The 120,989-nt window shown below is 43.9% G+C and overlaps 2 protein-coding genes across 5 annotated transcripts; both read right to left on the minus strand.

Annotated features, from left to right (window-relative positions):
* Window positions 1-1,105: 1,105 nt before the first annotated feature.
* rbbp5 (retinoblastoma binding protein 5) lies at window positions 1,106-34,995 on the minus strand. Of its 3 annotated transcripts, none has more exons than XM_068007661.1 (15): window positions 33,702-34,995; window positions 28,212-28,237; window positions 25,326-25,498; window positions 21,947-22,087; window positions 20,842-21,004; window positions 19,543-19,652; window positions 17,527-17,646; window positions 16,787-16,940; window positions 15,374-15,445; window positions 14,125-14,242; window positions 13,201-13,270; window positions 11,944-12,049; window positions 10,323-10,446; window positions 7,560-7,748; window positions 1,106-4,888 (listed from the first exon to the last, which is right to left on the minus strand). In XM_068007661.1, the coding sequence occupies exons 1-15, from the start codon at window positions 33,718-33,720 to the stop codon at window positions 4,860-4,862; spliced, it is 1,614 nt and encodes a 537-aa protein (XP_067863762.1). In that variant the 5' UTR covers window positions 33,721-34,995; the 3' UTR covers window positions 1,106-4,859. The 3 variants fall into 3 exon arrangements, with proteins under 3 accessions (XP_067863762.1, XP_067863764.1, XP_067863763.1); XM_068007663.1 differs by having other exon boundaries at window positions 7,671-7,748; window positions 33,702-34,993; XM_068007662.1 differs by having other exon boundaries at window positions 1,106-1,327; window positions 7,671-7,748; window positions 33,702-34,991.
* A 6,840-nt stretch (window positions 34,996-41,835) lies between these two features.
* Window positions 41,836-117,916, minus strand: dstyk (dual serine/threonine and tyrosine protein kinase). 2 transcript variants are annotated; one of them, XM_068007665.1, is made up of 13 exons: window positions 117,661-117,916; window positions 94,772-95,160; window positions 73,780-74,473; window positions 68,782-69,020; window positions 65,382-65,465; window positions 63,016-63,192; window positions 60,893-61,022; window positions 59,922-60,078; window positions 57,625-57,757; window positions 56,393-56,506; window positions 52,710-52,824; window positions 50,271-50,405; window positions 41,836-48,942 (listed from the first exon to the last, which is right to left on the minus strand). In XM_068007665.1, exons 1-13 carry the CDS (start codon window positions 117,836-117,838, stop codon window positions 48,755-48,757), a joined length of 2,733 nt encoding a protein of 910 aa, XP_067863766.1. In that variant the 5' UTR covers window positions 117,839-117,916; the 3' UTR covers window positions 41,836-48,754. The 2 variants fall into 2 exon arrangements, with proteins under 2 accessions (XP_067863766.1, XP_067863765.1); XM_068007664.1 differs by having other exon boundaries at window positions 117,523-117,916.
* Between the last annotated feature and the right edge of the window lie 3,073 nt (window positions 117,917-120,989).

Here is a 120,989-nt window from a genome sequence, read left to right on the forward strand (position 1 = left end):
TTTAGGGAGGGACTTCCAGAGTTCAGAGCCTAGGCAGCTGAAGGCACGATGGCCAATGCTGGAACGAAGGAAATGGGGGATGCACATGAAGCCAGAATTGGAGGAGCGCAGAGATCTTGGAGGGTCGTAGGGCTGGAAGAGGTTACAGAGACAGGGAATGGCGAGGACTTGGAGGGATTTGAACATATTGACAATGGGTGTTATAGAATACATAATGTGTATCAATGTGACAGGATGTTTATCTCCCTCTACTGAGGCAATCATAACCAAATCCTCCCAGTCTTCATTTGAAAATATTTCCAACAAGTGGCTGGCTATGGCACCAGGTCTAAAGGTATACTTTACTGGGGTGGGGGGAGGGAGAATAAAACAATAGTCCTGGAAGCTTTAGGTTACCTGGAAACGATAATTCAAGGGGTAACAAGGATATCTGGCCCCTACTCAGTTTAAGAAAATAAAACTAAGGGAACAGCTTCCCATAAATATTGCGATTTATGGGATTTTAAGAAGGGGATGGGAGGTTTCTTCACCAGAAAGACAGCAATACCACATCTAGCCTACATTACAATACAATGCCATCTCCATAATGGAGGATCTTCCCTTCCCACTCTCTTTCTCTCCCCCACCCCTTCATCCCATGGAGCGTGGAAATTGATGGATAATTAAAAAGGTCCCCAAAGTTTGGTCTTGCAGGTACAGCACAGCAACACCCGACTAACAGGAATGAAGGCCAGTGTAACACAAATAAAACACAATTTTAACAAAAAATTATTAGAAATTTTCTAGAGCTGAGGTTGTCATTACTCAGCTGTGCAATGAGGCAATGTCCCCTGTGAGAATTCTGATCAATCACTGGAGATTCCCCTCAATGTAGAAATGCCACTGAATGTACAATGGAGTTTCAAAGCTTTGAAGAGTGTTTGACATTCACATTCTGCAGAAGGTCAAAGCACTCAGTATCTTTGGCAACAACAAATTAACTTTGAGCAGTAGGAAAGGGTCCAGGAAGCATTCCCAGTTATGACTGTTCTTGACCTCACCATCCCAATTTATTGCCAATAGATTTTTGTTTTACTGAACGCTTTCAAAAAAAAAATCAAACACATTTAAAACCAGATTAATGTTTATTATTTACAGGAATAAAAAACAATTGTATACACAGTTGGTCAAACCATCCTTGCATTTGTGTTCTGTACAATGGTATGGGTTACCAAATACCACATCACCTGAATACACTCGAGTCATCAACACATTTTCTTGAAAAGAAATGGCCTGCGTTAGCGATCCATCCAATTTGAATGCAGTAGAGGATTGAGCCGGTATTGTTCTATCAACATTAAAGAGGATAATTACAAAACAGCCCAACCCAAATGGAACAGGCATTTGAACGACAACAGCTATTAACAAGACCTGCTACTGTTGGGGTAGAATGCAGAAGGCATTTCTTACCAGTACAAGGGGTCACGCACCAGTAGCGTCAGGCTACTGCGTACCAAGCGAAGAAAAAGAAACTGTCCAGCCCTGAACAGATAGCGTCACAGGACAGATCTGGAACGGCCCCTTCTCTGAAGAAGTCATCAAAAGTTTCATAACAGAACACACTTCACATCTGTATGTGCCCACTGCCCCAGACTTTGTTACCGTCAATTGTTAGAGCTGTAACACTTTATTCTCTTTTCCCAAACCATCGCCTACTTGTTTAACTTCCTCTTGGATCAAACAGAAGCAATCAGGCTTTTAAGACAATTCAAGAGAGAGACCATTAAAAAAAAAGTTTGCAAGAAATAAAAATTACAAAGCAGCCAACTGGATTGCAAATCACAAGATACTCTTTAATATGCCTATTCCCTATGTAGAAAGTGCAGCTAAATGGGCTCTATCACAGTCAGTTCTGCTGCATTATTCCAACCCATGCCTCTAGATCTGACCATTAAAGCAGTTGGAAGAAAAGGTTTGCAGAAACAGGGAGAGTGCTAAACAATAGCAGAATGAAGAGAAACAATTCTATTTAGAATTAAAGGACATGTTTTTAATTACAACTGTTCCTTTTTTAAAAATAATTTTAAAAGTAAACGATTGCTAAGACTGGTCTTATTTACTTCCTGGCAGTGGTATTCACGGTGCAGGGGAGTTTGAACAGAAATTAATTGCTCACTACATTACCAGGAGGAGGATTGAAATTTTGAAGAAGCATCACAAGGAAACCCCATTACAGAAATGGAATCACACAACCACAGTTCATTCCTTGGGTGTCTCGATATGGAGGAGAGACGAATATAGGCAATTAGCAGAAGAGCCCGAGGCAACATGAGGAAACATTTTTTTTAAACACAGCAAGTTGTAATGATCTCAAATGCAATGCCTGAAAAGGTGGTGGAAGTAGATTCAATAGTAACTTTTAAAAGGGAATTGGATAAATACTTGAAGGGAAAAAATTTACAGGGCTATGGGACTAATTGGCTAGCTCTTTCAAAGAGCTGGCACAGGCCAACGGGCCGAATGGCCTCCTCCTGTGCTGTGCCTACTATGATACCACGTAGGTCTTTAGAATCATCCTGCATGTTGCAAAATCCTCCGCAGGTCTTTCACTCAGGTTTTTGGGACTCGAGAGCCTGAAGGTGCAATTTATGTGCAGCATTTTGCACTTTCACCTGTGAATGCTACTTTTTTTTTTACATTGAGCGCATACTCTAGGGCCAAGAGGTTTTAAACCACCACTGGTATTAGCAAAAGGAAAAACCGAATGGCTCAGAAGCTGGGTAACACGAGAGGGAGGAAACAGGGATACCAGAGAGAAAGGGTAGAGAGACAAGAATACTACAACCCAATCCAGCGGTTTGAGCAGCGAGCAGCATCTCTCAGTTTGCACAGGTTTGGATGTTTGCGTATGGTGAGCCTCGCATGGGGGCGAGACTTTGATCTTCTGTCTATGGGGATGTTTGGATTCTGTGTATATGGGGAGGCTCATATTTTCTGTGCGTGGAGGGTGCTCACATTTTAGGGAGCATGGGGTTTGAATGTGCCTGTAAGGGGGGGGGAGCAAGGCTCAGATATTGTGCGTGGGGATCTTTGGATTGTGTGTATGGGATGGGAAGGAGGAGACATCTCACGATTTTGTGTAAACACATGCAACCCACTCATTCGCTGTGACGTGTGCATCTGACCAAATCATCTGCATCTCTAGTTTTGTATAGAGTCGCAGGACTTTGCAACATAAATAACAATCCCCAGTTCCTCATTCCTCCATTCACGAAGGTGAACAAATGAGAATCAGTGCAAGATTCAATTAAGGAGAATCAATTATGGACAATCTCTTTGGACATTAAACAAAAAATGTAATTGCAGTTTCACAGTCAGACTTTTTTTTTTAAAATCTATATTTTGGATGAATTTTCTTGTTCTCTGACCAATGGAATTATTGGGAAATGGAACACATTTCCATTTGGACTGCGAGGCCCTGAATTTGCTCAGGCTGTAACCCTGAATATGCCCTCCAGCACTGACCCTACCAAAGTGAGCACGGTCAGTGGGAGGCCCCCTCATTAGTATAGGCCAGACCACTTTGGACACAACTTTGGCACTTGCCTGCCCCATGCCTGCAGAAATTCTGGCCTTATTCCTCCCTTTCAGGGGGGTGGTGGGGGGAGGGAGAAGAGGAGGTGGTGAGAAAAGGCCCCATTCACCCCAACCCAGACCTGGTCCAATTGCCTCCCGCCACTGAGTTAAAGAGCCAATTTGCTGGAATTTTAAAAGAAAAAACTTTAATTCCTTAGGGATTCAGGCAGTTCGCCAGCCTTGGGCCCCACTGCTGGGACCCTCGCATGCCCTTTTTTGAGGCTGGTACACCTCAGTTCACTGGGTGAACTGGCTACCCACTTCTATACCAGGTCCCTACTTGGGAGCAGGAGGCCAGATCTCTGCTATTTGGGAATCTGCTGGTCTCCTGCCAGAGTTACTGTGGGAAACCCTCAACAAGGGATGGGGGCAGATTTGCGACAGTCCTCTGGTTAGGTGCAGCCTGCCCAGGTTGGCACAGATTGGTAGGACTGGGAGGATGGCTGCTGGTTCTGCTGCAAACAGCAAAGGACAATGCACAGCTGCTGAGTAGATATGCTAGACTTGAAGGGACGGGGGAAGAGAAAGATACCATCAATCTCAACTGCTGTTCAATAAAAGCATCAGCTGCAGCCCAAAACAATATTACCAGCCCAACTCATGCACAAAGAGAAACAATAAATCTACAACATTTAGCCTTTCACTGTCAGCTGGTAGGTCAACAGACCAACAATACAAATGGTGTTCATCTAGTTAGAATATAAGCACCCAGGCGTCCAGAAGTTACCACAAATAGTTCTTTTAAAAAAAAATGAAGTAGGAAGAGTTTCAGCCTCGGGAACTGGACTGCGTGGGTTTTTACGGAGCACCTGATCAATTATTCTTGCGATGCAGGTAACCTTTCAAGGTCCAAAAGTCATACCCATCTTCAAATGCAAAACTGCAGGAGGGAAAAAGAAACCAAAAAAAGTGTTCTGCACTCTGCTGTACCATGTACACGTTTCAGCTGTGAGTGCCCTCTGTTATAGTTCCATATGCAAAGCAACATCACGTGAAGGCAGAAGTTATACTTTAGCTTGGCGTTCCTGGTGAATTGCCCAAGATCTTCGGTTGGCTGATTTTTCAATGTCCATAGTTCTTCAGGAGGGTTGAAGGGAACACCTGTCCATGGTTCACAAAGGTCCCTTTATGCTTTGGTCTGTAAACTGACCCAAGTGCCAAACGCTTTCTAGGTGTCGCATCATACTATTGAAGTATGACGGTAGCGCAACAATTTCAGGGATAAAGAATCATCTTCACCATGTTCACAGCAGGTCTGAAATAACACCTCCTCCTGAAAACCCAGAAAACAGCGGGAAATTAAAACGGAGGCCTCTAATGGAAGCTGGCAACAAAAATGTAGTCAAGTTCTCAGAATGAGTACATTTTTGCAATCCCAGCCCCAAAGGGGACAACATGAAAATAAATTGCTCATTTATCTGGTCTTATTACATGGCAGTGGTTTTCAAATTGAGGTACTCGAGGTCATAGTATGGCTAGTAGAGAGTACCGGAGCAGAACTCCGTGGAGGGGGAGCAAGAGGCGAAGGGAGGGGAGGGGGTTGAGACGCATCACTCAAAGCGCCATCTGAAACTGTATCGATGAACAAGGAGGGGTCTGGAAACTGGGAGAAATGCAACATGAAGCTGATGGTGGATTTTGAATAGTGTTTGAAGGGCTCTCAGTGGTTCATGTAGTTTGTTGTATTTTAACAATGGTTCTTCAGTCAAATAATAAACTCCCCGTCAAACACGATCCAGCTCTTTGAAATTCAAATGGCATAATCCGGATGAAACGCACAAAGTGGTCATGTATTTACAACAGAAATTCCAACTCAGCTTTTTCATTGTCATGGGGACTGAGTTTATTCTAAGTTGCAAGAACTCAAAGATAAGGTTTTGATCTCTGGGGATTAATCTATATTATTAAAAGTCTTGTGTCTATATGAATATACCTGTAGTTTCCCGTTCTTTGATCTGGTCGGGCAAAAGAAACTCTACAACACTACATCGCATGCTGTCCCTTCAACCAGCCAATCACGACACACTGAGTACCAGTCTGAGATCAACTGTTTTTGCTATGAGTTTTCCAGAGACTTTCCGTTTACATGTCCTCCTTTCGAATTAGCGTATTCACTAATGCACATAAGCAATACCGTGGGAAATCCACTGATTAGGAAGTACTATCATTTTAACATTCTTGTAGATCAACAGTAGAAATAAAAAAATCTCTTTACTGAAGGGCATCAGGTTGCAACTCACATTGCAAATAATTACAGATGAGGAAAGCCATTCAGCATATCTCAATTTATCCATCCAATAAAAGTACGGTTTTAATGTAGGGAAATGCGGTAGCCAATTTGCACACAGTACGGTCCTACAAACAACAATGAGATAATGACCAGGTAATCTGTTTATGGTGGTGCTGGTTGAGGGATAAATGGTGGCCAGGACACAGGGAGAACTCTCTGCTCTTCAAATCGTACGATGGGATCTTTTACGTCCACCTGGGACCTCAGTTTAACGTCTCATCTGAAAGACAGCTCCTCCGACAGTGCAGAGCACCCTAAGTATTGCACTGAAGTGTCAGCCTAGATTATGTCCTGGAATGGGGCTTCAACCCACGACCTCTGGACTCCTAGATGAGAGGGTTACCACTGAGCCAAGACCGACATCTTCTCCAAACTCTCTCGGATCTACAAAAGGAAGACCTGCTGCCATTTGACGGGAGTACGACAGAGCAAGTCCAAATTGAAACCCTCAGTGCCTGGGTCTGCATGGACTTGTCTCACAGAGCAGTCTATTTGACTAATAGTAGAGGTGGCCAATAAGTCAATTTTATCAAGGAGGGATCTGTGCCTTGGCTGGATGAGATCAAGAGTGAACGCCTGGGCCTAAAAGATATTTGAGACAGCACATCATTGATGAAGCTCAGTGAGCAATACGTTGAACGGATAAGGGAGCCAGTACAGGAGCCCTTACGTAGCAAAGGTGGCAGTGGGGGGACTAAGGATACCCTCTCCCAGGCCTGTCTAGAAAAGAGTGAACAGATTCTTCAGAGCAGGGCCTTTGCCCCCCCCACCAAACAGAATATGGTGCCAGTAAGAAACATCAGCATGGGCAGCTAGGGGTCCAAGATCACACAATTAAGGGATTCATACTGAGAAGGAGTGCCAATTCTTCCAATAGGAGATAATTTACCTCGACCAGTTATCATACCTGGGATGGTCCTGCCAGAATTGGCTCTGTGGTTAACAGGGTCAATATGATTATCTCATTGGAGGTCATTGTGAGAGTCTCACTGTGGGAGTTTGATTGCCGTCGGCATCCACAGATACCAAGTGCGGCTGGTGCAACATCTTTGGTGCGGAGGCCGATGAAAACTCCAGATCAGAGCCTCCAGTTCTTTCTTTGGGCTGATCATCGTTCTTCTGCTTTATCCCACTTTGTGCAGGTTAAGTGGAATGCGCAGTCCTTGCTGCCATGCTCTGAGAGCCCAAGTCAGCCAGTGCAATCACTGGCTTGATCAACATCAGCAGATATTCTAGGCACATCCACCTGTCACATATACAACAACACTGGGCCAGACTTTCTAAAAACGACTCTTAAATCCCACAACACATCATATTGCTAAACATGCACAGCAGATTAAAAGTCACCTTTGCTTGTATAAAACAGGGATGAGCAAACAGCTTACAATTCAACTTGCCCTTTTCAGAAAGCCATGTTATCTCCTTTATACAAAACTAAAAATAAAAGTTTAATTAAAAAAAGTTAGAAGATCAAGACTTGCTACTTAAAAGGGCAAGTCTGACTTGAATAGTTAACTCATTCCCTCCCTCCCCCATGCAAAAGCAGGACCAGAAACGAGAGCGCGCACGGGGTTGGGGGGGGGGTAAAAAGAGGGGGTGGGGAGGGAAGCACAGGTACCAGGCAAGCTGCAGGAGCTCCCACCATGGTCCTTACCTGCGGGTGGCTCTGCCACTTCCGCCAACTCCTTGCCCTTCACTGCTCCTTCCAGAGGATGACCTCTGTCCCCTTTGAAGGCTTTCGACTTAATGAAATCTTTCTCTTTACCTTTCGTTCCTTTTGGTCGGCCCGCTTGCTTTTTCTTCGACTTGCCATCGCCCTTCACACCCAGCAGTGGGTGAACTTCTGCAGGAGAAAATAAAGAAGTGGGAGTTCCTGTAACTGAGCTTAAAAGCAACCTTTTTTTTTGTATTACTGATTCTGGGCCAGCAGGAACAGAAAAGGATTGGCAGGGACAGGTGGAGAAACAAAAGTCGAGTCAGCATTCTTGCTCCGAACTGCTCCCTCTGACCCCTCCTTGTTTTGTTTAGCTGCACACTGGCAAATTGGTTTAAAAAAAAGTGTCAAAACTGCAGGGGCTGCAAACGTTTACATACAACCGAGTGCTCGACCAAAATTTTCTTGTGGCGAGCTGGACCTTTCTTAATCTTTTATATGCTTCGTTTCCTACCCTGATTGAATAATTCTCTTTCATTTTGTACTTCTTGAACTTGAGCCAAAAAGAGTTCTCAACAAACTAATTTTTCAGTCTGAACACCCACAAATGCCCATTAACGATACTCAAAAATATTAAGTCCCAAACATTGGACTAGAGCTTTTCATCCTTGCACAAACACATTATTCATCCTCATGTTTCTTTTGACCCTCATCACAGGCCCTCACCTGTACCACCAAATGAAAAGTAATAGGGAAAAGTGGATGTCAAGCCAAGCTGTGTGAGATTTAGTACGAGCACAGGTCAGGTGTACAAACACAGATCTCCCACAGCAGTACTCCTCTCCATAAACTGGACACTAGATACTACCAGCACAGCACTTCAGGGTGACTTTAGTCCTCCTTTCTCCAAGTGTGCTGGTCGAGATCTTGAAAGCGAGGCTCAGAACAGAGCCCTGGTCATTCCACTCTGTTTCGCTAATTCAGAGCTAGCCTGACAAGAGTTTGATGAAATAAAAGTCTAATCTTGAAACGGACCATGTAGTAAATGCATCCTTGCCATTTCCCTTAAAGAGAAAAAAAAAAGCTGACCTATTCTCTTACTAACAGTGCCCAATGAATTATTATTTGAATCAAGACAGCCAGTTCTTTTGTAAAAGAAGCAATCTTAGTGTGTGATGTTGTGAAAACAAACTCCAGCTCTACTCATTTCCATCTGAGGCAATGGGTGTCACTCTTCGCTCAAATAAAGATCACCCAGTAGCTCAATACCAGAAACTAGCTCACCATATATAACTCCACAGCAACTTTACATACATTAACAAATCTCCTGTGGCATCACACACAGTAAGTTGGAGGATAGGCTGATTTGTAATAGGGTGGTATCAACAAAATGCAATGGGAAGTGTTGTAGGAAGTGTGCACCATAAACGAGACTGTTAAATGCCCCTGAAGCAAATCCCATTGCGCCACCCACACTTATTTTTTGCCTAAGTTTTTAAAAAAGTAAAAGCTTTAAAATTTAAACTATCAAAAAAACTCTCATCTTGCTCAGGTAGTTCGTTAATAGTGTATATTTAAAAAAAAATCACTAAACATATGGCACTCCCCCTCCCTCACAGCAGATTTCATTGCATCATCCTCCATGCCAAATTTTTTTTTAAAATTAAAAGCGTCTAATATTTGAGTTAAAAAGCTCTCAGCCTCCTAAAGTACCTAATCAATATTTGTACAGTCTGATGAGTTCAAGTGCCTATAAAGAGGCTGCCAGAAATGGGCTGGTGGATAGGTCCAAATGCTAGGCTCGATGCCTGACCCCACAGGAAGGCTGTGGTCCAAGGACGAGTGGAGGGGGACATTCAAACAGAAAGGAAATACATGCAGTTACAAGACTTCTAATATATTAGGTGCATACACACATATGCAAATAGAACCTTACAGCACAGAAGGAGGCCATTTGCCCCATCGTACCTGTGCGGGTTCTTTGAAATGGCTATCCAATTAGTCCCACTTCGCTGCTCTTTTCCCATAGCCCTGCAAATTTTTCCTTTTCAAGTATATATTGAATATACCTTTTTGAAAGTTACTACTGAACCTGCTTCCACCACCCTTTCAGGCAGCACATTCCATTAAAAAAAATTAATTAAATTAATCAAAAGCAAAGAGAGGAGGTCTGCTTAAAAGGTGCTGTCACTTAATGTACTGCCCAGTGTGGCACTGAGCTGTACAAATAAAGTCCCAGGTCAATCCCTGGTCTCTTAAATTAGTTCTCCGCCTCAAGCAGTTGGCAGAACTATAATTGGCATCAACACCTCAGAACCCTTGGATGGGAGAGGAGCAGTAAAACTCAGTCAGCTTCCCACTCGAGATCACTAAACCAGCGACTCCTGCTGGAAAGGGCCCTATTGAGAACATCGGGGTAAGGAGAGGATCGGGTTCAGTCGCTATGCCTTCCACGGCTAAACAACTTGCTGGCACGCGCGCATTAAGAATAGCTACCTGGATGAGATATCTGAGCACAGCTGGCACCCATGGGCTCACACTCCAATAGGAGTCAGTGCCTTCAGGAGAGGGAAGGAAAAAAAAGCGAGTTTGCATTTCTATAGCGCCTTTTACGTCCTCTGGACATTCCAATGAATTACTTTTGAAGATTACGAGAGCACAAAACAGAAGAAAATTGGTGCAGCAGTTGGAAAGCAAACAGATAATATAATGAGCAAGATACTCGCGATAACTGGTCTGATGAGTAACAAGTAACCCAATTACCATCAGATGGTACTCCTTGTAGCTCAATATTGGTCATCTTGGGTTTCTTCTTTGGTGGCTGCGATCCATCAGTCAACGCCTGACGTTTTTTCTCTGGGTTGCTCATGTCGTCAGTTCCAGAATTCTGCCAAGACACAGAAGTAATAAAAAGCCTCAAGACACTGAATACAACTTTACTCACCCTCTCTAAAACCATCTGACGTTGTGTAAGTTTGGTTGACCAGCCTCGATCACAATGTCAATAGGTGCAGAAGCCCTGACAGGGTTAGTGATTACTATGATTGTCATAGTGCAAACTCAGGACTAGAGAGAGTATCGTCCCCTCCCCAAATGCTCAAAGATCAAAAATTCTATTGCCCCCTCCCCCATCTACTATTAATAGATTAGAACCAAACAAAATATTCTGCCTTTTCTCCCCCTTGACTATGCCACACTGAAGATATTTTCTACATTAAAGGCACTATATAAATACAAGTTTTTAAAGAAAGACTTGTACTTATATAGCGCCTTTCACAATCTCAGGATGTCCCAAAGCGTTTCACAGCCAATGAAGTGCTTTTAAAGCGTAACCACTGTTGTAATGTGGAAAACACAGCAGTCAATTTGCATGCAGCAAGATCCCACAAACAGCAACATGACGACCAGATAATCTGTTTTAGCTGTTAACAAGAGATAAATACCAGCCAGGACACCGGGGAGAACTTCCCTGCTCTTCTTTTATGTCCAGCTGAGAGGGCAGACCAGGCCCTAGTTTAACGTCGCATCCAAAAGACTTTGAACAGAAAAATGAATGCATGGACTGTTGGGGGCTGGGGGGGGGGGGAAAGAGGAGAAGAGAAGGAGAGAAGGAAGAGAGCAAGGGACAGGAAGATTCAGTAGCATCAATTCAAGACATGGGGGAGAAATTAAGGCAAGAAATAAAAGCAATAAAAGGAGGAAACAGAACACTGGGGGAAAAGTGATTAGGAGACTGACACATGAAAATAAAGTGTTAAGCACCCTCACACACACAAGATAAGAATAATTTTACAATAACCGTACCTTAAGAAGTAACCTGACGCCAGAAACAGTGGTTTTCATTTTTGAACTCTGGACATTGGAACATAGGAATTGCCAGACGAAAAAAGACCACGGTCAATCCAGTTCACCTTCTACCATCCTGGTAGTTGCATGATAGGACGATAATGGAGTTGCTGACTAATCATAGCAATCAATCTCCATCAATTAGTCTACAACAGATCCAGACAAGACGAGGAAAACCTCAGTGGTGGTGAGCTTTGGGAACCGTAGGTCCAAAGTCACCCGTTCCTTCCAAGCCTGCTACACTTGCCACATGTCTCGCCTCAAATTACTCATATACTGTATCCCAAAATGTTATTACCACAAAATATTATCCCAAAACATTATAAGACAATGTTTAACTCTGCCTACATGTCGGAGACCTACTTACACGGTACCCCTCTCAGATGCAACACTACAAGTCGGGTTAATGTAACCTGCTCCCTGCCACTGACAAACTACGTAGCTATGTGCCAACATAGAATTCACTTACTGAATAACCGTTCATCCCTTCCCCACAGCAACCCCACCCCCAAACCTACGGCATTACTCCCAATCTCACCTGTACTGCTTCAGGGGGAGGTCCGTAGGGATTCTCTTCAGGATCTTCCACTTCCGGGGATATTGGGAGGTAGAGAAGGGCTTTGCAGTCTTCAAACTCTTCATCGCTGCAGTAAAACAAAGAATGTGACACATGAACCACAGACATTACCTCAAGTTATTAACCACCGTATTCACAGGTGGAGAAAGCAGCTCTCTCCAGCTGTGCTTCCATAAGAAGTGCTGGAGGCAGAGCGTTTGTGCAGCATCCTGCCTTGCTTAAGGCCAATGGAACAGTGACCGAGTCAGTGTGGCTAATCAATGAACTGTCACATTCCAGTCTAAATTCAACTGCAGATTCCTTCTCCCCAGGAAGGTCTGAAGCTAAATAAACACTTTCCCTCTTGAAGGCACCAATTCTTGCTGAGGTACTATTCAATAGGCACCAACAGCCCTCAAGCTCCTCACTCAAGTGTTGGTAGACTATTAGACCATGAGCAACATTACACCCGAGACCAATCCAGCAACCTCACACTTTCCAGCAGAGGTCACCAGATAACAATCAGAAGTGACAACCCTAGTTTATTCTTCCTCTCTCTAGCCCACAGTGTTGAGGACAGTTCCAGTTGTCACTTGATAACTTAGTCTGAACCGGAGACTTTCTGGCCAATATCTATTTCACAATGTGGTGTGTTCACATTTGCTAGAATGGTGCATAATCACAGGGTGTATCCAGTCAAAAGTATTTAACAGCGCATTAATGACAGAACAGTACTTCTGTATTGGAGAAACAGTCACTTTTTTTAACGATAGGAGTACATGTCCATAGTACAAACCCTGGAACTCCCTAACATACAGCATTGTAAGAGCACCTTCACCACATGGACTGCAGCAGTTCAAGAAGGTGGTCCACCACCACCTTCTCAGGGCAACTAGGGATGGGCAATCAATGCCAGCCTTGCCAGCAACACCCACGTCCCAAGAATGAATTTAATAAACATTTCTATCAAAATGTCAGAAGGAAAGAATAGGGGGATTTTATGTTGAAACGGGATTTCTGCCCCACCTCCGGTGAAGTATTGCAGCAGCTCAGAGGAATTTCCTGGCCTTGAAATCAAGGTTGTTTCACTTCTCTATTAAACAGCCGATATTAGGTTGCAGTTAAAAAATTCAACATTTTTATTTGCAAAATAAATTTGCTCTTTCAAAGAGCCAGCAGAGGCACAACCGGCCGAATAGCCTCCGCCTGTGCTGTACGATTCTATGAAAATCCTTCTACCTGCTACAGAAAGCAGCGATAGGGTCCACGGATGTGACATCGACCTCTTCATCCTCGGCTGCATCTCCACCTAAAAAGCATTTTGTACAGAAATAGGTCAAAGATTGAAAATAAATTAGATATGCAAATTAAGTACATGAGGAGATGAGGCAGTGCAGCGAAGTACTTTATCGGTATGGGTAGCGCAATGTATCCATGAAAGAAGCAGAGCCCTTCATTGCCCAAAACAGTATGATCCATATTATATCTATTATAGCTGACAAAATATTAAAAACTTAAAATGGGCTTCAGTAAGCTTTATTAAGAGCACTGCTTTATCTTTGAAGAAAGAAAATACATGAATATTTTCTAGGCGTGTCTATATTTCTATGGAGACCATCTGTACCAAATTGTTTCCTGGAACTATAAACCAACGCCCCGTCTGCCCTCTCAAGTGGAAGTAAAAGATCCCATGGCACTATTTTGAAGAAGTGTAGGGGAGATCTCCCCGATGCCCTGGCCAATATTTATCCCTCAGCCAACATCACAGATTATTTGGTCATTATCTCATTGCCGTTTGTGGGACCTTGCTGTGTGCAAATTGGCTGCTGCGTTTTCTACATTACAACAGTGACCACACCTCAAAAGTTCTTCATTGGTTGTAAAGCACTTTGGGATGTCCTGAAGTCACGAAAGGTGCTGTATAAATACAAGTCTTTCTTTCAGTGCCTCTGGACCATCTCATCCCACACAACATTCAACTTCACATTAACTTACTAGCAACTTGTTCAAGAAAAGCATTGGCAGAGATCTGGAAGCAGCTACTCCTGTCTACTACACTAGCAAAGCAGACAAACAGCATTAACACCACAGTCTGTCAGCAAAATGCAGCAGCAGTGTTGCCAGTAATACTCCCCTGCCAAAACTAAAATAGGCATTTCTTACCAATCTGCTCTGGCTCGCTCTTATCTTCATCTTCAATATCAAACTCTGATTCTCTCTCTTCATATTCAACATTCTCGTCTAACTCTTTGAAGTCCGGAGCAAATGCACTCCAGTTTTCCTGAGAGAGAGGCAACCACATTAGTCAAACAGGCTTCGCTCGGAATACTGAACTCCAAAGATCAGAACCTGAAATTAAGACTCAATTGCTTGGGAGGGTAAAGCAAGATTGACATGTGTATTTGGGGAAAATAGGAGGGAAGAAGGGGAAAAGGAGGAGAAGGAAGCATCCTCTCCATAGCTGATTATGTCAGTCTTTTAATTGTGGGATAGATTCACCCCTTTTTCTGTTCATTCCCTTCCAAAAAGTTTAGCCTGACACCCATTCAAACCATTTTCACTGGTCACCAGAACAGGACAGTCCAGCCCTGCAGACAGCTCCCAAACACAGGTCCGACAATCAGTCCTTAACCAGACTGCCAGCAGACACGTGCTTCAGCTCTCTCCTCACCCCAGTCGAATATGTCATTTCTCCCTCCAGCCCAGGTGATGAGGACAAACCTATTTCACCTTCAACTGGGATTAAAAATACAGGGGTTTCCTACTCAGTTATAGCTGCTGGGTCACCCATTTCCTCTCCCCAGCCCCCAATCTCCCTCTGTCTCGAGGGAGATAGTGAACTGATGGGAAGCTCACAGAGTTATAAATTTATCCAACTGTAATATCGATCCCCGACGTTCCTCACTGGGAAAGAATAAAATAAAGAATCAGAGGCCAAGACATCCCCAACAAGCCACTTTCAGGCACTCCCGAGTGGCTGGAATGGGCTGTGGCCTGGGATCTGATTATTTTCCTGACCAATCAACCAAAGAATGATGTAAGCCACAGAGTGAGCCAACAAGGGGCCTGGTGGAACAACATTTCAACCTAAATCATTTGCACAATTTGCTTTTCTCCCCTCCCACCCTCCGCTGAAAGCACTGACCCGTGCTGGGGTTGCATAGCCACGAGGCATCCTCTAGTTCCTCACTCCAATGACCATTCCACAGATGGGAGTCTAGACACCAAGTGCAGGTGGGCTATTTAACTATAGCAAGCTATACAGTGGAGTACGATCCACTCTTCACCTGACCCATGCACGGGTGACAGGAACAGGAACCCCAGTGCTGTGTCTATCATCTGGCAAAAGTCATTTGGATGGGTCACCATACCGACCTGGCTCTAAGAAGCTAAAATCAGCCCCTGCACTTACCACTTGATTCTGAGCCCAAATGGACACGACCCCACTGGATATCGAAGCAATGATCGGTCGGACAGGGTGCCACTGAAACACAAATTTTAAAAAGGGTGGGGGGAGTTAGGACTTTGATTAACCTCACGTCTTAACTGCGAACACATCTGAACTTCTGAATGGAATAAGCACTATGAGAATACAATAATGGAGAAGTGTTTTTAAAGAAAAACTAATGATGGTCTATTCCAGAACTGAATTAAGAGTCAAACATTTTATATGCTATGGGACTGCTAGAATTTTAAACATTTCACACTGACTGCCACTACTGAACCACATTTTGGGGATCTGACTGGGACATATGTTCGCTGGCCAAAGCAGAGGGCTTGAAATTAAAGGAAGTGCCCCCAACTCAGAAGCAACAGCTCTCATAAATCTACTTTTCAGAATCGAAGTTAGCTCCTCTAAAAGGTCTTGAAGATATTGCCGCATGCAGTTGTACCAATGTAAAAATCTCTAGCTGTACTCTCACTAAGACAAGTCTGACTCCCAGACATTTCTAAATTCAAAATACCTGATTTCTGTCAAAACTGGTAGATTACTGGTGGGTTTGCTGGCAGGGAAAAGCAAGTCCCAGGAGTAAGTGCGTGGGTGGGAATGAGGTAGAGCAGAGGGTAATTGGATGGTCAAGGCTTGCTGAGGACTACAGGTGGTCGGGACCAAGGCAAGGGGCGAGCAAGCAGCAAAGTCTGAAGTTCAGAGAAGCAGTGGCCAAGGTAGAGGAGGGTACAAGAGACTGGTAAGGACTGAGGCTCACTGAGGTGCAGAGATTTGGGAGGGAGAACTGGAGTAGGGAGGAGAGCAAGTAGCATCCAAGAGATGAGGCATGCAAGAGAACAGGTGGCAAGAGGAGCAAGAAACCGGTTAGGTTGGACGTGGTGCTGGTGTCAGGAACTTGCTGGCAATTGTTATAGAGTTAAGTTACAATTGACCTCTTCGTAGGTTCGTTGGGCAGTGATTGAAGAACTGTGGCCATTGTTACCGGGAAGCCAAATATCTCCATAGGCTGATTTTACTGTGGAAAACAGCCAAACAATCAGAAAGCTTATGCATGAAGCTTCAGACACGCAAAAAAAAATGATCAGGGATAGCACAGCTGTTCTAGGTTTGAGTGATGGGCAATACAGGGACCGACAGCAGCCCAAAATAATCCCACGGTAAATTGCCAGAATCACCCACCCTCAAATGTAAATTTTAACCAAGGAATATGCAAATAAAGTCAAGTTAGAAAGATTTGAGGGACAAGTGAGGGAGAGCCCACAGGGTTATTCAACTGGAATCAGAGGAGGATGTTCTAGCAGCAACTCAATAATTTGAAGTCTGTTAGTGATTAAGATGGAGACAAAACTAAATCGACCACAAATGGTCACTTACTGCTACATCCAGCAGTAGCTCCCCCCGTGTGCCGTGCAAAATCTTCACCAGGTTTCCTATGCTCTTCTCCCAGATGTAAAGTGCATGTTGTCGTGCCGAACCAGCGCAGATGTACTCCCCATCACCAGAGAAACAACACTTCTTCCAGGGCGTCCTGAGATTGACAGAAACAACCAAGTCAAAAAATACACCTCAAAACAAAAATGGGAAGAACCTCTTTATACGACATTCTGGTGTACACGTCCTATAATTCAAAGACAAAAACCTGTAGGAAGTTGCCGTTTACACATCGAACTTCATAGAAGGCATGAGGCGTAAGTGCAATGTGCAAAAGGTTTCAATTCCTTGAAGAAAAACAGGAGAATGTCTGTTTTTCCTCCAGAATTAAACAGCCCATTAGCGAAACAAGCAGCTTTGAGAAGGTGCCACATATGACAATGAGACTTCCTTAGCACATCACTAGAGAAAAACAAGCATTCTTCCATTTTTCATTAAGATGAATTTCACAATCAATTAAATCAACCAAATTAAACTAATGAATCTGAAGGTTGGACACCCTCAGACATTCGGGTCAGTCTCTCCCCCTCCCCCACAGCAATGTGAATATGTTCAGTTCTAAAACTATCCACCATTGATGAACCAGTTAATGACCACTCCTGTTTCTGTACCAAACATAGGGTTACGATATTGTTATACATCGGCTGTTTAGAAACTGTATCTCCAGTTGTTTAGCTTATTACCTGTTCACCAAGTCCTGCAGTTTCTGCATCGGTTCAGGCTCCCCATCACGCCCACACGTTAAAATTTCCCGACCATCGTAGACTCGAATGATTCTGTCTGCCGTGTTTATTAGGAAACAACTACCGAGATAAAGAGAAAGATAATACACTGCTACATTGGGGCAGAGAAGAATTAAATCCTTGGCTCACACAAGCAAGGGAATAAAATGCAGTGAGATCTATCTAGTGATTGCTAGTTAGTATGAAACGTTAAAATGAAATTCAACTGGGCACAATAAAGTGATTTAGGATGGAGTCCATCACTTGCTTTATACGGCTGCAAGTCAGGGGAGAAGAGGAACTAAAAAAGAAAGCAGCTTACTGAATTTTTTTTTAAGAAAGCAATTTTACTCCATTCAAATGCCCAGATTGAATTATATTTTCCAAACTTCATTGTAAATTTAACTAAGGAACAAATTTGGCAATTTTATAAACTGCATTTTTCTTTTAAACTTCACAAAAACATTTGGGAAGGAGAGGGAAGAATAATCAATAAAACTGATGTTGGTCATTACCCCGTTGCTGTTTGTGGGACCTTGCTGTGCATAAATTGGCTGCCCTGTTTCCTGCATCACAACAGTGATCACACTTCTAAAGTATTTACTTGGCTGTAAAGCACCTTGGGATGCTCTGAGGTTGTGAAAGGTGCTACAGAAATAAAAGTCTTTCTTTCTAATGGCTTTGGTGTTTATGAAGCTCAAGAACGAACATGACTATATGGATTATTCATCCACATTTTCTTGCACCAAGTGTTAGCATCGATCATTCCCCAACGCCCGTTACACGGAGGTTATCAAGCCCTCGGTTTCACTGCATTAGTGCTACATTTCTATTTCCCACAGCAGCCATCCTGGTCACCTTTTGGGTCAAGCTTCCAATGTGTCACAAACCCTGAGCAATTTTGTGTTGCTGTCTCATGCCCATCAGTTCTTCTGGCCATTAGATTCTTATAGCCAGCACTGTGAGGAGACCTTAATTCTATCAGTCTGGGATGGCTAATGCTCAGATTCCAGAGGTGACAGGGATGTGTGGTAACCTAATGTACTACCCAGTCCCCTGTAGATTCAAGATGTAAATTGCTTCTCAAGTGAAAAAAAAGACTGATCCCCTACAAATATGAAGGGGTGGAACCTTGTTCTACACTTTATTACATGAGTTAATTATCATTGCTCAGGCACTGCCTCTCCCCCAGTGGTTACGGTAGAGAGTAGCTGAGCAACTATCAGACTCAATCTGTGCCGAGATTGCTGATCTCAGCTGGGGCAACAGTAATGTCGGTAGAATTGGCCTCAACACCCCTGAATCCGGGGCAGGGGTAAGAAATGTTGGGGCTCCCGCTTCCGATCCAGCAAACCCCCATCGGAAAGTACACATGTAGACATCGGGGCCGGGGGGGGGGGCGGGGGGGGGGGGCGGGGGGGGGGGGGGATTTTAACCTCACTTGCCCATCAGGAAATTGACGGGATCAGGTGCAACACTGGTTTTACACCCCGCCCGGTTTTACTCCCCACTGAAGTCGATATCGGATGGGGTGTGAAACCCGCGTTCCACCCGATCCCATGGGTTTCCCGCCCGGCGAGTTAGGTTAAAATTACCCCCAGGCGAGAGCTTAACTGGGCTTGATGCATCTCCCCTGCATCCAAACAGCCTATCAGCACATCGTCCAGGCTCACACAAGAACAACAGCCACACGAGTGAGATACCAGAGGGTGCCTGGCATCAACAAATGCGTTCTCAAGTAGAACGGGCACAAAAAGGAGGAAATAAAAACATGACACTGAAAATTCTGTAAAACAATGTACTTGTAAGTAGAGTTACATGGTGTGATACCTCTCTAGAGCTCCCATTCTGATCACTGGCCAATCACTGAGTACACCGAGAGGTTTTCTAACAGGTCCATACAAACACGCACCATTGACTGAAAATAAAGCCAGTTCTTAACCGCCTGCAAAATATGAGAAACAGTGTGTGCCTCACCTCCCTTTCCTTGCAAATTCGATAGATTTAATAGCTGTGGTGTTGCTGGTGCCAGTTGTGACTCGGAATGAAGCTACCAGCTCTTGTGTATCAGTCTTTAGGACCAAGATCTGAAAATACAAGGCACATTTTAGCATTACCAACAGAAATGAGACAATCAAGTAATGTCGCAGGAGTCGGCGTGGGGACAAAGTGCCCTAAATGGCAGTAGCATGCCTCATTGTCTCACCAGGTAAATTGGCCAAGATGATAAACAGAAAAACTGGAAATACACAGCAGGTCAGCACACTGTGAAGGCAAAACACAGAATAACTGTTCTGACAAAAGGTCAATTAGCCCAGATTTTCTCGAGAGAAGTTCACCAGATCCAGAGCCAAAGGCTAAGAATGTCCTAGGTTTGATCCTTGGTTCATGCCAATTGGTCAGCAGTAAGTGCATCAGCGACTGAGGGGTAGGAAGCTAAAACTATCCAGGGTTTCGAATCCTGACCACCACTGGCTCTTGCTTGAAAATGCACGAGGACAACAAAAACTTGCATTTATATAGCACCTCTAACATAGAGAAACGTCCCCAGGGGCTTCACAGGAGCGTTAGCAAACAAAATTTGACACCGAGCCACGTAAGGAGATATTAGGACCCTTGGTCAAGGAGGTAGGTTTTAAGGAGCGTCTTAAAAGGAGAGAGAGGTGGAGAGGTTTAGGGAGGGAATTCCAGAGTTTAGGACCTTGGTAGCTGAAGGCACGGCCGCTAACGATGGACAGGATCAGGGTCAGATGTGCTGCGGCTCTCTTTCTCCTCTCCAGGCTGTCAATGTTCACCAGCCTCACACAAGAAGGATGTTACTTGGGTAAGTCACTGGAGGACTTCTGGCACCTGTGAACTGAACCCCAGCCTCCAGAAGTGGTTGGGGGGGGGGGGGGGGTTAAAGGGGGCGACAATGGGGGAGGGGTGAATTTGTTGGCATGAAAACAATCAATCTTACTTCTTAATACCATGAAACCTACTGTACACCAACAGATACTGCTATGCTAACTTCTCACAGCCAGTAGTGACAGAACTCGGGCCCTTTAGGACTATAGTTTCTATATGTTTTGCTCGGAGGGATTGGACGAGAGAGAAAAATAGGCCTTAAATAAACTGAAAAAAACTGATAAAATGGGGTTTTTAACAAGAATAATGTTGGGGAAAATTAAGTTTTACCTGTACAAATACATTCATATAGACACGATTCATCTGCCGCTAATAAATCTGAAGAAGTGGAGCAGAAAAATAAACAAGCATCCCTATAGCAACGCTCACCTTTCCCTTGGCATTCCCGGTGTAAATATACTCTCCTCGTCGGTCAAAAGATGCCACGACATTAAGATCAGAATCATCATCTACAGGTAGAACCACGTGCTTTGAGTCAGAGAGGGTTAGCAACACTGGTGCACACTTCATCGGGCAGACGAGGACCCTGTTCCTGTTGATACATAGTGCAAGTGTAAATCAGGAACGAATACACCACATAAAAACAAGCCCTTCCTGATAAAACAGAGCTAGCCCACGAATGCCCCTCAGAAACTAAGTAGGAGATAAACCACCCCCTCCCCAAAGAGCAAAGGTTATTAAAGGCAATGCCATATATATTCAGACACTGGTGTCAGGGACCATTATAAACTGCTTGCACTCCAGATGAACCTTAGCACAAAAACCGTAGCAGTTAGGTTTGGCGTCTGTGACTCTTGGCACAAAGTTTCCGATAATGCTGAGGAAGATGCTGAAGAGATGCCAAGCACCTCCTCACAGGGTGGCAGCAAGCTCAGAGCAGCGCTGACAGGTTTCCACTCACCAGAAAAAATAATGCGCAACAGATTCAGAAAGCAAATTTTTTTTAAAAAAATCTAAGGGCACAAAAGAGGAAGGCATTTACTTCAAGTTTTTTTTTTGTATAGTTTATGCTCATTGCTGTTAGGCCTGGGGAATGGAACACTTTCCAGTGTCCGTACCAAGCACTCAGAAGGAAGGGAGAGTTAACCTCCCCGCAGTCTGTGCCAACAGTGCAATCCAGCTCCTGCAAGACAGCCACCTACTGCATCATAGTGGCATCTCCCATACCAGCCATCCTGGCCTTAGTAGATATCAATTTAATGCCAATTGGTGCCACATTTTGCAGTTGTTTGCATTGGTCCCATACCCATAAGATTGAGACTTCCAACCTTATTTCACATAGAAAAAAAAGTGATTTTAAAATTCCTAAGCGGTCACATTTTGGGGAGGAATTAAAAGAAAAATTAGAAAGCCATTTCACCCGTCTTAGTTTTACAGTCCCATGGAAGTGCTGTAGCCCAAAGCTTTGGAGTTTTCTACTTTCCCGGCAATTTGTCTTTCATTGTAAATCCATCCAAACTCCTGGAATACTTACTGATCTCTGGGATGGAACTGCACTTTGAGGACGGGCGAGGGAAAACGGAACCTCTGGTCACAGTCTCCAGACAGAACGTCCCACAGCGATACTATGTTATCGGTTGAAGCACTAACTAGTTTATGCCCGTCTCGACTCCAACTGTAAAACACAGGAAAAATAAGTGAATATGTAAATTAGCAAGGATATGCCACACCGACATTTTGTAAGACTTTGGTACTATTTCCTTTATTAAAAATTTTAATGTTTGCCATTGCGTCCTCACAATTAGTAGTCACGATGGGGAATACTGAAACACTTGCACAAATCTATCAAAAGTAATTCTCTATCAGTTAAACGGGAAAGAAAGTCCAAAGGGAGTACTTTTGGTTCAATGAATGGAGCCACATGCAGCTCTGCCCAGTGTCATAACCAAAACAACTGACCCAGAGACACAACATATTGAGTGCCATTACCAATGCAATAGACCTAGAGATATGACATAAGCAGTGCCATAACCAAATCAATAGATCCAAAGAGACATATGGGCCAAGTCTCTGCTGTGGTAACAAAATTTGACTATTTTTAAATTTTAAAAATTGTGAATATAAAAATTGGAACAAAACTATTTGCCCTTTAGCTCAACAGTGTTTTAGAGTTGCTGACCACAATAATTCCTGTAAAAAGGAAAAGGAAGAGTAGATGTTGCAATGTATTACAGCACTAATGTGAGGCTCTGCCAAGTGGCAGAATGCAGATTATACACCACTCTGCTGGGTTCCGAACCTCAACTGCACTGATAATAGGAGATGCTGAATAAAGACCAAGGATTTCGGAGAGGGAGAAGACAAAAGAGATGATCAGATATCATTTCATTATAAATCCAAACTCTTGGACTACTTACTGATCTCTGGGATGAAACTGCACTTCGAGAGTGGGAGAGGGTAAAACAGAACCATGGTGTTGCTCTTCCACCTTATGGTTGGTGAGCAGTAGTGATGGAACTCTCAAACAGGACATTTATACAGCTCGTGAAGCAATGTGGGACAGCAAATAAGACCACTTTCAACGGGAGAAAAAAATCAGATGGGAGAGGGGAAAGGAGGGCAGAGTGGGGAGGGACTGCTTTGAGGATGTAGAAAAGAAGACAGAAAATGGAAGTCCTTATGATTTACTTAATTCAATTCCAGAAAGCCTCTGAAGAGGTCACACGTGAAAAATTGCCAATCTAAAATCCGTGAGGCACTGTGCAATTGAATAAGAAATTAAGTTTTTTTTAAAATAGAAAATAGTGTATACTCGCGAGAACGGTAGTGTCAGACCTGGCAGGCTGGGGGAAGGGGGGGCGGGGGGGGGGGGGGGCGGAGGGGTCTGAGTGAGAACCTCAGAGTCAGTGTTTGGACCCTTGTTTTTTTTTAAATCTAGATCAGTTGTGTAAGTGGGCAGACAAATGATAAATGAAATTTAACACTGACAAATGCAGAGTATTGCAATTTCTGAAGAGAGAATGAGCAACATAGATATACAATCAAGGCAACAGAATTAGCTCAGAGACTTTGAAAGGGACCTGGGAGTGACAATAGACCCATTAGTTTCAATACCATGACAATGTGAAACGGTGATTTTAAAAAGCAAACAGATGTTGGGTTAGCCAGAATAGTGGAGTATAATTGGAGAGAAGTCATGACTAAGTTTAATAATGCACTGGTCAGGCAATACTTGGAATACTGTGTGCAAGTTTGTTATTACACAAAGGAGGCAGACATTTATTGGGAAGTGTGCAGAAAGCAACAGGAATGTCCCAAATGTAAAAGGCGATGAGCTACAAAACAGGTTAGAGAAGCTTAAGCTCTATAGTCCAGGAAGAAGGTCAAGAGACCTCAGTGAGGTATAGAAAGTATTAAATGGCACAGATAACATAATCCCAGAGTATTGCATTAAGGTCAGTCAAGTCAGTAGAATGAGAAGACAGTCATTTAAATTAATGAAAAGTCAATTTAGAACAGATCTTGAAAAAAATTTCTTTACTCACTGGGGGATAAATATTTGGAATGATCTGCCCGGTAAAGTAACTGAAGTTCAAGGAGCCATTGGTTGCTAGATTTGAAGTATTGAAACACGAGCAGAACAAGTTTGATAGGCTGAGTCTCTTTTTCTGATGTTCTTAAGGGCACGTCATTAAATGTGGACAGGTGACTGCAGCAAGAGCCTTATTTTACAGGATACAAGGCATCCGCTGTAAGAATAGTTGTCAAGCAATGGAGATTTAGCTGCAGCTCACATCTGATGAGGGAGTCTGAAACGTTAACCTATCTTCTCTCTTTTAGATGCTAATCAGCTTGCTTTGCATTTACAGGACTTTAGGTTTTTAATTTCAGATTTCCAACGTTTCAGTTTTTAAAAATCTTTATCTGCGGACACACAGCCAGCGATTCCTCCAGGAGCACTCGAATGTCACCCATCCCCTGAAAAACACTAAATCTAAGGAAGATGCAATACTGTGTTGTGCACAGCTAGTTACAAGCTTACAAAATTAATATTTAAATTACCCCCACTCCCATTGGAGTTAACTCCCTCCCCCCCCCCCCCACACCACCATCCTCCCACCCCTCCCCCACCCACCAGCAGCACAGGTCATTCCCTGACAGAGACCAGAGAGGGCTGGCAGGGTGACTGCATCCCCCTCCCAGGCCTCTGTCGTCATCACTCTGATTGCTGAGTGATGTTCCAAGAGCAGTGGCGGTCATGGTAACAAACCAGATAGAGTAACGGCTCCGTCAAAAGTCTAAAGCTCTCAAACGCATTTATCGTGGGAAGTGCGCGAGAAACAGAAACCAGCATTTGGAATGACAAAAAAAAAATCGTTCAACTAAATTGCAGTTCAACACTAAAGCTAGTTTGGAATTGTTTTTTATTTGCTCACTGCTGGCTCATTGGGCAAGGTTGGCGTGTAGCCGCGTCATAAAGACCAGAAGCTCCCACGTCTAATTCCCAAACGGTTCTGAGTTAACCAGTCTCAGCCAAAGTGGCAGAACGGGCACTACAATTTGGCTCAGATCCCCTTCCCGGGCCAGGGAGGGAAAAATTGGCTCCTTATCCAGAAGTCCCTGCTAGCAAGTGTGCACATATAGATAGCTGATCCTCCCCCACATCCAAACACCCTGCCACCGCATGCTGTCCAGATTCATTCACGGGGAGCAGCCACTTGGGAAGAGTAACAAATGCCACTCGTGGAACTGTACCGTGGATCAGCTATGATCTTATCAAATGGCGGAGAGGGCTCAAGGGGCTGAATGGCCTACTCCTGTTCCTACCGCAATATGGAGTGAACACAAAATGGCTGTGTGTAAAGTAGTTTTTTTTTAAATAGAGACAGACACACGCACAAATCTTAAATTACCATAACGAGCACACTGGATGTATGTGTGCGCTGATGATTTTGGCGATACCCCTCGTCAGGAAGTCCCAAATGACGATGCGTCCATCGTTGCACCCCACAGCGAGCAGCGTACCCCACCTGTTAAAGGTACAAGTGAGGGCCATGCTAATACAGTCCAGGGTTCCATCTGCCTCCTACACACACACACACAAAAAAAAAAATCACATTAATTAGTCACATCACAAAGGAGAGCAAACTTGCATTTATATAGTGCCTTGAACGTAGTTGAAACGTCCCAAGGCGTTTCACAGGAGCGTAATCAGATAAAATTTGACACCGAGCCACATAAGGAGATATTGGGACAGGTAGGAGATAGGTTTTAAGGAGCGCCTTAAAGGAAGAGAGAAAGAGGCAAAGAGGAAGAGGTTCAGGGAGGGAATTCCAGAGTTTAGGGCCTAGACAGCTGAAGGCATGGCCGCCAATGGATGGGTGAAGGAAATCGAATAGGCACAAGAGGCCACAATTGGAGGAATGTAGAGTTCTGAGAGGATTGTGGGGCTGGAGGAGGTTACAGAAATAGAGAGGGGCGAGGCCATGGAGGGATGTGAACACAAGGATGAGAATTTTAAAATCGAGGCGTTACTGGCCTGGGAGCCAATGTCGGTCAGCAAGCAGAGAGATGATGGGTGAACAGGACTTGATGCGAGTTAGGATATAAGGCAGCAGAGTTTTTAAATGAGCTCAAGTTTATGGAGGGTGGAACATGGGAGGTCAGCCAGGAGAGGATCGGAATAGTCGAGTCTAGAGTTAACAAAAGCATGGATGAGGGTTTCAGCAGCAGATGAGCTGAGGCAGGGGCAGAGGCAGGCGATGTTACGGAGGTGGAAGCAGGTGGTCTTGGTGATGGAAAGGATATGGGGTCGGAAGCGCAGCTCAGGGTCAAATAGGACACCATTGTTGTGAACAGTCTGGTTCAGCCTCGGATGGTAGACAGGGAGGAGGATGGAATTGGCAGCTGGGGAATGGAGTTTGTAGCGGGAGCCGAAGACAATGGCTTTTATCACGTCCTCAGGACATGAGTGCTTCACACCCAGTGAATTATCTTTGCCATGTAGTCACTAATGCAAGCAAATGTGGCAGGCAATTTGCATAAAGCAAAACCCCAGACAGCAAACGAGCTGAATGACCAGTTTTTTTTTGGTGGTGTTAATCAAAGGACATAACATGTGGTAAGTGTAGCATGCTTAGGAGGAACCCATGGTTCCCAAAGCTCTCCACCACTGGGGGTTTTCCTCACCTCATGTCTGGGTCTGTCGTAAACTATTTTTTTTATTCATTCATGGGATGTGGGCATTGCTGGCAAAGCCAGCATTTATTGCCCATCCCTAATTGCCATTGAGAAGGTGGTGGTGAGCCGCCTTCTTGAACCGCTGCAGTCCGTGTGGTGAAGGTTTTCCCACAGTGCTGTTAGGAAGGGAGTTCCAGGATTTTGACCCAGCGACGACGAAGGAAAGCCGATATATTTCCAAGTCAGGATGGTGTGTGACTTGGAGGGGAACGTGCAGGTGGTGTTGTTCCCACGTGCCTGCTGCCCTTGTCCTTCTAGGTGGTAGAGGTCGCGGGTTTGGGAGGTGCTGCCGAAGAAGCCTTGCCGAGTTGCTGCAGTGCATCCTGTGGATGGTACACACTGCAGCCACTGTGTGCCGGTGGTGAAGGGAGTGAATGTTTAGGGTGGTGGATGGGGTGCCAATCATGGATGTCTTGGATGGTGTCAAATTGATAGAGATTGATTATGATTAGTCAATAACTCCATCATCATTATATGAGCTGGAGTACTGTGTATGGTTCTGGGCACCACACTTCAGGAAAGATGTCAAGTCCTTGGAGAGAGTACAGAGGAGGTTTACCAGGGATGAGGGGCTTCAGTTATGTAGAAAGATCAGTGAAGCTGGGATTGTTCTCCTCAGAGCAGAGAACGTTGAGACGAGACCTAACAGAGGCATTCAAAATTATGAGGGGTTTTGATAGAGCAAGTAGAGAGAAACTGTTTCCTCTGGCAAGTGGGTTGGTAACCAGAGATCATAGATTTAAAATAATTGGCAAAAGAACTAGAGGGGAAATGAAGAGAAATATTTTCATACAGAGGGTTATTAAGATCTGGAACTTTCAAAAGGCAATTGGACATGTACTTGAAGATTTGCAGGGTTATGGGGAAAAAGCTGGGGTGTAAGACTAAATTGGATAACTCTTTCAAAGAGCCGGCACAGGCACGATAGGCCGAATGGCCTCCTTCTGTGCTGTAAAATTCTACGATGTGACTACCAGGATGGTAGAAGGCGAACTAGATGGATCTTGGTCTTTTCTCGTCCAGCAATTCCTGCGTTAGGGAAGAATATTGGCCAGGAACCAGAGCTCCCGACTTTTGTTCAAATATTTCTATGGGACCATTTACATCCACCTGAACTGGGAGACGGGGCCTCGGTTTTTCATTTCATCTGTCGGTCAGCATTTCTAACAGTCCAGCGCTACTGCACCAGAGTGCCAGCCTAGACAACAGGATAAATTCAGAGGTAGAACTATGACACTGCTGCCGATTCTTTGACCTGTGCTTCCTTTGTGCCAAGCCATGGGTGGTTCTGTGCTGTGGACTTTTGCTTAGCAAGAACCAAATCGAGACTGATGCAATTTTATTAACCGCCAGTTTGGGTGGGGTCTTTTATTCTGTGATTCGAACTAAATCCAGACCCATAGCTGAAAGGCCAGTGCTTCTGTAACAAGTTTACTACAATGTATTAAAACTCATTACTTCCACATTGTAGAGAAGGTTACTAACTTGACAGACAAACGAACACATAGGAAAATAAAACAGCACTTGCTAAAAACACATGACAAGTGTTTCAAACGTACCTCTGGGTAGTTCTGTCCAAAGGACTCTGTTTAAAAAGAGATAACAAAAATAGATCAATTTAAAGGCCAGGATACATCACTGAAAATAATTCAAGATGCTTTTACCCTCCCACCATACTTGTCAGATATTAATTTTAGTTACATTTTCATCTTCAAGGATATTCTTGCCATCCCTAAAACCAACCCAGCAGTATCCATAGAATGATGGAGCACAGGTGGCAGCCATTCGGCCCATTGTGCCTGTGCCAGCTCTTTGAAAGAGCTATCTAATTAGTCCCACTCACCCGCTCTCTCTCCCCTTAGCCCCGCAAATGTTTTTCCTTTTGAAAGTTACTGTTGAATCTGCTTTCATCACCCTCTCCCTATTGGATAGTGCAAGGCTCCTCTGTCATTACCCACTGGGAGGCCAGGAAGAAGACTCTCTCTTCAAGCAGGAATGAAGGAGGCGTACAGCCTTTCTCCGAGCCTCCTCCTGGCAGGCAGGCTGGGATTGCGAACTCGCGACGTGGGACATCTAAGCATACAGCTTCAGCCTCCCAATCCAAGGCGCAACATCTCTTGTCCTCTGACGCCATGCATTTTTATTTAATGCACAGGGGCAAGTACAGGTACGATGGGCTGAATGACCTCCTTCTGCGCTGTATGATTCTGTGCACCAAGTTTTGGAGGAGTTTTTTGATAAAGCAATTAAATAATAATGCACAAATATTTAAGGATAAGCAATACCGTGGTAGAACCCATCACCACTGGAGAAAATCCTCAAGACCCACGTCTTTCATCACTTAAACAAAAGCAAAATACTGCGGATGCTGGAAATCTGAAATAAGAACAGAAAATACTCGAAACACTTAACAGGTCAGGCAGCGTCTGTGGAGAGAGAAACAGAGCTAACGTTTCAGGCCAACGACCTTTTGTCAGAACTCCCATCGACCTGAAACATTAACTCTGTTTCTCTCTCCACACGTACTGCCTGACCTGCTTCGTGTTTCCAGCATTTTCTGATTTTAGTTCTAAGATCACTTGATACTAGTCATATTCAGGATTAATCCAAACCTTTCCAATAAATTTTTATGCTTATCATCCGCAGGTGACTACCTAGTTGCACTTCACACCACTCTGGCATAATTGGCGATGCCCTACGCTGTCTAAAACAAAACATTTTTAAAAGGTGAGAGTAAACTGGGACTCAAATCAGGAAGTTATCGAGTGGGTCAGTGGGTCATCCACTCAACAAAAATGAACTGCTCTCCATCCATAGACCACATGGAAAGTCATTCAGCCACAGGAGGCAGGATTCAGACATTCATTCAGGGAGGTCAAGGAAAGAAGTTATGTTAAACTTGCACAGAACCTTGGTTAGACAACACTTGGGAGTACTGTGAACAGTTCTGGTCTCCGTATTACAGAAGGATATAGAGGCATTGGAGAGGGTGCAAAAAAGATTCACAAGGATGATACCAGAACTGAGAGGATATCCTGATCAGGAAAGGCTGAACTTTTCTCTGGAAATGAGAAGGCTGAGGGGTGAGGGGTGACCTGATAAAGGTCTTTAAGATAATAGGATTGGATAGGGTAGACATAGAGAAAATGTTTCTACTTGTGGGGGAGATCAAAACTAGAGGTCATAAATATATAAATCCAATAGGGAATTCAGGAGAAACTTCTTTACCCAAAGAGTGGCAAGAATGTGGAACGCACTACTGCAAAGAGACGTTGAGGCAAATAGCAAAGATACGTTTAAGGGGAAGCTAGATAAGCACGAGTGAGAAAGGAATAGAAGGATCTGCGTATAGGGGTAGATGAAGTTGAGAGGGAGGAGGCTCATATGGAACATAAATGCCTGCATAGACCAGTTGGGCAAATGGCCTGTTTCTGTGCTATAGTAATCGATGTAACAATTATAAGATAACGTTCATGGAAACTTTAATATCATGAAACTGAAGGAGTTGTGTGGAGATTTCACAGGTACATTGAGAAATAAGATGGGGTTTTTTTCTTCCCACTTTCAGCCCCTTTCCCCCCCCCCCCCTCACCTGGAGGGACTAACTCTCGCTGCTGTGTCGTGATGGGTGACCTGACTGATTCCCCTCCCCTAGCCCAGAATGCAATGGCCCATTGTAGGGCTCCAAATGCTGAGGTAAACTAGCTCAGCACGAGCATGAGCCAGGGAGCACTCCTGCTACCTCCTTAAGGGAGATGTAATTTTTATCTCGTTTCAAAATAAAATTATATTAATCTATCTCTTCAAAAGAAGGTTTATTTGTTCAATTTTCCTAAGCGTTCTTAAAATACTATTGAAGCTAAAAGTTTACAGGGGCCAAATCTTGTGTTTCAATCATATCACACGTTCCAGCTGCTTATCTCCACAAAATTATAGGATATATAATGAAGTTCAATCCAGTAACACCTTTATAAAGTATTGTTGGATCAGTTTATGTTATGTAAGATATATAATGACCTGTAACTATGTATTGCAGAACAGAAACCAGGACAAAGCATTTTAAAACAGAACAATGCATTATCAAAGAATGGAGTATGTGAGAAATACAAGAATAAAATTCTGATTCTGGGGTTCTGATGACATATAACGGCAAAGTGTAAAGGGCAAAGAGGGGGAGGAATTCCTGAAATGTGTACAACAGAACTTTCTTGATCAGTATGTTTCCAGCCCAATGAGGAAAGAAGCAGTGCTCGATCTAGTTCTGGGGAATGAAGTGGGGCAAGTGGAGCAAGTTTCAGCAGGACAGCATTTGGGAAATCGTAATCACATCATCATTGGGTTTAGAGTAGTGATGGAAAAGGACAAGGAAAAACTAAACGTGAAAACACTCAACTGGAGGAGGGTTAATTTCAGTGAGTTGAAAAGGCATCTGGCCCAGGTGGATTGGAATCAAAGGCTGGCAGATAAAACAGTAAATAAGCAACGGGAGACTTCAAACAGGTGATAGTTCGGGTACAGACTGAACAGATTCCCACGAGGGCGAAAGGTAGGGCATCCAAAGCTAGAGTTCCATGGGTGACTAAATATATAGAGATTAAAATAAAACAGAAAAAGGAGGCTTATGATAAATGTCGGGTTCATGATTCAGTAGAGAACCAAGCTGAATACAAAAAGAGCAGGGGAGTACTGAGAATGGAAATGAGGGGCAAAGACAGCGTATGAGAATAGATTAGTAGGTAACATAAAAGGCAACCCAAAAGTCTTTTCTATACATATAAATAGTAATAGGATAGGCAAAGGAAGAGTGGGGCTGATTAGGGACCAAAAAGGAGATCTTCTAATGGAGGCAGAGGGCATGGCTGAGGTACTAAATGAGTACTTTGCATCTGCCTTCACTAAAGAAGAGGATGCTGCCAATGTCCCAGTAAAGGAGGGCAGTAGAGAAATTGGATAGGATAAAAATAAAAAGGTACTAAAACTGCAATGCCATCTGCTAATGGGCACAAGATATTTAATCCTGGCCAATATTTTCCATGTTTTAGGGCACGCCATGTGTGAGGTAACATTGATCACAAATCTCTACATTAATAATAAACATATATCAACAATGGTTATTTCAGTCATAAATCACCTACAAGTCCTTCTGCTGTTTTTTTTTAAAAAAGCAAATTGACAATCCCCAATATTTGAAAACAAACATCTCTCTGAAGGTCACTGGAATGTTCAATCTGCATTGAACACAAAGTTGTCACTGTGCAATCCATGTAACGCAAGGCTCTCTACCCTAGGGTTTACAATCTACGCCCAATACAGAGCTCTCTCCCCTCGGGTTTACAATCTATGCCCAATACAGAGCTCTCTCCCCTCGGGTTTACAATCTATGCCCAATACAGAGCTCTCTACCCTAGGGTTTACAATCTATGCCCAATACAGAGCTCTCTACCCTCGGGTTTACAATCTACACCCAATACAGAGCTCTCTGCCCTAGGGTTTACAATCTAAGCCCAATACAGGGCTCTCTCCCCTAGGGTTTACAATCTACGCCCAATACAGAGCTCTCTACCCTAGGGTTTACAATCTATGCCCAATGCAGAGCTCTCTCCTCTCGGGTTTACAATCTACGCCCAATACAGAGCTCTCTCCCCTCGGGTTTACAATCTACGCCCAATACAGAGCTCTCTCCCCTCGGGTTTACAATCTACACCCAATACAGAACTCTCTACCCTCGGGTTTACAATCTACACCCAATACAGAGCTCTCTCCCCTCGGGTTTACAATCTACGCCCAATACAGAGCTCTCTACCCTAGGGTTTACAATCTATACCCAATACAGAGCTCTCTACCCTCGGGTTTACAATCTACACCCAATACAGAGCTCTCTCCCCTAGGGTTTACAATCTACACCCAATACAGAGCTCTCTACCCTCGGGTTTACAATCTACACCCAATACAGAACTCTCTACCCTCGGGTTTACAATCTACACCCAATACAGAACTCTCTACCCTCGGGTTTACAATCTACACCCAATACAGAACTCTCTACCCTCGGGTTTACAATCTACACCCAATACAGAGCTCTCTCCCCTAGGGTTTACAATCTACGCCCAATACAGAGCTCTCTCCCCTCGGGTTTACAATCTACGCCCAATACAGAGCTCTCTACCCTCGGGTTTACAATCTATACCCAATACAGAGCTCTCTCCCCTCGGGTTTACAATCTACGCCCAATACAGAGCTCTCTCCCCTCGGGTTTACAATCTACACCCAATACAGAACTCTCTACCCTAGGGTTTACAATCTACACCCAATACAGAACTCTCTACCCTCGGGTTTACAATCTACACCCAATACAGAGCTCTCTCCCCTAGGGTTTACAATCTACGCCCAATACAGAGCTCTCTACCCTAGGGTTTACAATCTATACCCAATACAGAGCTCTCTACCCTCGGGTTTACAATCTACACCCAATACAGAGCTCTCTCCCCTAGGGTTTACAATCTACGCCCAATACAGAACTCTCTACCCTAGGGTTTACAATCTACACCCAATACAGAGCTCTCTCCCCTAGGGTTTACAATCTACACCCAATACAGAACTCTCTACCCTCGGGTTTACAATCTACACCCAATACAGAGCTCTCTCCCCTAGGGTTTACAATCTACGCCCAATACAGAGCTCTCTCCCCTCGGGTTTACAATCTATACCCAATACAGAGCTCTCTACCCTAGGGTTTACAATCTATGCCCAATACAGAGCTCTCTACCCTCAGGTTTACAATCTACGCCCAATACAGAGCTCTCTCCCCTCGGGTTTACAATCTACGCCCAATACAGAGCTCTCTACCCTCGGGTTTACAATCTATGCCCAATACAGAGCTCTCTCCCCTTGGGTTTACAATCTATGCACAATACAGAGCTCTCTACCCTCGGGTTTACAATCTATGCACAACCGGGTGTCTCTCCCCCCACCCCCCCGGGTGTCTCCCCAGGCCCCAGTCCCAGTCCCAGTCCCACCCCCGGCCCCAGTCCCACCCCCGGCCCCAGTCTCACCGAGTAGTTCCAAGTTCATTCTCTCTGTGTGTTTCTCTTGGTCTTTCCCTCGGTGTTTTTCTCTCAGGGTCGGTCGGTCTCTCTCTCAGTCTTTCTTTCTTTCCTTCCTTCCTTCTCTCTCTCCTTCTCGCTCTCTCTCACTCCTTCCTTCCTTCCCTCTCTCTCTCTCTCACACACACTCACTCTCTCACTCTCCTCTCCCTCTCACTCTCCCTCTCTCTACTTCTCTCACTCTCTCCTTCTCTCACTCTCTCCTTCTCTCACTCTCTCCTTCTCTCACTCTCTCCTTCTCTCACTCTCTCCTTCTCTCACTCTCTCCTTCTCTCACTCTCTCCTTCTCTCACTCTCTATCTCCTTCTTTCTCTCTCCCTTCTCTCTCTCTCTCACTCCTTCCTTCCTTCCCTCTCTCTCTCTCTCACACACACTCACTCTCTCACTCTCCTCTCCCTCTCCCTCTCTCTACTTCTCTCACTCTCTCCTTCTCTCACTCTCTCCTTCTCTCACTCTCTCCTTCTCTCACTCTCTATCTCCTTCTTTCTCTCTCCCTTCTCTCTCTCTCTCACTCCTTCCTTCCTTCCCTCTCTCTCTCTCTCACACACACTCACTCTCTCACTCTCCTCTCCCTCTCACTCTCCCTCTCTCTACTTCTCTCACTCTCTCCTTCTCTCACTCTCTCCTTCTCTCACTCTCTATCTCCTTCTTTCTCTCTCCCTTCTCTCTCTCTCACTCCTTCCTTCCTTCCCTCTCTCTCTCTCTCACACACACTCACTCTCTCACTCTCCTCTCCCTCTCTCTACTTCTCTCACTCTCTCCTTCTCTCACTCTCTCCTTCTCTCACTCTCTCCTTCTCTCACTCTCTCCTTCTCTCACTCTCTCCTTCTCTCACTCTCTCCTTCTCTCACTCTCTATCTCCTTCTTTCTCTCTCCTCTCTCTCACTCACTCTCTCTCCCTCCCTCTCCTTCTCTCACTCCTTCTCTCTCACTCCTTCTCTCTCTCTCTCACTCCTTCTCTCCCTCTCTCTCTCTCTCCTTCTCTCTCTCTGTAAACAATCGACGAGCGGCGGCGGAAACTTTATTTAAACGGACGGACGGCCGGGCTCCTGGCGCCACTCAGGCCCCCGCTCCTGCCCGCCCGCCGCCCGCAGTCACAAACAGCTGACCGCCAATTTACAGACACACTCCCACAGACACTCAACCGCGCCCGCTCTCGCCGCGTTCATTTCATTTTAACGGAAGCGAAAATTGTGTTTTTTTTCTTCCCTCGCTTCTGTTCGACGGGCAAATCTGCAGCCACCCCTACGTAGGACCTAAGTGAGCGGTCCGTCGCTGGTAAACTGTCCCCTGTACGGAGAGCATTCACCGCGACATAAGGTTCCAGTCAAAATTGCACGGAAATAATTAATTCGTACTAGTGTACGTCATGGTTCTTGCCGTACAAGAAGAAGTGATGGCAGCAACTCTACAGGCCCCAACATTCTTATAGATCTGCAGCCCTGTCAACTCTCACTCACTGGGAATCAGTGTCGAAAGTTGGGGTGCATGAGTGACAAGAAAGGAAATAATTTGCATTTATACAGAGGCCTTATTGGGTTCTCAGGATGTCCCAAAAGCACTTTACAACCAATTAATTTTGAAGTGCAGTCACTCGAAGTGATTGGGGATCCACAAAGCACCGCAAAATAGCTCAAAGGTGGATTTGGTCCAAGTGCATTTAACGTTTAGACAAGAACAGTAATCTCCAACCCTTATATCAGGGACCACTATCACCTCCAAATCACAGCACCGTTCCAACTTGGACATATATCCGCCGTTCCTTCATGGTCGCTGGGTTGCTGGAAGTCCAGACCGAACAGCACCGTGGGAGCACCTTCATCACATGGACTACAGTGGGCAAAAATACTGGACAGTGGGGATCTGGCTGGGATTGTTCTTCACTCCATGTAGAGTTAGCTGATTCTAGGCTGGGCAGCAGTTGAGGATGCTGCACTTGATCTCACTAGGGGAGAAGAAAATCAGGCAGAGTTTTCACTTTTTAAGATTATTTTGTTCTTAGGATGTGAGCTCCGCTGATAAGGCCTCATTTATTGCCCTTTCCGAGTTACCCTGAGAAGATGTTGTTGGGCCTTCTCCTTGAACTGCTGCAGTCCTTGTGGTGACGGCAATCCCACAATGTGGTTAGGTAGGGAATTCCAGGATATTGATGAGGGAACGGCGATATATGTCCAAGTCAGGATGGTGTGTGACTTGGAGGTGGTGGTGCTCCCACGACGTCGTTCCTGTTGTCCTTCTCGGTGGTGGAAGTCATAGGGGAGGGAGGTACTGCAGCGCATCCTGTAGATCAAACATTCTGCAGCCACAGCGCACCGGTGGAGAAAGGGCATATTGAGTTCAACGGCAGGGGCACCAATCCAGAGAACCGCACTGTCCTGAATGGTATTGAGCATCTCGAGTGTTGTTGTGGCTGCAGAATGTATGATCCACAGGATCAAGCTCCTTTTTTACTTTGCTCCGACTGTGCGTTTTGTACAGTTTTGAAGTCCAGGCGTCCAGCTTTTATTTCCAGCAAGAAACCCCCCTAAAACGGACTGTCTCTCCCTTAAAGCAGAATGACCCCATTAAGCAGGGCTTTCTCTCCCTCCAATCCAAAAAAAAGTTTTGGAAAAGTTTTAAGCTCGCTTTCTGACGATTTTAAAAAGTCGATCAATTTTGTTAAGAAAATCATCTTCCTTTGAAAGGCATTTTCCAGATATTTTGGAACTTAAAAGCCTAATTCTGTATCTGTATATTTTCATTGATATTTAAAATTGCATGTTTAATTTTTTTTGCCCTCCTGTCCTGAGTCTTTTCTTTCTTTAGCAGTTTGGGGCAAGGGATCCTCTGGCTGTCTGTTCTCATTTTTAATTTAAGAGATTAACACTTTTTGAAACGTTCATGTTTCCTGCTAAGTATCTATTTTCAGAGAAACTTGGAACTAAAACAGGTGTAACATTCCAATGGACTAAACTGCATGTACAATTACAACAGACTAAAGAATTTCAAAGCCCTAAATTACATCCATTTCACTCTAATTTCATACATTTTCAAACAATTTGATCCGATCAAACTATTTCCAATCGACTTCATAGAATTCAAATGCAGCAAAACTTTCTATTGAATTTTTGGGTACATTTATACTGCGACTGTGAAACTGGGGCAAAGTAATAGTGTAAATGGAGCCTACATCCAGAGTCAGAGCACAGCGGAACAAAGCAAAGTGAGACACGCTGGAGAAGGTTGACTCACTCCACCTCGCTCCACAGTTGAGCTAAACCTTAACTCCACATTTGCACTACACGAGTTTACAAACTGCCATTAACTGTTGCCATTTTTAAACCACTTTTTTGCCTTTAGGTCCCCCCAACTAATCATAAATATAAGGTAGTCACTAATAAATCCAATAGGGAATTCAGGAGAAACTTCTTTACCCAAAGAGTGGTAAGAATGTGGAATTCGCTACCACGAGGAACAGTTGAGGCAAATAACAGATGCATTTAAGGGGAAGCTAGATAAACACATGAGGGAGAAAGGAATAGAAGGATATGCTGATAGGGTGAGATGAAGTAGGGAGGAGGCTCGTGTGGAGCATAAACGCCGGCATGGACCTGTTGGGCTGAATGGCCTGTTTCTGTGCTGTACATTCTATGAAACTTGATGTAAATCATAAGGCAGAAGCCAATAGTTAGGAGTGTGGGACTGGAATGGGAAGGGAGGGGCTCATTATCTGTTTGGTTCCTTTCCTGTATGAAGGAGTACCTGACCCTCCAGATTAGAGCAGAAATTCCATGAATAAAAATTGGTATTAAAGTTACTATTCGATGGCAGGTTGAATTACAGTAAAACTCCTTACCCTACTGCCATGAAAACAACTGATGACTGGTGACTGCATCATATACACAGTAAGTGGATTACACTTCGTCCATGTGATCTCCTGGACTGGTTTTGATCGCCCGAGGGAGTCGGAGAGGAATTTTCCAGGGTATCTTTTCCCTTATTGGCCCTGGATTATTTTTAAGCCTCTTCCGGGAAATTACGAGGCTGTGGGGATAGGGAGGAGGGATGGTAGAAAATGTCTAGTCCTTATGCTCCGGCAGTCATGAGTGTGGGGCCAGGCTTGATGGACCAGCTGGTCTTTTCCTGCCCATGACTTTCGTATGTTAGTGGCAGAGAATCTGAGTTTTAAGGACAACAGGGCTGGGTCGGGGAAGGTGGGGAATTATGGTTACTAAGTGCATCATCTATTTTAACTCATTCTGTCACAGGACTTCAAAACTAGAATGCCTCTGTCTTCCCTTCCTTCCACCATCTTGTACGTATTCAAAGTCCAAGGTTGGTATCACCTAACCCCTATTTCCTTGGTTACGTCCTGCACCATCAGCCTCTGTCCCACATCTAGATTTCTCAATAATGAAGTCTACAGCATCATGTTGATATAAACCATTCCACTAGCCCCACAGCGTGTTTAAATTAATTTATTTTGCCTGTCAGCAGTCACAAACCATGTTGCTTGAAGAGAGAGTCTCTTGAAAACCAGCCAAAATACAGCAAATCCACTTGTCTAGCCCATCAGCCTCCTTCTTGACTGTTGATACTATTGTTGAAGCTCCAGTCAGTCAAAGTTGTGGTTCAAAAGGTTTTTTCAATGAATAGGAAGAATAGCAAATGTTCATAGTTGAAGAATCAATGGTAAAGAATCCTGGGCTCCCCCTCCAGCTCAGCCAGTTAGGACAGTGAATCCCTGAGCTTTACACACCAGCACATCAACAAGAGAGGGTCTAACCACCTCCCCTTGACATCCAATGGCATTACCATCACCAAATCCCCCATCATGACCAGAAACTTAACTGGACCAGCCACATAAATACTGTAGCTACAAGAGGTGGTCAGGGGCTGGGTATTCTGTGGCGAGTGACTCACCTCCTGACTCCCCAAAGTCTTTCCACCATCGACAAGGCACAAGTCAGGAGTGTGATGGAATACTCTCCACTTGCCTGGATGAGTGCAGCTCCAACAACACTCAAGAAGCTCGACACCATCCAAGACAAAGCAGCCCGCTTGATTGGCACCCCATCCACCACCCTAAACATTCACTCCCTTCACCACCGGCGCACTGTGGCTGCAGTGTGTACCATCCACACACTGCAGCACCTCCCAAACCCATGACCTCTACCACCTAGAAGGACAAGAGCAGCAGGTACATGGGAACAACACCACCTGCACATTCCCCTCCAAGTCTCACACCATGCCGACTTGGAAATATATCGCCGTTCCTTCATCGTCGCTGGAACAAAATCCTGGAACTCCCTTTCTAACAGCACCGTGGGAGAACCTTCACCACACGGACTGCAGCGGTTCAAGGCGGCGGCTCACCACCACCTTCTCGAGGGCAATTAGGGATAGGCAATAAATGCCGGCCTCGCCAGCGACGCCCACATCCCATGAACGAATAAAAAAAAAGCACAGTCCCTGCCCTACTTCGATCCCCAGTCAGCACTAACCAATTTCAGGCAGGGCATTGGTCATGGTTGATCGTTAATCAGAGTAAAGGAGGAGGTAGTAAAGAAATTGGATAGGATAAAAATAGATAAAAAGGAAGTACTTGAAAGGTTTGGCAGCGCTCAAAGCAGAAAAGGCAGCTGGTCTGGTTGCGATGCAGCCGAGGTTGCTGAGGGAAGAATGGGTGGAGATAGCAGAGGCTCTGGCCACAATCTTCCAATCCTCCTTAGATATGGGAGCAGTGACAGAGGACTGCAAATGTTACACCCCTGTTCAAAAAAAGGGGAGGGGATAAATCTGGCCGATCCGCTTTTAGAGACAATAATTCGGGATAAAATTGTCACTTGGAAAAATATGGGTTAATAAATGACAGCCAGCACGGACTTGTTAACAGCAGATCGTCTTTGATGAAGTAACGGAGAGGGTTGATGAAGGTAGTGCGGTTGATGTTGTGAATATGAACTTTCAAAAGGCATTTGATGAATAAGACATGATAGGAGCAGGACCACATAATAGACTTGTAGCAAAATTAAAGCCCATGGAATTAAAGGTGCAGTGGCAGCGTGGATACAAGATTGGCTAAGGGACAGAAAGCAGAGAGCAGTGAACGGCTGTTTTTCGGAGTGGAGGGAAGTATACAGTGGTGTTCCCCAGGGGTCAGTGTTGGGACCACTGCTCTTTTTGATATGTGTTAATGACCTGGACTTGGGTATACAGGGCATAATTTCCAAGTTTGCAGATGACATGAAACTTGGAAATGTAGTAAACAGTGAGGTGGATAGTCACAGACTTCAGGAGGACATAAGACAGACTGGTGAAATGGGCAGATGAAATTTAAGGCAGAGAAGTGTGAAGTGATGCATTTTGGTAGGAAAAATGAGAGGCAATGTGAACTAAATGGTACAATTTTAAAAGGGTGCAGGATCAGAGGGACCTAGAGGTGCATGTACACAAATCTTTGAAGGTGGCAGGACAAGTTGAGAAGTTGGTTAAAAAGGCATACAGGATCCTTGGGTTTATAAAGAGGCATAGAATACAAAAGCAAGGAAGTTATGATAACAATTTGGCCCCAGCTGGAGTATGGTGTCTAATTCTAGACACCACACTTTAGGAAGGCTTGTCAAGGCCTTAGAGAGGGTGCAGAAGAGATTTACTTGAATGGTTCCAGGGATAAGGGACTTCAGTTACGTGGATAGACTCAAGAAGTTGGGCTGTTCTTAGAGCGGAGAAGGCTAAAAGGAGATTTGATAGTGTTTAAAATCATGAAGAGTTTAGATAAAAGTAAATAAAGAAAAAAAAAGTTCCCATTGGTAGAAGGGTCGAGAACCAGGGGACACAGATTTAAGGTGATTGACAAAAGAATCAGAAGGCCTTGAGGAAAAACTTTTTTACGCAGCAAATAGTTATGATCTGCAATGCGCTGCCTGAAAGGGTGGTGGAGGCAGATTCAATCATGGCTTCCAAAAAGGAATTGGATAAATACTTGAAGGGAAAAAATTTACAGGGCGATGGGGGAAAGAGCGGGGGAATGGGACGAGCTGGCACGGGTTCGATGGGCTGAACGGCCTCCTGCGCTGTAACCATTCTATGAACTGGTTTTGGGCTACTGGAGAAGGGGAAGGGAAGGTGCAGCAATCAGCTATGGTTCCTACTCCTGATCTCATCCTGTGACCTTATGATGGAAACATGCAGTCGAGGAGGACCTAACTCAATTATCACAGCCAAGACCATACAGTTGATTAGCCTCCCAACAATCACCAGGCGTACAGGTGAATAATTTTTTTTTTTATTATTCGTTCATGGGATGTGGACGTCGCTGGCAAATGAACACATGGTGAGGGTAGTAGAGGGCAACTGGTACCTTTGGGACCGTATCCCAGCAAGGATTGTCCAGCTTTGAGCATTGTTTGCCCTTCCATTAGCCGAGAACCCAACAGAGCAATGGTTTTAGTCGGAAGAGTTGCACAACAGCATTATGGACCATTCATGGGGGCTCTCAGGAAATCTCCCCATTTTCCATATGGCTAGTTTGCCCGTGACTGTAACAGGCCAAAAATAATATGCGGCAGGATGGAAAGAAATTCAAAAAGGTAAGAAGTGGGAGAAACATGCATTGCTATTGCATACTTCGTATTTCAATTTGCCAAACACACAGCTGGCGAGAGGAAATGTCCAGCTGTGGTCTCCAATCTCTTGAGACAAAGAGCAAAACTAAACCATATCAATTGGCTAAGAGATTCAAGTTCAAACTAGCAAATGTAGAACTTATGCCATGAATTTCTTCAAAGGGTGATTAATGTGTGGGATGGATTTCTGGTCGATTACTGAAGCCCAAAAACCCTGGAATCATTTAAGAAACATTTGGTTGGTGCCATGGCAACTGTAGGTTCTCTCTGGATAGTTAAGTGGGAACTGAATGACTTCATCAGCCATGTTCATCTTGTGAATACAGCTTTCCCTCTCACTGGCCCCTTTAATGTGAGGTGAGCCTGGTGGCAGAGAATTAAATCTTGGCCAAATTGTTCAAACATGCCTGATGGGAGGAACTAGTGAAGAACAGTAGGACAAGAGAGATATTAAAAGCACTCAGGACTAGGTTAATGTTCATCTTTATTATATAGCACCTTGTATTTTGTGCATTTTTTTCAGTTTTTATATAAAACAAAGGGATTTGAGAGCTGAGGCATTTTAACAATGGAATAACATTGTTTTAAAACAAGTAATTGATCTTGAAACTTTGCTCAATGGCTTAATTGGAGAAAGATTACAAGGAATACACAATGGTAAAATATTAATAATGCACCCAACTAGTTACTGTTTTTCATTACACTAGAGTCCAAGCTTCTTTAGCATTTAAAAAAATCTCCATTATGAAGCCAAGTCTAGTCACCATTTACATTAAAACAAATCAGAAATGTGTCAGAACGTACCAACAGGAAAAAACAATTGTTCTATACAGGATTGTGCAGATACCCAACAAGCTTTTTCCACAGGAGCCTCCCTCATAACTGGATATACTGTGATGTTGTTTAGACCCCTGTCCCCATCCCCTCCCCAAAAGGAGGGGGAAAGTCACATGTGCACACACACATACACACACAAAATGCCCATCTTGGTTGTACAATCCTTTCCCCACCAGCAGGGTTTTAAAAATCAAGGCAGGAAGTTTCAGCAAGTGCGATAGTAGCTAGTTTGAGAACAATTACCAGAATGGTACTGGGCAATTTAGGGCGAGATGACAGATTTGAAAGGGAGGACAGGGGGGTGGAAGGGGGAAAAAAAAAGGAGAGCGTTTTTAAAAATGTGGGACTCATTTACTGAGAATTGTGTTCCCTTCCTCTCCTGATCCCCCCTCCTAGGAGCTACATCAACATGCTACTGTAAGCAGAAGAACGTTCTCCTGTCCCCTCACTTCAACCCTTTGTTGAGGTCCATCGTAAGCTTTTCTTTGCTATTGTATCAAATCGTGTTGCAGTGCAAGTGGCCCGAGTAGGAGCAACGGTTAGAGGGAGGCCCTTTAAGGATTTGCCGAGGCAACTCCAACACTATGGCTTCCCTCACTAAATTCTGCAGTGGTGTATTCGGTACACATCTGAGCTAAAGCTTGGGAAAAGGTTGAACAGCTAGCCAATAGACCAAAACTCCAGTTAAGTCCTCGACAGCACTTGACAGGATGATTCAAAAGGCTGACGAGTTTCAAACGAATGTAAACACAAATACACAATTGGCCTGAAAAAAATCAAACAGGCCTTCAATTTTCAGAGAAATTAAAAGTCACAAGGAAGAACCAGAAGCTTTATGAGACAACTTCTGGATTACCTATAATTTCGTAATGGTACTTTTAAAAAAAGTAATTTAGCTAATTATCCAATGCACTTTTCCTTAAAGGTTTCAAACTGGTTTCAACAAAGCAATAATAGGATTATGAACCCGATGGATATTTATCACACCACATTCACACAACAGAAAAGGATGCAGTTATACTCCTACTCATTATACAAATAGTACAGTTTAACATGTCAGGGTCTAAAATATTATTAAACCATATTCAATTTAGAGCTTGGGTCTGGTTGGGCCATACCCTGGGGCTTGACACGTTAAAGGGAAGCGCACGAGGCAGAGAACACGCTGGCTGATTCTGTTTCAGCAGGATTCCCATCAGTTGGGTTCCGTGGCGCTGTGGACATCCTGGACGCTTTGCTGGATGGAGAAGTGAGGAAGGAAAGAGGATTCGACACGACCGAAGCAGACCGAATGTAAAAGTGTGCGCAGTCATGTACAAACACTGAGCCATTAGTTAGCATCTAGGGAGTTTTTAATACTGGGCTCGTGTTTTTTTTTGATTATACGGAGTGAAAAGCAGCGCCTTAAAAAAAAAAAAATTTAAAACACCGCATAACCAACTGGTTCAGGTAGCACAGCGGAAACAGGTAGAGCTTGCTCACAAAGAGGAGCTTCACACAGGCGGAATTTTCCCCATCCAGCCTGTGACCAGAGTATTTAAACAAAAAGCAGAGCATTTAAACAAAAAGCTACGCGGCGCAATGGGTCATGCTGCTGCACGAATGCAAATGGCATCAAGCTCGTGCAAGCTGTGTCTTTCCCCCCCCCCCCCCCTAAATGCAGCAGCCAAGGATAGCTGGCTTTTCCCCTAAGAGTGTCCAATTCAAAACTGGATGGGGCCAAGCTTACCACCTCCGCAGTTCAGAGCTGTGCATCGGGTTTCAGCTCTGCCCAGCAATCTCAGAGACCCGGGAAGTCCTGGCAGAAGAGTTTTATTGACCACAGGCGCACAAAGTGCAACAGATAGTATAAGCGCATTTAAAAAAAAAAATTAAGCCTCTTGCAAGGGTTGAAATCCCATGAGGGAGACGTGCCTGTAACCGTACTTGATAACACATATTACACAAAGTTCTTGGCTTTGTTTTTTTTTTAAAAAAAGAGAAATACTGACTTTCACCCCAACAGCAATTCTTGAAAGGCTGAGAATGGCATCAAAATATCTTATCAATTAATCAGCTTGTGGGACTGAGAGATTTACGACATTTCACGTTGAACCTGTTGCACCAATACCACTGTTCCAGAATAATTCCATGATTCAGAGTGATCTGAATTAGTGTTGCTACAATCTGTTGATTTTTTACCTACAATACTTAGATTTTTTGGCCCTTGATCACTGTGTATTCCAACTATGTATAAAAGGGGAAAGGGGGCCTCTCTACCTGATTTTATTTGATTGTATGAAATCTCATCATTCACTCCATCACTTTCCATACAGCTCCTGTGGATGTTGGGATGATCACATAACCTGCTCCTATACCTCACGGGGCTGGCTGAGCTGTGTTAATCGTAATAACTTGGCAAACAATTACCCTCCCTCCAATTTTCTGCTTCAACTCCCATACGTAACAACTCAGTTAAGACAAGGATTTCACAGAGGGGGCACAAAAACCAAACACCTGGGCCTTCTGCCCTGCACCGTAATGCTCCAATACACTTACTCTAACGTACCTTCACTCTCAAAAAGTATTTAAAGCAGTAAGCAGCCATAATGAGAAACCCAATAAAGGAGCAATGATGAGAAACCCAACTTAAATCCAGCAATGTAGTACTACCAGGGATGACCCAAAGAGAACTGTTCCTTAATAATAAAAGACAAAAGACACACACTTCACTACAACGAAGCTTCTATCTGGAACTTGAGTCGTGTTGGCACAGTGCATCAGTGAAGGATTTTTTCCCCAAAAGTATATGCATTACCTAGATTACTTCACAGCACATGGATCAGAAAACTTGGCAAACGATTCTCTTAATGATTGAGACATTTTTTAACAAGTGAAGTTCCCCTTCAAAGACTACGTGCAAGCTAACTGGCCCGAAGGTTACTGCTCCCTGGCCATAACTATTTACTATTGCTTTCGTGATATGGGATGTAGACGACTCCCTTTGGAAATAATCTATGAAGGCGGCTCTGGATATCTAAACTCCAGAACACTTCAATAAATTGAGTTTTCTTACGACTTCCTTTGAAAGCAACTCTGCTTCTTTTAGTGTTTTTCTCTCTCATTTCCTCATCTTGATCATTTTTTTTTCTGTGAATCATATTCACGTTCAAGTCAGTAGTGATTTCTTTCACTTTTGCAAAAGGTTTATTTTCTAGAGTTTAATGCACCATGATTGTTTTCCAAGTGCTAGTGTTTCCCACCCAACTTTCCAGTTTGTGAATATTTTTTGTGCTCATTGAGGAATGTCAATGGTGCAAATGGAACTTCTCCTCCTTGGACACCCAGTGCCAGCAATACACAACTCCCGGGTCAGGTACAGTAGGGGCCAGATGGAAAATAAAGCTTCCTCTACTCTGCCACAATAATGTGCTTTAATCAAACCTCAGCAGCACATCTCTACTTCATGAGTTTGAATTTTTCCTATTTTCCACTCCAGTTACCCTGTGGCCTCTCCGGACAGTTTTGTGCTGTGGACTTGCATGCACCATGGGGCTGAGGCTGCTCTAATCTCAGTTAATGTAGGATCCTTTCGGCAGGCTGAGAGAATGACTTCCATTTCACTGGGTCTGAGCTGGATTCACACCCGGGTCCCAGAGGTGAAAGGACATTGCATTAACCCCCTCTGTCACCAAAGTATCTGTGCAAACTAAACATTTTTTTTAAAAATGTAAAAACCAGGGTAAGTACCCATCAGTGATGCTACTTGCCCTCTGATCTCCCCATCTCTATAAAATATATATTTTTTCTATTGCATGAATTAAGACAATTTCCTGATCAGCAACAATGTAGTACTTTTTTCAAAAGCAATACTTGTAAAAATCTATCAAAGTGCAATAAGAGATTCACTGATAATGGGAGCTACCTTTCACGTGCATCCAAGATTGTGCAGTTCTTGTAAACGCTCAGGCTCTCAAACACTCAATGCTTATCTTGGGGAACATGACAGTCACACAACAGAAGAAATAACAGCACCATCCATCCCACAATCACTTGATTCTATAGACTGGGGAAGAGGTTTCTCTCCCCATTTCAATCTCTAAGTTTACAGCCAGTTCTCTCCTATATTAAAACGTTTTATTGAATTGTTTTTGCGCCAAACCTGTCGCTCTCACTCAGACTGACCTGTCCTCCTGCTCTCATCCATCCACCAACCCTACTGCCCAAGAGCTATATCCTTCTCTCAACTGTACTAATTACTGTCCTAGACAATGAATTGAAGAGCAGATATCGAAACGACTCAACAATTCAAGGCCTGCGTTTTGCACCAACAAATGATCATAAGTTGCTGGAAGACCCCATTCTAAAGCAACTAACGAGGGGCTTTCTAATAAAGTTAGTGTTTACGTCACCTTCAAGCGGATTGTAGAAGGATAGAGTGTTAAATCCAACAATCAGTCCTCAGGTCAGAACTCTACAGTGAAGCAAAACCTGAACTCCGCCAATTCAGCTAAATATGCTCGTGCCAAAGTGCTAAATCGAAGGGTTGCTCGTTCTAAAAACGAGTTTGAGCCTATTCTCCACAGGCTCTGGTCACTCTGACAGGCCTGAGTCACTGGCTGTTCTGTCCCAGAAACCCCCCTTTTTAAAAAAAAATGACCAACATAGGTATCCATACAATACATCTTCCCTGTGTTACGATAACATATGCAGTTGAAAGCATTCGAATATCTTAGTTTAATATGGAAAGAAAGCACCAAATGATGAAAATTCAGAAATATTATGGACTTTCACAGGGCATAACTCAACCGTTTAGAACAGAAGCCCTTCACCTCAGGAGGGGACAACTATTACTGAAAAAGTTCAGTAAACAATGAAGTTACACAGAACAGTTTAAAAATAACATTCACATTTATAAAACACCAGAACAGAACACAAACTAATCTCCGAGGGGATGAAAATGATCTTGGGCAGTAGTGTAAAACGGGCGATAGTGAATCGATTTACACTTGTTTTTTGTCTAAAATAGGGAGGAGTGCAAAACAGGCAGCCGATTCGCTATCTCCCATTTTTGCACCACTGCCCGTGTCGGATTTCACCCGGGTTTCCAGTCGCAACACGCTAACCGAATGGAGTTGACCCCCACTTTGCTTACAGCCAACCAATGTGCCCATATATCCTGGCAGAGTCTGCTATTCCTCAATAGCCACACACTCTGATAAGTGGGCAGGTCACAAAATAAGTAAAACTGGGTGATCTTCAGCTTGGTGTTCGAACGACTAAAACGGAGCTACGAGCAATGAGGAGGAAATGTAGTGTTTAACGTCAGGCATCTCCGAGGATGCTAATTAGGGATATTCTACTCCTTAATTTCTTGGATGCCTTTTATGGGGATATAGGAAGGTCGGAGCTGTAGCTGCCTCGCTCTCCTTCCACTACATTTTATTTAGGATCAGGAAAAGCTGAAGATTCTATTGGATGGCAAACACAGGGCGAGCAGTGGAATTCTGTCACTGGCGCATTGCTAAAAGCACATCAGGAGCTAAATGTAAAATTGGATTTTCTTTCACATTTCACTTCAAGGACCTTTCAAACACTTTTCTTGCTGCAATCACACTTTCTGGTTTTTATTCAATTGAACTATGATTATGTGCAGTAGTGATATTGGTGTTTGACAAGGATCTTAATACACCAGAAAAGACCTCCAGCAAGCTGTCTAGGGGCAGGGTGATTCTTGTGTCAAAGACCTGCCGATCACAAGCAGGGATAAGGAGATATTGACCGTCACCCTCAAAAAGGAAGGGAAGGAGTGGAGCATCATCTCCATTTCCAGTCTTCAATCCTATGTGCAGATGTACAGACAGCACAAATAGTGCAACTCTGCTTAATTTCCTAACAGTTGTGAGTTCCAAGCAAAAGAAAAAAAGTGTAAAATTAGTGCAAAGGGACACTAATTTGTGGAAAAGGAGCAACAAGTGCCGGCAGTGCAAAACAAATACTACTGTGTCCTGGATTAAAAGCTGTTGACTAAAATAGTGTGAACGGTGCCTAATCGTCAGCCAAAACGTTCTTCCTCTCCATCCTCCCCACTCAGCCTCGAGCAGCTTCCAAGGTGAACACTTACCTGCTGACTCCAACCTGCCCCGATGAGACAGCAGTTTACATGGATCAGAGTTGAGCGGAGGGAGGGAAGGAAATAGGTGACTGGGAGGGAAGGAGAGTCATAAGCAGCTACATTCCCATCTGTGCCTTCTTTTAATGGCATTCTGTGACAACTCAGATCCCCAAGCAAGGTTTTCTCAGAAATACTGTCCGAAAAAAATGGAGTTCCTTGCACCAGTCCCAACAAACTGACCTATTGCATCCCCCACAAGTCAAAAAAAAGAATAAAAATATCAAGTTTTGCTTTCTTGCTGCATAGCAGAAGGTAAACAGTGACGCTGAACTAGTGTTAATACTGATACTGGGTCAACGGAAACAACCCTGCCTCAATAAACTGGGTTCGTTCTTTTTTTCCCCCACCCCCCCCGACTTCGTGAAGAGTTCCTGCAAGATCTGCACTGCCATTTCGCCCGCCTTTCACGTTGAGCCGTCCAGTTCTTTGCACCGTGGCCCGGAGTGGCTTTTGCAGAGCCTGTCTGTGATGCTTTGTAGGATGGGCTGAACTATTCCGAGCAAGGGCCTCTGGGAAGGATCACCGCTCCAACACGCCTCCATCAGCTGCCAACATTCCTCGTCAAACGCAGGTAGACGTTCCGGCCGTGCACCTAGAATCACAGAACCACAGAACCTTACAGCACAGGAGGCCATTCAGCCCATTGCACCTGTGTCGGCTCTTTAAAAGAGCTATCCAATTCCTCCCCGTTCTTTCCCCACAGCAGTGCAAATTTTTCCTTTTCAAGTATTTATCCAATTCCCTTTTCGAAAGTTATTATTGAATCTGCCTCCACCATCCTTTCAGGCGGTGCATTCCAGATCGTAACCACTCGCTGCGTAAAAAAAATGTTCATTTTCCCCCTGGAAATTATCTTAAATGTGCGTCCTCTGGTTACCGATCCTCCTGCCAGTGGGAACAGTTTAATCTGAGTAAGGAGGATAAAACCAGAGGGGAAAGGAGGGGAGGAATACATCAAAATTAGCAAGGGAACACAGATTTCTGGGTGGGACCACCAAAAGTGATATGCTTCTCGTGGTGCTGCCCACAAGTCATGGGGCAGCAAGCGGGGCAGTTTGGGGGTCACTCAGCAGAAGCCGGGGAGGCTGTGAAATTTAGCTAATCAGCAAGCTTCTCACCCTATCGACACACCAGACACTTTCCTCATGCCCTTAACGACAGACACAAAACGTTTGATTTTATGGATGAAATACGAAGATAAGCGTTTAACCTCAGTGATGTCACTGCTAATATCAGGCCTCAGTTACTGGTAGAACGAACACTTCCAACCTGCATCAGGAGATGCTCGTGAGGATTGAAAGATAAAAGAAATCAGACACATTTTTACTTTACTTCAAAGTCGACATAAAATGGTTTTTGGGGCTGGCATATCCATTTAAGGACCGGTATAAAATCTGCATCAAGCACTGAGGACAGGATGTAGACTAAAGCTCCCACTAAGTCAGTCGAGGTCGACTCTCCCAGGTCCCACATCAGCAATCCTATTGCCTCTCCAACAATTTTATATTGTGGACTCACACCCACTAGAGTGAGAACTCTGTGTTCCTCCAAACTCTGGCCTCTTGTGCATCCCCCATTTCCTTCACCCCACCATTGGCGGCCGTGTCTTCAGTCGCTTAGGAACCTAAGCCCTGGAATTCTCTATCTCTCCTCCTTTAAGATGCTCCTTAAAACCTACCTCTTTGACCAAGCTTTTGGTCACCTGTCCTAATATCTCCTCCTTTGGCTCTGTGCCAATTTTTGTTTGATAATCGCTCACTGTGAAGCATCTTGGGACCTTTTGCCACGTTAAAGGTGCTATATAAACGCCAGTTGTTGGGGCTGTTTTACTGTCTACCTTAACCAGTTTATTTTAATCAGTAACCAACTTATTTCACTTGGGGACACACACAGCCACATAGAAAGGTGGTTACTAAGTACCTTTCTTCACATTGGTCCACAGCTGATCCTTGCTTGAACATTTTTCAAATGCTTCCGGGAGCTTGATCGTTCCGGTGCAGAGATACCAGAAAAGGATTCCGAATGCATACACATCCACGGAATTATCGTACTTTCCTAAAGTGGGGGAGAGAAATAAATCAATGTAAGCAGTACAATCTTAATGTTTGAGGCTACACGGGGGGAAGTGTGTTGTTGTGTTAGAGGGGTGCAGTGAAGAGCCGTGCATTCAATTCCACATGTGATACCATCCCACTAGTGCTCCTCTTCCTCCAGTTTCCTCACCTTCCCGCCCTTCCCCAGTCTCAGTGAAGCCATTCAGGGGAGTGCTCTTGGAGGCACCACTGAAGGCAAGACACCCTGGTTTCTGTTGACTGCTTCCCAGTGGATAACATTTGCAGAGACCCTTCTTTGCAGGGTCGTTGAGGACTTCCTTCCACTCCCTTGTTCACATCAGATTTTACTTAGGTGAGGCTATCAAGGGATTTGGAGAAAAGGTAGGTAAGGTGCAGATCAGCCATGATCTGATTGAATGGCAGAACAGGCTCGAGAGGCTGAACGGCCTCCTCCTGTTCCTAATGTTCTGTTAACGAGGCCAAATCCAAAGAAAGTGGCTCAGTAACCGAGGGGGTTCCCCTGGTGCCAAATTCACACTATTTACATTGAAATAGCCTTGCGCAAGATTGCGACTTTCTCACTTTTACTAAGACCCTCTCTGATCGGTTTAGGGGGGGGGGGGGGGGGGGGGGGGGGGGAGAGAAATCGCGCACAGAGGGGCTCCGGGAAAAAGGAAATCACCCGTCCGTTTGGCCGCGACCAGAATCAAAATGCTGGGCCAGGTGCAAGTGTCAGTGGCCACAAGCATTCACCTTGCTGCAGTCGTCACTACCACTGGGAGGCCCAGAACGACATTGCTTTCTTGAGCGATTTGATGCTTCCAATGGCAACACTGCCTGTGACACACACACACACACACACACCATGGTTAACAGAGTATAAATCATGGCACAGTGCATGTTTTTGGCTGCCAGCACCAGTTCAATCAGTTCTCCATTACCAAGAGTACACTGTATCCTAAAATATCGATCAGCAAACTGATCTCCCAACATGACTGGTAATGTGGAACTGGTTAAGGTGACACCAGAGCTTTCAGGGCCCTATTGCCTTTCAGAGCATCTTAGCTTTTAAACGCCAGATTCGAACAACAGTCAGAAAAGGTAAAAGCCAACAGACTTAACAATAAAAGTGTATAGCAGAAAATGTTAGAAATATACAGGTTAGTCAATCAGAAACAGAAAGATGCTAAAGCAAGTCTCCCTCTTCCAAATGCTGGTGTGAAGCCACTGTGCATTCTCAGCATTTACTGTTCTATTTTAGATTCTCGCACTTGTGATTTTTCTTTTCTAATTTCAAAAACTATACTATTTTAGTTTTATGCTTTTGAATGTCTGGCAGCAGTTTACGGTCTTAACCTCTAGGTGCCGCTGGCACTTCAAGATTTTGCTCTCTTTCAGACATCCAAAGCACTAGATTCAATCCCAGTCTTGCACTTCCTTTATCCTTACCCTGCATATATGCAACTGAAATATGGTTCCCTGGAGCATGCATCAGAACTCTCTTCAGTATTGTGTATTTTCAGATGAATTTTGTACTTGGCAGGCACGAAATGGAGAAACTCCACTTCTGCCACCTCCTTAAAACCTGGCTCTTTGACCAAACTTTTGATCACCCATCCTAATATCTCCTTATATGGCTCGGTGTCAAATTTTGTTTGATTATGCTCCTGTGAATCGCCTTGGGACATTTTACTACGTTATATAAATGCAAGTGCTTGTTGTCACATGTGCACTTCTTTGATCTCAAAAACTGTAGTTGGCTGGGGTTTGCTTCAAAATTCCAACAGGCCCATGTCTCAGCTTCCTGGTCTGTGCTGAGCTAATTGATCTCAGCTGGTATCCCCCCAACTTCCTACGCCAATCGGTAAGTGAATTGGGGGAAAACGCTCGAGACAAGCGCTAGCCATTCTCCATTACTTCACCCAAGCGGTCCTTTTTCATGCATGGGCTTAAATAACGAGTGTGGGGTAAGCTATTCAATGAAGAAGGGCATCACATGTGTCTCAGATTCCGCTCCCACCCGACATCGATACACATTGGATAGTGATCACGAGTGGAAACCCTGCTCGACTTTACCCTCCCCAGCTTAGAGATAGCGACCGTAAACAGCCATTGTTGCCAACCCAGCTGAGATCAGCTGACCCCAGGGACTTCGACCCAGCACCTTTTCATCTGCACGGCTTCGCGCTTCCTTTACCCACTGGGTCGTCAGGAGAGCCCACACTGCTTTTCTGCCGCAACTTTATGCTAATTCTATCTGGAAGCTACCCGAGTAAAGTGAACCTCCACTGATGAAACGCCATACCTGAAAACAGCTCAGGTGCCATGTGTATAGGAGTTCCCACGATGCTCCCAGACATCATCGCTTCGGGTTTGCAGAACCCCAGGTCTGTGATTTTGGCTCGATTCTGCTTATCCAACTATGGGATTGCAAAAAGAAAGACATAAAAAAATTGAAACTAAAGACACCATGCTCAGTTCGTGAAAATTAGGGAGTCAAAACGTGCCTTTAAATAAATAAAAATTGCTTCTGACAACTTGGTGCTGCCACTTAGCCCATTAATTGTATTTGAAGAGATGAAGGGATTCATTCGATGTCCTGGGGAACATTCTTCCCCCAACCTCCAAAATCAGATCACCTGACTATGTAATCGTGGGACCTTCCTGGTTCAGTACCAGGCCGTGCATTTACACACAGATCAGGGTGCTTTTGATTAACTTTACTCATGGCCTATTGCTGTGCTGTAGTATTGTAGGATGCCAGAAAAAAGAATATCAAGGGTATGAGGAATGAGAGCAAGAGGTGGATGAGACTAGGTGACTCGGAGAAAAACCATAGCACAGACTTAATGGGCTGAATGGCCTTCTCCTACTGTAATGGCCCATGATATTTAAAAGTTACAAAACATTGGGGGAGAGCTTTCTTGGGTCTACTCCCGTGCCACTGCTGTAATTTCAGAGGAAATCCCTTTCACAGACAAGTTTTCCGCCACAGGTAATGGCGGTGGATCGGGAGAAGCCCCGAGGAAATTGATCCCATACGTTTCTGGAGAATTAATCCTGTGCTTTTCATTACAAATGTTTCCTATAAAACAGCAGCTACGCTTCAAAAGTAATTCAACTGGTTGCAAAGTGCTTTGAAGCATCCTGATGATAGAAAGAAAGGACTTGCATTTTTATATAGTGCCTTTCAAGGCCTCAGGACGCCACAAAGCACTTTACAACCAATTAAGTACTTTTGAAGTGTGGTTGCTGTTGTAATATAGGAAACATAGGAAATGTCAGAATTCATAATAATTTTATGAATGCAAGTTCATTTTTTCTATCTGCTTACTGACTATAATTTTGTCATCGTAAAGGTTATACCAGCATGTGATGACTCATTCTTTAGTTAAAGGGAATTAGGTATTCAGCTAATGAAATGCTGTCAGAAAATTGACAATAAAATGTAATAAGTTTTTTTAAAAGCAGCCTTGACATATGCAACTGATGAAGGGTTTGCATGCTGTCCGCTGGATGTGCGTCATTCCTCTTCCAACTTTATTGCTTAAACATTGAAGCAACCAATTTAGTTTGTAATAAAAACCCAGAAGGGTGGGCTATGAACAGCCTAGGAAATTAATTGAACTTGAAAAGTTAAATCACGACAGAAAGATCTGGAGCGTGATAATAAATGCCAAGTTCAATTGGCAATGATGGCAACTTCCTCCCTTTTGTGCAAGAAATAATTATAGGAAAACCAATTAATACTAGAGTGTTCATCAAAATGGAAGATGCAGATAACTTAAATCAAATGCCAGACAATTTTTCAGCTTTTAAAAAAAAATAACAGCTCTTGAACCCAGCATCAACTAAGAATGTATCTTCCCGAACCTCAAAGTTCCCTCCCCCCATAGAAGCAGTGTCAATTTTTCTATTTCCCACACTAGCCACTCTTGCAGAAAGTGAGAGGTTGGTAATTTGGTGCTATGGATCCACATGGTCCAATCTGTAGATTAAAATTACCCCAAATCATTTCAAATAGGTCTCAGAACCAGCTATCTGCATTCGATTCAAACCCACGCCTTTGGAGGTGAAAAAAAACAAGATTGCAGCCTTGTTCATTGCACCACATTGTTCCATAAATAAAGTCTCGAGAGGGTAAGAAACTATGTCCCTACACTCAGCTAAAATACCGAAAGAACCAAAATGGACAGAATCCCGATTTAGAACTTAGTCAAATACACAGACTTGGTGTTGGAAGTAGGAGGAAGATGAAAATGATCCAAGTTACAGGTTTTGATAAATGGGATGAACAACTTTTTGTTCCAACCTCACTATCTTTTGACTCACATGAATAAAAGTAGACAGGGCAAGTGCTGGTTAGTGTGGTGTAGGGAGGCTGTGGACAGCGTAATGAAGCCACAAAAAACCCAACCTGCAGCCTCAACTACATACCAAGAGATAATTTATTAACTGCATTAATTTAATAACTTGCATTTATAATGGTGCCTTAATGTAGTAAAGCACTTCACTGAGCTGAAAACTGAACAGTAGTGAGAAGAACTGGGAAGAGGTGACCAATGTCTTGGTCAGAAAGATGAGTTTTGAAGAGACTTCTGAAGGAGAGGAAAGAGGTGGCAAGGCAGAATGTGTGGCCATAACGGCTGAATGCTTTGGCACCTAAAGTAGAACAGAGGAAGGGGGAAGATGTAAAGGAGGATGAGTTATAAGAGCAGAGGGCATGCACTGCCACACAGGGTTGGAGAAAGTTACCACTGTGAAGGGAACAAGCACGGACTTGCTATACTCAATAAGTGAATCCAACAAGTAGAGCTGACCCAAGGACGATTGGAATTCCATCTGAATAACTTCTGAAGCACCCTGAACTCATCATAGTTTTGACAGATCGACTCTCATGCTGCTCTCTTCACAACACTTCCAGGTTAGACTTCCTGCATTAATACTGAATATCTTGCCTCTGGATCAGAAGGTTATGGGTGTTGCAGTTAAAGATTTGTACCAACACCTGCCTCATGTTCACAGTTAGATTACAAATTCCATAAACAGTGCCTTATGAAGCAAATCCTACCTCTGCCGTATGAGTTAACAGATCTGGGTTTAACAAATAACCTTGAAACTCAGTAAATCGCTACTGGAGAATGCATAGATGCCCATGAAATGCTCCCATCACCTCAGAAGGTGGAAAAATAATAAGCCACCAGACCAATGAGTACAGGCTAAAACTACTTGGTCAGATGTATTTTACAGAGGAACTAAAAAGAGCATTTCAAATTACTAAAACAGCGCAGATGGCGGAACTAGAAAAACTGGTGTTGTTCTCTGAGCAGAGAAGGTGGAGATAGGTGTTCAAAATTATGAGGGGTTTTGATAGAGTAGATGGGGAGAAACTGTTTCCACTGGTAGGAGGGTCAGTAACCAGAGGACACCGATTTAAGATAATTGACTAAAGAACTGGGGAGGAGATTACTTTTTTTATGCAGCGCGTTATGATCTGGAATGCACTGTCTGAAAAGGTGATGGAAACAGATTCAATAATAATTTTCAAAAGGGAACTGGATAAATACTTGAAAAGAAAAAATTTGCAGGGCTATGGGGGAAGAGCAGGAGAGTGGGACTAATTGGATAGCTCTTTCAAAAAGAGTCGGCACAGAGATGATGGGGCCAAATGGCAGCCTTCTGTGCTGTATGATTCTATGAATACTTGGAATAGTAGAACTGGAATCAATCAACTCTTTCTCGAAAGTTGCTCGTTACAGTCCAGTGGCAAGCAACCGTCCTTGTCAATTACTCCTGCCCTTTAACCATGCTTCGGCTGAAGACTACACATGTACAATGCCAAAGGAGATTAATGAGCTTGAACTAAAACTTAGATTCTGAGACTCCCAACAAAATAGAACATACCGAATAACCAACCATTCAGTATACAATGCACAGGTAAAAGGCAACACAAACCTACTATGTAAAGGTAGAACCTTTGGATCTTACCAAGACGTTTTTCAATTTGATGTCTCGATGCACCAGTCCTTGACGGTGGAGAAAGCGGATACCTTCAACTACATCAAGGGCAATCTGTAAACGCACTTCAAGCTTGAGACCACCCTAGAAATTGAAGAGCAAGAGAGATAAAAGTCCTCTAAATTCAGAGTAAGACTCGAGTGTCTTCACTAGGGTCACAGAGTCTAGAAAAGACACGGTGTGTCAGAGGTCAGCAACCATCATTACATCATGGCTCCAAAATCTAAAAATGAATTCCTTAAACATAACACAATGTTCACCAAATGAAGAGAGATGTAGTTTTTTTTTTAAAAAAGATTTAATTATGTTTCTAGTGTTTGCGGTGCAATAAAGCAAGACGAACGTGTAAAGAAATGCAAAATGTAAAACTAAGCTCCACGGTTTATATTCAAAAGACCACTGAAATCTTGGAAATCTGAAGCCCTGGACATCTAGAACTAGAACCACGTCTCACGGTTGTGTGTGTGTTACACCTTATTAAAATAATGGGAAAGGAGCACAGGGTGAGTTTTCCTATAATGACTGACCCATAACATGCTGACTGCTACTTTACCTCGCCAGTGCAATCAGCTGATTGAGGATTACAGAGTTCATTGTAATACCCAAAAGTCTACCCGATGAGGAAAATAGAAACAATTCAATCTATACAGCACCTGATCAAGTCTCAGAAATATCTCAAAGTACTTCACATACAACAAATTGCTTAGTGACTTATGTAGGCAAATGAGGCAGCCATTTTGCAAACACAGAATGACCAGTTAAATCTGTTTTAGTGGTAATGCTAGAAGGAGAAATGTTGGCCTCCATTTCCTCATCAGCAGGAGAAACTACTTCCTCTGGTGGGGGGGGAAAAAAAAATCAAAAACAAGGGGACAATCTTAAAATTAGAGCTAGGCCATTCACCAGTGAAATCAGGAAGCACTTTTTCATACAAAGGGTAGTAGAAATCTCGAATTCTTTCCCTCAAAAAGCTGTCTATGCTGGAAGTCGACTGGAGTTTGCAAGACTGAGATCGATCGATTTTTGTTAATTAAGGCTGTCAAGGGATATGGAGCAAAGGCGGGTAAATGGAGTTAACACATAGATCAGCCATGATCTAATGGAATGGCGGAGCAGGCTCGAGGGGCTGAATGGCCTCCTCCTGTTCCTAGACTGACCCAGAGCCTTGATGTGGATTAGCAGTCAGCCCCCTCCATGCCTACCTTCAGCCCAGCATAGAGATCTCGGTGTAGTCTCTCCATGATTAACAGGACAGCAATGCTGGAGCCACCTCCGTAACTGTAGTCTATAACTGACCCGTGAAGATCAACCAATTGCTCGTGCTTGGGTAAAGATCTGTTGGAGGGAAGAAGAAAAATGTTGGTTTCCAAAAAATGGAAAAAATTATAGATGAAGCATTGCAGCACAAAGGGGATCAAAGGATATGGGGATCGGGCGGGAAAGTGGAGTTGAGGGAGAAGATCAGCCTTGATCATTGAATGGCAGAGCAGGCTAGAGGGGCCGTATTGCCTACTCCTGCTCCTATTTCTTATGTTTTTATGTTCAAGCATGGCTGTCCCCATATTAAATCAACAAATCATACTTGATACACATTCTGAATTCTGTATTTCAATGAAGAACAACAATGTCTAATATAATTTCTTCCCTTCCATCCATCTGTACTTACAGGAATTTGGAAACAGCATCCTACTGATCCACATCTTTCAAATCAGAGGCGATGTCCTGTGAGAATGTCAAACTCAAGGATGTCTGTTCTGAGCAGGATATTCTCCCAGATTTAAAACGAAACGCTTGTTGTAAAATGTCAAGCCTGGGATTCCCTCCTACACCCCCCACCACGAACAGCACCTGATCGCAGCTTATGGGAATTTATTGGGCTTTTACCAATATGAAATACGAGTCAATCTCCCGAGGCATTGCATCTGGAGAGACACGAACAAGTTTAATCTTCAGGTGAAGTGAAGTTAGAGGGCGGGATGGGGTAATTTTCCTTGGGCACAGAGAATTCAGTTCCCTTTTTAAAGTCATACTTTCCACACATATTTTTATGTCATATATTTAGATTTTATATTATTTATTGTCAAATAATAAAACTGACACTAATTTGGGAAGCATAGAAGTAAAGTTCGTTGGTGCATGGAAGCTTTTGTAGTACAGGTTAAGGAGCTTGGAGACCCAAAACTAAGCCATGACAGTGCCACCACTGACAGGAGGGGGTAAGTACAACCTGACATGTTTACATAGGCAGTTTCCATTATAAAAGTGGACACAGGAATTTATAACAGAAAAAGTTGATACAGGAAATTTATTTGGACCTAAATTTTTATAGATGGCTATTTAATTCAGCTGTGTATTGTTTGAGCCTTGCAAACCGGCTTCCTGTCATCGCAAATAACACATTGGGCAATGGGATGGAATAAAGAACGGCACTTACTCACAGGGAGGAGAACGATTAATTGAGATTTCTGATTCCGTTGTGTAGTCATACAGTACTGAGTAGGAGAATGATTGGCAGCTCTTGATTTACATCTGTGTGGATACCGTGCACATCTGCTTAAAGTTTGTAATTTATTACTTTGAAGTATGAATTTCTATATGCAGTAGGAGTGTCAGTAGGACAGTTACATTATGAAGCATGAAGTTAAACACAAAGTTAAACCGGAAAATTTAAAATTGTAAATCTGAGGGTCTGCTAAAACTCTGTATTCACTTGAACCTCGAGACATCTCAATGAGAATTTTTCCAACTTCAGAACTTGTGACCCATTGCGCCATTAGCAATTATGCTGGCCTGTCACAAGATGGTGCTCCGACTTCAATTGTGGGGGACGTCGATTCTTTACTTGCGACAGAACCTCTTATGTAACTATTGATTTGTGACTATGTAAGAAATTTAACAGAGTAAATTCAGTCTTAAGAGTTGATATTTTATTTTGCATTAAACGCTTTTTGGATGAATTTTCTGCAGCCATCGAAGCGAGGCATGTCCATGCTGAGCAACAGAACATTTTCCACTTTGGTAATCCAGTGTCAGCATCAAGCACTCCCAAATCAGGTACAACAGATGTAAAGGCCCCAATAATATGGCCAAGCTGCAACATTAGAAACTCCCGAATGTGAATTTTTCCAATTTTGAATAGCCACCTTGTGGGTTTTCTGAGTGGGAATTTGGTACTGGAGACCCATGGCAACCAAGGCCAAGACAGAGTGGAAACGGTCCGAACTCATTTCACACAGGACCGAGACGAGTCCTCAATCAGTTTGTGCTGGATTCAAACCTAGGGTTCCAGCGTTAAAATCCCACCGAGACGCCAATTGTAGCAGGACGAGTGCTGCCCTGACTTAACAGCTAATACCACCAGACGAGGAATCGAACTCAGGGCCTTCTGGTCTATGTGGATTAGCACTTTACAACTTTATGCACTCAGGAGAAGCCCTCGGAGAAAGACTGCAGTTCCTTGGTGGGACAATCTAGATGACAATCCCTGCACATCTCTTACCTCGTGTAGTGGAATTCTAGTGCGAGGTCATTCCAGTGCTTATCATCCGGAGGAACGACAGACTTCAGTGCACAGGGCGAGTGGCCAGCCCAACTGTCGCAGAGGTACACCACTCCATACTGGCCACGACCCAGCTCACGCCCTAGTTTAGGTTTACCTGTATTAAAGAGATAAACTCCATTCAATTCTGGGTAACGCACCTCAGGAAAGATATACTGGCCATGGAGGGGATGCAGCACAGATTCACCAGAATGATACCAAGGCTTAGAGGGTTAAATTACAAGGACAGGTTGCATAAACTTGGCTTGTATTTCCTTGAGGATAGAAGGGTGATCTAATTGAGGTGTTTAAGATGATTAAAAGGGGTTGATAGGGTAGACGGAGAAAAACTATTTACTCTGGTGGGAGAGTCCAGAACAAGGGGGCATAACCTTAAAATTAGAGCTCGGCCGTTCAGGGGTGACAACAGGGAGCACGTCACAAAAAGGGTAGTGAAAATCTGGAAAACTCTCCCCTTAAAAAGCTGTCGAGGCTGTGTGGAGGGGGTGGGGGGGGTCGTCAATTGAATATTTCAAAACGGAGACCGATCGATTTTTTGTCAGACAAGGTTATTAAGGATTACCGAACCTAGGCGGGTAGATGGAGTTAAGATGCAGATCAGCCATGATCAAATTGAATGGCGGAACAGGCTCGAGGGGCTGAATGGCCTACTCCTGTTCCTATCTTCTTATGTTCTTCCTGTTCCAGGTAGAGATTTTTTAATAGTATGGCTATATAGTAGATGAGTTACGTTGTGCACACACTCTCCATTGACGAACAATGTGCAAATTGTATCAGAGGCCACGTAAAGCATTGTTATAGTGACGGTTATTTTATAGAGAGGGCATTTTACATAGCACCTCCACTCAGGAGGCTGACCACCCCCAAAAGTCAGACAAAAAACAAGTGCAAGACTGAAATAGCAACCTTACCATGCAGCAGCGAGTCCCGGAGAGAACGACTTTCCAGAGAAAGGCGAGCTAGGCGCGGGGCATGGTCTTTCCGTACCTTCAGCCACAGGTCCTCTGTTTTTTCAAGTCTTCCTGAAAGTCCTGCTTCAAGCTGTAGAGGAACAGCAGAGAAATCAAAAACATGCTTTGGTGGCCCTTTCAATGTCGTCTATTTTCACTTTTTAAAATCGGGGGAGGGATGGGGCAGAGTTTCCATTCTTAAACAGACGGGAGAGTCCAAACAAAGAAAAAGAACGTCCATTTGAGTATTACGTTACTCAAATGTCCCAAAGCTCTTCACACACAATGAATTACTTTGCAGACTTATTATGACAGCATGGTCCTACAAACAGTAGTGAGATGAACCACCAATTAATCTGGCCTGCTGGTTGAGAGAAGAACGTTGGCCAGGATATCAGGACAACAAAGTGATCTTAGAATAGTGCCATGGGATCTATAACATCCAAGTAAAAGACAAACAGGTAGAAAGAGCCATGGTTTGATGCTTCGTCCAAAAGGGACCTCAGACACCTCAGTACTGCGCTGACGTGTCAGCCTGGATTATGTGCTCAAGTCCTGAAGCAGGACCTGAACACGCACCTTATAAGTCAGAAACAAGTGTGCTAAGTGAGCCAACTTAACGCTCTATCTTCAGAGATGTGTTCCAACTCCCCTTAAAGCATGTATCTGGAATCATTGATAGCATTAAATCTTTTCCATCCAAAGTGCACCTCCCTTCAATAGCTAGGACCATGCACAGAAAATCCCTGAAACGTGCAGAAGGAAGAATATTAACAAAGATGATAGAATCTCAGAATCATATAGCACAGAAGGCGCCCATTCGGCCCATCGTGCCTATGCCGGGTATTTGAAAGTTATCCAATTAGTGCCACTCCCCTGCTCTTTCCCCACAGCCCTGTAAACATTTCCCTTCCAAGTTGGCAGGAGGGTCAGTAACAGATTTAAGATAATTGGCAAGAGAACCTGGAGAAGAATTTTTTTTTTAATGCAACAAGTTGTAATGATTAGGAAAGCACTGCCTGAAAGGGTGGTGGAAGCAGATTCAATAGTAACTTTCAAACAGGAATTGAATAAATACTTGAAGAGCAATAATTTGCAAGGCTACAGATACACTATCCTGCACACTTTATAAAAAAAAATTCTCGGGATGTGGGCGTCACTCGCAAGGTCAGCATTTGTTGCCCATCACTAGTTTTTTTTTTAAAAAAAACAGGCCTTTCCAGCAATTGGCTTTAACAAATATGACTAGCGTTCTCTGGGATTGCAGCCAGCTGTGCGAGAAATGCCAGCCCCAGCAACCCAAACACAAACTAAAATCAGCTAAAATCGCCCTTAGTTCCAAGGGAACACCGCCTACCTTGCATCCAACCCACAACACGCCCTCCCACCAAATGCCCACCAGTTGTAGATCAAAGAGCTGTGCCACCAAACTCATCGCTCCTCAACCCTACTGCTAAATAAAGAACTTGCATTTGTGCAGCACCTTTTACGACCTCGATGTCCCAAAGCACTTTACGGCCAATGAAGCACTTTTGAAGTGTAGTCACTGTTGTAATGTTTGAAACATGCCACCGAAATTGCACACAGCAAGGCTCCACAAACAGCAATGTGATAAGGGCCAGATAATTTTTTTTTTTTTTAAAAAGTGATGTTGGTTGAGGGATAAATATTGGCCAGGGCACCAGGAAGAACTACCCTTCTCTTCTTCGAAATAGTGCCATGGGATCTTTTATGTCCACGAGAAGGCAGTTGGAGGCCTCAGCTTAACGTCTCAACCGAAAGATGGCACTTCCGACAGTGCAGTGCTCCCTCAGTACCGCACTGGAATGTCAGCCTAGATTATGTGCTCAAGTCTCCGGAGTGGGAGTTGAACCCACGACTGTCTGATTCTGAGGAGAGTGCGCTATCACGAGAGCCTGTACAAGGTACACCCTTCAACTGCAAGTGTAGAGTGACATTGGCTCTGGATTAAGACACTAGTTAATGAAGGGAACTGGACCGATAAGCATGGCTTGAGAATGCGAGCATCCTGATAGAAGTGGTATGTGTAAGTGCTTCAATATAACAACTCAACACGAACAAACCTGTCGTAGAGAGGCAGCAAATGCTTCATGTGAACTGTTGAGCCGGGTGCGGAACTGACTACATATGCTCTTCGCGAGTTTTGATGCACAGAGGCTCTCGATGGCATCCTGTGCAATTTTCCTTTTCCACTCAATCGTCACAGCTGGGGGGTGTACCCAGGGCATCCTATGAATAATCTACAGTATGGGAAAAGACAACATATACAAAAGGAATGAGCTTTGAGACTTACTAACAAGGAACCTCACTAGTCTCTGGACAAAGATAACTTGCACCTCAAGATTTTTTCAATTTTGTTTAGTTTTTCTTTTTCCAACTTCCTCCTCACAAGGTGCTGACTCTTGCTGGGATGCAGTTCCATGGGTGCCAACAGCCCTCCTGTACATAAACCAAGCGGCCATTCTTCTTAGATGAGTCCACAGAGAACATAATGGCAGGCTACCTGATCGTGGAGGACAACACTGATCTGCACTTTCCAGCAGGGGCCACTGGACTGCATTCACGAGTCGGAACCCTGGTTGTCTCCCCCCACAACCCCCTATTTCTAACGCAGAAACACGGAGGCCAAATGCACTGCCCCAACTTGCTAATCCCCAGTTGAAATCAACCAACTCAATATACATCAGCAAGGGATGGAACTCTTCTGGTCTGTGAGTCAGGAATATACACCTGGTAGGTTATCAGGAAAAGTCATGGTTGACAAGTTGACCAAATGGAGGTGGACAACAATTTAATTGAAACTGCGCTGAATTGCAACAATTATTCACAAATCCTCAGAAAACTGAATGTCCATTGAAGATTATACTCTTAAAATTTCAGCAGTGCTAAAATAACTTACTTTCTATTCTCCCTCCTTCCCCTGTTTGGCTGACGGGTCAAGAGATGTCCTGCTCCCCGTCTTCTGCCAACAATGTTCTGTACCTAGCCTGCAGGAGACGTGTAGGACTAGCTTGGACAACGTGCCCTACAGCTCGACGCTTCCTCTGTACAGGAATATAGAGGCCTTTGTTCGACATCTATCCCAACAACGTACATTGGAAATTCATCCCAAAGAAATCTTAAGGGCGAATCCATGTTGTATCAAGTAGCAGTACAACCCAATCTCCAACATACTCCCCAACGAGAGAAACAAGAGTTAACTTTTGCAAACCTTTAGGTCTAACTGGAATCAGCAGTGCAATGCAGCATTGCTTAAACTTCACAACCTCCTGCTCACCATACAAGGAACAAAATAATAGTATATGTAAATGTACTGGGCCAGGTTCTTCTAATATAGAAGTGGGTCACAAAGCAGTAATATGACATGACTTTATACCCCCCCACCCCACCAAACGAAGGCACTGACTCATGTTGGGGTACAGTTGAAGTTATGTTAGTTATATAAAGCACTGGTTTGACCGTATCTGGAGATACTGCACCTCAGGATGAGTATATTGGCCTTGGAGGGGGTGCAGCGCAGATTCACCAGAATGATACCAGGGCTAAGAGTTAAATTATGACGACCGGTTGCATTGACTAGGTTTGTATTCCCTTAAGTATAGAAGATTAAGGAGTGACCTAATTGAAGTGTTTAAGTTGATTAAAGGAGTTGATAGGGTAGATGGAGAGAATGTTTTTCCTCTGGTGGGGGAGTCCAGAACAAGGAGGCATAATCTTAAAATTAGAGCTAGGCCATTCAGGGGTGATGTCAGGAAGCACTTCTTCACACAAAGGGGAGTGGAAATCTGGAACACACTCGTTTCCCCACCCCCCCCAAAAAAGCTGTTGAGGCTGGGGGTCAATTGAAAATTTCAAAAGATAGATAGATATTTGTAGGCAAGGGTATTAAGGGTTACAGAACCAAGTACGTGGAGTTAAGGTACAGATTAGCCATTATCTAACTGAATGGCAGAGCAGGCTCGAGAGGCTGAATGGCCTACTCCTGTTTCTATGCCTGGCACCTCATGAAAGTGGCCATTCCTCATATACAAAGCCTAGGCCATGAACGCCATCAGTACATTTGTCCGAGGGGAGCATCACAGCCAAGTTTGACATCCACACATGCATACCTTCTGGCAGAGGTGTTGGATAGCAAAAAAGGACACGTACCCTGACTGATTGTTCCACTTCCCAGTGCAAGGGCACGAAGATAGATTGTACCCATCCTACTGCCCACCACAGCACCACGTGGTTCATTTAGCAAATTGGTGGATCTAATTTAAAAGTTTTTCTACATTAGATGGGATAAAAGGTTGCATTTGCAGACACGAGCAACAAGGACGGACGGCTAATGATTTGGAAATAATGTACGGGATGAGATGACTTTGAATCTTTAAACACTAACATCTATTCAGCAGTGCTTCTCAAAAATCAGCAGAAACATCTTTACCTGCTTGATCTGTTCCCAAAGCAGCCGGGACACCGTTGATCCTGAATGAAACGTCACCTCAACGTGATATGCAGCGTTTAAAATCTAGAAGACGATAATATTTTTTTTTTTAAAAAGACTAAAAAGTTAACAGTATTTATCTTCAATTTACAGCACAAGTATCAGAAACTATCATATTGAGAATGAGATGTGGTGAGTGTAACATGCTTGGGAGGAACAGGTGACTTTGGACCCATGGTTCCCAAAGCTCTCCACCATGGGGGTTTTCTTCGCCTCATGCCTGGGTCTGTTGTAGACTAATTGATAGCTATGATTAGTCAAAAACTCCATTAGCATTGTATCATGCAACTACCAGGATGGTAAAAGGCAAACTAGATGGACCTTGGTCTTTCTTTGTCTAGCAATTCCTATGTTCCTAGAAGTTTTGGTCTAAGTGTATGAATGTAAAGTTTTTGCTGCAGTGCTGATTGATTCTTGCCAACCATGTGGTTTTATGGGTCACATGGTCCCAGACCAAACACATGCACAGAAATAGATTCCATAACAGCTTATTGCTCTCGACTGAGCCCCACTCTCAGTTTGCCATTGGGGCCTCCCAATCGCTGACAGACTTTGGCCCCCGACTCCCACTTGCTCTCAACTCTACGGGAGATACACTCGTTGGATTATCGAAGTACGTGTTGCCCAGCTGCGCTACTTGACATTACAAGTGTAAGTCAGGGCTGAGGAGTGACACCAGAATCTAAAACAAGGGAGTAAAGGAACTTCTAAATGAAAGGGGGAAAGAAACAATAAAGAATTCATAAAAAGGGAATTCCTGTCGATAGCAGTAAATCTTGGGTCCGATCATTATTGGAGTCTTCAGGCTTCTCACTGAGGTTACAATAATATCACAGGGCAATGGGGAAAGTATCTGTAACGGAAGCCCTTGCATGATAAGAAAGGAGGGTTTACAGCCAATTACAATCAGGGACATGTAACTGCTGTAAACCTGCTCTTCCTGTCACATAATCAAGGTATACGCAAAAGCAGATCTGCAGCAGTTTCAACGTCTTTTATCTTGTTCTCATGACAGGAAGATAAGATTTGCCCTGGATAGAAAATGGCCATCTGTGAAGTACATACAACAGTAAGAACTTGGGGACATTGGTTTGAAAAAGCATACTGAGATGCATGGGGGGGGGGGGTGGGTATGCTTTTTATATGAATTTGTTTTGGAAAACTGTTTAGGCACTAGTCATGGCACTCACTGCCCCTCCTCTGCAAGGCCAAAGGTGCCATTCTTTCATGCTTTGGAATTCTCTCTCTCAATTCCTCTGCTTCTCCACCTCTCTCTTTTAAGATCTATTTTTGATTACCCCTGTGAGAATCACCCTGCGACATTTTTGTATTTTAAAGGCACTATATAAATGCAAGTTTTTTTTTAGGCAAACAGCATCCAATCTGCGCACGGCAAAGTCCCAAAAACAGTAATGAGATAAATTAACAGATAATCTATGTTTAGCGGTTGAAGGGAAAATGTTGGCGAGGATATCAGAACTCCTTTGCTCTTCACATAATGTCATGGGATCTTTTATACCCACCTGAACAGACGTCAGTTTATCGTCTGATCCAAACGACAGCTGCTCATACAATGTATCACACCCTCAGTACTGCACTGAAGTGTCTAGTTTATGTGCTCAAATCCTGCAGTGAGGCTTGAACTCATGACCTGGCTCAAAGGCAAGAGTGCCACAACTGAGCCAAGCTGGTACAGTTTGGCAAGAGTGGTACTGGGTGCAACTTGAAGGTCCAGGCCCAGCATATTCCATTGGTCTTGCTGTGACCTATTCGCTCAGGCTACAAGGGGCAGAATTGAGTGCCAGCAGCTCCCACATACCCATGATATTTCCTTTACTATTGGGAAGTGGGGTGGGGTGGGGGGGGGGGGCGGAGGAAACCAGGTTCCTGAAACTAACTGCACATCAGGGAGTGAGTGCAAGGACGAGCGAGACGTGGGGTCAACTGGTTCGGACAAAGAGAGCGAGTGTGTCTGGGAGCGAGGAGCACGATGTAGCAGCATTTCTTGTAGTGCTGCCCTCTTTTTATGAATTAATGGGGAGGAGGGATCAATTTAAACAGTTTTGCATATCCCATCATGTAATGAGGGAATTGTAATAGGGAAACCAGATGCCAACAGGTAAAAAGACCATATTGAGACTATGCTTTTTGCACAGTTTTTTCACAGAAAGCGCAAGAAAATTTGATGAGAAGTGCAGTGATAAGATCCTGGGGTGGTCCAATTCCAGTATTGGTAATGCCTGGAAGCAAGTGCAACCTGCTGCCCCTGGGGAGATATGCGGCCCCCTCTCCCACCCCCACCTCCGAGTCTCAGCAATCCATCCCTCACAGCTCAGGCAAAACAGTCCGATTTGCTCTAGTGTTTCTCTCACTCTGGATTTGTCTTGTTTGCATTTTGTGGGTCTGGTTGTTTGGACAGGGCTGTTCTTAGCACTGCTGCCTCATGGGTGGACAATTCCTAAATCAGAACAGCAAGATCTTAATATATCTGCAAATAAACAGGAACATGGATTTAAAACTTAACTAATTGATCTCCTGTGGCACTGCACGTGGAGTGTCAAAAATTAAGTGCAGGCTTAAGGTGAAGCAGGGTTAGAAGGTAGGGGGGATAATTAGGCAAGGATGTGCAGATGTAATTCAGTCTCTAATTAAACTCTATGCTGTTATTTTTATATATTGCTTTGATTTAATGGATAAATAGCACCCCTTACAGCAATTTGGGAACCAGAGAAGTGGAGCTGGTTGGAGCAGAGGAGTTTCAGGCCGAGAAGCTGGGAGATGCGAAACTGAGGTGCTATACTGGTAGGACGGTAACAGCACAAGTCTACGTAGGCAGTTTCCATTGTAAATGGGAACTCAGGAATTTATAATGGGGAAAAAAAAAGGTTGACACAGAAGTAGGACAAACTCTTAACATGAAATGAGGAAGTAGAATGATGGAATCGTACAGCACAGACGGGGGCCATTCGGCCCATCGTGCCTACTCTTTGAAAGTGCTATCCAATTAGTCCCACTCCCCTGCAAATTTTTCCTTCTCAAATATTTATCCAATTCCCTTTTGAAAGGAACTACTGAATCTGCTTCCACCGCCCTTTCAGGTAGCGCATTCCAGATCATCGTAAGTCGCTGAGTGAAAAAAAATTCTCATTTTTTTTTTTACCAGAAGTGTGCGCAGATTCCAAATTTTTTTTTATAATATGGTATAGATATCTGGCCCGGAGAGTTCATTGTCCGCAACCATGAAGCGCCAAGACAAAGGTTCAAACACCGCTGCCCTACTGCGCCGAGAATTCTTCCTTTGCCATCAGCTTTTCTGATCTTTAACCCACTTTTGACACACCTGTTTAAGGTGATTGCTGGTGACATTGTTCATCGCAGAATCCTGGTTGGATTTCTCCAGGCTCTTGAGGCAGCGTTCGAGGGTCCCGACAAAACTCTCTCGAAGGTAGTCTACAGAGCTGATCAGTTTATTGGCCACCGCCTGATTTAACCGAGAAATAATCAACTCTTGAATCTGTTTGATGCAGCACTTAGTGTCCTTATTGCCAACAGTCTCACCATTCTCGGAGATGATTATGTCTGTGTGTTTGGGGGGGGGGGGGGGGGGGGGGAGGAGGAGGAGGAGGAGGAGGAGGAGGAGGAGGAAAGACAGATAACAGAAGAGACACACAATTAATAAGATGACTGGCATTAGGACAGTTCAAATATTGAAAACAAAGATTACTTCAGACTATTTTGAGATAGGAAATATTTCATTTCATTTTAATTACTTCCAAAGTACATCCATAACTGAACCAAAGATTAGAAAAGTCTCATTTAATCAATGCAAACTTGTCACATTATTCATTCCATTTCAGAAAAACAATTTATGGGGGGGGGTGCGTGGGTGGGGTGGCGGAGGGGGGACATCCTGTAAATGATCCATGATTTTAATATAAATTCATCAGTAGCACACTGGAGGTTTGAAATATAGCTGATTGTATATATGTTAATATATTGCAATGGAACCTTCTCGTGCACTGTATGTTACTAGGATTTCAGCAAAGTTACAACGTTAGACCAGTGAAATTTGCATTTCATCCCAGGATAAGCATCCAGCTGTACAGTTAGAGTCCCACACTTGGATTGAGTACATTTTGAGCCAACATTAGGGCACAGCACTGTTATAAGCCTGTCACTAGGGGTGGCACAAGGTTGCGAAGATGAATTAAGAAGCTAACACATTAAAGTAAATTGGCTTAAGTGTGACTTACGCTATTGCATACCACTGACAGCCTTTAATCCATTTGGTCTGTTATGCTGTTGTACATTGGTATCAATGTTAAATAATAACAGCATTGACAATTTTGGGGTGGTTGGTTGGACATGGCTTACTCGTGCATGGAACAGAATCAATTCCCTCAAAAGGTAACATGTAAAATATACTGCCGTTCAGCTGGATGTTAAGGATTGCAATAGCACTATTTAAAGAGCAGATGTTGCCCCCAATACCAGGCCAATGTTCCTCCTCAACCAATAGGATCAATTAGTCACCCCTCTCAACATCTGGTGCAGAATGGCTGCCACTTTTGCCTGCATAATACCACTCGTTGCATTTCAAAGTGATTCATTACACAATTCACTGAAATATCTGGACAACACGTTTATATAAATAAAAGCGTTATGGGTCTTATTGATTCTTGCTCAAAATGGGTCATTTTAGAGCTCTAAAATGACCCATTTTAGAGCTCTGACATATGCAGTGACGTATACAGCAACAAGGAGTCACTCTGACCATACAAGTCTCTAGTAGTAAAAGATTCAGACAGGAGCATTAGAGACTTGTACTGCCAGCCTCAGGACTTAAAAAAGCACAAAATAACAAAGTCTGATACATGAGCTTCTGCACCCCTTTGTCTCTCAAGCCGTCGAAAAAAAATCGATATTGTCATTGCCATGTTCAAAAATGTGACATCGAGAAGATAAAAAAGGCCAGTAAATCTGCTTTAATTATGTTGTTCGAGAGAAGAATGTTGGCCAGGACACTGAGCTGCAAATCTCCTCTCTTAGCCTTCTCTGCTCCAATGGAAATAATCCCAGTATCTCAAGGAGTAGTTGAAGCGACCAGCATAGATGCATTTAAGGGGAAGCTCGATAAATGCATGAGGGAGAAAGGAACAGAGGGATATGCTGATAGGGTTAGAAGAGGGGTGGGAGGAGGCTGATGTGGAGCATAAACACCAGCATAGACCAGTTGGGCTGAAAAGCCTGTTCCTGTGCTGTACATTCGATGTAATTATAACCATATACTCTTAGAAGTTACGTCGATTACCTCTATTCTGTCGCAATAACTTCCTGTAACCTTTAATTTCATAAGCACTGGTGTCATTTTCATTTCCCACACTAAGCCTCAACAGTCAATTAGTGCAAAGTGTGGGCAGTGTTGCACTGCAGCTCCACAGACACTCGCTTGGGGTAGAGCCATATCGCCCCAAACTCATTTTGCTTAGGACTCTTACAGCAGCGAGAACACCTGCGGGCAAACTTGTATCAGATCTGCACATCTTTGTGCCCAAGGTGTGTTTGTTCCACACACTTGCAAGTGAATGCCAATACTACACCCAATATGTGTCAGCCGTGGCTCGGTTGATAGCACGTTGACCTCCTGAGTCAAACGGTTTGAGTTCGAGGCCCACTCGAGCGACTAGAGCACAAAAATCCAGGCTGACACTTCAGTGCAGTACTGAGGGAGTGCGGCACTGTCGGAGGTACCGTCTTTCGGATGAGATATTAAACAGACGTCCCGTCTGCCCTCTCAGCTGGGTGTAAAAGAACCCATTACACTATTTCAAAGAGGAGCAGGGGAGTTCTCGCCGATGTCCTGGCCAATATTTATCTTTCAACCAACATCACTAAAACAGAATATCTGGTCGTTTATTTCATTGCTGTTTGTGGGAGCTTGCTGTGCACAAATTGGCTACCACGTGTCTTACAACAGTGACTACAGTTCAAAAAATACTTCATTGGTTGAAAGTGCTTTGGGATGTCCTGAAGTAGTGAAAGGCGCCATCTTTTTTTCTTTGTATCTCAAAAGACTGCAGGTCAGCTTAATTAGGAATCTACACCACCCATAAAAACATTAGCACAGAGGGGAACACAACCACTGGGAGTTCTGAGCATCTCTCGCCAACAGTCAGGCATCTCTATGATTGTTGTCCGTGAAACAACCTCTCTGTTTGACCAGTTACCTCCTGTTCCTCCATTTCTTCTCCCCTTCAACAGATTACACCCAGCCCTTGTGATGCTTACCATACATCCCGGATCAGTTCAACATCTCTTCCTGAACTCCCCTGCATTCCATTCACCCTCTCCCACTCGATCAATTTGTCCCTCATTAGGCTCCATCTTCACTGCTTTGTGCATGTATGCTGAACCCTGCCCTGCCACCAGAGGGTGCTTATTGCTGCCTCTTGCAAAGTCAACTGTGCCGGGAAGGTAAAAGAATTAAATTGCTGTCATTATTTATTATCCCTCGGGGACAGGTGGAGACTGGGAATTGTTTTAATTCAATTATTGTACATGACCTTATAAAACACATCAAACCATGAAAACAAGGACTGACACAGATACTCTGCTCGCAGGTAAAAGTTTAGCGTGGGGTAAGTTGGGCAGAGCTGTGTGCCAGGAATTCCACACTGACATCTAGCATCTGCACAGAATCACCCAGAACAAAAAAAAAGTACATTTTAAATAGAAAGAGGAAAACACGGGCAATGCTAGCTGGAGGAGAAGGAGAGGGAGAAGCAGCTAGATAGCGTCTACAAGACGGTGTGAAGGATTTTACATATAGAGAGTTGTTTGTTGGGCTGTTTTGTTTTGTACTGGCGTCAGATTGAAGCTTGAACAGGGTAAATTAGCCCCCTTTATGGTTTGTTTCCAGATCTGTTACAGTTGTTTGATATGCAATATAGACTATGCCTAATTATCTAAGTGTAAACAAATTTGATTGGTTTTAGCCTATACCGAATCATGCAGAGTAGAGGGGCCATTCGGCCCATTGCATCTGCGCCGGCAAGAGCTTTCAAATTAGTCCCACTCCCCTCCTCTTTCCCCATAGTCCTGTAAATGTCTCCTTTTCAAGTATTAGATCCAAAACCCCTTTTGAAAATTACTGTTGAATGTACAAATGTGATATTTTCCAACATCCAGCAGATATAGTGGGAATCCTATATAAAATCCATTGTGCAATCACTCAGTGTTAATTCTTACAGAGTACATTATCTTTCCAAGGCAGAAGTTGAAGAACCATTTGAGATCATGAAGGAGACATTGCTCACTTATGGAAACTATCAGAGTTTGAACAAGAAATTGATTTAAAAAAAAACACAAACTGAAAAAGCATTAACACACTGTCTTCCTTCCCTTCAGTTAGAACTTCATCTCAATAGGACAGATCAAATACAATTGCTCCATATATCAATTTCCTCTCCATTCTCCTCATTCCACCTGGATTTCAGTCAGGACAAATTTCAGATAGAAACAATTCCTCTAACAAGCCACTATTTCCTTCATTCTCAATGCACAGATCAATGATGGAGTTTATATCGGGCAGGGAGGGGAAGGAGGAGAGTCAGCTGCTGGATAAAAAAGGACCATCATCTTCATGAAAAAACAGCATGAACAATAAGTAGTCCCATATGTTTGGCAAATCACACAAACACATTTCAGTCACACGATGAAAATGAAGCATATATATCTGCTAATATGGGATTGCCGAAGACTTTCTTCAACTCAGTGTTCCTTTAGCAGATTTCTCCACTACAGTTATAACAGTGATTTTTTTTGTCTCCTTCTGTTACAAGCTCCCATGTCATTCCTGCCACAGGCCCACACCAGCTCTGGGAATAATCAGCAACAGCAGGAACGGAATTCCAAAATTAGAACTCCTGACATATCAGTAAATTTAACCTGTCCTAAAACCAGAATAGACTGCAGTACAATGACCAATATTAACAGTCAACTGCTGACTGGCAGTGCTTTTAACCCAAAATAGACCGCGTATAGTGACACCACAAGTTCCGACCAGAATGGAGATGATTGGGTAATTCCCCCGTCAATCATGCCTGGAGACTGCACTGCTGTAAATAACTGGGATTGATTTTACGCAGATAATTTGTACGATGGAACTATCCTCCACTCACTGCATTTTGCTGGAGAAATAATCCTGCTGTAATCGGGAGACTCTGTTTGCTGGAGTTTTGGTCATGAGTTCGGTAAGTTAAACCCAGAAGTCCCACTCCCTCCCCCAAACACAGTGGTGTCAATATTCACTCTGTAGAAAATAACCAGTCAACCTCACCTTTGAATTGCAGGTTTGCCGCCTCTTCCAAGAGCTCCTCCTTCATGCTGCTGAGAGTCTCGATAATCATGTCTCTCATCTCCTCCTGCTTCCTGTTTGCTATATTCATCAGAGACTGGAACAGTTCATTCTCCTTGTCCCTGGTGTACTCCAGCCTCTTGGGAGTGATCTGCAAGTCCCTCTGCATGTCAAAGGCCTGGTTGATGAAGATGTCCAAACAGCGGCAGTGGACACCGTTTAGCACGGTCGCTGCATCCACAAGGTGCATCTGCACCACCTGCTTAGCAAAGACACCAAGCTGTCGGAACTTCTCAAAGTGTTCTACCAACGTGCTTTGGGCTTTGCTGGTGTTGGACAGCCCACCCCCAGGGGGGCTCAGATACTCGAGCTTTGAGAGTTGACGGTAAAGGGGACTCTTTTCCTTTTCAGACTTTGAACTTTTCTGCGAGACGTCCTTGTCTGGTCCGGAGTGTAGCTCTGGGTGATTACTGCTCAGGTGTTTCGGCACCTTGATGAAGAACACAGGCAGGCAATGTTTCCTCTTCATCTCCTGCAACTCGCTTTCTTCAGAGCCCGTCAAACGGTCCTCACTGATAGCATAGACGATAATTGGCAGAGAATGTCTCAAACAGTCGTCCAGCATGCCACCTTCTGCCCGAGTTTCATGACATGGAAGAACTAGAATATCCATTTCCTGGAACAAAGAGAGAAGGGTTAGAAATGGGATAAAGCCCTTGCTGACCTTGGCTCAGTGCTAGCACTCACCTCTGAGTCGGAAGGTCAAGGGTTCAAACGCCACCCCAGAGACTCAAGTACATAGATCCCAGTGCAGTACTGAGGGAGTGCTGCACAGTCAGAGGTGCAGTCATTCTGATGTTAAACAGAGGTCCCCATCTGCCCTCTTGGATGAACATAAAAGATCCCTTGGCACTACTTGAAGAGCAGGGGAGTTCTCCCTGGTGTCCTGGCCAATATTTATCCCTTGACCCACACCAACCCATAACACCGAAACAGATTATCTGGTTATTTATCTTGTTGTATGTGGGTCCTTGTTGTGCACAAATTGGCCACTGCATTTGCCGACATTACAACAGTGAGGAAACTTCAAAACTGCTTCATTGGCTGTGAATTACTTTGGGACCCCGGAGGATGTGAAAGGTGCTATATAAATGCAAGTTTGTTCTTTTCTTTAAAGCAGCATTGGCACTCCTTACCTACAACAAGAACATTCAGCCAAAGAATATGCATTGATTGCTATAGTCAGGGACCAGTACTGGCCTGGAAAGTGCCAGATGCTAGCACAACAGTGCAATGTAAGCTTCGGCTTGAGACTATGAAGATAAGGACAAGGGATTCAGCATTGGAAGGACAGAGCTAGGGGCAGAGGCTGGAGAAAGTGGTTATGGCAGCAGAATGGATGGTGGGGATGAAGCTCAGTTCGGGGTAGAGCAGGAAACTAAGGTTCTGCATCTCCTGACAACGACTTGCATTTATATAGCACCTTAAACATAGTAGAGCATTATCAGAGAAAAATTGACAACAAGCCACAGAGATTAGGACAGGTGACCAAAAGCTTGGTCAAAGAGGTAGGTTTTGGTTTTAAGGAGTGTCTTAAAGGAGGAGGAAGAGAGAGAATTTTTTCTATTTTCTATTATCTATATCTATATCCACACACACCAATAGTGAAACAAAGTAAATCAGGGATACGCAAGAGGCCAGAATTGGAGGAGCGCAGAGATCTCAGAGTTGTAGCTGGAGGAGGTTGCAGAGATAGGGAGGGGCGAGGCCATAGAGGGATTTGAAAACAAGGATGAAAATTTTAAAAATCGAGGTGTTACTGGACTGGAAGCCAATGTGAGTCAGTGAGCACAGGGGGAGGAGTGAATGGGGCTTGCTGCCAGTTTGGATACGGTCAGCAGTGTTTCCATCTTTCCCCTTCTGTCAATTTCTGCTTTTATTAAAACCAGGACTTATTTTTGCACCTCATGTCCCTTCCTGTTATTCCACCAGTTGTGGACCAGGCCTCTGTACTTTGTACTGCTCGTCCAACTCAAGAGAATAAAAAGTGTCCCTTTTTTGCTTCCTCAAACACATCCTGCAGCTGGGGCCAGGCCACCAGCCCCTCCTAGATCTATACCGCTGCCACTCTTGATGGCTTGCAGGATACATGCAACTGCCAGCAGGCACGAATCTCCAGCTGATGTCCTCCCCCACCACCAACCCCCTCCTCCTCCTGTCAAGGCTGTGAATCAAGGAAATGGGCAAAAAATGATGAGGAGGTGGTGTATGGAACAACTGAACCTGTATCCTTGGTAGGGTGGAAAAGAGCCATTCAATGCAAGTATTCCAGTGCAAATATTTGACAGTGTGTGGGGTGGAGGGGGAGGAATGAGGAAACAGCTGCACCACGTTAGTTATTTTGAGCATCATGTTTGTAATCTGCCATTGCCTCAACAAGAGGGAGAAGAACCCACAAAAAGAGGAACGAGGAACTAGGATCTCAAGAGGCTCACTGGTTCCAAGGCTTCTTTTTGTAAATTGTTTTGCCACTAACCCAATTTTCTCCTCCTCTCATGAAAGCTTCGATTCTCGCTTGCCATGAAAAACCTTCTTGCCCCAGTCCCAAGTGGCTATTCTTCACATGAACACTCCCTTCCCAGCCCGAGTTACAGTGTCTTGCTGTCTGGTTCACTGCATAGTCTTCTCTCCCAACCTGAAAAAAAACCTCACTGCCCTCGCTGACATACATTGGCTCCCAGTCCCTCCACCTCCAACTGAAAATTCTCATACTCGTATTTAAGTCTCTTCGTGACCTCGTCCCTTCCCATCTCTGTAACCTCCTCCAGGCCTAAATCTATTCTACACCCACCGTCCCGCCCCCCTCCCCCCCATCCCAACTCTGGTCTCGTGGTTCTCCCCTCCCATCGCCCCACCATTGGCAGCCGTGCTTTCGGTCACCCAGGTCCCACACAAATTCTCTCCCTAAACCGCTCCACCTCTAACGACCCTCCTTAAAATCCACCTCTTTGACCAAGCTTTTGGTCACCCCTCCCAAAACCTCCTTATTTGGTTCAGCATCCATTTTTTTCTCATTATGCCTCTTTGAAGCACCTTGTGGAATTTTCTACATTAAAGGCACTACATAAATGCAGGCTGTTGTAGGTTCAATGATCCAGAAAATGAATAGTTAAGTCAGTATTCTTTAAATGTGCGAGGCTCTTTCCCTCTACACATTGCTGCCAACTGTATCACCATCGCCAGACCTGTTAACATCAGTACTTCACCCCAGTGTTACACAGCTCAAAATTCACTCCATAGACTTAACCCAAGCTTGGAAGGGCAGATTGCACAATTGTATTGCTGGGTATTTTGCACAGTTCAAGTGGGCACTGGATATAAATTTTACCCAACCACAATTTACACTTCAGTGAAGTCCTGATGACCACAAGGTAGTCCCTCCCTAGGAAATAAAACAAACACTGTGGGCACTTCAGGCCTTAATAACTAACAAAGGACTCAGCTCATAAAATCCTGGATCATACCCACCAAACCTTCACAATCCAAGAAAAAACACCACCATTTATATAGCATAAAAATACATCTTTTCAGGAGAGGTGGCATTTAATCAAATGATTTAAATACTTAATAGAACAGTAAAGTAAAACCAGAATATTGCTTTAAACTGTACTCCAGCTAATAGGACCAGATAACAAAATTAGTGAAAAGTACATTTCAAATTGGTATTAGGAAGAACTATTTTATTTAAATAGCAATTAGTACTTGGATGATAATCTAGGCAAGGTAGCCAAGTCAACATAAGAGGTTCAAAATGCAGTTAAATTCTAGTCTGGGAGAGTTTGGGTACTAGAGGGACGAGTTTCAATGGGGAAAATAGTCTTTCCTTGCCCTTGACTGCTCCGATATCAATGTTCTTTTCATTTGTTCCATCTGATCCGTAATATGTTTGTTTAAACGGTTAAAACTGGCCACATCTTTGGAGAAACATCACTGAATTAATTCTAGGAAGTACAGCCTATGACACAGGGTTGGTCAAGCATCGACTGCATGAGCTCGCCACAATAGTCTTCAAACAAAATTATAGGAATTAGCTTAAACGGACAGAAACAAAACAAGCGCTCAACATCAGCCACATTTCTTGGTCTCCGTTTGAATGCTGCCGAGGAGTGTTCTGTAAGTTGCTTACTTTTCTGGGAATCACTTAGACAGAGACCCCCAACCAAACACTTGCCTCACACATGACAGCAGTTTCTTCCCTTGTAAGGGAGGCCACCAAAAAGGATCAGCTATAATAGAGCACCAGACCCTTACTAATAAACCCCTCCCTGCAACTGAACACCAGGTTATCTATCCAGATTGGAAACTACCACTCTCTGTATGGCAAAAGGCAAGACAGACACCTTCTGACCTGCGTCTCCAGGCACCAAAATTCAAATCCCTCTAATCAATCTACTATTTTTCTCCTTCTTCACCCCGGCCTGCCCCTCCATACACAAATAAAACACCAGCCAAAGCCCCCCACCCCATCCCACCCTTCCTATCCACTCCTTTAAGCCTCTGCAGTGATCATTTCTTCTGGACTTCCTGTAAGTTTTTAAGTACATATTCAGATTTCAGCAAGTTTTGCTTGTTAATACTTGTGGGGTTATTTTTTTCCTGAATTTTCTACCTTGCTCTCCTGAAAATGTCAACTCGTTCTGGGGTACAGTTCCATGGATGCTCCTTGGTGCCTCATCCAAATATAAGAGAGAGAGTCAACATGCCATTTGACTGTGGAATGAGTCTCACCCAAATCTAATTCTGTCCTCAATGTCCATACATGAAATTCCCAGCAGGAGTTAGTGGATAAATATCAGGAGCAGGAACCCAGTGATTGTCTCTTCCCTAACCCAGAGGTGCTCAGGGTCTTAAAGATATCAAACAGGAGACGCACTGTTTGTATTTAAGTGTATTCTTGGAATCATTATCATCTTGTGATCTTATTTCCCTCCCCTTCAAAATTTTGCTTTCAAAATTTATCAGAGCCACACTAAGAGTGTTTCAGTCTCTCTACACCGTTACACAAAAAGCTATTTCTGCAGCACTGATTCACTGACCAGTCAGCTAAACCACTGAGATTCAATGTTAACAAGGAGGTTTATGAACTTGGAACAATTGTGAATAACCACAAACAAGTGGTTAGCAATTTCAAGTTTAAAACCAAAGCCTTATTTCCCCCAATGGTTTTGTTGTTTAAAATCACTGCCCAGTGCTATACAGGCCTGAAAGCGTGTTTTTTCTCTTTGGCCTGTACTGAGCCAGCTAGGTGGCAGCAGGTTCACTGCAAGGAAAGAGAGCCAGAGATCTTCCATTCCTCACAGTCAGTCCATCATAAAATATATTTCATCCACATTTCCACTCCCCCCTCACTTCATAACCTCCCAGACCCCATATGGCTGAAGCCTCTATAAACACCACACTTCAGGAACTGTAAAATGAAGGCACCAAGTCCAAGAATGCACCCTCGCTATCCTCTGTCAGTCAGTCAGTTCAGCGCCTGACATTGCTTTCACTTGGTACTCCGACACTACAGCACTCTGCCTCAGAGTGTCACAGGACAAGTAAAATTGAAGTTCGTTAAACCCCCCACCCCAATCACCTAATTTGATTTATAATGTTAACAAAAACTTAGTGTCAGCCTAGATTTTGTGCTATAGTCTCGAGTGGGGCTTGAATGCACAACCTTCTAACTTGGGCAAGAGGGCCAGCACTGAACCAAGAATGACACAGACCAGGTATGGAAGCAAAGACCTTCCTGGTCTTTATAGCTCAATGCCACACCACAGGCTACATTTACCTATTGGGCCATGTTCTACTCTGCCCCGACAGCGCACATTATAGCCAGTGTCAGAAGCACATTCTCTACTGCAACACCAATACTCCCATTTCCCACACCAGCCATCCTCACATAAACTAAAACATGAGGAAAAAGGCCATTCATCCAGCAGACCACACAGTCCGTGACACAGTCATGAACTTGACTTCAGATCTACATCCTGTGTCCACATCTATGGCTCTCAGCAATTTGAAGGCCTCACTTACAACCCCTTCCCCCATCCTTCTTTGAAAGTAAGAAATCCCTGTGGCATCTGCAAGTGACATTTGGGTGGTGATATTTACACTAAATTCTGGACAGTTTGTGCTGGGAAATAAATAGAGTTCAGACTGCCCCAAGCTGAATTTGCATGGCACTGTTATAGTCAGAGGGGATACTCACTGCCAGTCCCTGCTGGATTAAAACATAGATCCCAGAAGTGAAAGAACAGTAGTTTAAGTACATATAGCAAGAGACACTCACATTTGCCTAAACAGAGACTTCAGTTTCATGTTATTTATCAATGTTTAAAACTGTGCAAATTTAACAAGATTACAGTAAAGAATTTATCAAATCCACAAGATTACTTTTTTGTTCACGAAACAGGCAGAAATAAATTCGGATGTTTAAGTGTCTCATGGCTTCAGCAACGTTCATCTCAAATTGCAATCTAAAATCTTCAACAAAATGTAAAATTAAAGTTTTTCAGTCCTCAGAACAAAGACTGATGAGAGTTTCAAATCTTAAAATCCCTTTGACTTTATTTTTGTTAAATGTTCAAAATGCTCATTTCTTACCCCTGAGCTGAAAATTAAAATCATGCTGCAAAAAGGAGACAAACAAAATTTGATCAAATAAAAATTCCTTTTAAAAAAACTATTTAAAAGCCCAACTCAATTGGCCCTGGCTTCGCCTGCTGGGGGCTGAGAGGAATGAATGACTCCAGTCTAATCTGCTCCCACAATGGAGGCAGTCACTGGTATCTCCAAGATACCATGCAACAAGCCCGAAATGGAACTCATGCAACCACAAATAAATAAAGCAGATGATCTGGAATGCAGTGCTTCAGTTAGTTTGTGAAGTCAAGACATAGCTGATCCAGACAGGCTAGGATGGTAGCAGTTTCACTCCATGGTCCAAGTTAGCAATTCTAGGCTGGGGCAGCAGTAGGAGCGTTGAAACTGTCCTTGGTGCTCCTCATTTTGAGAGGGAGGGAGAAAGAAGTCAGCCAAGCCTCCTGCTCCTGATTGCTGCCCAGTTACCTCCTGCTGGAAAGCGTGCGCATGGGCACACAATCAGACTCAGCTGCGTTGCACCAATCCCCCTCACAGACGAGCAGTGTGCTGACACTCTCAGTCTCGGCTGGCATATGATGAAGGGCCCCTTGGGTGAGGCGCCGCAGGATAACCAGTGCCTCTGTTTCAGAGCCCAGCAAGGAGCGCGCTCCTTCTTGAGATCAAAAAGATAATTACAGATAAGAAGGACCATTAGATCCATTTTGGTTCATCCATCCTGAAGCGCCCTCAGCAGCCCCGGTGCAGAATCTAATTATTTCTTAAATGCACCCAAGGGTTTTCACCTCCCACGACTCTACCAGGAAGTCCATTCCAAGTATTGATCACTCTACGCATGATAAAGAAATTCCTGATATCAGTCCCAAAGTTACCTTTCATCACTTTCATCATTTTCTACTCCCACAATTTACTCAAGTAATATTCCAGGTTTGCTTTTTCCATACCATGTACTATCTTATACAGGTCTGCAAAATCTCCCCTCTATATCTCCTTCCCAGGCTGAAAAGCTCAAGCCTTTCCAATCTCCCCTCCTAGCTCAGAAAATCACATTAGGGATCAGACTCGTGACTCTTCTCTGCACTGCCTCCAGCGAGCGAATGTCTCCTTCGTTTCTTGCTAACTATAAGTGGACATAGTATTCAGGTGCGGTCTGACCAGCACCTCAGGCTTCCATTCTATCCTGCATTGGTTGGATGCGTTGAGTGTCCAGTCAAAGACCCCCAGGTCCATTTTCACTCAATCCGTAGCTATTTCAACATCATTCATTGAGTACTTGTTGCTTAATTTTCCATCCTATGTGCTTTACACCTGTCCGTATTAAATTTCATTCACCCAGAATCTGCCCAGAAATATTTTGTCTAATTCAAATATTTGAGCTTCTTCCTCTAATTCCACTGCCCCTTTCAGTTTGGCACAGCAAATTTAACCACTTTGCATTGAGTTTGAGTCTAAGTTATGCATGTAAATAACAAATAGTTGACCCAATACCAAGCCCTAAGATATCCCATTCAGTGCTTACTCCTCACCCCAACCTAACTCCTCTAACGAGTACTCGTTGCTGTCTACCATTCAACCAGTTTCTTACCCATTCCCAGCATTTACACTGAATCAAAATCTTTTCGGAAGTCTAGGTACACCATGTTGTAGCACTTTCCACAGTACAGTTGGGATCAAGGTCAGTCACACATAATCTTCCTTCTCCAGATACATGTTGGCTACTGTTTACTAGGTTATTCTTAGGCAGGTACTCAAGTTTACCCTCGATGATTGGTTCCATTAACTTACATAGAACAGTGGCAAGACTGATGGGTCTGCAGTTGTTCAGGTCTGTTTTATCCCCTTTTTGAATGTGGACACCACATTGGCCTGTCTCTAATCTACTAGTATCTCCCAGTGTCCAGAGACTCACTCAATTATCGTCAGTGCCTCACAAATTTCCTCCATCGTCTTTTTCAGCACTCAGTGATAAATACAATCTATCCCTAGTGATCATTTTGGCCCTTTCAGCCTGTCCATCTCATTTATACTGGTTGTTCGTTTTACTTAGGTTATCGTTATTTGGGGAGGGTATGTTACTCGTATCTTCCCTGTAAATATTAAGAGGAAGTAATCATTCAGAATATTAATTATCTTATGCTCGCCCTCAGATTTGGTTCCATTTGCACCATTTAGGGTTTTTACCTCTTCTGACTGCATTCTGTTATAATACACAAAGAAACGTGGATGAATTTTTACTATGACGGTTAGCCTCTGCTATCAAGTTATTTTCTGTCTTTCAGCATCTTTGATTACTCAAGTAGTTTCTACATTTTCTTGTATTGCTCCCAGTGAACTCCTTCCCCTTGGAAGAGTTACTGAGTCAGCAAAGCATTGAACACACATCATTAACACATGGATGCTTCAGCAATCATGACATTTAAAATTATGTAGGTTAGCGCAAAGGAACTGAATAGTCACGTTCGTGCAGTTCTCGAGGTCAGGAGCACTTCACTTCAATAGCAACATATACAAAACAAAAAATAAAATCATTTCCATGACCAAATTAGTCCAGTGCCCCTACCCATTAGTGAACACAGACAAAATCAATTGGACTGACAACTTTCTCCCATCCCAAAGATCAGGGGCTCACCACATTTATTGGGGCGGGGGAGAATGCAAACCCAAGGCACGCACGAAGAGATTTCAGCAGCTGACTCCACTGACACGCCCGTCGTTTCTGTCACTGATCAATGGATGAACTAGCCAAGTGGGCGAGGAAACGCTGTTTTTGGGCTCTCTACGTCAGCTGGACCACTCACCAAATCGCCCCATTTCCTGATGAAAAATGAAATTTGCTCCAAGCTACTGCTAATATTTATTCCTCAACCAACACCTAAACACAAATTATCTGATCACGTATCTCAATGCTGTTTTGGGACCTTGCTGTATGCAAATTGGCTGCCGCATTTCCTGCATTGCAACAGCGACTAATTTCAAAAGTACTTAATTGGCTGCAAAGGGCTTGAGGTGTCTGGAGTTCTGAAAGGCACTATATAAATGCAAGTCCTTTCTTTTAATAAAAGGAGGCAAGGTGCATCACACTTGGAAGGGATGGGGGGGGGGGGGGGGATGTATCCAGCGAAATATTTTTCTCTTTCTTCCCTCCTCCCATTCACCCCTCAAGAAATCACTCAACTGCTATGTGGTCTTCTGCAGATGGTGAAATCTTGGCAAATGGAAACCTGCAAGCAGCACCCCACAACCAAATAATTCCTCACGTTGGTAGCACAGAAACACCACTAGATTTATGGAGCCTTGAGATCCAAACACAGACAGGCTTTAAAAGAGCAGGAGTTACGGGTGAACCAGAAGTGGCATTTAACAGCAGCACTGGACTGCATTCCTTTCCAGCAGCGTCTTCCAAACTGATTAGATGCTCGCTGAAGATTTTTGCAAGTTTCCAAAAATAGCTGCTGTTAAATCAAAGGTCCTTTTATCACAGAGATGGCAATTGGCAGCACACTGCTGGCAGTCCATACTCTCAATCAATATGCCAGCACCCAACCTAATGTTATTGGAGCAAGCCCTTTCGTAAACATCTTTCTCTGACATTGTGTAACACATGCAGCGTGTGTGCACGTGCAACATAAAACTAAAACATATCCGGTCTCCATGTTACATGCAAGGCAGCACAAGCCTCAGCAAAAACAAATTCCATTCTAAGACTCTATTCAACCATTTTCATCTTAAGAGTCAGCTCCAGAAAGCTTAGTACAGCCCCAATAGTCAGAGTACATCCTTTTCACACGGGTGAGAAACTGAACCAAAAATAGAAACAGCTTCTTCTTGGGAGGGCTAGGGGGAGAAAGAGGCCTGAAATTCAATCTTTCCAAATAGTTAACAAAACTTATTCCCAATTTTCTCCCCTCCTGAAGGTGCTAACTGAAGATGGGGTGCAGTTTCACAGGCACAGGCAGCCCTCAAGTACCTTGCACAAAAAGGCCATTCCTCACAGGTTAACTGAAATGGTGACTGTTGGCTATTCAACCATGGGGGTAGCACAGCCAAACCTAATCTTGTCCTCACCAGATATTGGCACACGTGCACTGGTCAGCAGGAGTCACCGAATTATCAGAAGCAGAAACCCTGGCTGATTTTTCCCACTATTCCAAACGCTCATCCCTCCAATGCTGCATTGAAGCACAACTGAGGAAGAGATACACAAGCCCACGAGTGTCTCCACTCGTTCAATTCTCCCCTTAAACTTAGGCAATGAATGGAACGTATGCTCCTGGTTCTTTCAAGCAGTATTATAATGCATGTTAAACATGTAATCACTGTAATTAACTGCATACTAACATAACTGTTTGGATCTTTTGCTTCTCATTCTCTCAGTTATAAAGATGACCAGAGAATGAATATCACAAATGTTGAATAAATATGAAATAAGTGAAACACAAGATCACCAGCACCACAACTATGCAACATGGTTAATATATACATATCCACAGACACCATAACTTAACTAGAATTTTGAGATATATCAAGTGGCGATTTCCTGATCAGATAAAGAAAAGCAAGACTTGCATTTATACAGCGTCTTTTACGACCTCAAGATGTCCGAAAGCGCTTTACAGCCAATAAAGTACTTTTGAAGTATAATCACTATTGTAATGTAGGAAATGCAGCAGCCAATTTGCACAGCAAGGTGCCACAAACAACAATGCAATAATGACCAGGTAATCTGTTTTAGTAATGTTGGTTGAAGGATAAACATTGGCCAGGACACCAGGGATAACTCCCCTGCTAGTCTTCGAAATAGCGTTGAGGGATCTTTCATGTTCACCCGAAGGGGCAGACGTGGCCTCAGTTTAATGACTCAACCAAAAGATGGCACCTCCAACAGTGCAGCACACTCTCAGATTTTGCGCTCAAGTCTCTGGTGTGGGACACAAACCCTGAACCTTCTGACTCAGAAGTGAGGGGGTTACCACTGAGCTACGAATGCTGTACTCTGCTGCTCTTTTCACTCATGCTAAAAACACAAGTTTCAGGCTTCAGGTGTGGAAAGGGAATCTGCAAGGTGCCCAAATCCACATTAAAAAACCTCTCCTGATAAATATTTCAGAGACCAGAGTGCTCAAGTGTTCCACCATTCAGTACTGGCACCTCTCATTCCAATGAGGCCAAAAAAAAAGTTTTTAAAAAGAATGAGGCAACGCCTAGTAACAACCCTATCGAACGTACCATATTAACTCTCAAACACACCAAACTTTTTCAAGTAAAGCGCTTGAATGGAGGGTGCAGGCTTCGTGTGAGTTATAATTTAATACTGGGGGGGGGGGTGCCCTCAGGTTTGGGTTCTGGCCTATATAAATGATGTGCACATTGGCCACCATGAAGGTACAAAGTCCTTGGAGTTACTTGATTCAGACCATGGCTACTGCTTTTAACTAGCGAAACAATCAACACTACATGCTTGCTTTATTTTTGCACAGATCTTTGAAACCTCCAACATAAACTGCTCCAAAACAATCAATTCTGCTGCTATTCAGAGACTCCAGAGATGTTGCAATTTGTGCAATTGTCATGACGGAAACTGGAGCAGTAAGCACTTCAATTTTCAAATGACTCAGTCTTTTGCAAGAGGAATTTCACACATTAGGACAGCAGCACCATACGAATGATTATGGACTGGAACCATTCAAGCTGGTGTTGCAATCGCCAGAGACCTCTGTATAGTGCACGGCCAAGCTCTTTCTCCTTCAGTACATGTCCACAACAGTGTATACAAGATTTAGTCACTACCATAACTACAGTTCCTTTCACGTGTTCAGGATGTGAAACCAAGTATAAAGAACACACAAAAGACTTGCATTTATATAGCACCTTTCATGAACTCAGGCTATCCCAAGGCACTTCACAGCCAATGAAGTACTATTGAAGTGTAGTCACTGTTGTAATGTAGGAATCTCGGGAGCCAATTTGCACACAGCAAGATCCCACAAACAGCAACGAGATAACGATCAGATATTTTTTTTTTTAAAAAGTGATGGTCAGCCGAGATCATGTTAGCCCGATCTCGTCCTCATCAGATATTGGCACACATGCGCTTGTCAGCAGGAGGCACTGAATTATGTTAAACGCCCCACCTGAAAGACAGTACCACTGACAGTGCAGCACTTCTTCGGTACTGGACTGGGAGTATCAGCTGAGATTATGTGCTCAAGTTTCTGGAGTGGGGGTTTAACCCACGACCTTCTGACTCAGAGTCGAGAGCGCTCCAGCTGAGCCACGGCTGACTAGTATCGCTGGTCTCTCCCTCCCACCCACCGGGTTTGCATCTGTTACAAATTTCAGATCACAACACAATTGTCAAATGTTATTTTAAAAAGAAATGTTGATTCAACCCTTGACCATTTCCGACATCTGCAAAAACTATTTCCAACATTTGTAAGAGATTACTCATTTGCTCACCATATGCTCCCTGTAATAGATGATCTAGGGATAATAGCTCTTGAATTGCTCAGGTACACCAACTGGATGGCAGACCAGGAAGATCCCAGCTAGAATTTCCAGTCTGTGCTAAGTTAGCTGACTTCAACCAAAGTCACAGAAGACGACACAAAAAACCTCCCAGAAATACTAGAGAACCAAGGGTCTGGTGAGAATGAGGAACTGAAAGAAATTAGTATTAGTAAAAACACAGGAGAGAAATTAATGGGACTGAAAGTCAATAAATCCCAAGGGCCTGATGATCTCCATCCCAGGGTTTTGAAAGAGGTGGCGAAAGAAATAGTGGATGCATTGGTTGTCAACTTCCAAAATTCTAGAGATTCTGGACTGATTCCTGCCGATTGGAGGGTAGCAAATGTAACCCCACTACTTAAGAAAGGAGGGAGAGAGAAAACAGGAAACTACAGACCTGTTAGCCTGACATCATAAGGTCAGAAATGGGGATGTTCACTGATGAGTGCACAGTGTTCAGTTCCATTCGCAACTCCTCAGATGATGAAGCAGTTCGTGCCTGCATGCAGCAAGACCTGGACAACATCCAGGCTTGGGCTAATAAGTGGCAAGTAACATTCGCGCCAGACAATGACCATCTCTAACAAGAGAGTCTAACCACCTCCCCTTAACATTCAACGGCATTACCATTGCCGAATCCCCCACAATCAACATCCTGGGGCTAACCATTGACCAGAAACTTAACCGGACCAGCCACATCAATAATGTGGCTACAAGAGCAGGGGCTGGGTATTCTGTGGCGAATGACTCGCCACCTGGCTCCCCAAAGCCTTTCCACCATCTACAAGGCACAAATCAGGAGTGTGATGGAATACTCTCCACTTGCCTGGATGAGTGCAACTCCAACAACACAAGAAGCTCGACACCATCCAGGACAAAGCAGCCCGCTTGTTTGGCAACCCATCCACCACCCTAAACATGCACTCCCTTCACCACCGGCGCACCATGTACTATCTACAGGATGCACTGCAGCAACTCGCCAAGGCTTCTTCGATAGCACCTCCCAAACCCGCGACCTCTACCACCTAGAAAGACAAGGGCAGCAGGCACATGGGAACACCACCTGCACGTTCCCCTCCAAGTCACACACCATTCCGACTTGGAAATATATCGCCGTTCCTTCATCATCGCTGTGGAAGAACCTAAGAACCTTCACCACAGCACTGTGGGAGAACCTTCACCACATGAACTGCAGCAGTTCAAGGCGGTGGCTCACCACCACCTTTTCCAGGGCAATTAGGGATGGACAATAAATGCTGGCCTTGCCAGCGACGTCCACATCCCATGAACGAATAAAAAAAACGGTAGTAGGGAAAATGCTAGAATCAATTATAAAGGAAGTGATAACGTGACACTTAGAAAATAATAGGATTTGGCAGAGTCAACATGGATTTAAGAAAGGGAAATCATGTTTGACAAACCTTTTGGGGTTCTTTGAGGATGTAACCAGTAGAATAGACAAGGGGGAACCAGTGGATGTGGTGTATTTGGATTTTCAGAAGGCTTTCAGTAAGGTCCCACATCGGAGGTTGGTGAACAAAGTTAGAGCAAATGGAATTGGGGGTAATATACAGGCATGGATTGAGGATTGGTTAACAGAGAGTAGGAATAAACTGGTCTTTTTCAGTTGGCAGACTGTGACTAGTGGGGTACCGCAGGGATCGGTGCTTGGGCCCCAGCTATTCACAATCTATATCAATGATTTCGATGAAGGGACCAAATGTAATATTTCCAAGTTTGCTGATAATACAAAACTAGGTGGGAATGTGAGTTGTGAGGAAGATGCAAAGAGGCTTCAAAGGGATATAGCCGGCTAAGTGAGTGGGCAAGAACTTGGTTGATGGAATATAATATGGAAAAATGTGAAGTTATCCACTTTGGCAGGAAAAAACAGAAATGCAGAGTATTTTTTAAAATGGAGAGAGATTGGGAAATGTTGATGTTCAAAGGGACCTGGGTGTCCTTGTACATGAGTCACTGACCGCTAACATGCAGTTGCAGCAAGCAATTAGGAAGGCAAATGGTATGTTGGCCTTTATTACAAGAGGATTTGAGTACAGGAGTGAAGGTGTCTTACTGCAATTACATAGGACCTTGGTGAGACCTGATGTATTACGTACAATTTTGGTCTCCTTAACTAAGAAAGGATATATTTGCCATAGAGGGAGTGCAACGAAGGTTCACCAGACTGATTCCTGGGATGGCAGGATTGTCGTATGAAGAGAGATTGAGTAGACTAGGCCTGTATTCTTTAGAGTTTATTAGAATGAGAGATGATCGCATCGAAACATAAATTCTTACAGGGCTCGACAGGGTAGATGCAGGGAGGATGTTTCCCCTGGCTGGGGAGTCTAGAACCAGGAGTCTCAGTCTCAGAATAAGGGGTAGGCCATTTAGGACAGAGATGAGGAGACATTTCTTCACTCAGGGGGTGGTGAATCTTTGGAATTCTCTACCCCAGAGGGCTGTGGAGGCTCAGTCATCGAGTACATTCAAAACAGAGATCAACAGATTTCTAGATATTAAAAAAGCATCAAGGAATATGGGGATAGTGCAGGAAAATGGTGTTGAGGTAGAAGATCGGCCATGATCTTGTTGAATGGTGGAGCAGGCTCGAGGGGCCGGATGGCCTACTCCTGCTCCTATTTCTTATGTTGTGGTGCGACAACTATAATCTGTGAGCATCTCTCCTGCTTCTGCTCACTATCCAGGAAACCCTGCTGGAAAGCGAGAGTGCTAGTGCTCAGGCAAGGACAGTACTGCATGTGTCTGCAATGTACCCTCCTACCAATCAAAGTGCGCTGGCACTCACCGTCCGTGCTCAAACATAAACAACGGTCTGGTAAGTTACCACAGGCTTGCTAGTACCTATGGAACTGTACTCTAGCGTGAGAGCTTGCTTACCAAAAAGGAAGAGAAAATTGGGAGACAAAAGAGAATTTGAAAAATCTGGCACCACACAAAATTTTTGACATTTATATTGCACTCTGGTTTCAAAGGCACACCATCTGTGCTAAAGATTAAGCAAACAACACCCATGCACTGACACAATGATGTCAAAAATGACACATGGCTGTTCTCAGGGACCAAAATGCCTCTTTAAAAATAGTGCTTAATGAAAGCAGAAAAGGCAGAACAAGGAGGTAGGGTGGAAGTGGGCAGAGAAGAAACATACCAACCTGTATATTGTCCTTGCACATTACGTGAATGCACAATGCCACGTCCAATTAATTCCTTTATACTCAGACGGTTTCAAGCCTCCTGGTAGGCATATATCTATTAATTAACTACCAAAGTCTATGGTGAGTTTGTGATTGAATTGTGATCCAGGTAAGGTATAGCACTCCTTGGATTTCTGAAACCTCTCAGTTCTGCACACTATTCAGGACTGACAATGCCTGAGCTAGTTCTCATGCTCCAGATTCTCGATCTTACTTTTTTTTCCCCCCACCCCCATTAATCTTCACCAAACACCTTTTCCATTTCATTCAAAATCTATTCTATTCACACCATACTGCATGGTGATTAATGGTTATAAGTTAAAACCAAAGGACAGCTATGCAAACAGAAATGTAGGTCACAGATTTCTACAAAAACAGTTTGTTCAGGACGGAACCGGCCATGTGCTAAGGGTTTTTTTTCCCAGGATGGCACAAAGTATTGCAAGTTAAAAAGAAATTCTACGATCCATTAGTAATTATGTTAAAACGCAGAGTCAGGTCCAGAGAGAGAAATGATTAAAAACTGCAACCTTGCATTTCATGCCACAGTTAACTTTGCAAGGTCTACGCAGCAACGATTCTGATCAATGCATTAAAAACATTCCCATGCTAGCTCCAAAGTGGTGAAAGATTGATCAATCATCATTTTTAGTATGCAATATTTGAATTCAGCTTGGCTCCAGAGGCAGAGAGAAAAGGTTCCCTTCACTGTTTGGAAAAGAATACTTAAAATATGAAATGTCTTCCAAATGAGCTATTACATAATGGGATAGTTGAACACAGTCAATGGGGAAAAAATGCACCAAATTTCCTGGCCCTAAGATATCTAAAAATAAATACTCAACATAGTTGCTCTATTTATGGATGTCATCCATATTTTAGTGGGCGAATGGATTAGACTCCAGTAGGCTGAAGGGCACATCTAAAATATAAACATGGTACAAACATGCACAGTAAGACACTTTTGTAGCTATTTTTATATTCATGACTATGAGTTTCCGTCCCAAGAATCAATTCACTAAGTTTTATTTTAAACACAGATCAAACTTGATTGCAGTGCAGGTATTAGAGGTAGCACCGTAGATATGTGCAGCACACTGCACCCAGTCTTCCACAGAGAGTAGAACTTTCAGCTGTCGCACCCCCATGCTCTGAAATGTCCTCTCAAAACCCCTCCACCTCATGACTTTTGTCCTGGCCTTTAAAAGCCTCTTGAAACCTCTCTTTGATAATGTCGGTCATCTTTCCTAATTCTTCTACCAATGCTCACAGTGCCAGTTCCTCCACCACACTAAAAGCTCCACAAGGAAAGCAAGTTTTATTAAAATGATCTGGTCATATCATACCAGGAGTAGTGTCCAGTTCTGGTCACAGACACAAGCAAGAATTCTAAGGCTGGGGATGGGGGAAAAAAAAAGGGTTGTTTCAGAAAAGAGCCCCGAGACTGATCACTAGCATCACAGGACAGAGTTATGAGGAATGAATGAAGAAACTTGAGCTTTTCAGCTTTGAAAAGAGCGTGCAATCTGAACATAAGAAATAGGAGCAGGAGTAGGCCACACAGCCCCTTGAGCCTGCTCCGCCATTCAATCAGATCATGGCTGATCTTCGATCTCAACTCCACTTTCCCGCCCGATCCCCATATCCCTTTAGTCCAAAAATCTATCATCTCAGCCTTGAACACACCCAATGACTGAACATCCACAGCCCCTCTGGGGTAGAGAATTCCAAATGTTCACGACCCTGAGTGAAGACATTCCTCCTCATCTCAGTCCTGAATGTCCGACCCCTTATCTTGAGACTATGACCCCTAGTTCTAGACTCTCCAGCCAGGGGAAACAGTCTCAATATCTACCCTATCTAGCCCTCTTAGAATCTTACATGTTTCAATGCGATCACCTCTCATTCTTGAGTTGGTGAGTATAGGTCCATTCGACTCCATCTCTCCTCACAGGACAACCCTTCCATCCCAGGAATCAATCTAGTGAAACTTTGTTACTCCGCCTCTAAGGCAAGTATATCCTTCCTTAGGTAAGGAGAACAAAACTGTACACTGTACGCCAGGTGTGGTCTCACCAAAGCTCTGTACTATTGCAGCAAGACTTCCTTACTCTTGTACTCCAACCTCCTTGCAATAATCATAGAATCATAGAAGTTACAACATGGAAACAGGCCCTTCGGCCCAACATGTCCATGTCGCCCAGTTTATACCACTAAGCTAGTCCCAATTGCCTGCACTTGGCCCATATCCCTCTATACCCATCTTACCCATGTAACTGTCCAAATGCTTTTTAAAAGACAAAATTGTACCCGCCTCTACTACTGCCTCTGGCAGCTCGTACCAGACACTCACCACCCTTTGAGTGAAAAAATTGCCCCTCTGGACCCTTTTGTATCTCTCCCCTCTCACCTTAAATCTATGCCCCCTCGTTATAGACTCCCCTACCTTTGGGGAAAGATTTTGACTATCTACCTTATCTATGCCCCTCATTATTTTATAGACTTCTATAAGATCACCCCTAAACCTCCTACTCTCCAGGGAAAAAAGTCTCAGTCCATCCAACCTCTCCCTGTAAGTCAAACCATCAAGTCCCGGTAGCATCCTAGTAAATCTTTTCTGCACTCTTTCTAGTTTAATAATATCCTTTCTATAATAGGGTGACCAGAACTGTACACAGTATTCCAAGTGTGGCCTTACTAATGTCTTGTACAACTTCAAATAATGGCCAACATACTATTTGCTTTCCTAATTGCTTGCTGTACCTGCATGTTAACTTTGTCTTTTGTGTACAAGGACACCCACTCTGAACATTTAATAGTTGCTCACCATTTAAAAACTACTCTTTTTCCTATCAAAGTGAATAACCTCACACTTCCCCACATTATACTTCAACTGCCACCTTCTTGCCTACTCACTTAACCTGTCCATATCCCTTTGCAGACTTCATGTCCTCCTCACAGCTTACTTTCCCACCTAGCTTTGTATGGGCAGCAAATTTGGATATATTACACTTGACCCCTTCATCTAAGTCATTGATATGGACTGCAAATAGCTGAGGCCCAAGCATCGATCCCCATGGCACCCCATTAGTTACAACCTGACAACCCGAAAATGACCCGTTTATTCCTTCTGTTTTGTCTGTTAACCAATCCTCAATCCATGCTAATATATTGCCCCATATGCCATGAGCCCTAATCTTGTGTAACAACCTCTTGTGTGGCACCTTAGAGTGCCTTTTGAAAATCCAAATATACTACATCCACTGGTTTCCCCCTTATCTACCCTGCTAGTTACACCCGCAAAAGATTCTAACTGATTTATCAAACACGATTTCTCTTTCATAAAACCATTTTGACCATGTATTATGATTTTCTAAGTGCCCTGTTAATACGTCCTTAATAATAGATTCTAGCATGTTCCCGACTACCGATGTCAGGCTAACTGGCCTGTAGTTCCCTGCTTTCTTTCTCCCTCCTTTCTTAAATAGCTTTGCTACATCTCGGCTGACACTCACTGCACCACAGAGTGTGCTGCACTGTTGGAGATGCTGATCCTCATACGAAACATTAATCCAAGGCCCTGTCAAGGTTCTGTAAAGTTCTATGGCACTACTCAGAGGAACAGGCAGATCACCAGGCATCCTGGCCAACATGCTTCGCTCATCCAATGCCAACAAACACAGATTTGGCTCGCCATTCATCTTGTGGCACTAGAACGTCACCCGACATTACACGCTCAAGTCCTGTTGACACACAAGCGAGGACATTCAATCACTTGCACGTCTACACAGGGGTTCTAAACAAACCTAAATCCAGCAACGAAACAGATTTAGCACACAATAGGTTTTGTACATTTTCTCTTGCTGCACTAATTCAAGAGACTTGCCAAACAAAAAAAATTTCATAAGTACTTAATACAGTACTCAAAACTAAAAACGCAAAATACTGCAGGTGCTGGAAATCTGAAAGATGAAAAATGCTGGAAACAAGTCGAGCAGCACCTGTGGAGAGAACAAAAGTGTGTGTTTCTGGCTTGTACCCTTTCAGAACTTTTCTGAAACAATACAATCCTGCAGTGTTAACTGGTTTGTTCTCCGCAGATGCTGCCTGACCTGCTAAGCGCTTCCAGCATTTTCTGTTTTTGTTTAATACAATACTTACTGCTTCCTTGCAGAGTGCAATCAGCTCAATTCTAACGCTGCTACGCCCTGACAAATTGAGTGATAAATCTCTCTGAATGGTCTACAGCTGCAATATGTAATAAAAATGGAATGTATTCTGAGGATAAAGGGATCAAAGTCACTGTACCACTCCCAATACAAAACAGAAACGTAGCAAATGTCATCTTCATCCAAATTTTCAGGGGTCCTACAAAAACAAATTCAGGAGTTAAAATCTTTCTCGAATTTGCACTGTAGCTCAGATCTAGGCTTTTCTGAAGTGAATATGTTAAATACAGAATTGTGCACAACCAATTCCTCAGGAACCAAGGGAGGGAACACTAGGAGAATGAACCAAGAGTTTGAATTAGACGCCAAAAATTACCACGACTCAGTTTCTAACCCTTGGCTCCAAGAAAACAGATTAATTCCCATTACCTGCAACAATGGATGGTGCAGCGTTACTTCCAGATGCGCTGCACGATGTGCGGGATCTTCATTGCTATCTTGGATTTCCAGGTCCTCCTCAGGAATGGTGTCCCATTTGCCCTGGTGTGCAGCAAGATGATGGACCAACACATATTGTCCGGGCAAGGCCAGGCTAATACTGGTTCTTTTTCCATGGGTGAACTTCAGCCGTCTCCTTTTACACTTCTTTTCGTTGCCGCCCTTGACAACCGGCAAGAGCTTTTCACCCAAAAGACTGTTCAGTACATGGCACTTGGCCCCGCAGTTCTGACCCAGGATCATAATACACGGAAAGCAGCCCACTGTGGCCTGGAGGTACTCCTCTTCATGTCGTGGGAATGATATGCAGCCCAAAGCACCTGGAGGAGAAGCACAACAGAGAAATTAGAAAGATGAGATGTGAGATTATACTAGCAAATTATCCCGGGGGCTGCTCAAAACATTTTTTTTTAAAAATTCATTTTCAGGAAGCAGGCGTCACTGGCAAGGCCAGTATTTATTGCCCATCCCCAGCTGTCCTGAGAAGATGGTGGTGATGGGTGTTCTATACAACTGACTGGCTTGCTTGCTTGGCCACTTCAGAGAGCAATTCGGTGTCAACCATGATGTGTGGACTGGAGTCACAAGTCGGTCAGACCAGGTAAGGACAGCGGTTTCCTTCCCAAAAAAGACATTAGTGAATCAGTTGGGTTTTTATGACACAGCAGACAATATACTGTTCTGCAAGGACAAGAATGTTATACTACGTAAAATACAAAGTATTATTTTGCTGAAGTGTAGCTGTTCTGTCTCTAAGGCTACAAAGTCTAATTGAGATTAAATAAACACCGAGTAAATTCACAGATTAACCAAGAGACTGCAGACATTGTGGCTCTGGTATTGTGTTGCTGGAGAGTTTGTGCATTGCAAAAACTACCTTGGGTCCTTGATACTTTTCAAGTGTGACACAGAAATTTGTATTAGATAGCACGTAGCATCTAAAAAGTGTGATGAATAGAAATGGCATGCATGTCAGAATTTTTTTTTATAATATGGCCATGTGGGTTCAGTTATGATGTCCAAGAAAATACACAAAGTAGAGATGTACATATCCTTTCCTTTATTAGCTCTCTAACCGGCGTATCCACTGCACAATTAGACTTGCATATCAGAAGATGGAATAGTGCATGGGGTAGCATGTGATCTTCTCACCTCCCGAACCCCAGTCTGAAATCAACTCAGACAGATGGCATTAATTGCAAACTGGCTCTCAGTATCCTATATGAAATGAACTTGTGCAACCCAGATTCTAATGGGCAAAGGCCAACAGCACAACAACATCCATAATTCAGCAGAAAGTTTGCCATCTCATTCGGAGCTGCAATATGAACGACAGATGCAGGAAGAAGAAAAATACATTTGCGCAGAAGATGTTTTTTATCACTTTATTGAGACCCATAATGGGTGGGGGGGGGTTTACTTTGCACCATGACCTGTTATTCTTAATCTCTGGATTTTCAATACCGGCACTCAGCCAACAAAAAGTGCCCACCCCCAGCATTGACATCCATCATAAGCATCAAACTCATCAAAAAAAAAGAAAATAAAAAATTTTAGGTTGGTCCTGCTGCACACCACACTGGTGTGTACCAATCCAGTACTGAGCAAAATGATTAACACAAACTTGATAAGCATTGAGCAGCAGGGCAGCGCATCTTAATGAGCCTCATTTACTTTTTCATCTTCATTTATTGTATCAGCCCAGCTTGGTTGGTGCCACTCTTCACTTATCTCTCAATTTTGTGGCTTCAAGCTCCACTCTGACTGACATTTCAGTGCAGTAATGAGGGAGTGCTGCATTGTTGGAGGAGCCATCCTTTAGATGAAACGTTGAACTGTCCAGTGGAGGTTAAAAATCCCTTGATTCTTTGCGAAAAAGTAGAAAGTTCTCCCACTGTCCTGACTAACATTTTTCTTTCAAACATCAACAAAAAAAAAATCAACTTAGCTGTTTGGGACCTTGCTGTGCGCAAAATGTCTGCTAAATTCCTCTGGTAGCAACAGCTGCCATACCACAAAGTAATTAATTGTATGTTAAGCACTTTGGGATGTCGAGAGATGTGATAAGGTGTTAAATAAATGCAAGTCTTTCCTGAATTACTTTTAATGACCATAAATAACTGAGATCTGTTGAAAATTAATACCTAAATCATGTTGTGCACTCTATTCTGCATGGAAAGGGAGTTTTGATTTTCACTAAATGCAGAAGTTACTTCAAAACATTCCAATGACTCACAGCTTAGCAAGAGCTTCCAACCTCAAAAATATTGCATACATTTCACACAGCATCAACTTTAGAAATGATCAAATGAGGGAGCACATATCAGAATCCAAGTATTTGGTTCATTAGATCGAAATGACCACTTTATAGCATAGCATGCAATTGAATCAGACTATTTTACAGAGCCCAATAGCTTCCTGTACCAGTAATGTCTGTTCAACATGGACTGTGAAATTGTCCTGCCATCCTTTGCAAACAAGCCATGTGCTACAAACCTAGATACAACAATAGTTCGACTACCAATCCAGGCTAGGATTTAGACTCTACCATCACCTAAACTTGATTTTGGTGGGTGGGGGGGGGGGAGGAGAATTTGCCAGATCACTGAAAATATGGCACACAAGCAAGAAATGTTGCTGGCAGTATCCATAGAAATCTCCATGGACTGGGTAGTCCCATTCTACTGATCGGGGGAAGAAAGTAGGCAAATGGTTGCAGGTGAGGTGTTTAGAAACCCACACTTCAGCACGTGTCTAGAAACAAACAGTGCTTAAATTATCTATGAAATGACCTGAGTCATCTTTGCTTAACTAGAGTTCAGGGTTCTCCACGTGGCAAAGTGTATAAATAGTGACTAATTAAGGGACTGAGCAAATTCTAACACTAGTGATAGATTATCCCCACAAGGCTTCATGGATCTTAATTTAGATGCACACAAAAAAATGCCTTAATGTTCTGATATCTAATGTATCAGAAATAAATATAATTTAATATTTTATTTGATAGAAAGGTCACCATACTCAGGAGTGGGCATCATGAAGCTTGGTAGAGTGGGAACTAGTTTAAAAATATTCTGTGCAACAAATTTCAAAAGAGGTATTGGTAAAACCGCATAACAATACAATAACTTTAATATGTCTTGGAATCATTTCAAACATACAGGGTTGGAGGGGAAAACTGCAAGATCTTTGGCCTCAATCCAGAGCAATACTCATTTTCTACACTCCTCCCCCAATAGCAGTGACTTGTGCTAGGGTACGGTCACAAACACCTGCAATGTTTTGGTACTTTACTCAAGAGGCCACTCTTTTTTACCCCGTGCAAGTTCAGACGGCGAGCATTGGCAGGCCTTTCATTCACGGAGAGCTTCAGAGCCAAACCAAGTAATGTCCTCGATCAATATCCACTTGTGTCTTTTCCAGCAGAGGTCATGGGTGGGAACCCTGGTTGATTTGCTCCCTGTCCCTGATCCAGGGATTGTACAACCCAATATGCTCAACTAATACAGCATAGGCTGAAGATTGAACAATCAATATCCTTTCCTTTTGCATCCAAATCCATTTCAGGTTTCTTTGAATGTTTTGAATGCGTGAAGAGCAGGTGCTTATGAGCTTGGAAGAGTCACTGGAGCACCATAATGTGTGAGGGAGCTGAATTCACACACCTGTCCATACAGCTGGAATTTTGTCATCATTTAACACCCTCGGAGAAGGAAGGTGTTGCTGCTAACATCCACTTCACTAAACACAAACTAACCGACAGATTAAATCATTAGTCCCATTACACATGTCTGGTGACCTACTGCATGTCCACTTGCTTCATCTTCCTCATCCCCATCAAGTTCCTGAAGCATGTACTCTTGTTAGAGAATGATTACAGAGGCACTAAACATCTGCCAGTACCCTGTGCAAGTAGCCATTTTTCATGTAAAAGCCCAGATGCTGAGTGCCAGCATTTGACTATGGGGTGCTTCATCCAATAATGACATGCGTGCACTTATAAGGCAGCAATCAGGTGCAGATTTTCCATGCGTAGGGTATGTGTGGATATATTTAGATACAGATGGGATATATACAAATATAGGATATATTAGATTTATATAGAATATATAGTGGTGTATATAGGAGAGAGATAGATAGATACATACATACATACAGAGAGAGTTAGATCTCAAGTCCACAATGCCACTGACTATACTCAGCAATTACAATTAACTCAATCTTAGTTGCTCTAAAAAAACTAACTTATGATCCTCAATCAAGACTCAAGTCATATGACCATCACGAGTCTAGGAACTGGAATTGATATTACAAAGAGGATGAAAATGTAATGAAGACCATCACTATTCCTTCCCCTGATGACTGTGGCATCATAGTAATGCGACTAATGGAACTAAATTTGATCCCATGCTCAAAAATTCACACAACCTCTGTGACGACACGAGCTTCTCCGGATATTGCTTCTTGCACCCAACACAAAGGCCTGCTTCCTATGAACTGAAACAAGATTTTCCGCACAAAATAAAGAGGGCTAAGCATGCCCTGGATGAACAATGAACCCGTTTATTGAACTTTGGAGTACGCACAGGATTCCCACGGCACTTGGAGGTGATCAGTCAAGCCAGACACCTTTATAACAGATTAAACAACCAAACAGATTTACTCAAATAGTCATTCAGAGAAACAAGCAGTGCAGAGTTTGTGAGGTTATAAACAGATTACAATACTTCACTTAAAACTTACAGTCCCTGTTGCAAAACACTAAAATGTCTCTAAATTTTCATACATCAAGTCAAGATGCATCAATAGTCCCAAAACAAGAAAATCCAACAAAAAATGAGTGAGGGGGAGAAATAGGGCTGATTTTGGAGGAAGGCTGAGGGAGGAAGAAGACGTGACTCCAGTTTGATTTTTTGGGGGATCTCGTTGCTAGGGCAAATGATTTGCCCAGAATGCTCCAATCACTTGACCTGTTCATTTGTAACTAAAAAGAAAGCACAATCACTTTAACCTAGTGCCACTTGAAAAATAAAAAAGGAACTTACCTGCAGAGACTGCTCAATAAAGCAAAAGGACATCATGCTTCTGATTTATATATTGTTTCTGTAGCGAGAGGAGCAGCAATACATCGGGGGTTTGGTCCAACTTGGCTCAACACACATTGAAGGGGAAATTCAACTGAATTCTCAAACTTGACAACTCTGTAGAGGGTCTAAAAATAGCAAGCTGTTGAGGCAGGGGGTCAATTGAAAATTTCAAAAAAACTGAGATTGATAGATTTTTGTTAGGTAACGGTATTAAAGGTTATGGAATCAAGGCGGGTTGATGGATTTAAGATACAGATCAGCCATGATCTAACTGAATGACGGAACAGACTCGAGGGGCTGAATGGCCTACTCCTGTTCCGATGTTATTGGCTTTCAAATGGCAAGCTCTTGTAATCAGACTTGAGGGAACGATATAAAAGCGATTTTACATTTGGCACTGCTGTAATTCAGCCTGTGTAGGAGCACTGTTGCGTGTTGGCTCCCCAGGTTCCAATCACTAAAACCAGCTCTCACCTCAATGGCGGTAGAATTGCAGTACAGTTCTGTTAGGAAAAAGGAGCTGGTTTCACCACCGTCAACTCAGGAAGCTGCCTCACGGACGTTGCTATTACATGATTTAAACTGAACAAGAGCCAAACGTATAAAACACCTTCACAGTAAAACTATAACCAATGGAAAGCGAACTTGAAAAAAAGTCCCCAATGATCAAACTGGTCACAAAGTTTAATCTTAATTTTTCAGCTTTGTAATGTTGACTGAGAGTTGAATATCCCGTCAGCACTTTATTAAGTCAAATAATAACCAGCATATGATTACATCATCAAAGAACCTATTTGGAGTTCTTTGAGGATGTAACTAGTAGAATAGATAAGGGGGAAACCAGTGGATGTGGTGCATTTGGATTTTCAGAAGGCTTTCGATAAAGTCCCACACAGGAGTTTGGTGAACAAAGTTCGAGCACGTGGAATTGGGGGTAATATACTGGCATGGATCGAGAATTGGTTAACAGACAGAAAACAGGAGGAATAAGCTGGGCTTTTTCAGGTTGGCAGACTGTGACTAGTGGGGTACCGCAGGGATCGGTGCTTGGGCCCCAGCTATTCACAATCTACATCAATGATTTCGATGAGGGGACCAAATGTAATATTTCCAAGTTTGCTGATAACAAAACTAGGTGGGAATGTGAGTTCTGAGGAACATGCAAAGAGGCTTCAAGGGGATAAAGACAGCCTAAGTGAGTGGGCAACAACATGGCAGATGGAATATAATATGGAAAAATGTGAAGTTATCCACTTTGGTAGGAAACACAAATGCAGAGTATTTTTTTTAATGGTGAGACAAGAGAGTCTAACCAACTCCCCTTGACATTCAACGGCATTACCATTGCCGAATCCCCCACCAACATCCTGGGGGGTCACCATTAACCAGAAACTTAACTGGACCAGCCAAGTAAATACTGTGGCTACAAGAGCAGGTCAGAGGCTGGGTATTCTGTGGCGAGTGACTCACCTCCTGACTCCCCAAAGCCTTTCCACCATCTACAAGGCACAAGTCAGGAGTGTGATGGAATACTTTCCACTTGCCTGGATGAGTGCAGCTCCAACAACACTCAAGAAGCTCGACATCATCCAAGACAAAGCAGCCTGCTTGATTGGCACCCCATCCACCCACTTAAACATTCACTGCCTTCACCACCAGCGCACAGTGGTTGCAGTGTGTACCATCCACAGGATGCATTGCAGCAACTTGCCAAGACTTCTTTCACAGCACCTCCCAAACCCGCGACCTCTACCACCTCGAAGGACAAGAGCAGCAGGTACATGGGAACAACACCAGCTGCACGTTCCTCTCCAAGTCACAAACCATCCCGACTTGGAAATATATCACCGTTCCTTCATCGTCGCTGGGTCAAAATCCTGGAACTCCCTTCCTAACAGCACTGTGGGAGAACCTTCACCACACGGATTGCAGCGGTGGCTCACCCCCACCTTCTCAAGGGCAATTAGGGATAGGCAATAAATGCCAGCCTCGCCAGCGACGCCCACATCCCATGAACGAATAAAAAAAGTTGATGTTCAAAGGGACCTGGGTGTCCTTGGACATGAGTCAATGAAAGCTAACATGCTGCAAGCAGTTAGGAAGGCAAATGGTATGTTGGCCTTTATTACAAACGGATTTGAGTACAAGAGTAAAGATGCCTTACTGCAATTATATAGGGCCTTGGTGAGACCGCACCTGGAGAATTGTGTTCAATTTTGGTCTCCTTAACTAAGGATACATTTACCATAGAGGTAGTGCAACGAAGGTTCACCAAACTGATTCCTGGGATGGCGGGATTGTCGTATGAGGAGAGATTGAGTAGACGAGGCCTATATTCTCTAGAGTTTAGAAGAATGAGAGATGATCTCATTGAAACATACAAAATTCTTACAGGGCTTGACAGAGCTAGATGCAGGGAGGATGCTCCCCCTGGCTGGGGAGTCTAGAACCAGAAGTCTCAGTCTCAGAATAAGGGGTAGGCCATTTAGGATGGAGATGAGGAGAAATTTCTTCACTCAGGGGGTGGTGAATCTTTGGAATTCTCGACCTCAGGGGGCTGTGGAGGCTCAGTCATTGAGTACATTCAAAACAGAGATTGATGGATTTCTAGATATTAAAGGCATCAAGGAATATGGGGATAGTGCAGGAAAAATGGTGTTGAGGTAGAAGATCAGCCATGATCTTGTTGAATGGCTGAGCAGGCTCGAGGACCCGGATGACCTACACCTGCTCCTAATTTCTTATGTTCTTATATGGACTGGTTATTTTCAATGAGGAAAATAGTTGTCTAGAATTATTGCATTTTTCTTGGTCAACAAGACTATTGCTGCAATTGTACTACACTACATTAGTCTGGTAGTTGCACAAGCTGGCTCAAAGCCAGAAGCCCCCGATTTATACGGACAGCTGTGAATCATACTTTAACACATGGAGAAGGTCGTGGGTTCTAACACCACTTCAAAATTCAGCACACAATCCAAGCAGACACTTCAGTGCAGTGGGAGCGCTGCATTGTCTGTGGTGCTGTCTTTCAAACAAGACGTCAAACTCGGGCCCCATCTGCCTATTTATGTGAACATAAAAGACCCCACAGCACAATTCACAGAATAAGGACTTGTCCCAGTCTCCTGGCCAATATTCCTCCTCCAGCCAACACCACCAAAAGACAGATCAACTGGTCTTGTATCTCATTTATTGTTTCTGGGACCCTGCAGGGCACAAATTGACTGCTACATTTGCCCATGTATGAACAGTGACCGTACAGCAAAAGTAATTTGTTGGTTGTGAAGCACTATGACACATTCCCAAGGACATGGGAAAGGTGGCATGGAAATGCAAATTCTTCCTTTCATAGTACTGTAACTGTATCCTAAAATGAAAATCAAATTTCTTATTTCAACTATACAGCTTCCACGAAACAAAGTTCGAGAGACAGGAATGACTCCCAACTAACAAAGGTTACTTCAAAGACACTGCCTGCTAGTTTGTAACTGTTCGATAGACGTTGGAATAGATGAATAAAGTCTCGACTGGCATTCAAGGCCCAGTTTGTTATTTCACAACATTTCTCCTGAGTTGAGAGAAATGAAAACAGTGGCATTTTGAAACAGAAGTTGTTGGGGAAAAAAATCCTGAAGAGAATAGAATTACAAAATGGAAAGCAAAAAAAAATTATATTTTTGACTTAGTCCTTCCCCCCACCATTAAAATAAGACAAATGTAAAAGCAAAAGAAATAGGCTAAAGTTAGGACAATGTCTTTTCAACACTAATGCCATCATTTTACCTCACCACAAATTCTGCTCCCTCCCCACCAACTCTCAGGCTGATCTGTGCCATTCTTAATCTGATGTGGAGATGCCGGTGATGGACTGGGGTTGACAATTGTAAACAATTTTACAACACCAAGTTATAGTCCAGCAATTTTAAAATAAAATTGCTGGACTATAACTTGGTGTTGTAAAATTGTTTACAATTCTTAATCTGTGCCCTGTTCAATCCCAAACTGAGTTTTAGACCCCAGATCCCATTGTCGACCAACACCTCCGCCCCTCGAGCCCTTATATACACACCTTTGTCACCTCAACTACCTCCGACACTCTCCTGGCTGGCTGAGCATCCTCTGCAAATTCCGGGACACTGCTGTGCTCGTCTCACACTAAATCCCATCTCTCCCATCACACGAGACAATACAATTTCTAGCATTAAAAGCAACTTGAATGTCATTACCAGCACTCCGACCACATGCACTTCCATGAATGCACATAGCTCAGTTTTCTTTAGCGAGCGAGTAATCGAGTTCCCACTACAATTGAGGTCTGCTGAACAGTCTCAGGCCGTCTCCTGTAGTATAATTGAATCCGATCTCTTCAATCCACAAACTAACATCCAAAGCAAGATCTGGACACTAGACACCATCCACTTAATTGTAAATAAAACATCCATTTATCTATTACGTCGGTTTCAAAAACTTAGTGTTTGAGCCCAAGAAGAAATTTTAGTTGGGAGTCTTGTTCACTTGTTCCTAATGAGTAGATGTCCATAGACAGCTATAAAGTATATACATTTGAGACAAACAAAGTTCAATATTCTCAGGTATAGTTCAATGGTGGGTCAAAGATCAGATGGCTCCCATTGAAATAGTTACCTGTTCCTCTGTTCATTCAATGGCTCTGTATTACTTTGTATTGATACATACAAGATGGCCCAATGATCAGTTCAACTAGTGACCACTTCCTTTTTACCTCATTAATGACCCTGAAGATTTGATTTTACATTTGTCCAATTCTGCTTTAAAGTAATTTCTAATCATCCCTTCTGGTTCTCTTCCCTCCACAATAAGCTTTTTTTCCTTGGTGATGTAATCTCCCTTTTCCTCTCTCCTCTCCTGAAGGCACTGATTCTTGCTTGGGTACAGTAGCAAAAGTGCTGGTAGCTGCTCGATATTTCACCCAAGTGTCCATTCTTCACTTGCAAGCCGAGGCAATAAGGCAAGAAAGCAGAGCCCAATCCTGTCTTCACCTACGCAATTTCCACCGTGCGTCACTGGACGGTGATGGAGAGCGGGAGGCCTTCCCTCTCCCTGGCCCAGGGACACAGACGAAATGGATCATCCTTTATTGATGGCATTGCTGAGATCAGCTAACTGAGCCGAGGCCAGGAATCAAGCCAAAGGTCCGTTTGGTTTTTATGATTTGGTGCTGTGTCAGACAGTGAGCTAATCATGTTTGCCCCTGAATTACATGCTGTCTGTTAAATGGAATCAGTTTACAGATAAATGCTCAGTCACCAAATCTTAATCTTGCACAAGTGAGTGGGAACCTGGCAGCATTAAACATCATCAACAATTTGGCAGCTGTCAGTGGTAGAATAACGACCAGCAAATTAAACAGTACGTTAAAGCACAACCAAGAGAAAAATGAACAAGTGTTTACATAGCACCATATCATGTCCCAATCAACCAACAAACTACTTTTGAAGTGCGGTCATTGTTGGTTTATCAGTCAAGTTTTCAGAGTTCACCTAGAAAGGAATTATGTGGTAGAAGACAAAACTTTTCCACTTCTGTGCAATTTCCAGAACTGGGGGAAACAAGCAGCCTGTTCCCTGGGGTTTTCCTACAAAATTCCATTCACTCATCTCTGGCCTACTGTCGGGAACACTATTCCTGACTCCGTCCATCTTGCAACATCTCCCCCCATCTTTATGTCTTGTCAAAACCCATCTTTTGGACCATGCTTATTGTCACCTGTCCCACTATTGCTCAGCACTGTTTCTCCTCAGTGAAACACCTTGCAGCATTTACCACGCTATGTAAACACAAGCTGAAGAAATAAAAGACCTTCAATTCCCAACATCTTGTGAAAACTCAAACACATAAATGTTATAAAACGCTGGAGAGATGATGCTCGAAGCAGCTTTTCAATTTTCAAATACGCAAATCGATGCTTTTTTTTTGCAATAATGCAGATCACAATAAGGCTTTCAGTTTACACTAGAAAAAAATAAATTAATGAGTGGAAAAATGCACATCTACACAGATTCCCCAAACTGGTGGAATTCTGAACTCAGCCTGCTGACAGTGATGGGTATCTAGTGGGGAAGAGGGGGCAAAAAAAGTCACGAGATGTCAGCTTGGCTCAGTGGCAGCACTCTGACCTCAGAGTCATAAGATTGTGGGTTCAAGCCCCATTCCAGGAGTTGAGCAGATAATCTAGGCTGACAAATCAATGCAGTACTGAGGGAGTTTTGCATTGTTGGAGGTGTCGTCTTTCGCATGAGACATGACATTGGAGGTCCTGTCTGTCTGTTCAGGCGGTCATAAAAGATCTCATAGCACTATTTAATGAATAGAGGAGGAATTGTCCTCTGCTCTCCTGGCCAACATTTATTCCTGAACCATTGTGACAAAATGTGAACTGCTGTCCTTTGATTTTTGTATAATCTGAAGTACTTGTGGCCAAAATGCAGGCTGCTCTCTCTGCATTAGATTTTTTAAAATGAGGGACAAACACAGTAGAAATGCCAGACGATTTATCAGACAAATGCAATGTAATTTGGTGTCAAAACAAGCAGGTTGTGCATGAGGGTGCCAAGAAGTAACATTTGCACCAGACAAGTGCCAGGCAATGACCATCTCCAACAAGAGTCCAATCACCTGCCCTTGACATTCAACGGCATTACCATCGCCGAATACCCCACCATCAACATCCTGGGGCAAACCATTGACCAGAAACTAAACTGGACCAGCCACATCAATACTCTGGCCACAAGAGCAGGTCAGAGGCTGGGTATTCTGCAGCAAGTGACTTACCTCCCGACTCCCCAAAGCCTTTCCACCATCTACAAGACACAAGTCAGGAGTGTGATGGAATACTCTCCACTTGCCTGGATGAGTGCAGCTCCAACAACACTCAAGAAGCTCAACACCATCCAGAACAAAGCAGCCCGCTTTGTTGGCACCCCATCCACCACCCTAAACATTCACTCCCTCCACCATCGGCGCACTGCGGCTGCAGAGTGCACCATCTACAAGATGCACTGCAGCAACTCACCAAGATTTCTTCGACAGCACCTCCCAAACCACGGCCTCTACCACCTAGAAGGACAAGGGTAGCAGACGCATGGGAACGCCACCACCTGCACGTTCCCCTCCAAGTCACACACCAAACTGACTTCGAAATATATCGCTGTTCCGTCATTTTCGCTGGGTCAAAATCCTGGAACTCCCGACCTACCAGCACTTTGGGAGAACCTTCATCACGCGGACTGCAGCGGTTCAAGAAGGCGACTCGCCACCACCTTCTCAAGGGCAATTAGGGATGGGCAATAAATGCTGACCTTGCCAGCAACGCCCACGTTCCATGAATAAAAAAACAAGCAGGTTATTGTACATGAAGGTGTCAAAGAATTGCTGGCTAAGGTATTAAAGCTGTTAACATTTTGATTGCCTGCTGGTGCAAAGATTTTTTTAAATTCACCATGTCACTGCACAAGATGGAAACGGTGAGAGCTCTGCGAGAAAAATCTTTGTAGCACCAGAGTGTCTTTAAGAACTTGCCAAGAGGAGCTGGTATGATTTCAGACTATCTTTAACAGTCAACCCAGTTTGTATCTAGTGCAAATCTGATCATTACACTGCAGAGCACCTTGGTGGTGTTGCTTTACTTTCTGTGTATCATTTTGCCTGTAGATAAACCTTAATGGTAGCTTCAGCTTGTACATAGTGATCCAGAGGTTTATTACTGTCCCTGTATACACTGGCCCAGAGGTGGACTATTTCCCACCATCTAAGGCGATAGGAGAATGTGGTGGGCATGTGTGCTCCAATGAGCAAATTAAAAGAAAAAGGACAAATTTATATCGCGCCTTCCATGACCTCAGGACGCCCCAAAGCACTTTACAGCCAATGAAGTATTACTGAATTGTAGTCGTTGTTGTAATGTAGGGAACAGCAGTCAATTTGCGCTTAGCAAGGTCCCACAAACAGTAATGAAATAAATGACCAAATGATCTTTTTAGTGACGTTGGTTGATGGATAAATATGGCCACCAGGGAGAACTCCCCTGCTCTTCTTCGAAATAGCTCCATGGGATCTTTTATGTCCATCTCAGAGGGCAGACGGAGCCTCAGTTTAAAGTCTCATCCGAAAGGTGGCACCTGACAGTGCAGCACGCCCTCAGCAATGCGCTGAAATGTCGGCCTAGATTACACGCTCAAGTCTCTGCAGTGGGACACCTTATAACTCAGAGGTGAGAGTACTACCAACTAAGCCACAGCTGACCACCCTGTTGTATCTGGGCTACACTAACCCAAGCTGGTAAAGAATAAAAAGACACTGGTATCAATTCGTAGGAGACTCAGTCTTCTCATGGGCACCCATGATTCAGCTATTTACACAAGCGAAAGTGTTGGAAAAAGTCCAAATCATGGCACCTCATTAACTGACCTTCCAGTAACAATGCTCCAGGGGGTATAACAGTAAGCACGTCAAACAATGTTTGAAAAACAAGCGCTCATGTCACTAATTATATGTCACGACAACTATGTATTAGCATACACAACTGGGACTGGTAGTTTACACAAAATAAGCCACTTGTGTCATTGCCAGCATAACTCATTCATACCTGCAGAACTCATGGCTTAGTCTGCAAACCAGGCTAACAGGTATCTTTCATGTAGCCGACATGCTAAAACAGGACCCCGTTTGCAAAAGGAAGTTCTGTCTGCAGTGTTTCAGCAGAAGAACATAACCCAAGTGATTTCAGCTGTCAATCGTCTCAATTACAGAAATATAGACAAGGGACATAAGCAAATCCCTACAGGCCTCACTTAAGGATCACGAGGGAGCAACATGCATTCAATACAAAACATACTGATGCACCAATAATTCAGTTCTCCTGGAAACAGAACCTCTTTTGTGTCAGTCACCATCTCTTCAACCACTGATTTTAATGATGGGTGGGGAGATGAAGCATTGTGGATTTTCCACAATTAGTTATCCTGATATACAACAATTGGCTTGCTATAGTTTACTGATATATAACATCACACTGCCCCCTTCCTATAATATAACTTTCATTTATATAGGACCTTTAATGTAATAAAACGTCCCAAGACGCTTCACAGGAGCATTATCAAACAAAGTTTGACACCGAGCCACAAAAGGAGATATTAGAACAGGTGACCAAAAGCTTGGTTAAAGAGGTAGATTTTAAGCAGCGCTCTGAAGGACAGAGAGGTTGAGAGGTTTAGGGAGGGAATTCCAGAGCTTCGGGCCTAGGCAGCTGAAGGCACGGCCGCCAATGGTGGAGCAAAGGAAATCCGGCATGCGCAAGGGACCAGAATTGGAGGAGCGCAGAGATCTAAGGTTTTAGAGCTGGAGAACATTAGAGATAAGGAGAGAAGCCATGGAGGGATTTGAACACAAGGATGAGAATTTTAAATTCCAGTTGTTGCTAGACTGGGAGTCAATGCAGGTCAGCGAGCACAGGGGTGGTGGGCGAATGGGACTTGGTATGAGTTAGGATACGGGCAGCAAAGTTTCGGATGAGGTCAATTTTAGAGGGTGGCAAGTGGCACAATACAGCACACTGCCCACTTCCAATCGTATTCTAGGAACATAGGAACAGGAGTAGGCCATTCAGCCCCTCGTGCCTGCTCCGCCATTTGATAAGATCATGGCTGATCTGTGATCTAACTCCATATACCTGCCTTTGGCCCATATCCCTTAATACCTTTGGTTGCCAAAAAGCTATCTATCTCAGATTTAAATTTAGCAATTGAGCTAGTGTCAATTGCCATTTGCGGAAGAGAGTTCCAAACTTCTACCACCCTTGTGTAGAAATGTTTTCTAATCTCCCTCCTGAAAGGTCTGGCTCTAATTTTTAGACTGTGCCCCCAACTCCTAAAATCCCCAACCAGCGGAAATAGTTTCTCTCTATCCACCCCATCTGTTCCCCTTAATATCCTATAAACTTTGATCAGATCACCCTTAACCTTCGAAACTCCAGAGAATACAACCCCAATTTGTGTAATCTCTCCTCGTAGCTTAACCCTTGAAGTCTGGGTATCATTCTAGTAAATCTACGCTGCACTCCCTCCAAGGCCAGTATGTCCTTCCGAAGGTGCGGTGCCCAGAACTGCTCACAGTACTCCAGGTACGGTCTAACCAGGGTTTTGTATAGCTGCAGCATAACTTCTGCCCCCTTGTCCTCTAGTCCTCTGGATATAAAGGCCAACATTCCATTTGCCTTCTTGATTATTTTCTGCACCTGTTCATGACACTTCAATGATCTATGTACCTGAACCCCGAAGTCCCTTTGAACATCCACTGTTTTTAACTTTTTACCATTTGGAAAGTACCCTGTTCTATCCTTTTTTGATCCAAAGTGGATGACCTCACATTTGTCTACATTGAATTCCATTTGCCACAATTTTGCCCATTCACCTAATCTATCAATATCGCTTTGTAATTTTATGTTTTCATCTGCACTGCTGACAATGCCACCAATCTTTGTGTCATCGGCAAACTTAGATATGAGACTTTCTATGCCTTCATCTAAGTCGTTAATAGTGAATAATTGAGGCCCCAAGACAGACCCCTGCGGGACTCCACTAGTCACATCCTGCCAATGTGAGTACCTTCCCATTATCCCTACTCTGTCGCCTTTCGCTCAGCCAACATCCTAACCAAGTCCGTACTTTTCCCTCGATTCCATGGGCTTCTATCTTAGCGAACAGTCTCTAATGTGGGACCTTATCAATTGCCTTCTGGAAGTCCATATAAATAACATCCATTGACATTCCCCTGTCCACTACTCTAGTCACCTCTTCAAAAAATTCAATCAGGTTTGTCAGGCATGACCTACCTTTCACAAATCCATGCTGGCTCTCTCTGATTAACTGAAAATTCTCGAGGTGTTCAGTCACCCTGTCCTTAATTATAGACTCCAGCATTTTCCCCACAACAGATGTTCGGCTAACTGGTCTATAATTCTGGTATAATACAGCACACGGTTGACTCATTTGTGACAGTATGCTGAAGGGATGGACAACCATGAGCCACGTGCATCTCTTCTGTCACGTGGGGTTCTTAGAATGCTTCATTTAGCTGCCCTCCCCCGTATTAGGTTCTGATGCAAGAGGTGCAAAATAAAGCAAGCGAACAGCCACAACAAAATAGGCAACTTTCCTTCTACTCTGATCCAGCCAGCTTGCATAGTTTGAATTAACATCAATATTTTAACTATTTAGTACTGGGTGTACAGCAAGATCTAGCAGGTTTTCCGTCCCTCCCATTTTCCTTGCGTTTCTCACTTTTTTTTTTCCCCCCAGGTCTTTTATTTATTCAGTGCTTCTATTATTTAAACGGAGATGGTGATTTGTTATATCTTTCCACTGATTTTATATTAAATCTCCACACACACAGTCCTGTTACTTCCTGATATGCCGGCTGGTCTTTTGTTTCAGGCCTGATGAAGGGTATGCACCCAAAAATGTCCCAACATCAGTTTTCTGCACAGATGCTAATTGAACTGCTGCGTTTCCAGTTTTGTTCCCGTTTTATTACAGATATCCAGATATTTCAGTATTTTGCTTTTTAGCCCCAATTATTAGTACAAGGTTAAGTAAATTTTCAGAAAATATACTTTAGTGTGCCAAGTTTCACAAACTGAGCATTGACTGTAGTGTGAAACTCATTCTAACGGTTTTACGTAAATTCTCTTCCGCTAAGTGGGAAATTAATAAAATATAACTGATGTACAGTCATTGACCTTCAATATTATGCAAAGAGTTTGGCATCAGGATCCACTTTAAGGGCTGTGATCGAACAGTTAGGATTCTCCATTCGGTTGTCATGAAAATCATCGGATGTGTGTTTCTTCCAAACATTTTCACGGCATTGAAAAGTCCACTCTTGCTCTCCCAAAATACCCTGAAGGTATAATTCTGCACATGATACAAGATAATTTATGTCAACCCAAAATCCTAAATCAGTCAAGAACATCATTCGAAAGCTTGTGACAGAAAATGTAGCCTTGAAACTCAGCTCTTCTGAATATTGGTGTACAAAAATTTAACATTTTCAAGTGCAATTCTTTTCTCCATTTTATAATGGAACAGCTAATTCACTTATTATAAAAAAGGATCGAGGGAGAACGAGGAGGAGAAAAGATAAATGGAGGAGAAAAGATAAATGGAGGAGAAAAGCAAGAGACAAAGGGAATAAGAGACTGGGGACAATGGAGGTAATGGGGGGAGCAATACAAGAGAGGAAACAGGGATAAGGAATACCAAAGAAGGGGGAAATACAAGTACAATGCATAATTTCTTAGTGAGAATGTTCCATTACATGAACGGATAGATTTTGGCAGGAAGATCAAAAGGAGGCAATATAAAGTAAATGGTACAATTCTAAAGGGGGTGCAAGAACAGAGAACTGGGTGAAAATGTGCACAAATCTTTGAAGGTGGCAGGACAGGTTGAGAAAGCAGTTAAAAAAGCATACAGGATCCTGGGCTTTATAAATAGAGGCATAGAGTACAAAAACAAGGGGGTTATGTTGAACCTTTATAAAACATTGGTTTATCCACAGCTGGAGTATTGTGTCCAATTCTGGACATTGCATTTTAGGAAGAATGTAAAGGCCTTAGGAGGGTGCAGAAAAGATTTACTAAGAATGGTTCCAGGGATGACGGACTTCAGTTACGTGGAGAGACTGGAGAAGCTGGGGTTGTTCTCCTTAGAGCAGAGAAGGTTGAGAGGAGATTTGATAGAAGTGTTCAAAATCATGAAGGGGTTAGATAAAGTAAATAAAGAGAAACAGTTCCCAATGGCGGAAGGGTTGAGAACCAGAGGACACGGATTTAAGGTGATTGACAAAAGAACCGAAGGCGACATGAGAAAAAAAACTTTTTTTTTTACGCAGCAAGTAATTATGATCTGGAATGTGCTGCCTGAAAGGGTGGTGGAGGCAGATTCAATCGTGGCTTTCAAAATGGAATTGGATGAAAACTTGAAGGGAAAAAATTTGCAGGGCGACAGGGAAAGAGCAGGGGAATGGGACTAACTGGATTGCTCTTAGAGCGCCAGCACTGGCTCGATGGGCCAAATGGCCTCCTTCTGTGCTATAACCATTCTGTGATTCTATTAGTGAGCATGCAAGTATATGTTTAAACTCTGTGGCTCTCAATATACAATTTCTTTATCCAGCTGTTGAAGTTTTAACGGTTGGCTTCTCCTACTACATCGTTACGATGTAGCATAATGCTGTTTCACACCCATAGCTTTCCACTATAAAACAAATTGTTGCAAATATAGATCAAGGGGGTAAAGATGAAATGTAACAGACAACACAAAAGTGGGCAATGAGTAATTAACTGCTCTATAGCGAATAAAAACAGAAAATGCTAGAAATATTCAGTAAGTCTGACAGCTACCTGCGGAGAAAGAAACAGTGTTAACTTTTCAGGCTGATGACCTTTCTTTCGTTAGAACTGGAAGTTGTTGAAGATTTAACAGTTTTTAAGCAAGAGCCAGGTAAAAAGGGGGTGGGGGAGGAAAGAACAAAAGGGAAGGTCTTTGATAGGGTGGAGGGCAGGAGTGATTAAATGACAAAAGGGATGATGGTGCAAGGCAAGGAAGGTGGCAACAGGACAAGTAAAGAAACATAAGATGGGTCTAGATTAGCTGTAAATGGCAACAGCAGAACCATTAGCAGCCCCTGCTGTCTGAAGAAGTGGGAGCAGTGGTTATGATCTGAAGTTATTGAAATCAATGTCGAGTCCAGAAGGTTGTAAAGTGTCTAATCAAGAGATGAGGTGCTGTTCCTGGAGCTTCATTGGAACAGTGTAAGAGGCCGAGGACAGAGAGGTCAGAGTGGGAAGGGGAATTAAAATGGCAAGCGACCGGAAGGTCAAGGTCACACTTGCGGACTGAGCGGAGATGTTCAGCAGAGCGATCACCCAATCTGTTTTTGGTCTCCCCAATGTCGAGGAGACCGCATCGCAAGCAGCGAATACAGTATACTAAATTCGAAGTACAAGTAAACCGCTGTTTCACCTGGAAGGAGTGTTTGGGGCCCTGGACAATGGGATGGGAGGAGGCGAGAGGGGCAGGTGTTGCATCTCCTACGCTCGCACGGGAAGGTGCCGTGGGAAGGAGAGTGGGTGTTGGGGGCAATGGAAGGGTGGACCAGGGTGTTGCCGAGGGAGCGGTCCCTTCAAAATGCTGAAAGGGGAGGGGAAGATGTGTTTGGTGGTGGCGGCAGAAAATGATATGTTGAACGTGGAGGCTGGTGGGGTGGAAGGCGAGGACAAGGGGGACTCTACCGTGGTTCTGGGAGGAAGGGGGAAGGGTGAGGGCAGAAGTGCAGGAAATAGGATGGACACGGTCGAGGGTCCTGTCAACTACAGTGGAGGGGAATCCTCGGTTGAGGAGAAGGAAGACATATCGGAAGAACTGGTGTGGAAGGTGGCATCGTCAGAACAAATGCGACGGAGACGGAGAAACTGGAGAAGGGAATAGAGTCCTTACAGGAAGCGGAGTGGGAGGAATTGTAATTAAGGTACCTGTGGGAGTCGGTGGGCTTAGAGCAAATATTGGTTGACAGCCTATCCCCAGGAATGGAAATAGAGAAGTTGAGGAAGGGAAGAGTCAGAGATGGACCACATGAAGGCAAGGGAAGGGTGAAAATTGGAAGCCAAGTTGATGAAATTTTCCAGTTCAGGGCAAGAGCAGGAAACGGCACCGATACAGTCATCAATGTACCAGAAAATAAACAGGTGAGTGAGGGGACCCGAGTAGGACTGGAAAAAAGAATGTTCCAAGTATCCCACGAATAGGCAGGCATGGCTAGGACCCATACGGGTTCCCATAGTGGCACCTTTTATTTAGAGAAACTGAGTGGAGTCAAAGAAGTTGTTCAACATAAGAACAAGTTCAACCAGTCGGAAGAGGGTGGTGGTGGATGGGGACTGGTTGGGCCTCTGCTCATGGAAGTGGAGGGTCCACAGACCGTCCTGGTGGGGGATGGAGGTGTGGATGGACTGGACGTCCATGGTGAAAAGATTTGCAGGTCTCCGTAGATTTTATTAAAAGCCTCTGATTGCCTCTCTTTGAAAAGCATTAAAAGTCACTTCATAATCCAGCCTGTTTATAAAAAATTAATTTTTCACGATTTAATGCCGTTATTTTTTCCAGTGCAAATGTCAGGCATTCATTGTGGCACATCAGAATCTTGAGGATGTCTGTGCATCGTACAGTCGCTCCTTCCCTGCCTTCCCTCCACCAATCACTTACATTTTTCTGAATCTGGGCTCCATTGTATGCACCCCTTCCTTCTGCTCCACCTTTGCTGGCAGAGTCTTCAGCTGTCTTGGCCTTGCACTCAAAACTCATCTCCGATATCCTCTGCCTCACTACCTCGCACCACCTTCAAAATCCTCCTCAAAAAATATACCTCTGGCCACACCTTCTGTTGCTTCCACTACCTCATCTCAGATTATTGCTGTGTCCATTCTCGCCTCCAAAGAGCAATGATGCGATCAACTACATTCAAGGTACCATATAAACGGATATAGTAATTTCTGATGCAAACAGTCATTCCTCGAGGTTGCACTTCATGAGAACTATGCAATATTGGGTGGTGGTGGGGAGGGGGGTCGTAGGAGGGAAGAGAACGAGAAGGGGAGAAGAGGACAGGGAGTCCTCCATGTAAGGCATTTATGAGGGACCCAACCAAAATCACAGTTTGACTTGACACATTTTCCAGAATTTCTATTTGCTCATTTATCCTATTTTTCCCATTAGTTCTGCATTTTTATTTTTTCAGGCAGGTGAGGGGCTGGAAAGACCAGAGGACCCAATGCATCCAAGGATATGTCAAATAAGCAAGGATGCTTTTTCCATTATCAATTAATTTGGAGGGGAAAAAAAAATTACACAGCTGGCTTTGACCACATACTGAGCAGCTCAGTTGTTCCAATCGATATCGTTACAAATTCAGGTCTGCTGCAGATATCTGCTCAGCTTCAGTTGTGTCAGTCACTCCCTAAAGTGGCCGAGTGTCTTACTGTCGCGGGAGTTGACTCACGCTGCCCTGCATCAACTTGAACAATAATGGGATCCAGAGGTGTAACAAAGGAACCCCACTGTGATCTGATGGGATATCCATGCCTTCTGCACATCTATCTCTTCAATCTCTCAAGGCATGAGACAAGCCTTGGTTCAAGTTGTTGTGCTGCTTTATCCCAGTTAAGATGGACATACAGAGCAACAGTTATGATCATATTCACTTACTTCGATCAATATAATTTATCTCCATGTGCATGTTACACTACCCTACTTCGCCATGTGATCTTGCCTGATTTAAACAGACTATCTCCTTTGCATTCTGCCTTTTTCAGCCTCCCTATTCAGGGGCCTTCCTGCCTCAACTGCAACTTCTGCTGCAACGGCTAGACTGTTTTTAACGTCTGACATTCTGCTTTATTCCTAACTGTTCAGTCAGAAAGAGGTCAAATACCTTCCAACACAATGGATGAGAGATATTTATCTATTATGAAGACAAGCCACTGAATTGATTGTTATTTATTTACAGTCAATGAATAAACATCAAGACTAACTCATTAACATTTAACTACCTACCGTCCCACACCCCTTTTCTCTTGCAGTAATATACTTTTAAAACAGTTGAAAGTATTTTTTCCCAAATCCTTTCTGTGTCAAAGATATCCTGAAATGTGACTGATCTCCCAATGTTCCTTGCTTGGAAAAACTGGTAACCCAAAATCAAGAGCTGTTTCCAAAAGACATTGTACCAAATACTAAAAACTAAAAGTAAATGGACACAAGGTTAGAGGCTAACAGTTAACTAGTTGACTTAGCCAAGACCAGTAACAGAATCACAAGTGATATCCAAACACCAGTCCGCACTTGCTGCACTGTGCTCCGTACACAGGCAACTTGTGCGAAGTCCTGTAAACAACCTATCCAAATACACAAGAGGTACAGTGAGCACATTTTGTTTGTAGTTTTCTGGGACACTTTGACTTTTACAGCCATCCCCTCCCATATCAGCCCCAGCTCCAAGTATCTCAGGTTCCCCCAGTATTCCACTGTACTCCCCCTCCCCGGGTAACCCCCCCACCCCAGCCCCTCCTGACCCCAGGTAACCCACCCCTCAGACCCTCCTGACCCCGGGTAACCCACCCCAGCCCCTCCTGACCCCGGGTAACCCCCCCCCCCCCAAGCTCCTCCTGACCCCGGGTAACCCCCCCCCCCCAAGCTCCTCCTGACCCCGGGTAACCCCCCCCCCCCCCCAAGCTCCTCCTGACCCCGGGTAACCCCCCCCCCCCAAGCTCCTCCTGACCCCGGGTAACCCCCCCCCAAGCTCCTCCTGACCCCGGGTAACCCCCCCCCCCCCAAGCTCCTCCTGACCCCGGGTAACCCCCCCCCCCAGCTCCTCCTGACCCCGGGTCACCCCCCGCAGCCCCTCTCCCCTCCTGACCCCGGGTATCTCAGCCTCTCCCGGCCTCGGGTACCCCGGTAACCCCAGCCTATCCTTTCAATCCCTCTCCGAGGCCCGGCTCACCTTCCTGAGGCCCGGGCCCGGTGACTCCCTCTCCCGGCCCGGTGTCTCCCTCTCCGAGGCCCGGCTCACCTTCCTGAGGCCCGGGCCCGGTGACTCCCTCTCCCGGCCCGGTGTCTCCCTCTCCGAGGCCCGGCTCACCTTCCTGAAGCCCGGGCCCGCCGCAGTTGGAGTGCCTCAGCTCCTTGAAGTATTTCTTGGTCTCCCGCAGGTTCTGCCTGAGGTACGAGGAGTGTTTGCTGCAGCTGCCCAGGGTCCGGAGCAGCTCCCTGGCCGCCGGAGTCAAGGAGCGGCCGCCCCCGCCGCCTGCAGCCTCCATGTCCCGGCGCTATGGATGGGCCGGGCTGCAGGGACACTCGGTTCGGCTCCGCGCCGCCGCCGCTCGCGCTCCTTCACCCGGGCTTCACCGAACAAACATCCCCGCCCGCCCGGCGCCCCCTGGGTAATGTAGTCCACCCACTGCCTCCTGGGTAATGTAGTCCCACCCACTGCCTCCTGGGTAATGTAGTCCCGCCCACTGCCTCCTGGGTAATGTAGTCCCACCCACTGCCTCCTGGGTAATGTAGTCCCGCACACTGCCTCCTGGGTAATGTAGTCCCACCCACTGCCTCCTGGGTAATGTAGTCCCACCCACTGCCTCCTGGGTAATGTAGTCCCACCCACTGCCTCCTGGGTAATGTAGTCCCACCCACTGCCTCCTGGGTAATGTAGTCCACACACTGCCTCCTGGGTAATGTGGTCCACCCACTGCCTCCTGGGTAATGTGGTCCGCCCACTGCCTCCTGGGTAATGTAGTCCCACCCACTGCCCCCTGGGTAATGTAGTCCACCCACTGCCCCCTGGGTAATGTAGTCCACCCACCGCAACCCCTCAGATAATGAAGCAGTCCGAGCCCGCATGCAGCAAGACCTGGACAACATCCAGGCTTGGGCTGATAAGTGGCAAGTAACATTCACGCCAGACAAGTGCCAGGCAATGACCATCTCCAACAAGAGAGAGTCTAACCACCTCCCCTTGACATTCAACGGCATTACCATCGCCGAATCCCCCACCATCAACATCCTGGGGGTCACCATTGACCAGAAACTTAACTGGACCAGCCACATAAATACTGTGGCCACAAGAGCAGGTCAGAGGCTGGGTTTTCTGTGGCGAGTGACTCACCTCCTGACTCCCCAAAGCCTTTCCACCATCTACAAGGCATAAGTCAGGAGTGTGATGGAATACTCTCCACTTGCCTGGATGAGTGCAGCTCCAACAACACTCAAGAAGCTCGACACCATCCATGACAAAGCAGCCCGCTTGATTGGCACCCCATCCACCACCCTAAACATTCACTCCCTTCACCACCGGCGCACTGTGGCTGCAGTGTGCACCATCCACAGGATGCACTGCAGCAACTCGCCAAGGCTTCTTCGACAGCACCTCCCAAACCCGCGACCTCTACCACCTAGAAGGACAAGAGCAGCAGGTACATGGGAACGACACCACCTGCACGTTCCCCTCCAAGTCACACACCTTCATCGTCGCTGGGTCAAAATCCTGGAACTCCGTTCCTAACAGCACTGTGGGAGAACCTTCACCACATGGTCTGCAGCGGTTCAAGAAGGCGGCTCACCACCACCTTCTCGAGGGCAATTCGGGATGGGCAATAAATCCTGGCCTCGCCAGCGACGCCCACATCCTATGAACGAATTTTTAAAAAGTCCACCCACCGCCTCCTGGTAATGTAGTCCGCCCGCTGCGTCCCTCTCCCCTCCCCCTGCCCCCATTCACTGCTGCTCCTTTCACTTTCCCCTCTGCATCTTCCAGGCCAGCATTTGCATTATTAAAAAGTTTCTTATCATTTCTTTTTATTTTATTAAATTTACTATCACTCAATTAATTGATCCTAATTAAATCTTACCATTTCTTTTTATTATCATTTAATTAAGGTAGGACATTAAGAATTAATTAATTATCGTTTATTATCATTTCTTTTTATTTAATTAAAATCTACACTCCAGAATCCCTCAATGCTCCCAAGCCCAGACCGTATCGCCCCAAAGTGCTTTCCAACCTCAAGTCTGCTTGTTTCTGGTTCCCAGCCCTCTCAATTCTTCTCCAGCATATCCCTGATCCAATGCCCCAGCCCACCAGTACGACCAAACCACGGGTTCCATCTGAATGCTTGCAATCGATGGACCCCTTACCCAGTACTTTGAGACATGAGACCACGAGTATTCCCAGTCCCAGGCACCAATATTTCACAATGGGTCTCATTTTTTTCATTTTTCCTTCTTGATTAAAAACTAACAATTTTAGGGGTCAGGTTTGAAAATGTAACTCGTGCATCAATAGTATAATGTTTTTACATATAACAATTGAAATAATTGATCAAGTTGTGATTTTTTAAGAAAATATATTTTAAAATGTTCATAACTGTTAAAGTTTGCAGCGTTTTAACATGAACAATAAATCCACCTTATATCTATACATCTACATTAGTCAACCTTTATTTTACCAATCCTCTCATTTTTGTTTTTCTTATCATTGTTTCAATTAAAATGTTAATTTAAAATATTATTTTTGAGAGGAGAACTATAACCGGGGCTGGGAGAAGCTGAGGCTGATAAAGGAGGGAATAGAATGGAGGGACTTGACCAGAGATGGGGCAGAAAGGCAGATTGTGGGAATACTGAGGGAAGACCAGACTAAGCCAGGAATGGTGTCCCGAGTCTCCAGAACTTGCTGCTAAGATTTGCTTCTAAAAGCATAGGATGTGGTCTGACAATACCAGAGGCCAATCAGCCAGCTCTATTCTAAAGCAATCCAAAACTAAACCCACTGTCCTGCTCTCGCCGATAGTCCAATATTTTCCTCTGCCTCAAATGTATGTTCACTTTTTCTTTTAAAGGTGGGACGGGCTCTGCCTCAACTGCTCCCTATGGAAAACCATTCCATGCTCCAACAACCAACCGCAGAAAGAAATTTCTCCGTCCCTCTCTCCTCACCCTCCTAATGGTAATTTTAAATTGATGCCCCCTCACCACTGACCACCGAAACAGATGAAATATTCTTTCCCTATTTATCCTTTCATAATTTTAAAAACCTCTGTTAAATCTCCTCTTAGCCTTCTCTGATCCGATGGAAATAGTCCCAACTTCCCAAGTCCCCCCTAACTTTAGTTTCCTATCGCTGGCATCATACTGGTGAACCGACACTGTATACTCTCTATTGCTTTAATGTACTTTCTATAATTGGATATAACTTCAGCACTAACTTTTTTTTTAGAAAAAGAGTGACCTGTTTTGTTTGAAATGAAAACGTTTAGAACGGAAGAAGTTTAGACCATGCAGATGAGAAGAGAAAAAACCCCATGATATATTCAACAATTTCCAATGCACATTTCTGAATTCTATTGTTATCGGTAAAACCACAGGTTTATTGGTGATTCTGGTCCCTGTGATATGTTTGGGTAACAAGCAAGC

This window comes from Heptranchias perlo, chromosome 27, assembly GCF_035084215.1.
Source record: "Heptranchias perlo isolate sHepPer1 chromosome 27, sHepPer1.hap1, whole genome shotgun sequence".
In the NCBI taxonomy this organism is placed as follows: Eukaryota; Metazoa; Chordata; class Chondrichthyes; order Hexanchiformes; family Hexanchidae; genus Heptranchias; species Heptranchias perlo.

What these genes read in the sequence shown, in the direction of transcription:
- rbbp5 (XM_068007661.1), bottom strand. An exon ending in CAGTTCCATCCCAGAGATCA is followed by an intron (nt 21,005 to 21,946) that starts GTAAGTATTCCA and finishes ATGTATCAACAG; the next exon opens with GAACAGGGTCCTCGTCTGCC. An exon ending in ACAAGGAGTACCATCTGATG is followed by an intron (nt 7,749 to 10,322) that starts GTAATTGGGTTA and finishes TTTCTCCTGCAG; the next exon opens with AAGTTCACCCACTGCTGGGT.
- dstyk (XM_068007664.1), bottom strand. Translation starts at nt 117,838, where the DNA reads ATGGAGGCTGCAGGCGGCGGGGGCGGCCGCTCCTTGACTCCGGCGGCC. An exon ending in TGCACCATCCATTGTTGCAG is followed by an intron (nt 74,474 to 94,771) that starts GTAATGGGAATT and finishes TCTTTGTTCCAG; the next exon opens with GAAATGGATATTCTAGTTCT. An exon ending in GGCACCTGAGCTGTTTTCAG is followed by an intron (nt 50,406 to 52,709) that starts GTATGGCGTTTC and finishes CCCCCACTTTAG; the next exon opens with GAAAGTACGATAATTCCGTG.